Here is a 144179-nt window from a genome sequence, read left to right as displayed (position 1 = left end):
CATCATCTGCTGCTCCATCATCACCGTCAATAAATCCCATTGATTGGCAAATCGAAGATTCAGTCACCTTTCCTATGTGCTGCTGACCCACTTTCAAAGTCAGCTTCCACGGCAAACTATTTTTCTGTCCTTTCCTACTCCCAGCATGGTGGGGAGGAGAGTTTAGGGGTGCCCACACCCATTGCTTCATTTTTGAAAGCTTCAAGAACTTCAAGAAAGGAGGCAGGTAGCACCAGCCTGAAGGGGCTGGTGGAAAGAGCCCGGTCCTGGGACTCGGAGAACCTGGCTTCTAATCTGGCCTCTGCCATTTGCCTGCTGTGTGACCTTGGGCAAGTCAGTTTTAGTTGGGGGTTCACAGTCCTAATCTCCATTTTACACATGAGATAATTGAGGCCCAAAGAACAATAATAATAATAATAATATTAATGACATTTATTAAGCACTTACTATGTGCAAAGCACTGTTCTAAGTGCTGGGGAAGTTATAAGGTGATCAGGTTGTCCCACAGAGAGCTCACAGTCTTAATCTCCATTTTGCAGATGAGGTAACTGAGGCACAGAGAAGTGAAGTGACTTGCCCAAAGTCACACAGCTGACAAATGGCAGGGCCGGGATTAGAACCCGCAACTACTGACTCCAAAGCCCGGGCTCTTTCCACTGAGCCACAGAAGGTGTTTCAGGTTGTCCCACGGGGGGCTCACAGTCTTCATCCCCATTTTACAGATGAGGTAACTGAGGCACGAAGAAACTAAATGACTTGTCCAAAGTCACACAGCTGACAACTGGCGGAGCTGGGATTTGAACCCATTCATTCATTTAATCGTATTTATTGAGCACTTACTGTGAACAGAGCACTGTACTAAGCACTTGGGAGATACAAGTTGGCAACATATAGAGACGGTCCCTACCCAACAGCGGGCTCACAGTCTAGAAGGGGGAGAGAGACAACAAAACAAAACATATTAACAACCTCCAACTCCAAAGCCCAGGCTCTTTCCACTGACCCACGCTGCTCCTCAGTATAGACTATGTGCAGAGCACAGTACTATATTCTTGGGAGAGTACAATACAGCAGAGTTGGCCAACACATTCCCTGCCCACAACAATAATAACACTCTATTTTATTTTGTTAGTATGTTTGGTTTTGTTCTCTGTCTCCCCCTTTTAGACTGTGAGCCCACTGTTGGGTAGGGACTGTCTCTATATGTTGCCAATTTGTACTTCCCAAGCGCTTAGTACAGTGCTCTGCTCATAGTAAGCGCTCAATAAATACGATTGATGATGATGACTCCATGTCCTTTCAGTTGTTAATGACCTTAAATTTGATAGGACCTTGTATTTGGAAGGAATTACAAAGGATTCATCTTCCTGTCTCCTTTTACCCACTTTTCCTATCCTTCCACCTACAGGGAAAGCAGTATGGCCTAGTGGATAGAAAGTGGGCCTGGGGTCAGAAGGACCTCGGTTCTAATCCCAGCTCGGCTGCTTGTCGGGTAAGTGACCTTGGGCAAATCACTTCTCAGCCCCTCAGTTACCTCCCCTATAAAATGGAGATAAAGTCTGTGAGCCCCATGTGGAACATGGACTGTGTCCAACCTGATTAGCGTGCCTTTATCCCAGCGTTTGGTTCAGTGCCTGGTACATAGTAAATTCTGAACAAATACCATACATCAAGAAGATAGGACCCCACGTTCTGTGAAAACATGTGCCAAACACCTACATCTTTGGAAAGAGTCCAGGTCTGAGGGAAACAGCAGAGGCCCAGCTACTGCGGCCGCAGTTAGAAACTTGGGAACGCTCCCAGGGTCATAAACTGTCCGACTAATACTAATAAGCCATCTCTTAGCATCTCACGTCCTGCCGGCATCACTGATTAATAACTCGGGGTGACAAACTCTCCCTGCCAAGGTGAACTACAAATAAAGAGCTCAGTGGCTCAGCAGAAAGAGCCTGGGCTTGGGAGTCAAAGGTCATGGGTTCTGATCCCAGCTCCGCCACTTGTCAGCTGTGGGACTTTGGGCAACTCACTTCATTTTCTGGGCCTCAGTTCCTTCATGTGTAAAATGGGGATGAAGACTGTGAGCCTCATGTGGGACAACCTGATCTCCTTGTATCTCCCCCAGCGCTTAGAACAGTGCCTGGCACAAAGTAAGCACTTAACAAATGCCATTATTATTATTATTATTATTATTATTATCCATTTCAGCAGTGAGTGGGGAACACTCAGCCGATTCTTTTGAAACTGACGCATTTGGGGGATTCTATACTCGGTCGCTTTGGTTAAAGGCAGGGCTCCTGGGTGACACAATTTCCTGTAATACAGGATTTCAGTATGCACAGTCAAACAGCTTTAGTGCTCCCAGAATTTTCATACGAGGGGAAACACTGGGGTGGGATTGTGAGGCAGCATTGCATCCCAGGTACAATGTCTTACTACAGTCAATCAATCAATCAATCGTATTTATTGAGCGCTTACTGTGTGCAGAGCACTGTACTAAGCGCTTGGGAAGTACAAGTCGGCAACACATAGAGACAGTCCCTACCCAACAGCGGGCTCACAGTCTAGAAGACTACAGTCTAGAAGTCCAGAAGTCTACAGCTTATTGTGTCTCAGATAGCGACTGATAGAGTAAAGAGTCAGAGGATCTGTTCCAATTCCGACTCTTCCACTTGTCAGCTGTGTGACCTTGGGCAGGTCCCCTAACTTCTCTGTGCATCAGTTGGCTCATCTGCAAAATGGGGACTAAGAATGTGAGTGCCATGTGGACCATGGGCTGTCTTCAACCTGATTATCTTGAATCTACCCCAGCACTTAGCTCGCTGCCTGATATATAAAAAATACCATAAAAAATTTAAAAAACTCCTACAGTAAATTGTCTTTACCTGCTACTTCCACTTCCACTCCTCCAAATTTCTCCTTGACCCTGTCCATCCTGGCTTCTGCCCTCTTGATGCCGCAGAAACTGCCCTCTCTAAGGTCACCAGTGAACTTCTTTTCACCAAATCCAAAGACCTCTACTCCATCTTAATCCTCCTCGACTTCTCAGCTGCCTTTGACACTGCCGACCATCCCCTTCTCCTTGAAACATTATCCAATCTTGACTTTATTATTATTGTTATTATGGTATTTGTTAAGTGCTTACTATGTGCCAAGCACTGTTCTAAAGCCTGGGTAGATACAAGATAACCAGATTGTCCTGTGTGGGCCTCATAGTCTTAATCTCCATTTTACAGATGAGGGAACTGAGGCCCAGAGAAGTGAAGTGACTTGCCCAAGGACACAGAGCAGACAAGTGGCGGAACTGGGATTAGAACCCATGACCTCTGACTCCCAAGCCCAGTCTCTTTCCACTGAGCCATGCTGCTTCTTCACTGACTTCATTGACAGTGTCCTCTCCCGGTTCTCCTCCTATCTCTCTAACCACTCCTCTCGGTCTCTTTCACAGGCTTGATGATGAAGATGGCATCTGTTAAGCGCTTACTATGTGCAAAGCACTGTTCTAAGCGCTGGGGAGGATACACAGTGATCAGATTGTCCCAAGTGGGGCTCACAGTCTTCATCCCCATTTTCCAGATGAGGTAACTGAGGCCCAGAGAAGTTAAGGGACTTGCCCAAAGTCACATAGCTGACAAGTGGTGGAACCGGGATTTGAACTCATGACCTCCGACTTCAAAGCCCTTGCTCTTTCCACCGAGCCACACTGCTTCACAGAGTACAGTGCTCTTCACACAGTAAGTGCACAGCAAGTACCTTTGATTGATTAATTATTGATAACAATATCGACTCCTGGTATTTTCAGATGTTCATGACCTCTTTTAGACTGTGAGCCCACTCGTTTAGACTGTGAGCCCACTCTTTTAGACTGTGAGCCCACCGTTGGGTAGGGACCGTCTCTATATGTTGCCAACTTGTACTTCCCAAGCACTTAGTACAGTGCTCTGCACACAGTAAGCGCTCAATAAATACGATTCATTGATTGATTGATTGATTACTTTTCAAAGTTTCTCGTATTTGGAAGGATTTACAGTGTTGAGGCTTCAATAAACATCCAAAGAACATCCAGTAACTAAGATCATTATTTCGTTAATCAGGATGGTGCTGGCGTCTCTGTGAATCAAGTAGAATACCAATTTGGGAAATAAGGAGGGAAAATGTAGGCTAATAAGGGGAACTGCCCTCACCTTACCTATCTGCTCTCTTGTCCTCTTCCCCAACTCACTATCTTTATTCCTACCAAGCTAGTTTTTCCTCAGCCACCACTCTCCCATCTCCATCCCCTCACTCTTGTTATTCTCCCATCTTGGGACTAATTCCCTCCCCATATCAGACGGACCACAGCTCTGCCCATATTGAAGCCCTCCTAAAATCCCTCCTTCTCCCAGCCAGCCAGTGAGTCAGTAAATCATATTTATTGAGTGCTTACTGTGTGCGGAGCACTATACTAAACACTTGGAAGAGTACGATACAACAGTAAACTGACATGCCCCCTGCCCACAGTGAGCTTAACATCTAGAGGGGGAGATAAGTCACGGTCTTTTAGACAGTGACTTTTAGACTGTGAGCCCACTGTTGGGTAGGGACTGTCTCTATATGTTGCCAATTTGTACTTCCCAAGCGCTTAGTACAGTGCTCTGCACATAGTAAGCGCTCAATAAATACGATTGATGATGATGATAAACCCTGATAATTATTGATTAATTTTTGGTAGTTGTTAAGTGCTTACTATGTGCAAAGCACTGTTCTAAGCGCTGGGGAGGATACAAGGTAATCAGGTTGTCCCATGTGGGTAAGCTGAGGTAACTGAGGCATAGAGAATAATGATAATAATAATAATAACGGCATTTATTAAGCGCTTACTATGTGCAAAGCACTGTTCTAAGCACTGGGGAGGTTATACGGTGATCAAGTTGTCCCTCGGGGGGCTCACAGTCTTCATCCCCATTTTACAGCTGAGGTAACTGAGGCATAGAGAAGTGAAGTGACTCGCCCAAAGTCACACAGCTGACAAGCAGCGGAGCCGAGATTTGAACCCATGACCTCTGACACCCAAGCCCGTGCTCTTTCCACTGAGCCACGCTGCTTCTCACTTCACTTCACAGTCTTACCTCCAGACTAGATTTTTATAAGCTATTATAAAACAATAGGCCAAAGGGGGGAAAAAAAAGACTTCCCTGAATTATTTGGTGTGCAAATATTGATGAGTCACCATAGATGAATCACACTGCGTCAGAAAAGTTAGAAGAAAGAATCAAGCCTCACTTGAGACCTTCCCGGTTTTGCCAGCCATCTTCCGGATGATTAACAAAGTCCAATGTCACCCACCCAAAGATATAATGATATCTTTAATAATAATAAGAGGAATAATAATGATAATAAGAGGAATAATAATAAAAATAATGATGATGGTATTTGTTAAGTGCTTACTATGTGCCCTGAACTGTACTAAGTGCTGGGGTGGATACAAGCAAATTGAGCTGGACAATGTCTCCGTCCCATGTGGGGCTCACAGGCTCAATCCCCATTTTACAGATGAGGTCACTGAGGCACAGAATAGTGAAATGACTCGACCAAGATCACGCAGCAGACATCTGTTGCTGAATGGTACTTTCCAAGTGCTTAGTACAGTGCTCTGCATACAGTAAGCGCTCAATAAATACGATTGAATGAATGAATGAATGTGACAGAGCCAGGATTAGAACCCATGACCTTCTGACTCCCAAGCCCGTGCTCTTTCTATGCCATGAAAGTGTCTGAACATGGAAAAGTAGTCTGAATCTGTGCAGTTTTTACCCCATCCAATGGACAATCCCACTTGTACATATTTATTCTATTTATTTTATTTTGTTAATATGTTTTGTTTTGTTCTCTGTCTCCCCCTTCTAGGCTGTGAGCCCACTGTTGGGTAGGGACCGTCTCTATATGTTGCCAACTTGGACTTCCCAAATGCGTAGTCCAGTGCTCTGCACACAGTAAGCGCTCAATAAATACGATTGAATGAATGAATGACAGTAAATAAACACATGGTATTCCAGACTGCTCCTCTAAGACTGTATGTTTGTTGTGGACAGAGAACACGTCAACCAGCTGTGTTGCAGTGTACTCTCCTAAGCACTTAGTGCAGTGCTCTGCACACAGTAAGCACTCAATAAACACCATTGATTGATTGATTGATTGTTCTTCTCACTGGGCCACCAGACTCCGGCAATAAGCATTTATTTAGCCCAGGTCTGAAATTCAGTTTTTCCCTTCATTTCAAAGGCACCAATCTTGATGGGGATTCTGGTTTTACACAAGTGTAGAAGCTACTATAGGAGCCCTAGTTTGCTCATGTCAAAAGATTTTTGCTTATAACAAGAAACGGCTAACATTTACACCTGTACTTTGGCTCTGAATAAGGGGACACAAAACCCACAAGGGTGATCTGCCCCAGAAACATCCTGCTTGGAAAATCCTTGACAAGTCCACTCTTCACCATACCTATAACAGGCCAGAGAAGCAGTATACCCTAATGGAAAGAGCACAGGACAGGGAATCAGAGGACCTGTCACTTGTCTAATGCGTGACCTTCAGCAAGTCACTGAAACTCTGTGTTCCTCAGTTACCTCATCTGTAAAATGGGGATTTTTTTTAATGGTATTTGCTAAGTGCTTACTATTTTCAAGACACTGGACGAAGATCTGGGGTAGATGCAAGGTAAGTGGATTGGACACCTTCCCAGACTGAGCCCCTTCCTTCCTCTCCCCCTCGTCCCCCTCTCCATCCCCCCATCTTACCTCCTTCCCTTCCCCACAGCACCTGTATATATGTATATATGTTTGTACATATTTATTACTCTATTTATTTATTTATTTATTTTACTTGTACATATCTATTCTATTTTATTTTGTTAGTATGTTTGGTTTCGTTCTCTGTCTCCCCCTTTTAGACTGTGAGCCCACTGTTGGGTAAGGACTGTCTCTATATGTTGCCAACTTGTACTTCCCAAGCGCTTAGTACAGTGCTCTGCACACAGTAAGCGCTGAATAAATACGATTGATTGATTGATTGATTGGCACCGCCTCTGTCTCACATGAGGCTCAGTCATAATCAGTAATTTACAGCTCCTCTGAGGCCCAGAGAAATGAAGTGACTTGCCCAAGGCAGTTCCCTCACCTGGAAAATGGGGATTAAGATTGTGAGCCCCATGTGGGACAGGGACTGTGTCCAACCCGATTAGTTTGTATCTACCCAGTGCTTAGTACAGTGCCTGGCACATAGTAAGTGCTTAATAAACACCACCATTATTATTATTATCATTATTATTATTGATTTTATGTGCACTGATAGCCCACTGTTGGGTAGGGACTGTCTCTGTATGTTGCCAACTTGTACTTACCAAGCGTTTAATACAGTGCTCTGCACACAGTAAGTGCTCAATAAATATGATTGATTGATTGATTGATTGATTGATAGATACTTTCCCTAAGATCAGTTAATCAAGGGTACTGAACATCATCAATGGTATTTATTGAATCCTTACTGTGTGCAGAACACTTGTACTAAGTGCTTGGTAGAGTAATAATAATAATAATGATGGCATTTATTAAGCGCTTACTATGTGCAAAGCACTGTTCTAAGCGCTGGGGAGGTTACAAGGTGATCAGGTTGTCCCACGGGGGGCTCACAGTCTTTATCCCCATTTTCCAGATGAGGTAACTGAGGCCCAGAGAAGTGAAGTGACTTGCCCAAAGTCACACAGCTGACTAATTGGTGGAGCCGGGGTTTGGACTCATGACCTCTGACTCCAAAGCCCGTGCTCTTTCCACTGAGCCAAGCTGCTTCTCTACAATACAACAGAGTTGGAAGACATGTTCCCTACGTACAATGAGTTTAGAGTCTAAAGGGACTGTGGCCTGATTCCCAGCATGGTCTGCAGGAAAGTTCATGAACTTGGGAGTTCATCATCATCATCAATCGTATTTATTGAGCGCTTACTGTGTGCAGAGCACCGTACTAAGCGCTTGGGAAGTACAAGTTGGCAACATATAGAGACAGTCCCTACGCAACAGTGGGCTCACAGTCTAAAAGGGGGAGACAGAGAACAAAACCAAACATACCAACAGAATAAAATAAATAGAATAGATATGTACAAGTAAAATAAATAAATAAATAAATAAATAGAGTTAAAGATGCGAGTTCTAATCCAGCTCCACTGCTTGCCTATTGTGTGACTTCAGCAGAGAAAGTCACTTAGCTTCTCTGTGCTTCACTCTCCTCAATTGACAAGTGGGCATTCAAAACCTGTTCCTCCTCCTAATTAAACTGTGAGCTCCATGTGGGACAGGAACTATGCACAACATAACTATCTTTTATCCATCCCAGCAGTTAGTACAGTGCCCGGCACATAGTAAGCGCTTAACAAATACCACCGTTAGTACTTTTAAGTGTTGTAAGCGTTTCTGATTTGCAGCTTGGAGGTCCAGTCTTGACTTTGAGGAACTTGTGTCCCAAATGGAAGCTCTGTGGGCTTTAATTGAACCCAAAATGAACAGTGGTCCTATGGTACCCTCCTCTCCATAATGTGGAGAGAGACTTGGAAGGCTTCCAGAGCCTCTGAGGGGAGAGAGGAGGGTGTTCCTTCAAGTTTCCTCCCTTCCTTACCTGGGTTATTTATGGGTTGTGTAGATAGAAAAAAAATTGATTGTAATACCATCCACCCAACTCCACCCCTAAAGGTGAACGGGTTTCAGATGGGGGTGTCTGGGTGTGAGGGGGCACAATGTAGTGTCGGTGAAGGGGCAGTAATAATAATAATAATGATGGTATTTGTTAAGCACTTACTATGTGCCAAGCACTGTTCTAAACTGCTGGGGTAGATACAGGGTAATCAGGTTGTCCCACATGGGGCTCACTGCCTTAATCCCCATTTTACAGAAGAGAAAAGTTAAGTGACTTGCCCAAAGTCACAGAGCTGACAAGTGGCATAGCCGGGATTAGAACCCACGACCTCTGACTCCCAAGCCTGTGCTCTTTCCAGGAAGCCACGCTGCTTCTCTTTCAGAGGCTCAGAAGGAAACCGACAGGCAGCAGCGTTGCCTAGGGGATAGAGCACAGGCTCAGGAGTCAGAAGGATGTGGCTTCTAATCCCGACTCCACTTGTCTGCTGTATGACCTTGGGAAAGTCCCTTCACTTCTCTGTTCCTCAGTTACCTCATCTGTCAAACAGGGATTAAGACTGTGAGCCTCATATGGGACAGGGACTGTGTCCAACCCGATTTGCTTATAGCTATCCCAGTGCTTAGAACAGTGCCAGGCACATAGTAATAATAATAATAATGAAGGCATTTATTAAGCGCTTACTATGTGCAAAGCACTGTTCTAAGTGCTGGGGAGTTCACAATGTGATCAGGGTGTCCCACGGGGGGTTCACAGTCTTAATCCCCATTTTACAGATGAGGTAACTGAGGCCCAGAGAAGTTAAGTCACTTGCCCAAAGTCACACAGTTGACAATTGGCACAGCCAGGATTTGAACCCATGATCTCTGACTCCAAAGCCCGTGCTCTTTTCCACTGAGCCACACTGCTTCTCTACTGAGCCACAGTGCTTCTCTTAACATCACCATTATTCCTCTAGACTGTAAGCTTGTTGTGGGCAGGGAATGTGTCTGTTATATTGTTTTATTGTACTCTTCCAAGTGCTTAGTATAGTGCTCTGCACACAGTAGGTGCTCAATAAATGTGATTGACTGTGAAGAAGATGTTGGACACATTGCACACGGCCTCTGGATGGAATTAAATGGGAGAGGGACTGTGGCTGTTGGTGACCAGTGAGGTTATTATTATGGTATTTACCAAGCACTTACTATGTCCCAGGAACTATATTAAGCGCTGGTGGTAGACAGCAGGGGTTGGGAGTGGGGCTGAGTGATCAGACCCCCCCAATCTCCTCCCAACCTCCTCCCCCAAACCCACCACATATTGCTCATCACATTTCTTTCCAAATTTTTTCATTCACAAAAATTGAATTCTAAACTCCGGCTACCACTGGTTACTGTCTCCCTTTCCTCTTCTCTCCTCCCTACCTTCTCTTTCCTTTTGTGGTCTTCCAGAAAATTGCCGTTTTGCTGTCATAAACTGAATTTCACCCCTGGGGCTGTAGGTGCCAGCTTTTTATTTCCTGAATGGGAAAAAACGAGGTGTGTAGGGGGGAATTTCCAGCAGGTGGGCAGGAAATAGGGAAGTGAAGTACAATTAGAGGTGCAGAGAGAGTACGTCAGAACCAGAGACCACAGCAGGCTCACGTAGATCACAGCCAGAGACAGAATCAGTTTTGTTTTGTTGTCTGTCTCCCCCTTCTAGACTGTGAGCCTGTTGTTGGGCAGGGACTGTCTCTATACGTTGATGATTTGTACTTCCCAAGCGCTTAGTACAGTGTTCTGCACACAGTAAGTGCTCAAAAAATATGATTGAATGAATTAATAGAGGAAGAGAGTGAGGAAAAGAGAAAGAGAGGGAGGGAGGGGGAGGAATGGAGAGATGGAGAATGAGAAAGAGAGAGGTGGGGGTGGGAGGAGGATGGTGTGAGAAAGGGGCACAAGAGTTAACATGGCCCCTGAGGGTCAGGTTGGCCTGTTCCAGTGGCCCATTCCAGTAGCCACCTGCCCTTCCTCAAAAGCTGCCCCCCCAATCTCATCTTGGAATTGTAATTGATCCCATCACCTTCCCACCATCTGAAGTTGGTCCCTGTTATTGGAATCAGTTTGCCTCCCAACTCTTTCATGCAACCCTGACCCCTGAAGCCTTAGCTTCAGGCTCATAACATATACGGATCAGAATTTTACCCAACAGAAACCTTAGGATATAACCAAGGAATAGTAGTGATTTGACTCTAAATCTGAACCACTTTCATTCTCTGTCAAGTAGCACAGTATGCAAAATATTTGAAGGCACCGTTGTTGGTACTGATTTTAAGAAATTGTCAATGGTACTTAAAGAGAATTAAGACATGGCTTCTTGAGCAGAATAAAACTGTATCCTAAACTTTAACATCAGGAGGATTTTTCAGCATTTAAACAATTCAAAATTTTATGTGAAAAAAATGGAACACTAAATCCCTACAATGGCATTTTTCAGTTGGATCCCAGAAAGGAAAACTGAAACAGCCCAAATCCAGACCAAATGTTCCCTGCTCTTCTCAGTAAATCCCACCTTTGGCCAAATCCCAAAACCCACAGTCTTTAGTGTTTGAATTATCCATCATCACCTTGGTCCCCGCTCATGGAAGGGTCTGAATAAGGTCCAAATAGTATACAAGATGGAAGCAGGAGAGGAGAGTTCAAATTTCCTGTCTTTGCAAAGTACATGATCTTGTGCTAATCAAATCAGATCATTGGGGATTGGGGAAAAGGGTGGAAAAACTCAAATAACTTCATCTTACATAACTGCCACACCACAAATAGTCTAGCACCCTTATCTTTCCCAAGCGCCTTCACATCAAGTGGCTTATTTTGTCCTCACATTATTCTTATGAGGGAGAGGTTGGTATCGCGGGCCCTTGTCTTAAAGATGAGGCCCATAGAGGTTATGTGACACGCCCAAGCTCACACAGCAGGCCAGAAGCAGAACTGGAACTAGAACTCAGGTCTTCTGACTTCCATCATCACCATCAATCGTATTTATTGAGCGCTTACTGTGTGCAGAGCACTGTACTAAGCGCTTGGAAAGTACAAGTTGGCAACATATAGAGAGAGTCCCTACCCAACAGTGGGCTCACAGTCTAACAGTGGGCTCACAGGCTACCAGGCCTGTGCTCTATCTACTAGATACCACCCTCTTCCCTTAAAGCAAGAAAACTCTTTGAGTGACAGAATTAAAATGTCATAATAATAATGGTATTTGTTAAGCACTTAGTATGTGCCAGGCACTGTACTAAGCACTGGTGTAGATACAAGCAAATTGGGTTGGACACAGTCCATGGCCCACATGGGGAGCCCAGTCTTAATCCCTATTTTACAAATGAGGTAATTGAGGCACAGAGAGTGTAGTGACTTGCCCGAAGACACACAGCAGACAAGTGGCAGAAGCCAAAGCACTTCCAGGCACTGTACTAAGCACTGGTGTAGATACAGGCAAATTGGGTTGGACACAGCCCATGGCCCACATGGGGAGCCCAGTCTTAATCCCCATTTTACAAATGAGGTAATTGAGGCACAGAGAGTATAGTGACTTGCCCGAAGACGCACAGCAGACAAATGGCAGAAGCCAAAATTAGAACCCACGTCCTTTTGACTTCTAGGCTTGGGCTCTATCCACCAGGCTACACTGCTTCTCTCTGGTCTCATATATTGGCCTATGTCATTGTTGACGTGGGCTGTTTATTGGCTGCCAGAGGTAGCACCGTTCAAAAATCGGCCTCCATCTGCCCCATCCCTTATCTATAGTTACAGTACATTTCATGTACCAGCTAGGGAACAGGTATGATTATATAAGAGACCTTCCCAGACTGAGCCCCTTCCTTCCTCTCCCCCTCCTCCTCATCCCCATCCCCCTGCCTTACCTCCTTCCCCTCCCCACAGCACCTGTATATATGTATATATGTTTGTACATATTTATTACTCTTCATTTTACTTGTACATATTTATTCTATTTATTTTATTTTGTTAATATGTTTTGTTGTCTGTCTCCCCCTTCTAGACTGTGAGCCTGCTGTTGGGTTGGGACCGTCTCTATATGTTGCCAACTTGTACTTCCCAAGCACTTAGTACAGTGCTCTACACACAGTAAGCGCTCAATCAATATGATTGAGGATGATGAGACCTACACAGCTTTGATGATCACTTCATGTATTTTGTGGGATCATTAACTTTACCTTGACTAGACCCCTCTAAGAAGACTATAGTTCCGGGACTGTCTCTATATGTTGCCAACTTGTACTTCTCAAGTGCTTAGTACAGTGCTCTGCACACAGTAAGTGCTCAATAAATACGATTGATTGTGGACAGAGAACACGTTTACCCACTCTGTTATACTGCCCTCTTCCAAGTGCTTAGTACAGTGTTCTGCAAACAGTAAGTGCTCAATAAATACCATTGATTGATTGGGCCAGTGATGTTCCCCATCTCTTCCAAGGGTACTTTGGCCTAGCTCTGACCCAGAGCCTTGGGCAGGTGTTGTCTTGCAGCCTCATTAAAACAGGTTCATTCATTCATTCAATTGTATTAACTGAGTGCTTACTTTGATGATGATGTTGATGATGATGATGATGGTATTTATTAAACGCTTACTATGTGCCAAGTACCATTCTAAGCGCTGGGGTAGATACAAGGTAATCAGGTTGTCCCACGTGGGACTCACAGTCTTAATCCCCATTTTACAGATGAGGTCATTGAGGTGCAGAGAAGTTAAGTGGGTTGCCCAAAGTCACACAGCTGACAAGTGGTGGAGGCAGGATTAGAACCCACCACCCGTGACTCCCAAGCCCTTGCTCTTTCCACTAAGCCATGCTGCCCCCACTACTTTTTGCAGAACAGTGTATTAATTGCTTGGGAGAGTATAATATAACAATACCAAAACCACTCGAGTAGCAGGGGAGGGTTAACCTCCAAACTAGCAACATTCACTTCTCTCTCTTTCTGGTGGACGATCCCTCTAGACCATAAGCTCACTGTGGATAGGGAATGTGTCTACCCACTCTGCTAAAGTGTAGTCTCCCAAGTGCTTAGTACAGTGCTCTACACACAGTAAGCACTCGATAAATATGATTGACTGAAGACCCTTCAGCTTGGTGTCTTTGGCTGGATTTCCCCACCAAGGAAAATGTTTTTATTTTGGAGAAGTGAGAGTCTAAGAGAAAACAAATATGTGCTCAGAGTGTCCCTTTAATGCCTTCTTTTTTCTTTCGCTGGAATTGTCACTAGGTGAGCCAGATAAACCGGGAGTGAGTTAACGGGACGTGCGAATGGTCTCCCTTGAGGTCAGGTGTGCTGCCTCATGGGTTGCCCTTCATGGCCACTAGCAGTGATTTCTCCTCTTCTGCTTTCCTGTGAGAGTTGGGCAACTGGCTCGAAGCTCTTTTAGACTGTGAGCCCACTGTTGGGTAGGGACCGTCTCTATATGTTGCCAATTTGTACTTCCCAAGCGCTTAGTACAGTGCTCTGCACACAGTAAGCGCTCAATAAAGACGATTGATGATGATCAAGGGCAGCCCCTCTCAATCATGTTCATCATCTCTTCCGAACAGGTCCCCAGGACGTGAGAACAGAAACGTGCTTCTGCCAACATTCCCAAATACCCACCCAGATACTGTGGAAATATAACGTGAGCCCGTTGTTGGATAGGGACCGTCTCTGTATGTTGCCAATTTGTACTGCCCAAGCGCTTAGTACAGTGCTCTGCACACAGTAAGCACTGAATAAATATGATTGAATGAATGAATGGATAATGGCCAGGGTCTTAAATTTGCCCTCTTCTCTCTCCGACCTTCCCCTCTGAGCTGTTTCAGCTGTAGACCTGCTTGATTGCCTTATAACGAGGAACCCAAGGACTGCTGAGCTACAGAAGGTAAGTACATCATAACTTATCTTCTTCCCTTTTTTCCTCTCTCCAGTCTTCTGAAAAGATTAGCATATCACCCGAAGACAAGCTGAAGCTAGTCCCTTGATTTAATCAGGAACCCTGGCCTTGCTTTTAAATAGTATTTGATCACATAGAGAACAAAGCAGATCCTGGACTGGAAGGAAAAACAGCATGGGAATTATTTCATCTTAGAATATCCTGTATCATGCTCTTCTTAGCATTTGTGAATGTTGTAGCAGATGCCTATAAAGAAATTTTTTATAGCATTTATTAAACACTTACTATGGGTAAAGCACTCTTCTAAGTACAGGGGAGATTACAAGGTGATCAGGTTGTCCCATGGGGGGCTCACAGTCTAAATCCCCATTTTACAGATGAGGTAACTGAGGCACAGAGAAGTTAAGTGACTTGCCTAAGGTCACACAGCTAACAAGGGGTGGAGCAGGATTTGAACCCATGACCAAACCCATGACGGGCTCCAAAGCCCGTGCTCTTTCCACTGAGCCATGCTGCTTCAATTAATTCCATTTAGCTTAAATTTGAGACAGCTTTTACTAGGAGAGGAAACTCTGCCTGACAATTACCACTCCCTACTGGTGCTAGAAGAAGTGCTAACAATAATAAACTTGTCTCTGACAGACTCATACTCAGGTAAGTGTTTGTGCTTGCCGGAGGGTGGGAGGCATGGACAGGGGTGTCTTGGAGGCTCAGGAGAGGTGGGTGCCCAGTGAGAGAAGCAGCGTGGCTCAGTGGAAAGAGCCCGGGCTTTGGAGTTAGAGGTCATGGGTTCAAATCCTGGCTCCGCCAATTGTTAGCTGTGTGACTTCGGACAAGTCACTTCACTTCTCTGGGCCTCAGTGACCTCATCTGTAAAATGGAGATTAAGACTGAGAGTTCCCCGTGTGACAACTGGATCACTTTGTAACCTCCCCAGCGCTTAGAACAGTGTTTTGCACATAGTAAGCACTTAATCCCATTATTATTATTATTATTATTATTATGGTTGGGGCGGGCCACAGGAAGAAGCAGTATGGCTTAGTGCATAGAGTATGGGCCTGGGAATCTGAAGGTCATAAGTTCTAATTCTAGCTCTGCCACTTATCTACTGTGTGACCTTGGGTAAATCACTTCTCTGAGCCTCAGTTACCTCATCTGTAAAATGGGGATTGAGCCTGTGAGCCCCACATGGAACAAGGACTGTGTTCATCTGATTTGCTTGTATCCAACCCCAGCACTTAGTAATAATAATAATAATAATGATGGCATTTGTTAAGTGCTTACTATGTGCAAAACACTGTTCTAAGCACTGGGGAGGTAACAAGGTGATCAGGTTGTCCCACGGAGGGTTCACAGTCTTAATTCCCATTTTACAGATGAGGTATCTGAGGCACAGAGAAGTTAAGTGACTTGCCCAAAGTCACACAGCTGACAATTGGTGGAGCTGGGATTTGAACCCATGACCTCTGGCTCCAAAGCCCATGGGCTTTGCTCTTTCCACTGAGCCACGCTGCTTCTCAGTGCCAGCACATAATAAGCGCTTACCAGAATTATTATTATTAAACTGATACATTCTCTGGCCACAGTAAGCTCATAGTCTAGAAGGGGAGACTGACATTAATAGAAATAAATGACAGATATGTACATAAGTGCTGTGGGGCTGAGAGGGAGGGATGAATCAAGGGAGCAAGTCAAGGTGACGCAGAAGGGAGTGGGAGAAGAGGAAAGGAGGACTTAGAGACGGCCTCTTGGAGGAGATGTGCCTTCAATCAGGCTTTGAAGGTGGGGAGAGGAATTGTCTGTCATATTTGAGGAGGGAGGGAATTCCAGGCCAGAGACAGGACGTGGGCCAGGGGTCGGCAGCAAGACTGACAAGATTGAGATACAGTGAGAAGGTTGGCATTAGAAGTGTGTGGGCTTGGTTGTAGTAAGAGAGTAGTGAGATGAGGTAGGAGCGGGGCGAGGTGACTAAGTGCTTTAAAGCTAATGGTGAGGAGATTTTGTTTGAGGTGTCTGGGCAACCACTGGAGTTTCTTGACAAGTGGGGAAACATGGCCTGAGCATTTTTTTAGGGAACCCCCCTCTCAGGGTTGCCCCTGAGTGTTTCCTGAACTCTACCAGTCTCGACTACAGGAGGAAGTGTCAAGCAGAGGCACTTAACTTCTCTGTGCCTCAGTTCCCTCATCTGTAAAATGGGGATTAAGACTGTGAGCCCCACATGGGACAACCCGTTCACCTTTTATCCCCCCCCCCCAGTGCTTAGAACAATGCTTTGTACATAGTAAGCGCTTAACAAATACCATTATTATTATATCCATTCCATTCCTATCTTGGGCAATTAGTGGCTAACAAGTGGATGGCAATCTGCTACAAGTCCAAACTCACCTCTGCTGGGTAGCAGCGGCATGGAAGAGCGTTGAGGGAGGAGGCTCAAGTTTACTGGATGGGCAGAGGCAATGGTAAACCGCTTCTGTATTTTTACCAAGAAAACTCTATGGATACATTATTCATTCATTCAATCATATTTAGTGCAGAGCACTGTACACAGTACCAGAATGATTGCAATAGAATAGATGGGTCCCTGGTGTCACCATGGATTGGAGACAACTGGGCAACAAAAGACGAGTCATAGGTACACATCTGAACCCCAACTCTCTATTCCTTCTGCGTAGTTTACGCACATGGATCTGTAGCCTTTGGGCACTTGGCATTCACCCCACCCTAAGCTCCAAAGCCTTTATGTACATATCTGTAATTTATTCATCATTTATTTATTTACGTTAATGTCTGTCTCCCCCTCTAGGCTGTAGCTCGTTGCGGGTAGGGAATGTGTCTACCGACTCTGTCTTATTATACTCTGCCAAGCACTTAGTACAGTGCTCTGTACATGGTCTGGGCTCAATAGATACCACCAATAGATAGCAGTGGCTGGTACTATTACTCTATTTATTTATTACTCTATTACTCTATTTTATTTATACATATTTATTCTATTCATTTTATTTTGTTAATATGTTTTGTTCTCTGTCTCCCCCTTCTAGACTGTGATCCCACTGTTGGGAAGGAACCGTCTCTATATGTTGCCAACTTGGACTTCCCAAGTGCTTAGTACAGTGCTCTGCACACAGTAAGTGCTCAATAAATACGATTGAATAAATGAATCTGAACGCAGTGGGGAAGAATCAATCAATCATATTTATTGAGCGCTTACTGTAAAGAAGCCATTGAAGAGCAAACAGTTGCTGAGGGCTGTTAGGGAGGGATGAAGGAAAGGGGCCAGTGTTTAGATAAGCTGTGAAAGAATGGGGTCGGTTGCTCAGGTGGTGGGGTTGGATTTTGAGAGAAGGCAGGAGGTCTCCTCTAGAGATACTGCTGGGAAAGATGGGAGAGTTGAAGAAGGGGCAGGAGCTGGGAGGGACTGGGGAATTTTTAGGAGATCGTGCCTGATAGTGTGTCACTTTTCTTAAAATAGGTGGCCAGGTCAGGGGGGGCAAAGGATGAGGGTGAGAGGGGGCCTAAGGAGGGAGTTATGCTGGCACACCTGGCAATGGTGATGGGTACAAGTGTCCATTCATTCAATTGTATTTATTGAGCGCTTACTGTGTGCAGAGCACTGTACTAAGTGCTTGGGAAGTACAAGTCGGCAACACATAGAGTCGGTCCCTACCCCAACAACGAGCTCACAGTCTAGAAGGGGAAGACAGACAGCAAAACACGTAGACAGGTGTCAAAATTGTCAGAACAAATAGAATTATAGCTATATGCACATCATTAACAAAGCAAATAGAATAGTGACAAGTAATTTTGTTGGGCAGAGATAAAGTATGCAAAAATTAGCTTGAAGTGGACAACACAGAGAGCCCTTCAAGTTTTTCTTCCGCAATACCAATTCCTATATATGTCGCCAACTTGTACTTCCCAAGCTCTGTGCTCTGTACAGTGTACAGTGTACACTGTACAGTGTACAGTGCTCTGCACACAGTAAGTGCTCAATAAATACGACTTTGGGTAGGGACCGTCTCTATATGTTGTCAACTTGTACTTCCCAAGCGCTTAATACAGTGCTCTGCACATAGTAAGTGCTAAATAATGAATGAATACAGTGGAAAAAAATAGGAAGGAGTGGTAAATTTTATCACATTGTTTAATCCCACCACCTGATTTTCTCCAGCTTGCTGCTTGGTTTGTTTAGGTCTGGCTGGATTTGTTTCTGACTCTGGAAGACGCTGGGCCAAAGCTTCATTTCTCTGGCTATGAAGAGGCTGGAGAAAACAAATTTGGCTGCATCAATTATACCCTGTGAGTTAGAAGAGCCTGTATCTTGGTGAGAAGGGGCTCCAGTGAGCTGGTTTTGAGATGATGAGCATGAGGCTTGGAATATTAGACCGACAGAATACGGACGCAAGAATGGGATTAGCATTAAATATTTCTTGGGAAATGGGAGGCCGATTGGGCCCAAACAGGTTGTCCTTCAGACAGATATCAGATATAGGGAAGCAGCGTGGCCTAGTCGATAGAGCCACTTATTTGCTGAGTGGCTTTGGACAGGACGCTTCACTTCTCTGTGCCTCCTTTACCTCATCTGTAAAATGGGAATTATGGCTGTGAGCGTCCTGTGGGATGGGGAAGGTGTCCAATCTGATTAGCTTGTGTCTACCCAGATGCTTAAAACAGTGTTTGACACATAGTAAGTACTTAACAAATGCCATCATTGTTACCAGTACTTGGCACATAGTAAACACTTAAGTACCACAATTATTATCAAAGATTCTTGCTTTTTGAACCCAAAATGAAACTACAACAAAATGTTTGAAAATATCATTCATTCATTCAATCATATTTATTGAGCACTTACTGTGTGTGGAGCACTGTACTAAGCGCTTGGGAAGTACAAATACATATCAAGGATGAGTGGCTTTAATTACATCACTGAATATGCTTTCCCTGCTTAAATCTTCTTGGATAAGACTGGCTGGTTTTGCCTGCTATGTAGACCCTTTTTTAGCATTCCACATACAGCATCCATCTCCAGCCTCAAAGTATATTTTGCTTGTCCTTTTAACGTCCTTTGGGGCCTTCATTTTCTTGCATTTCTTTATGGTTCATGCAGAATGGCCTAGTGAGAAGCAGCATGGCCAAATGGGTAGAGTTCTAATTCCAGCTCCGCCACTTGTCTGCTGTGTGGCCTCGGGCAAGTCACTTCACTTCTCTGTGCCTCAGTTCCCTCATCTGTAAAATGGGGATTAAAACTGTGAGCCCTGTGTAAGACGGAGACTGTGTCCAATCTCATATCTACCCCAGTGTTTAGAACACATAGTAAGTGCTTAACAATATCATAACCATTATGCAGAATTCGATCCTTCAACTGTGCAAGCCATAGTCAGGCCGGCCATATGATGTGTTTCTCCTTCTGCCTCAAGGGATTTCTACTGCTCAGTTGCCAAGGAAATGGTCTTGGCCAGGGAGAGAGGTTAATTGGTGCCACCCTCACATAGTTACTCATTACCCAGCTTGGTGGTAATGCCAGTGGCCAGTGAAGCAACCTGGCAGATTTAATTGCCAGGACACCCGCTGCCCCTCGGACTGGTGTTGTGACACGGGTGCCTTGCCAGTTGGCACAGGGGCCATGCCAGTTTGCATTCTCAGTATTTGATAATTATGATACTAAGCGCTTACTAGAAGCCAAGGACTGTGCTAACTCTAGGGCAGACACAAGATAATCTGCCGCATAATATAATCTTGTGTCTTACCTCCTTACCTTACCTCCTTACCTTCCCCACAGCACCTGTATATATGTTTGTACGTATTCATTACTCTATTTGATTTATTTTACTCGTACATATTCTATTTATTTTATTTTGTTAATATGTTTTGTTTTGTTCTCGGTCTCCCCCTTCTAGACTGTGAGCCCACTGTTAGGTAGGGACCGTCTCTATATGTTGCCAACTTGTACTTCCCAAGTGCTTAGTACAGTGCTCTGCACACAGTAAGCGCTCAATAAATACGATTGAATGAACGATTGAATAATCAGTCGGGGGCAGTCCTTGTCCCATGTGGGGTTCCCATTGTAAGTTTTGACTTGAGTTCAGGGATATATGGCTTCTGCAAGGCTCCTACTGGCAATGGCCGTGAAGCACCCATCTCTGTGCCTCAGCTAGCGCATCTGTAAAATGGGGATTAAGACTGTGAGCCCCACGTGGGACAACCTGATTACCTTGTAACTACCCCAGTGCTGTGAACAGTGCTTGGCGCATAGTAACACTTAGCGAACACCAACATTATTATGTATTAGTTGTTAAGCACTTACTATGCACCAAGCACTGTTCTAAGCACTGGGGAAGGTACAAGTTCATCAGGTTGGGCACAGTCCCTGTCCTACATGAGGCTCACAGTCTAAGTAGGAGGGAGAACAGGGGAACTGAGTCACAGAGAAGTGAAGAGATTTGCTCAAGGTCACACAGCAGACATGTAGCGGAGCCGGGATTAGAGCCCAGTTTCTTCCAATTCCCAGACCCATCCTCTAGCCACTAAACCATGCTGCTTCTCAAGTATGGGCAGAACTGCAATCTGCTCCACACCACAGACTTGGCCAGTGCATGGGGCTGACCAGGCTAGCCCCTTGGGTGGAAAGCTGTGCAACAGAGGCAGACAGAGAGACCGAAAGGATTTGCAGCTGGGATCCCAGAATTGAAGTGTCCATCAGTTGGAGGACATGGCTTCCCATCCCATCAGTCTGGCTGAAATCCTGCTGATGGGTTCTGGCTGGAAGAGGAAATTGGTTGGTGGCTTTTCTCCGTTCTTCTCGTAGGTCAGCTAGGATTCAACTTTGCCCATTGTCTCAGAAAGATAGTGACACCGTTTTTTATCCAGAGGGCCAAGTGCCTGAGTGTTGGGAGGCATTATCATATCTCATCACGCCCCTACCCCCATCAGCCTTTGCAAGTTCATCCTATCCCAAATGATCTTTTTTTCTTTCTGGCCCTTCCCACCTTTCATAGAACATGTTGTGCCCAGTGATACCATTGCTCCTGTCTTCTAAGGAGGAAAAAATGGATCTGTAGATATTATCTAATCCATCCTCACCAATAGTCCCAGGAGGTATAGGTTTCCCCCTCCAGTTTATAGATGGAAAAAACTGAAACTCGGTGAGGTGGAGATTTTCCCAAGTATATATGGCAAGTTAAGGGAGAGCCAGAGGGATATCCTAAGCTTCCTGACTGGTAGAGTTCTAGCCATCTTCTAATATATCCCAGTTATTTGGAGAGCAACTAGGGGGTTCTGCCATCAATTGTTTTGTCAATCAATCACCAATAGTATTTATTGAGCACCTACTCTGGGAAGAGCACGGGGGGGAATGTACCCTCGGGAATATGCAATCCCCTTTCAGGATTGCAACTGGACAGTTTCAGATTACCAATCACAGCTACAGGAGGGAGAGTCAAGCAGAAGCATGCAATTCTATTCCTAGTTTGGGCAGCGGCTAGTGAGTGGAAGGCAATCTGCTACAAGTCCAAACTGACCTGTGCTGGGCAACAGTGGCATAATAATATTAATATAATATATAATTAATATAATATAATATAATAATAATGGCATTTATTAAGTGCTTACTATGTGCCAAGTACTGTTTTAAGCACTGGGTAGGTTACAAGGTGATCGGTTGTCCCACGTACGGCTCACAGTCTTAATCCCCATTTTACAGATACGGTAACTGAGGCATAGAGAAGTTAAGTGACTTGCCCAAAGTCACACAGCTGACAATTGGTGGAGCCGGGATTTGAACCCATGACCTCTGACTCCAAAGCCCATGCTATTTCCACTGAGCCATGCTGCATGGGAGAGAGTCAATTGCAGAGACTCTGATTTACTGGGTGGAAGGAGGCAATGGTAAACCACTTCTGGATTTTTACCAAGAAAACTCTTTGGGTACGCTACCAGAATGATTGCAAGATGGAGATGGGGTGTTCTGGAAGAGATGGGTCCAGGGAGTCACTATGGGGCAGAAATGACTTGGCAGCAAAAGACAAGCCAATAATGCAATAGAATAAGTTGACACGAACCCTGTCTTTAAGAAGTTTACAATCTACGGAGGGGGACAGACACTAAGATAAAATGGAGGTAGGGGGAAGAAGGAAAAGGTGGATGTGTGCACTTCTCTGTGCCTTTATTCCCCCATCTACAGAATGTAGATTTAATACCTGTTCTCCCTCCTACTTAGACTGCAAGCTCCCTAATTGTCTTGTATCTAACCCAGTGCTTAGTGCAGTGCTTGGCACATCGTAAGCACTTAACAATACCACTATTATTAGTAGTATTTAGCAAGCACGTTGTTCTGTATGCATCTTCTCATTCCTTAAAAACCTCTGTTTCCCTCTCCTCTCCACACCAAGCAGAAATTCCTGCTGGCTGATAAGACATTCTATCAACAATCTCTCTCTTCCCCTACCTCACCCTTTTCATTCCCCTCATGGTAACCTACTCACATTCTCATTCTCACAGCAGATCTCTTTTTTTTTTTTTTTTTTTGATGGCATTTGTTAAGTGCTATGTACAAAGCACTGTTCTAAGTGCTGGGGGGATACAAGGTGATCAGGTTGTCCCACATGGGGTCTACAGTCTTAATTTCCATTTTACAGATGAGGTACTTAGAACAATGTCAGGCACATAGTAAGTGCTTAACAAATACCATTATATTACAGACACCTTCACTGGCTGAGCTACTCTACAGCCTGGAGTTCTCGGAAGCTGATCTCGCTTCTATTCCTCATTCCCACATCACGTAGGTCAGGTTGTCAACAGATAGGAAAGCAGCGTGGCTCAGTGGAAAGAGCCCGGGCTTTGGAGTCAGAGGTCACGGGTTCAAATCCCAGCTCTGCCAATTGTCAGCCGTGTGACTTTGGGCAAGTCACTTCACTTCTCTGGGCCTCAGTTACCTCATCTGTAAAATGGGGATTAAAACTGTGAGCCCCACGTGGGACAACCTGATCACCTTGCAACCTCCCCAGCACTTAGAACAGTGCTTTGCACATAGTAAGCACTTAATAAATGTCATTATTGGGCAGTAGCATGGCTCAGTGGAAAGAGCCCGGGTTTGGGAGTCAGAGATCATGGGTTCTAATACTGGCTCCACCACTTATCAGCTGCGTGATTTTGGGCAAGTAACTTCACTTCTCTGGGCCTCAGTTCCCTCATTTGGAAAATGGGAATTAAGACTGTGAGCCCCACCTGAGAAAACCTGATTACCTTGTAATAATAATAATAATAATGATGGCATTTGTTAAATGCTTACTTTTCCTTCTAAATTGTGAGCCCGTTGTTAGGTAGGGACCGTCTCTATATGTTGCCAACTTGTACTTCCCAAGCGCTTAGTACCGTGCTCTGCACACAGTAAGTGCTCAATAAATATGATTAAATGAATGAATAGGGAATCTATTCCACTGCACAGGATTTTGCAAACTGCCACAAAGCTGCAGATGAAGACCATACTGTTTGGGCACAAGTTCAAAGGTCATCCCTATGGTGCTTCATTAGTTACCATTTCCAGCTATAACACAAGGTACGCCTAATGTAATGAACTGGAATTAAAGTCGATGATAAAGCTGGGTAATAAATTGGGGGACGTTTTCTGGCCTTAAGCACCTTGACAAGGTGAACTTTGCTTGTGAATTGAGCAGCATGCTCCGAGAGGATGTTCTCAGGTGGCACTGATGGTGTTAGAATGGCCCTGAAGGGGGATTTTCGATGCTAATTAGATTTCTGTTCCCAACTAATGGGCCAAGACCAGGCTGAGCTCCAGATCCAGGAGATACTATCTGCTCTGAATTTCCGTCTATTGCTGTCGTTATTATGTCTGTTCTGTGGTTATAGTGTACTCTCCCAAGCGCTTAGTACAGGGCTCTGCATACAGTACATCTCAATAAGTATAATTGGTTGATTCATAGGGAAAGCTAAGGCTGTAGCCAAACTTGAGTTGCATCCTGTCACACGTGAAGAAGTATGGGCCTCCTTCATCGCTCCTCACTCTGAGCACCATTCCACACACACATTGGAGAAGTAGTGGGGCCTAGTGAGAAGCAGTGTGGTCTACTGGAAAGAGCGTGAACTTGGGCGGGTGAGGACATGAGTTCTAATCCCACCACCTCCACTTGCCTGCTGTGTGACTCTGGGTAAGTCATTTAATTTCTCTGTGCCCCAGTTTCCTCATCCATAAAATCGGGACTCAGTGTCTCTTTTCCCTCATACTTAGAATCTGAGGCCTGGTTGGGACAGGGACTGTGTCTGACTGGAATGTCTTGCATCTACCCCAGGGCTTAATACAGTGCTTAGTACATAGTAGGCACTTACTTAACAGATACCACATCTACTATTATTCAGAACCTATGGGGTTTGCTAATTAGGGTTGCATTAACCTGTGGTAGTCCTGTATCTGTTGTTTTGTTGTCTGTCTCCCCCTTATATTCATTCAATCGTATTTATTGAGCACTTACTGTGTGCAGAGCACTGTACTAAGCGCTTGGGAAATGCAAGTTCATTCAATCAACATACAGAGACGGTCCCTACCCAACAACGGGCTCACAGTCTAGAAATTAGACTGTGACTGCAGACGTATAGACTGTGAGCCCGTTGTTGGGTAGGGACTGTCTCTATATGTTGCCAACTTGTACTCCCAAGCGCTTAGTACAGTGCTCTGCACACAGTAAGCGCTTAATAAATACGATTGAATGAATGACTGAAAACCATGAAGCAGATGTGATCCAGTATACACAAACCCCAGTGACTTCTTTTCTGATCCAGCCAGTCAGCATTGTCCTTGTCAGGTAGGGAAATTAATTTTCCCCTTTCCTCCAAGCAGCCAGAACAGTTTAAATACTTTTTTTCCTTTTTCCATTATGGCAGAAAGTTATTTTTAATCCTCATTCTCGCCTTTGAAAATATCAAGAATTCCCAATACTTGCCCAAGGCGATGTTCCCTCTTTGATCAGACTCAGGATGAAGGGTGGAGGGTGATTTACCCACTCAGCAAAACTCTGGGATCCCAGCCAAGGAAATAATAATAATTACTATAATAATGGTGCCTATTAAGCACTTATTGTATGCCAAGCATGGCTCGAAGCACTGGGGTAGATACAAGTCAGTCAGGTTGGAAACAGTCCCCACCACGTCGAGCTCACTGTCTGAATAAGATGGAATAGGATTTAATCCTCATTTTACAGATGAGGTGACTGAGGCACAGAGCAGTTAAGTCATTTGCCCAAGGTCACACAGGAGAGAAGTGGTAGAGGTGGGACTAGAATTCATGTCCTTTGACTCTGACGCATGCTCTTTCCACGAGGAAACTTATAACAGACCTGAGGAAAAAGGCAAATGGCTTGGGGGGAAGCACACCAGTCTGGATGTTGGGGGTCTTGGGTTCTCCTCCTATTAGCACTATTGCTGAAGGCAAATCACCTAACTCCATCAATCAGGCAAGAGAATTTACTGAGTGCTTACTGTATGCAGAGCACTGAACTAAGCACTTGGGAGAGTACAATGGAGTTTGAAAACACCATCCCCATCCTCAAGGATCTGAAGACCTAGCAGCGTAGGTAGCACGGTCCCAGAAGTCAGAGGACCTGGGTTCTAAACTTGGTTCCACCATGCATCTGTTGTGTGACCTCGAGCAAGTCGGTCAACTTCTCTGTGCCTCAGTTTCCTCATCTGTCAAATGGTTATTCAATGCATGTTCAGTCAGACAAGGACAACGTAGGCAACCTCATGAACCTGCTTCTATCCCAATGCTTAGAACAATGCTCGATACATAGTAAGCACTTAATAAATACCAAAATAGCATAAAAGCACTAAAGTAAATTACAGATAAGAGGAAGTAATAGAGGATGAAGATGTTGTTCTGAGTACTGAAGTGCTGCCATGGTCAATGGAATATTGAAAGTGGGAAGATGATTAATTAGAAAAGTCCTCCTGGAGATGTGATTTCAGAAGGCTTTGGAGGTGGGAAGAGGTGTGTCTGTCAAAGGACTCATAAAATTTCCCCATTTTCTCCATCCAAACTGCTACCAGCCTGGTTCGTGCACTTCACATATCCTGCCTCACTACTGCATCAGCCTCCTCGTTGACCTCCCTGCCTCCTGTCTCTCCCCACTCCAGTCCCTGCTTCATTCTGCTGCTCGGATCATTTTTCTACAAAAATTGTTTTGTGTATATCTCTCTACCCCTCCCAAACCTCCAGTGGTTGTCCATCCATCTCTGTTTCAAATAGAAACTCCTTACCATCCATTCTAAAGCACTTAATAAGCTCTCCTCCTCCCTAACCTCCTTCATCTCTCCATGCAACCCAACCTCAGCACTTCTCTCCTCTAACATCAGACTACTCACTATGCTTCGTTCTCCTCTTTCTCTCTCTCTTTCTGTCTCTACTCCTCACTCCCATCCTCTCACTGTCGAACTTCAACAGATCACCACTCTCCCCATTTTTAATAATCTGGAAGCCTTCCCTGACTATTCACAGCCCTATGTGTCACCAATGCACTTGTGTCTGTATTCCTTGAGCACTTTGAGGCTCACCCCCGTCCCACAGCACTTATGTACAAAGTCTTATACTGTAAATAATAATAATAATGATGGTATTTGTTAAGCACGCACTATGTGTCGAGCACTGTTCTAAGCACTGGAGTAGATACAAGGTAATCAGGTTGCCCCATGTGAGGCTCAGAGTCTTAATCCCCATTTTACAGATGAGGTAACTGAGGCACAGAGAAGTCAAGTGACTTGCCCAAAGTCACACAGCTGATCAGTGGCAGAGCTGGGATTAGAAGCCATGACCTCTGACTCCCAAGTCCGTGACCTTTCCACTAAGCCACGCTGCTATGGTCAGGGAACATGCCTGCCTCTAGACTGTAAACTCTTTTGGGGCAGGGAATGTGTCTGTTGTACTCTCCCAAGCGCTTAGTACAGTGCTCTGCACACAGTACGCACTCAATATGTTTATACTGCGCTGCTTCCCCTCTCTGTAATGTATTTTAATGTAATAATAATAATAGTACTTATTAAACACTTACTATGTGCCAAACACTGTTCTAAGCACAGGGATAAATACAAGTTAATGCAGCCTAATAACTCTAAGCTTCTTGACAGCTGTGATCATGTCTAACTCATATTATACTCTCCCAAGTGCTCAGTACAGTGCTCTGAATATAGTAAGGGCTCAATAAATACCTTGGATGGATGAAGGGACTTTTTAAAAGGTGGCGATGGATGGCATAAGAGGAACCCGGCCCCCACATTCACCTAGGCAAGGACACAGAACCAACGGGCACAAGCCAGCCTGTGGATTCTTCCATGCCCAAAAGTAGCCAGCTTATGCCCAGAGGTGAGGGAGCACTCCGACCAGGCCATGCTACCCTTTGGAAACCCACAAAAACACGGTTGGCCAGTCCTTACTGTTCAAGGAGTGCATCTCAGCATTTACTAGACAGGGATGGGCCTAAACTACAGTGTTTTATGAGGAACAGAGGAGAAAAATAGCCATCTGGGGGGAAAAAAGGGAATTTTCTGTTTTCTGTTAACCATCCTTATCGCCCTTTGGCAATCAGTCAGCAGCATGGAAACATCCAAAGACCAAGAAAATCTATGATAATGACCCCCCGAAACCTCCACTAATAAGTGAATCTGTCCCCAAGCCAATAGTCCAGCAATAACACACCGTCATGCAAACGCGTTGAGTCACAGCTCCACAGTGCACAGCTGTAACAGAGAGACAGCAGGCTACCTACCAGGAAATGGGAGAAACTTGGGATCCAGGCACTTACTGGCTCTCCTGACTGGGATTTGGCTGGGGAGCGCCAAGAAGGAGGCTTTCTTCCTGAATTCTCTGACCCTTCTGCTCTCTCAGGAATCTTGGAACTGAGGTACAGTGGGAAGAGGGGGCCACTGCCCCTCACAGAACAAAAAGTCAGTCAGTCAATCATATTTATTGAGCACTTATTATGTACAGAGAACTGTACTAAGTGCTTGGGAGAGTACAATATAACATACAATGGCCACATTTCCTGCCCACAACAAGCTTGCAGTTGAGTGTCCTCTCCCCCTCGTCCCCCTCTCCATCCCCCCATCTTACCTCCTTCCCTTCCCCACAGCACCTGTATATATGCATATATGTTTGTACATATTTATTACTCTATTTATTTATTTTATTTGTACATATCTATTCTATTTATTTTATTTTGTTAGTATGTTTGGTTTTGTTCTCTGTCTCCCCCCTTTTAGACTGTGAGCCCACTGTTGGGTAGGGACTGTCTCTATATGTTGCCAATTTGTACTTCCCAAGTGCTTAGTACAGTGCTCTGCACATAGTAAGCGCTCAATAAATACGATTGATGATGATGATGAGTGGGGGAGACAGACATTGATATAAATAAAATTACAGATATGGACTAAAGTGCTATGGGGCTGGGAAGGGGAGATTAATAAAGGGAGCAAGACAGGGCTGATGCAGGAGTTGAAGAAAATAATAATAATAATAATGATGGCATTTATTTAGCGCTTACTATGTGCAAAGCACTGTTCTAAGCACTGGGAAGGTTACAAGGTGATCAGGTTGTCCCACGGGGGACTCAGTCTTAATACCCATTTTATAGATGTGGGAACTGAGGCACAGAGAAGTTAAGTGACTTGCCCAAAGTCACACAGCTGACGGCAGAGCTGGGATTCGAACCCATGACCTCTGACTCCAAAGCCAGTGCTCTTTCCACTAAGCCACGCTGCTTCTCAAAATAGGAAAGAGCTTAATCAGGAAAGGCCTCTTGGAGGAGAAACGCCTTCAGAAAGGCTTTCAAAGTTAGGAGAGTCACTGTCTGTCTGATTTGAGGAGGATGCAGGCGAGAGGTCGGCAGCAGGATAGATGTGATCGAGGGACAGTGAGAAGATTAGCATTAGAGGAGCAGAGTGTGCGGACTGGGTTTTAGTAGAAGAGTAGCAAGGTGAGGTAGGAGAGGGCAACATGATTGAGTGCTTTAAAGCCAAGGGTGAGGAGTTTCTGTCTGATGCAGAGGTGGCTGGGCAACCACTGGGGATTCTTGAGAAGTGGGGAAACGTGAGCTGTATGTTTTTATAGAAAAAGCTTCATCTCCTTCTCGTCCCTCCAGCTCCCCGCTATTTTGAGGAAGCGACAGCAGTGCTGCTCTGAGCTTCTTGCCTCTGCTGGAGCAAAATTGATAACCCATTCAATCAATACCACCCGTGAAGCTGCCCCACTATTGCTGGGGTGCGCAGAAGGAAATGGAGCTCAGGCCTTTTTTTTATGGTATTAAGCACTTACCATGTGCAAAACACTGTTCTAAGCGCTGGGGAGGTTACAAGGTGATCAGGTTGTCCCACAGGGGGCTCACAGTCTTAATCCCCATTTTACAGATGAGGTCACTGAGGCACAGAGAAGTGAAGTGGCTCGCCCAGAGTCACACAGCTGACAATTGGCAGAGCTGAGACAATTGGCAGAGGTGTAGGCCTTACACCTACATGCCTACCGTAAGCCAAAATGTGTGTTTTTGTGTTTTAATGGTATTTGCTATGCACTTACTATGTGTCCGGCACCATTCTAAGCATTGAGGTAGATACAAGCTAATCAGGTTGGACACAGTCCCTGTCCCACGTGGGGCTCACAGCCTTAATCCTTATTTTACAGATGAGGTTACTGAGACACAAAAAAGCGAAGTAACTTGCCCAAGGTCTTATTTATAGCAGACACGTGGCAGAGCCAGGATTAGAACCGGGTCTTTCTGACTCCCAAGCCCACGCTTTATAGAAGCAGTAGGGCTCAGTGGAAAGAGCCCGGGCTTTGGATTCAAAGGTCATGGGTTCAAATCCCGGCTCGGCCAATTGTCTGCTGTGTGACTTTAGGCAAGTCACTTCACTTCTCTGGGCCTGTTACCTCATCTGTAAAACGGGGATTAAGAGTGTGAGCCCGCCGTGGGACAACCTGATCACCTTGTAACCTCCCCAGCACTTAGAACAGTGCTTTGCACATAGTAAGCTCTTAATACATGCCATCGTTATTATTATTCATTCATTCAATCATGTTTATTGAGCGCTTACTGTGTGCAGAGCACTGTACTAAGTGCTTGGGGAGTACAAGTTGGCAACATATAGAAACGGTCCCTATCCAAAGTCTAGAAATTATTATTGCTATTATTATTATATTATATTACTATTATATTACTATTATTATCATCCACTAGGCCATGCTGCTTCTCTGGTTGGTTGTGGCCATGAAGTCTGCTCATGGATGTTCTTTCGGTGCCTCTAGCTCAACATGTCCCAAACTGAACTCCTCATCTTCCCTCCTAAACCATCATCTCCACCCTGACTTTCCCATCACTGTAGACATCATAACCATCCTCCATGTCTCTCAACCAAGGCATTATCCTTGAACTCCTCCCTCTCCCTCCCTTTCCATCCGTATATTCAGTCTGTCTCAAATCTGCCACATCTTTCTTCACAGTATCTCCAGAATCCACCCCTTCCATTTTCATCCAAATTGTAGTCATGCTGGTCCAGGCACTTGTCATATCCTGGCTCAACTACAGCATCATCATCCTCACTGGTCTCCCTGCCTCCAGTCTCTCCCCTTCGGATCCATACTTCCCTCTGCCACCCAGATCATTTTTTGTGAGCATCATTCTCCATGCTTCTCCCCACTCCTTCAAACCTCCACTGACTAACCATTCTTTTTTTGATTAAGCAGAAACTACTGACTTCTGGCTTTAAAGCACTCAATCAGCTCTCTTCCTCCTACTTTTCCTCTCTGCTTTCCCACTATGCTTCAGCTCATTCTCTTAATTTCCCTTGAGTTAACCTACTCACTGTCTCTATTCTGTGTTTCTCCTACTCACACCCTTCCTCCTGACTGGAGCTGTCTGCCCCCTTCGCATCTGACAGACTACTGCTCTCCCCATCTTCGAAGTCCTTTTGAAATCCCACCTCCTCCAGAAGGCCTTCCCTAATTATTTTTTAATCTCTGCATTTTGTATCTCCTCAACAGCCTCTTCACCACTTCCATGCCATCTAAGCACTTGGATAATTACACACACAAACACACACACGCACACTGCATTTCTGAAAATTATCTTTACACTCTATTAGTTCTTCCTATGTGTAATTTTTTTATTCTTATTGGCAGTAGTAATAGTAATAATAACTGTGGTATTTAAGCACTTACTATGTGCCAGGCACTGGTCTAAGCACTGGGCTAGATATAAGCTAATCGTATGTAACATAGTCCTTGTACCACATAGGACTATTTTACCACTGAGAGAACTAAGGCCCAGGAAGTGAAGTGACTTACCCAAGGTCTCACAGCAGACCATTAGCAGAGACAGGATTAGAGCCCACGACCTCCTCACTTAACTATCCACTATGCCACACGGTTTCTCACAGTGTCTGCGTTCCAATAAGATTGTAAGTTCCTCAAGGTCAGGGGTCATGTCTCCTAACTGTATTGCATGCTCTTCATTTACAGTGCTCTGCACAGAATAAGCATTCAAAAAATACGATTGATTGAGGGAGAATGGGAAAGCCCAGAAATTAAATTCAAAAATGCCACTCTAAATCTCTCTCAAACTCAAACCGCTAAAGTCTGACCTGTGCCTCGTGATTTTACAAAGCAGTACATTAATCTCAAAAGTTTCCCAGCTATTGGTGAAGCATTAGAGCCAAATCTGAGAGGGGCATATTATAAAACCAGTTGGAAAAACAGAAGCATGGCTCTGTATCAGTCTTGAAGGTAATCTATTTTTACCCTCCAGCATGCAGGACTCAAACTTACTTTACTGTAACTCCCCTCCCCTCCCTGGTTCCCTTCCTTCTCTTAATAATAATAATGATGGTATTTGTTAAGCATTTACTATGTGCGAAGCACTGTTCTAAGTGCTGGGGGGGTTACAAGGTGATCAGGTTGTCCCACGTGGGGTTCACAGTCTTAATCCCCATTTTACAGATGAGGGAACTGAGGCACAGAGAAGTTAAGTGACTTGCCCAAGGTCACACAGCTGACAGTTGGTAGAGCTGGGATTTGAGCCCATGACCTCTGACTCCAAAGCCCAGGCTCTTGTCCACTGAGCCACACTGCTTCTCTTCCTCCTTCTCCTCTCACACCCCACCCTTCCGCCCACCTGGTTTGAGATCCATAGCTCCCTGACTCCCAGGTGACTGAGGAGGTGGCCAGTGTCCATTTCCTCATTATGACAGAAGATGAATCGAGGAATGCGGACATTGGCCCTACAGAAACTCGACTAACCATGTAAATAGTCCTGTTCACATTTATTGAGCACCCACTGGGTACAGGGCACATTTTTAGGATGCCCTAAACAGAGAAGGAACTTGGACTTCAAACTTGTGGGCATCATCAATCAACTCTGTTGTATTATACTCTCTCAAGGGCTTAGTAGAGTGCTCAATAAATACCACTCACTGAAAAAGGGCACAATATTTGCCCACCTGAAGCATTCATTCTGATTGTAAGCTCCTTGTGGGCAGAAATGGTGTCTACTGACCCTATTGTATTGTCAGTCAATTATTCATTCATTCAATCATATTTATTGAGCCCTTACTGTGTGCAGAGCACTGTACTATGCACTTGGGAGAGTAAAATATAACAGACATATTCCTGCCAACAATGAGCTTACATTCTAGAGGGGGAGACGACATTAATATAAATAGATAAACTACAGATCTATACATATGTGCTGTGAGGATGGGATGGAGGATGAATGAAGGAGCAAATAAGAGTAGTGCAGAACAATAAGTAAATAATAATGATGGTATTTAAGTGCTTACTATGTGCCAAGCACTGTTCTAAGCACAGGGGTAGATACAAGGTAATCAGGTTGTCCCACGTGGGGCTCAGTCTTCATCCCCATTTTCCAGATGAGGTAACTGAGGCACAGAGAAGTGAAGTGACTTGCCCAAAGTCACACAGCTGATAAGTGGCAGAGCCAGGATTAGAACCCACAACCTCTGACTCCCAAGCTCAGGCTCTTTCCACTGAGCCACGCTGCTTCTCATCGTAGCATGCAGAAAGGAGTGGGAGGAGAGGAAAACTTAGTCAGGGAAGGCTTCTTGGAGGAGATGTACCTTCAATAAAGTTTTGAAGTGGGAAAGAGAAATTATCTGTGTGATAAGAGGAGAGAGGCGTTCCAAGACAGAGGTAGGATGTGGGCGATATGTTGGCAGCAAGATAGACAAGATTAAGGTAGTACAGAGAAGCAGCGTTGCTCAGTGGAAAGAGCACGGGATTGGGAGTCAGAGACCATGGGTTTGAATCCCGGCTATGCCACTTGTCAGCTGTGTGACCTTGGGCAAGCCACTTCTCTGTGTCTCAGTTACCTCAGCTGTAAAATGGGGATGAAGACTGTGAGCTCCACGTGGGACAACTTGATCTCCTTGTATCCCCCACCAGTGCTTAGAACAGTGCTTTGCACATAGTAAGCGCTTAACAAATGCCATCATTATTATTAATTACAATGAAAAGGTTAGCAGTTGCATTTATTGAGCACTTACTGTACTGTATTGAACATCACCAAGTGCTTACTACCGAGCTTTGTTCACAGAAGCATTCAATGAATATCATTGATTGGCCTACTTCACACTACACACTTACACTATAGGACTTCTTGTGCCACTACATGTCAGGTACTTAGAGCCGAGGTGATTTTCCTGCCACTTTGTCCACCTCAAAGTCCTGGCACAGGAGTGGGCTAAGAGTCCTAGGTCACTGAGCTGGCTCAATTAGCAGGGTAAAGAACAATTGCTAAAACCTCTCATCAATCCAGCAATCAGTCAATCAATCAATTGTATTTATTGAGCACCTATTGAGTGGAGAGCACTGTACTAAGCACTCTATATGTATATATGTTTGTTCATATTCATTACTCTATTTTACTTGTGCATATTTATTCTATTTATTTTATTTTGTTAATATGTTTTGTTTTGTTGTCTGTCTCCCCCTCCTAGTGTGTGATCCCGCTGTTGGGTAGGGACCGTCTCTATATGTTGCCAGCTTGTACTTCCCAAGCGCTTAGTACAGTGCTCTGCACACAGTAAGTGCTTAATAAATATGATTGAATGAGAGTACAGTATAACAGAATTGCTAGACATGTTCCCTCTCCATAAAGATCTTGCAGTCTAGAGGGGGAGACAGACATTAAAATAAGTTATGGATATGTAGGCAAGTAACTCTGAGACTCAAGATGGGATGAAGAAGGGGTACAAATCCAAGTGCAAGGGTGACACGGAAGAGGGAGTAGGGGAAATGAGGGTTTAATCTGGGAAGGTGTCTTGAAGGAGATGTGATTTTAATACAGCTTTGAATACAGCTTTGATTTTAATACAGCTTTGTGCATCAGGCAGAAACTCCTCACCCTGGGCTTCAAGGCTGTCCATCCCCTCGCCCCCTCCTACCTCACCTCCCTTCTCTCCTTCTCCAGCCCAGCCCGCACCCTCCGCTCTTCTGCCGCTAATCTCCTCACCGTGCCTCATTCTCGCCTGTCCCGCTGTCGACCCCCCTGCCCATGTCATCCCCCGGGCCTGGAATGCCCTCCCTCTGCCCCTCCGCCAAGCTAGCTCTCTTCCTCCCTTCAAGGCCCTACTGAGAACTCACCTCCTCCAGGAGGCCTTCCCAGACTGAGCCCCTTCCTTCCTCTCCCCCTTGTCCCCCTCTCCATCCCCCCATTTTACCTCCTTCCCTTCCCCACAGCACCTGTATATATGTTTGTACATATTTATTACTCTATTTTACTTGTACATATCTATTCTATTTATTTTATTTTGTTAGTATGTTTGGTTTTATTCTCTGTCTCCCCCTTTTAGACTGTGAGCCCACTGTTGGGTAGGGATTGTCTCTATATGTTGCCAACTTGTACTTCCCAAGCGCTTAGTACAGTGCTCTGCACAGAGTAAGCGCTCAATAAATACGATTGATTGATTGAAGGTGGGAAGAGTGATGGTTTGTTGGATATGAAGAGAGAGAGAGAGTTGGCAGGCCTTTGGGCTGAGCCTAGATCCATGGGTCTGTGGGACAGTGTAGCCCTTGAGGGAACTGTGGCAATCACTCCCTGCCCTTCCCAGGGCAGGCCTTGGGACAGTTTAGCCCTTGAGGGAGCTGTGGAGATCTCTCTGTCTTTCCCAGGGTGATTGCTCTCTGCCCTTCCCAGGGCAAATCTTGGGACAGTTTAGCCCTTGAGGGAGCTGCGACAACCTCTCTCCATCCTTCCTGGGACAGGACTTGAGACAGTTTATCCCTTGAGGGAGCTGTGGCGATCTCTCTCTGCCCTTCCCAGGGCAGGGTCTGGGACAGTTTAGCTCTTGAGGGAGCTGTGGCACTCTCTCTCTGTCCTTCCTCAGGCAGGGCTTGGGACAATTTAGTCCTTGAGGGAGCTGTGGTGATCGCTCTCTGCCCTTCCCAGGGCAAATCTCGGGACTGTTTGGCTCTCGAGGGAATTGTGGCAACCTCTCTCCATCCTTCCCAGGGCAGATCTTGGGACGGTTTAGCTCTCGAGGGAACTTTGGCAATCTCTCTCTGCCCTTCCCGGGGCAGGGCTTGGGACGGTTTAGCTCTTGAGGGAGCTGTGGTGTTCTCTCTCCACCCTTCCCGGGGTGGGGCTTGGGGTCACCAACTGTTTCTGCTTCATCTGGCTGGGATCCAGCCAGTCACATTTTCCTTCCAGGCCGGTTGAGATAGTAAACACCATGATATTTTTATTTCTTCTCCTACGTGCACATCTGCCTCTCCCCATCTCCAAGCAGAGTTATTTCCCTAACAGTGGAAAAAGGGAAAAAATAATCCCTCTCCCCATCTGCCGCAGCTGTGATGGGAGGTGAGAGAGGAGTGGAGAGATTCATTTCTAGCTGGGATCCTTTAGAGGTTAGGCTCATATTTTTAAATTTCAGAGTCTTTTTCAACCCCTGGTTTTTTTTCAGTGACATTTACTTCATTCATTCATTCATATTTATTGAGCGCTTACTGTGTGCAGAGTACTAAGCGATTAGGAAGTACAAGGCAACATATAGAGACGGTTCCTACCCAACAACGGGCTCACAGTCTAGAAGGCAAGGGGAAGCCCAGAAGCTGGATAGAAGCAGCATGGTCTAGTGGTTAAAGACTGAGCCTGGTAGTAGAGGGCCTGGGTTTTAATCCCTGTTCTGCCACTTGTCTGCTGTGTGAACTTGTGCAAGTCATTTAACTTCTCTGTGCCTGTTACCTCATCCATAAAATAAGGATTAAGACCGAGAGTCCCATATGGTCCCATCTGTGTCCGACCAGACTACCTTGTAGCTGCCCTAGTGCTTAGATCAGTGTCTAGCACGTAGTAAGTGCTTAACAAATACCATTGAAAAAAAATTGGGAAGGGAAGGTGTGTATGGAGCTCCCAGTTTACAGCATGGGGGTGCGGTGGAGGGATTCTGGGAGCGAGGGGGCAAAACAGAGTCATCAACCATTTGCTCTTGGTAATTCCTCTTCTTATTAAATGTCACTAACCCTATCCACTTTTTTGGCATGGTTCGTTCAGGGGTGTCAACTTTTCACTTTGAGTGGAGGGATGAGTTTGAAGATGGAATGGTAAGAGTGAGCAAGGCATTAGGAGCAGAGCTTCAAAGGAGATAGGAGGAGGAAAATAGAGGCCACTAGACTCTAAGCTCCTTGAGGACAGGCATTGTGTTGACTGGTATTGTGCTCTCTGAAGCGCTTAGTCCAGTGCTCTACACCCTGTAAGCACTCAATAAATACTGCTAATTGATTGATTGGGGGATGGGAAGAAAAATGGAGGGGTAGGAAGGAACAGGGGAGAGTGGCACTCGTTCCCATAAATAAGTTTGTAATTTTACAAACACGTGATGCATAAATGTTTAAATATTTATTTTTAAACCAGAAAACAACTGCATAATGATTCAAAAATTAAGTAACAAAGGAGTGGAGCCTCTGGACAGCAAAATGATAAATCTAACCGTGGGGAGAAAAATGTTATTTTTAAAGCTTATTTAATGAAATATATAATCAAACTCTGACTCAGTCTTTCAGTAAACACACTTTTACTTTTATAAAACAGTGGAGAGAAATGATGCCACCTCAAACTTTCCATGACAATAAAACTGTCTTCCTTTATAGTGCCAACTCCTTTCTGTTGTGAATATTCAAGTCAAAGGTCACTCCTCTGGCCAAGCTCTGATAGGGGTGGAGATTTTGGTGCAGTGGACTATCATAGATTTAGAACGGTAACGGGAAAAGGATGAGAGCATCGTGTCAGTTTGAGGTCTGTATATAATGCTACCTTTTGAGGTTAAAAATGGAACATTTGAAGGGAGATTTTACAGATATGTCTGTGAGGTTGGCTGTCAAAAATATTGTACAGAAACACTCTGGGCATCTCACTCCGCTTCTCAAAAATCTCCAGTGGTTGCCTGTCAACCTATGAATCAAGCATAAACTCCACACTCGGCTTCAAGGCTGTCCATTCCCTCGCCCCCTCCTACCTCACCTCCCTTCTCTCCTTCTCCAGCCCAGCCTGCACCCTCCGCTCCTCTGCCGCTAACCTCCTCACTGTACCTCATTCTCGCCCGTCCTGACGTCAACCCTAGGCCCACAACCTCCCCCTGGCCTGAAATGGGTATAAATCCAAGTGGAAGAGTGATGCAGAAGGGAAAGGGAGAGGGGAAAAGAGAGCGATGTGATTTTAATATCCTCTCCCCCTCGTCCCCCTCTCCATCCCCCCATCTTACCTCCTTCCCTTCCCCACAGCACCTGTATATATGTATATATGGTTGTACATATTTATTACTCTATTTATTTATTTATTTTGCTTGTACATTTCTATCCTATTTTATTTTGTTGGTATGTTTGGTTCTGTTCTCTGTCTCCCCCTTTTAGACTGTGAGCCCACTGTTGGGTAGGGACTGTCTCTATGTGTTGCCAATTTGTACTTCCCAAGCGCTTAGTACAGTGCTCTGCACACAGTAAGCGCTCAATAAATATGATTGATTGATTGATTGATTGATTAATAAGGCTTTGTAGGTGGAGAGAGTGATGATCTGTCAGATACGAAGAGGGCGGGCGTTCCACGCCAGAGGCAGGACGTGTGTGAGAGGCGAGTAGTTTGTTGTTAAAGGAGAGAAGTACTGTGAGCTAGGTTGTTGTGGGAAATCAGCGAGAACATTTAGTAGACACCATCTCTTTTCCCAAGGAGCTTAGTTTATAACTAACCATTCACATTAAAACAATAGAAAATGAAAAGATAAACACAGGAGTCTGTCCCTTTCTAGACTATGAGCCCGTGTGGGCAGGGATCATCTGTATTTGTTGCTGAATTGTACTGCCCAAGCGCTTAGTACAGTGCTCTGCACACAGTAAGCGCTCAATAAATACGATCGAATGAATTGAATGAATGAATATTTGGTTGTTGGAGTCAGATTCTAAGCTCTGTGAGGGCAGGGAATGTCTTACTTGCTTCTATTAAATTATCCCAAGGGCTGCAAACAGTGCTCTGTAAAGAGAAGGTATGTAATAAAAATTATCAACTGCTAGTTGTGAGGCTCCCAAGCACTTCACACAGTGCTTTGTGCTCAATGGGCACTCAGTACATCCATTCCATGATGGATCGTTTAGGTTGACAAGACAATGCCCATCTCCCCCACCAAGATGGAAACACCAGGCTGTTAGCTGAATTCTTTGGGGTGTTGACTTATTGACTGATTGAGAAATAAGAGTGATGTCAGTCAGTCAATTGTATTTATTGGGTGATTACTGTGCGCAGCGCCCTGTACTAAAGCAAAAACTCCTTACTCTTGGCTTCAAGGCTGTCCATCCATCCCCTCGCCCCCTCCTACCGCACCTCCCTTCCCTCCTTCTCCAGCCCAGCCCGCACCCTCCGCTCCTTGCCACCACTAACCTCCTCACCGTACCTCGCTCTCGCCTGTCCCGCCATCGACCCCCGGCCCACGTCCTCCCCCTGGCCTGGAATGCCCTCCCTCCGCACATCCTCCAAGCTAGCACTCTTCCTCCTCTCAGAGCCCTACCGAGAGCTCACCTCCTCCAAGAGGCCTTCCCAAACTAAGCCCCCTTTTTCCTCTCTTCCTCCCCATCCCCCCTGCCCTACCTCCTTCCCCTCCCCACAGCACCTGTATATATGTTTGTACAGATTTATTACTCTATTTAGTTTACTTGTACATATTTACTATTCTATTTTGTTAATGATGTGCATCTAGCTTTATTTCTATTTATTCTGATGACTTGAAACCTGTCCACATGTTTTGTTTTGTTGTCTGTCTCCCCCTTTTAGACTGTGATCACATTGTTGGGTAGGGACCGTCTCTATATGTTGCCAATTTGTACTTCCCAAGCACTTAGGACAGTGCTCTGCATATGTTAAGCACTCAGTAAATACGACTGAATGAATGAATGAATGCTCCCCCTCCGCACATCCGCCAAGCTAGCTCTCTTCCTCCCTTCAAAGCCCTACTCAGAGCTTACCTCCTCCAGGAGGCCTTCCCAGACTGAGCCCCCTTTTTCCTCTCCCCATCCCCATCCCCCCCCACCCTACCTCCTTCCCCTCCCCACAGCCCCTGTATATAAGTTTGTACAGATTTATTGCTTTATTTTACTTGTACATATTACTATTCTATTTATTTTGTTAATGATGTGCATCTAGCTTTACTTCTATTTATTCTGATGACTTGACACCTGTCCACATGTTTTGTTTTGTTGTCTGTCTCCCCCTTCTAGACTATGAGACCATTGTTGGGTAGGGACCGTCTCTATATGTTGCTGACTTGTACTTCCCAAGCGCTTAGTACAGTGTTCTGCACACAGGAAGCGCTCAATAAATACGACCCAATGAATGGAGTGATCAGAAATCCTCTCATATCATGTACCAATTGCTCTGATATTGCATTAGCTCTCAGAGGGTAAGTGCCATTTTCCATCCTCCCTTTTCAGTAGGATTGTCTTGAAATTCTTCTCTAGGACTGATGCCCCATTTGAAATTGCTGTTATTTTTTAAATGGTGTTTGTTAAGCACTTACTATGTGCCTGGCACTGTTCTAAGTGCTGGGGTAGATGAGTTTGAATCAGGCTGAATCCAGTAATCAGGCTGGACACCTGTCCCACAGGAGGCTCACAGTCCTAATCCCCATTTTACAGATGAGGTAACTGAGGCCTAGAGAAGTGAAGTGACTTGCCCATGGTCACACCTCAAACAAGTGGTGGATCAGGATTAGAACCCAGGTCCGTGCTCTATCCAGTAGGCCACACTGCTTGATTTAGGCTAGTCTGTTCTTGTCTTTTGCTCTTATCTCCCAAATGTCCAATGCTCTGTAATACTAAGGTTTTGCATGACTGTGTCTTTAAAATAATAATAATAATGGCATTTATTAAGCACTTACTATGTGCAAAGTACTGTTCTAAGACCTGGGGAGGTTAGAAGGTGATCAGGTTGTCCCACGGGGGGCTCACAGTCTTAACCCCCATTTTACAGATGAGGTAACTGAGGCTCAGAGAAGTTAAGTGACTTGCCCAAAGTCACACAGCTGACAACTGGCGGAGCTGGGGTTTGAACTCTGATTCCAAAGCCCATCCTCTTTCCACTGAGCCATGCTGCTCCCCACTTCCTTGTTTACTTAGTTTTTAATAACTTTACCATTATTATTAATAGTACTGTTACTAATATTATTAATACTGTTAATTTACTAATAGCAAATCTAGTGGTACTATTATTGTTAAATATTAATATTGATTATTACAATTATTATTGTTTTTAATAGCTTTTCTATTTCATTTCATCAAATAACCACCACTCAGGTTCCGACCATTCTCCTCACACATCTACTCTAAAGGTGTGATGAGAAGAGCCTGTTTTTTTGGGTAGGGATTGTCTCTCTCTGTTGCCAAATTGTACTTTCCGAGCGCTTAGTACAGTGCTCTGCATATAGTAAGTGCTCAATAAATACGATTGAATGGGGAAAAAAAGAGCTTTATTTCAGTTCTGGTGGACAAATTGTATCCCAGGAGCTCTTTGTTTGGGTTCTTGCTCATTACTTGATGTGGACGTGGTGGCATTGTTGGAATTGCCCTAGAGGAGCAGTGCAGCCTAGTAGCAAGAAAAAGGGCTTGGCAGCCAGAGGATGTGGGTTCTAATCCCGCTCCATCATTTGTCTGCTGTGTGACCTTGGGCAAGTCACTTCACTGCTCTGTGCCTCAGTAACCTCATCTGTAAAATGGGGATTAAGACTATGAACCCCATTTGGGACAGGGACTGTGTCCAACCTGTTTAACTTGTATATACCCCAGCGCTTATTTTTTATAATGGCATTTATTAAGCGCTTACTGTGTGCAAAGTACTGTTCTAAGCACTGGGGAGGTTACAAGGTGATCAGGTTGTCCCACGGGGGGCACACAGTCTTAATCCCCATTTTCCAGATGAGGTCACTGAGGCCCAGAGAAATGAAGTGACTTGCCCAAAGTCACACAGCTGGCAAGTGGCGGAGCTGGGATTTGAACCCATGACCTCTGACTCCAGAGCCCGGGCTCTTTCCACTGAGCCACGCTGCTTCTCTACTGAGCCACGGAGCCATGCTTATTCTACTCTCCTAAGCCTTTAGCATGGTTCTCTGCCAACAGTAAGCACTGAACCAATGTGATGGGTTACTTTCCTAAGTATATATCTATAATATATGCTACATATAATATATATCTATAATTCTATTTATCTATTTTGATGATACTGATCTGTCTACTCGTTTTGTGTTGTTATCTCCCCCTTCTAGACTGTGAGCCTGTTGTTGGGTAGGGACCGTCTCTACATGTTGCCGATTTGCACTTCCCAAGTGCTTAGTACAGTGCTCTGCACATAGTAAGTGCTCAACCAATACGATTGAATGAACAATGCTTGGCACATAGTACGCGCTTAAAGCATGGTAATTATTATTATTAGAGTCAGGTGTGGCATCTGTGGGAAGTGATTTTGAAAGCACTCCTGACTCAACAGGAGGAGGGAACTCAACTACTATGAAGGAAGTGATTGGTACATTGCTGCTTGCACCCATTTCCAAACTGAAAATAAGAAAAAGTAAAGGCGGTGAGTTGGGCAAATTGCCAATATGAATCTTTAGTGGTTTTCTCTGTGATTAGATATTGCTTTCTAGGAACATTTCTTCTCACTCTTTCTACAATAAGACGGTGTTCCCCTTCTCAATAGCTCTCTCCCACATCCTCTTTTCCCAATCAGTGCAGAGAACTGAGAAGCAATAGAATTTGGGACAACTAAATCAAATTTTATTTGGGTTTCACATTCACAATTTTCTTCCGGTTTGGGTGATTTTTCTCCTCATATTACAAATGTATGAGGAAATAACCAATTTTCACTAAAGGCAAAGGAAACAACAATATTTAAGCTACGAAATAGGTTTTTTACTGTTTGGGTGATCGTATAAAAAAGCAAGGCTAAAACATAGCAGAAACATGGTAAACACAATCCAACATCAGAGACAATGCCATTTTAACTCTGAGCACAGATAAGTGAAGATTATCACAAACGGCATTACTGTCTGAAGACATACAATGTTAAACCTTTCCCCTCCTCCCCGCCCCAAACTCACAGTTATTGTAAATTTTTCCCCTTTTTCCTCTGCCTAAGGTTTGCCAAATCCAGGAAACGTGGAAACGTGTGGAAAAGAATGAGAAACACCGGTGGGATTTCTTAAAGGAGCAAGGAGCAAGGTTGGGACTGGATTGGAAAGTCAGGATGACGGTTGGTACAAGGGAAACTTCAAATATATTTCAGAGAGAAAAAAGGGCATTACTTGTAGCTCTATATTCATATCCAAGAAAAATCTTCTCCCCTCTTCCCTCCCTCCCACTAGCAGCGGTTCAAGGGAATTTGCTGTCTTTAGATCCCCAGTCTTATAAGTTTAGCTACTTCAAAAAAAAAGTCACAATGCAAGTGAGCAGGACTTATTAATAAGTCAGGAAGGATCACATAGGCAGGGAAGTGTGTAAATACTTTCTGAAAACCTGTCGAATGACTTGCAAGTGGTTGAAAAGCAAAATGTTGGCTAGAATATCTGTTAGAGAAACTATATTTTGTATTTTAAATCCTGTTTTTCAAATGCATTTATTTCAGAGGGGTAACTTCCGCTCTCGTGGCATTCCCCAGATTGGCGTTCCCTTTCTTTCTCAGGCGAACAAATACAACAGTTAAAATAATACCTAAAAGGGGGAAAAAAAACAACCTTTGATCAGTGATAGTGAATTTAAAACAATCAATCAATGGTGTTTACTGAACACTTACAGTGTGCAGAGCACTGAACTAAGCACTCGGGAAAGTACAACAGAACTGATAGACGTGATCACTTGCTACAGCAAGTTTACAGTTTCCATCATCATAATAATTATGGAACTTGAGTGCTTACTATGTGCCAAGCACTGTTCTAAGCACTGGAGGAGATACATGTTAATGAGGTTTGACACAGTTCTGGTCTGACATGAGTCTAAGTAGGAGGGAGTAGGATTGAATGCCCATTTTACAGATGAGGTACCCGAGGCACAGAAGTCCAGTGACTTGCCCAAGGTAACACAGCAGATATGTGGCAGAGCCAGGATTAGAACCTAGGTCCTCTGCCTCCTGGGCCCGTGCTCTACCATTCTTTAATTCAATCACATTTATTAAGGCACTTACTGTGTGCTGAGCAATGTACTGAGAGCTCGGGAAAAAATACAATGATAAACAATGACAATCCCTGCCCCCTTGGGCAATACTGCTTCTCTTTCTAATGTTAATATATTAGAAAGAGACTCATTATTATCCATTCAATTGGATTTATTGAGCGCTTACTGTGTGCAGAGCACTGTACTAAGCACTTGGGAAGTACAAATCAGCAACATAGAGAGACAGTCCCTACCCAACAATGGGCTCACAGTCTAGAAGGGAGAGACAGACAACAAAACAAAATAAGCAGGTGTCAATACCATCAAAATAAATGGAATTATAGCTATATACACAATATATACATATATTACTCAGCACATAACTAGTGCCACATATTCTGTGAGCCATACCTGGTGACAAAAGGCTTCTACCTCAAACAGCAAAGAAAAAACGATTTGACAGAATCCTATTGGAACTGTCTTCCCCTTTTGAAAAGTTTCCCTGTGGCTTGGGAATCTCATTTTACTTAAAAAGACCTCAGCATCACTGTTAATAATAATAATAGCATTTATTAAGCACTTACTATGTGCAAAGCACTCTTCTAAGCACTAGGGAGCTTACAAGGTGATCAGGTTGTCCCACATGGGGCTCACAGTCTTCACCTTCATTTTACAGATGAGGGAACTGAGGCACAAAGAAGTTAAGTGACTTGCCCAAAGCCACCCAGCTGACAAGTGGCAGAGCCGGGATTAGAACCCACGACCTCTGACTCCAAAGCCCGTGCTCTTTCCACTGAGCCACGCTGCACTGTTCCCCATCTTGTTCCTTTGAAGCAGTTTGGCCTAATGGATAGGGCCTGAGAGTCAGAGGACCTGAGTTCAAATTTTGGCTCCATCAATTGTCTGCTGTATGTCTTTGGGCAAGTCACTTTAAGTTCTCTGTGCCTCAGTTACCTCATAAGACTGTGAGCCCTACGGCCCACAGGGACTGGTTCCAACATATCTTAACCATCCCCGCATTTTGTACGGTACCTGTCACATAGTAAGCGTTTAACAAATACCAAAAAAAAAAGACAGAGCAAGGGGATTATTGTCCAGGAGGGATGATTAGGGTCTTGAAATTCAGGGAGAGCAATAAAAAAATCCCACAAAGCTTGCTGAATGTTTTGGTTCTGGCGTTTCCGTTTGACTTAAATTGTCAGTAAATTTTCAATTTACCCTTAAATGTGCTGGATCTGCCCAGCTCCTGACTTCAGCTTTGCTGGCCCAATACTTTTTAAAAAATATATTTTTCTTTAAGCCCTTACTAGGTTTCAATCCCCGTGCTAAGCACTGGGGAAAAAACAATCAGATCAAATGTAGTCCTTGTCCCACATGGGGGCTCATAGTTTAGAGTGGGAGAGAGAACAGATACTGACTCTCTATTTTACAGATGAGGGAACTGAGGGATAGAGAAGTTAAATGACTTGCCCAAAGACACACAGCAGACAAGTGTGGAGCTGAGATTAGAACCCAGGTCTTCTTACGCCCAGGACTATGCTCTTTCCTCTTGACCACGCTGCTTAACTGCTTTCCCTCCTTGGGGACTAAATCTCAACTTCAGTCACGTTTCCAGGGGCACTTTAATTTAACTTGGAAAAAAAAGCAATTTTCCTCTGGGGAAAAATATTGAAGAGCTGTGTGGATTTCAGTCCCATTAATTCATGTTTATGGGCAACATTGATCCTCGTAAAATACAGCTGGGTTTTGTTTGATCAAATAAAACCACATCATATGGAGTTTAAAGCGTCATCACAACAGAGCAGGCTGGGCAGAAGAGGAGTGCAGAAGGCATATGGATTTGTCAGGAGTAGGTGATTACCCTTGGGCATGGAATGATTTGGCATCTCAGCAGCCAGGCGAGAAAAATAGAAATTCATGCCCCAGCTCTAGCTTGCTGGGTAGGCTAAGGAAGTCTACCAGCTTCCTTCACTCCCAATGTCTCTGTGCCTCTATTACTTCATCTGTAAAATGGGGATGAAAACTGTGTGCTTCAAGTAGGACATGGACTGTGTCCAAGTTGATTGGCTTGCATAATAATGATAATTATGGTATTTAAGTGCTTACTATGTGCCAAGCACTGTTCTAAGCGCTGGGATAGCTACAAGGTCATCAGGTTGTCCCACGTGGGGCTCACAGTCTTAATCCCCATTTTCCAGGTGAGGTAACTGAGGCACAGAGAAGTTAAGTGGGAGCTCACCTCCCCCAGGAGGCCTGAGCCCCCTCTTTCCTCTCCCCCCCCACCTCCTTCCCCTCCCCACAGCACCTGTATATATGTTTGTACAGATTTATTACTCTATTTTACTTGTACATATTTACTATTTTATTTATTTTGTTAATGATGTGCATCTAGCTTTACTTCTATTTATTCTGATGACTTGACACCTGTCCACATGTTTTGTTTTGTGGTCTGTGAGCCCGTTGTTGGGTAGGGACCGTCTCTATATGTTGCCAATTTGTACTTCCCAAATGCTTAGTACAGTGCTCTGCACACAGTAAGTGCTCAATAAATACGATTGAATGAAGTGACTTGCTCAAAGTCACACAGCTGACAAGTGGCAGAGCAGGGATTAGAACCCACGACCTCTGACTCCCGAGCCCGTGCTCTTTCCAGTAAGCCATGCTAGTGTGTCCAACCTGATTAGCTTGTATCTACCCCAGTGCCTAGTACAGTGCCTGAAACATAGTAAGACCATTACAAAAATACCCTCTTCCTTTTTCATGGAGCAGAGACTTTATTTTTCACTTAACAGAGAAGTTAGGTGACTTACCCAAGGTCACACAGCAGACAAGTGGTGGAGCTGGAATTATAACCCAAGACCTCCTGACTCCAGGCCCATGCTCTTTCCACTAGGATATGATGCCTATCTCACAAGGCGCACATGTGTATATACTACATGCAATTTTATAGATGTCTAAACAGGGAAAAGAAGGGGAATGCAGTGTAGCCTAGGGGATAGAGTACAGGCCTGGGATTCAGAAGGACCTGGGTTCTAATCCCTGTTCTACCACTTGTCTGCTGTGTGACTTTGGGCAAATCACTTCACTTCTCTGTGCCTCAGTTACCTCATCTGTAAAATCATCAATCGTATTTATTGAGCACTTACTGTGTGCAGAGCACTGTACTAAGCGCTTAAAATGGGGATTAAGACTGTAAATCCCATGAGGGACAGGGACTGTGTCCAATCCGATTAGCTAGTATCTACATCAGCACTTAGTACAGTGTCTGGAACATAAGTAAGCACATAAATACTATAAAAAAATACAGAGGGCCAGTTTTCAAAGATTGCATTTACAAAGATTTGGAAGCGAGGCGGTCTGTTAAGGCAGCAACCAAGCTCCAGAGAAAAGACAGGGGAGATCTGGAACTCTGCCCAGTTCAGCGTTGACATTCATTAACCTTTTTCCTCTTGGATCCTTTGAGAAGCTGAATGCAATCCACGTGGTCCTTCGGAGTGTTACACAAGAGCACTGTGGCCATGCTCTCCGGGGAGTTCTTGGTGTGGGAATACTTCTCCCATGAACAGAATTCCTATCCCAGGAGAGTTTCCTTCCTTGACAAAGACAAACCCTGGGACTAAGTTGGGGTCTAGGAGCAGGGAGAAGGCGGGTTGGGGAGGGGAGATGGGATGCTACCGTACACTTTGTTTCTTTGTGTTTTCAAGGGTTTGATATTATTTTGAGAAATATTATTTAGGAGAAGCAGTGTGGCTCAGTGGAAGGAGCACAGGCTTTGGAGGCAGAGGTCATGAGTTCAAATCCCGGCTCCGCCAATTGTCAGCTGTGTGACTTTGGGCGAGTCACTTCACTTCTCTGGGCCTCAGTTACCTCATCTGTGAAATGGGGATTAAGACTGTGAGCCCACCGTGGGACAACCTGATCACCTTGAACCCTTCCCCATCACTTAGAACAGTGCTTTGCACATAGTAAGTGCTAAATAAATGCCATTATCATTATTATTATTATTATTTGGGGGACAGAAGGTTAACCATCAAAATAAACATCACCAACAAGTGGAATGTATCTATAGGACTGATGTCAGAAAACCCAGGTTTTAATCCCAACTCTGCCACTACCCTGGTATGTTTATCAATCAATCAATCAATGGCATTTGAGCCCTTACTATGTGCAGAGCACTGTACTAAGCACTGAGCAAGTACAATCCAAGAGAAATAACAGGCAGGTTCCCTGCCCACAATGAGTTTGCAGTCTAGTGGGGGAGACAGGCATTAATATGAATAAATAACTAAATGATAATATACAATTTGAAGAAGCGCACTTAAGTGCTGTGAGGTTTGGGGTGGAGTGAAGATCAAATGCCCAAAGGTCACAAACCTAGGTGCATAGATGATGGGGTAAAGAGAAGGCTTAAAATCGGGGAAGGCCTCTTGGAGAAGATGTGACCTTAACATTGAAAATGAAGGTGGAGACAGTGGTGGTGTGGCATATATGGAGGGGGAGGGAGTCCTAGGCCAGAGGGAGGATGTAGAAAAGAAGTTGGCTGTGACATAGAGGAGATCGGGGCTGATGCTATCAATCAATCAATCATATTTATTGAGCGCTTCCTGTGTGCAGAGCACTGTACTAAGCGCTTGGGAAGTACAAGTTGGCAACATATAGGGACAGTCCCTACCCAACAGTGGACTCTCAGTCTAAAAGGGGGAGACAGAGAACAAAACCAAACATACTAACAAAATAAAATAGAGGAGCAGAGTGTGCAGGCTGGGCTACAGTAGGAGATTAGGGATGTGAGGTAGGATGGGGAAAACTCATTAAATGCTTTCAAGCCAATGGTAAGGAATTTCTGTTTGAAACTGTTTATGACCCTGGGAAAGTTGCTTAACCACTCTGTTACTCCGTTTCCTCATCTTGTAAAATAGGGACAAGATATCTATTTCACTATGCATGATCTTATCATGGTAGCAACCCCAGCTCTTAGTAGAGGAGCAGTGTGGCCCAGTGGAAAGGGTGCAGGCCTGTAATCAGAGGACCTGTGTTCTAATTCTGGGTCTGCCACTCATCTGCTGTGTGACCTTGGGCAAGTCACTTAACTTCTCTGTGCCTCAGTTACCTCATCTGTAAAATGGGGGTTCAATATGTGTTCTCCCTCCTACTTAGATTGTGAACCCTGTGTGCTATAGGGATTGTGACTCACCTGATGATCTTGTATATTCCCCATTGGTTAGAACAGTGTTTAAAACACAGTAAGTGATTAAATACCACAATTATTACTATTAAGGAAAAGTCTTATTATTATTATCTCTTCCCCCCAAAGTCTTTAGGTGGCTCAATAAATACAACTCATTGATTTAGGAACTAATTAGGTGTAACAGTATTTCCATTTACCTTTTCAAGTGTTCCCAATTGTCCAAGTAGTAGAGAGAGCACAGTCCTGAGAGTCAGAAAACCTGGGTACTAATCCTGGCTCTGTCAACTGCTTTATGTATGACCTTGGGCAAGTAATTTTCTCTGTGCCTCAGTTTCCTCAACTGTAAAATGGGGATTCCATGCTTGTTCCTCCTACTAGACTGTGAGCCCTGTGTAGGATGGGAGCTGTGTATAATCTGATTAACTTGTATCTAACTCAACTCCTCAAACAATGCTTGAACCACAGTAAGTGCTTAAAAAACATAACAATAATAAGAATAATAACCACTCAACCAGTTGCAACAAACCCAGAACAGGCTAATGGAATTCATGCCATAAAATGACACTCCCCATCTAGCAGAAATAGATGGGAGTCACTCATGAACCTGGAACTTTCCCTTGTTGATAATAATAATAATAATAACAACAATTGAACACTTAGATGCTCTACTTAGCCCTTGTCTAGGTCCAAAGTAATCAGGTTGGACATAGTTTCTTTCCCACATAAGGCTCACAACCTAAGGTATTATTCTACTGAGAGATTAGCCTATTATCCTAATCATTCTACTCTTTATCCCTTCCACTGCACTGCAATCCTTTCTTGTACATACCACTTTGGACAGTGGAAGGTGAGCCCAGAATTGAGCACAATGTAGTATTATTTCTTAAACTCAAGACAGTCCTTCCAGATTGCAAGAAATCTCACTCACCAATTACCAGCAAGGTTGCAAGGAGGATGCCAACTGCCATGCCTACAGTGGGCCTCCCAGGCTGTCTTTCAACTGGCATGTAGCACCTTTCATCTACACAGGAGCACATGTTGACTGAAAAGCAAGAAAAATACCCAAAAGATCATTTTAAATAGCCGTAAGACGCGGTACATTAGGTGTGAGGGGTGAAGCTTCCAGTGAACGCACACATCTGCACATACGTGACTAACACAGGACACAGGCTTCTACCTGGAGGTTTCTGGTGCAACAGGACATATGTCAGAGAGGTCAGGCTGAAATTTCCAGGAAATAGCCCAGGAAGTCATTCGTTTGGCTAATACATTGGAAGTGGGGAAGGGGGAGAGGGAGAAGGATGAGAGGAAGAGGAGGAGGAGAAAAAGGAGAAAGAAAATAATGTTGAGAAAAAGAAGAAAGAGGAGAAGGAGGAGAAATAGGAGGAGGAGGAGACAAAGGAGAAGAAATGAGGAGGAGGAGGAGGAGAAATGAGGGGGAAGATAAAAAGGAGGAGAGATTGCTTTTCTCCACTCCTCTAAATACTGCAGTTGTAGAACTGCTATTTTCCCACCATGAACCATTTCCCCCACTCCAGCAGAGAGTGGCATCCTAATGAGTCCTTTTGGAGGGTTTTAGGGTGGCAGGAGGAAACCCTAAAAATGACGAAATCATCTTGCATAAATAGGGTGGTCATGACATTAAGTAACCGGTCATCATCTAGAATGAACATTTATGGACACAGCAGTGAACAGGATCAGCATAAGAAACCGCTTTCCATGATGGGAAGCTCCCCCAGAAGGACGGAGCGGAGATCTACTGCACCTGGGAATGAGGAAGTTCCTTCCAGAGGCGGTTTTCCACCATCGTTGATTTTTACTGAAACCATGTAAGCTTTCTCTTCAAAGTTGGTGTGTTTCGTGGAGAGTTTTGCGTGGGTGCCTGTTAAAACATGCAGGTTGGATGGTAGATGAAAATGAAGACAATAGCAATATCTACAGATCTTTCAGTGTGACTGGAGCTCATTGGAACCACCAATCCAGCTGCCCCGGGTCCATTGCCCTCTGGACCCTAAGATGTCAATCCATCAATCAATCAATCATACTTACTGAGCACTGGGTACTGTACTAAGCACTTGGGCAGTACAAAATTACAGAGCTAGTAGACACATTCCCTGCCCACAGTAAGCTCCCCTAGACCGTAAGCTTACTGTGGGCAGGGAATGTGTTTGACAACTCTGTTGTATCGTACTCTCCCAACAGCTTAGTATAGTGCTCTGCACAGAGTAAGTGCTAAATATGTTGATTGATCCTCAGCTCTCAAAGAAACCCCTCACTGCTGCAAGGTTCCTATTACAGCCATCCCAAGAACATCATGTTCCCCCAATCCCACTCTTGTCTCAGCTCGAGTGCGGGGGGGAGCCAAGAGGCAGGGTTACCCAGGTATCCTCGGAAGCAGGGTAAACTATACCCAAGCAGTCCGATGGGTTTTGATTATTAATAATAATAATTATTATTATGACTAAATGACTTTTGTTAAGCACTTACTATGTGCCAGACACTGTACTATCTCTATATGTTGCCAACTTGTACTTCCCAAGTGCTTAGTACAGTACTCTGCACACAGTAAGCGCTCAATAAAATATGATTGAATGAATGAATGAATGTACTAAGCACTGGGGTGGATACAAGCAAATTGGGTTGGACACAGTCCTTGTCCCACATGGGGCTCAGACTCTCAATTCTCACTTGTAAATGAGGTAACTGAAGCACAAAGAAGTGAAATGACTTGCCCAAGGTCACACAGCAGATAAGTGGTAGAGCCAGGATAAGCATCAGATCCCAAAGGGAATTGTATAGGTCAGAGATCCCAGGATTAAAATCTCCCTCTCTAGACTGTAAAACAATCACTCTCCCCTCATTTCAAAGCCTTATTGAAGGCACATCTCCTTCAAGAGGCCTTCCCTCATTAAGCCCTCCTCTCCTCTTGTCCCACTCCCTTCTGCTTCACTCTGACTTGTTCTATTTATTCATTGCCCCCCAACAGCTCCACAGAACTTATGTACATATCTGTAATTTATTTATTTATGTAAATAACTGTCTCCCTCTAGACTGTAAGCTTATCGTTGGCAAGGAATGTCTTTTCATTGTTACATTGTACTCTCACAAGTGTGCAATAAATGTGATTGAATGAATGAACTCCTTGTGAGCAGGGAATGTATCTGTTATTTTGTTAGGTTGCGCTCTCCCAAGCACTTAATTCAGTGCTCTGCACACATTAAGGGCTCAATAAATATGATTAAGATGGGTTTGATTAAAGTTGCGGGCAATTAGCAATGCAGAGGGAAAAGGAAGGCATGTGAAATGCTCCATCCCTAACTGTGAGGAAGGATGTGTGGAGGGCAATCGCTGTGTTCTAGCGGTGTGGCCTAGTGGATAGAGCACGGCTCTGGGAGTCAGAAAGACCTGGGTTCTTAGCCTGGCTCCATCAGTTGCCTGCCGCGTGACCTTGGGTAAGTCACTTATCTTCTCTGGGCCTCAGTTCCCTCTTCTGTAAAATGGGGATTAAGACTGTGAGCCCTCTGTGGGAGAGGGACTGTGTCCAACCCGATTAGCTGTATCTACCCCAGCATTTATAACAGTGCCTGGCAAACAGTAAGCACTTAAATAGCACAATTATTATCATTATTATTGTTGTTGTTGTTATTATTATTCTAAGCATCTGATTTCCACCTTCGGAGGCCTTCTTGTTCTCAGAAACCTACTCTGTTGCCTACTGTTCCCAGCGCTTAGCACATAGTAAGCGCTTAATAAATGCCATCATTATTATTAGTATTACTGAACCCTTAGCTTTCAACTGCTCTTTAGCCAGTGTTTACCATAGTGAAGACTTCTGTTTTCTAATCGACATATCAAATCCCACGCAAATCATGGTATTTACTGAGCTCTTACTTTGTGCAGGGCACTGTACTAAAAACACCTGGGAGAGTACAACAGAGTTGGTAGACCCATTTCCTGCCCACAACGAGCGTACAGTCTAGACAACTTCTCTATCTGGACCCTTCATCAGGGGAGGGAGTCACCCTGTGAGTCAGAAATAATCTCAAATTGAAGGAAAGAATTGATAGGGAGGCAGAAAAGAAGGGCAGAATTGAGCTCATCCCCATCTCCCTTTGGATGTAAATGTATCTACACCTTTAAATTATCTGGGCAAACGAAACCTTGAAAACAATTTTCTTGGAATTGCCTAGACATATTAGACCAAAAAACTCACTCTTTTTTTCTTTATATGGTACTTGTTAGGAGTTTATGGCCTAGTGGATGGAGCATGAGCTTGGGAGTCAGAAGGACCTGGGTTCTAATCCCAACTCTGGCCCTCGCCTGCTATGTGACCTTGGGCGAGTCACTCAGCCTCTCTGGGCCTCAGTTACCTCGTCTGTAAAAAGGAGATTAAGACTGTGAGCCCTCTGTGGGACATGGACTGTCTCCAACCTGATTAGTTTGTCTCTACCCCAGTGCTTAGAACAGTGTTTGACACATACCATCAAATACCATCATTACTATGTGCCAGGGACTGGGATAGATACGAGCTAATCAGGCTGGACACAGTTGCATGGGGCTCACAGTCTTTATTCCCATCTAACAGGTGAGGAAACTGAAGCACAGAGAAGTTAAGTGACTTCCCCAAGGTCACACAGCAGGCAAGAAGCAGCCTCAGGATTAGAATCCAGATCCTTTTGACTCCCAAACCCGTGCTCTATCCATTAGGTCATGCTGCTTCTCTGCTTGAAGTAGCCGGATAACTGAAGGGATGAGAATTTCCAGGATAACGAGCCTGAGCAGATACAGCCCTCCCCATTTTCCAGATACAATTCCAGCAGGGCCCGTCCAACGCAAACGTGTTTTGACAACTCACCATTGATTTTTGTAACTTCCCAGTCTTTCTGCGATGTGTCATCACCCAAGGAAAAAGTAAACTGCGGTCCACGATACGACTGCTTATCATCATCGGTGGCTTCGAAAATGAGGCTCCCCGGGTTTTGGAGTGGATAGCAGAAGAAAAAGTCCTTATATTCTTTTATTAGTCGGGGAGGATTATCGTTGACATCGGTGAGGGACAGGCTCAGTAACACAGAGGAGCTCAACCCCGATCCACCTAGGGAATTGAACAGCAACCAGAGTCAGAATGAAATCACTTGTGTGCCTTTAGGATTAAAAAGCGACACTTTCCACTCATTGTCAGTCTAGAAAAGCATTTCTTTCCCTGCTCCTTATACTGGCATTTACATCTAATTATCCAAACACCTGAGAACTGATGTCTGAAATGCTCCAGTGAGCTAAACCCAATTTTCTTTGAGTACCTTAATTTCATTCAGAGAAGCAGCATGGCTCAGTGAAAAGAGCACGGGCTTTGGAGTCAGAGGTCATGGGTTCAAATCCCAGCTCTGCCAATTGACAGCTGTGTGACTCTGGGCAAGTCACTTAACTTCTCTGTGCCTCAGTTACCTCATCTGTAAAATGGGGATTAAAACTGTGAGCCCCCCGTGGGACAACCTAATCACCTTGTAACCTCCCCAGAGCTTAGAACAGTGCTTTGCACATAGTAAGCGCTTAATACCATTATTATTATTATTATTCAGTCATTCCTTCATTCAATCATATTTTTGAGCCCTTACTGTGTGCAGAGCACTGTATTAAGCACTTGGGAGAGTTCAATAGAATAATAAATGGACATATTCCCTGCCCACAATGAGTTTACAGTCTAGAGAGGGAGACAGATGTTAATATAAATCAATAAATGACAGATATGTACATAAGTGCTCTGGGGCTGGGAGGGAGGATGAATAAGTTAGGGTGATGCAGAAAGGAGTGGGAGAAGAGGAAAGGGAGGCTTAGGGAAGGCCTCTTGGAGGAGATATGCCTTCAATAAGGTTTTGAATGCAGGGAGAGTAACAGTCTGTTGGATTTGAAGAGGCAGGGAATTCCAGGCCAGAGGGAGGATGTGGGCTAGGGATCCGCGGTGAGGTAGATGAGCTCGAGGTACATTTTCAGTGATCTAAACTAGCCTCAGTCACAGGGAATTTGGAGAACTAGAATTCTGCTGAGAAAGAGCATGCTCTGTTTCCTAGACCTCCCTCTGGATCAGGGTTTTTTTTTAATGGTATTTGTTAAATCCTTACTATGTGCCAAGCACTACACTAAGCACTGGGGTAGATACATGATCATCGGGTTGGATACAGTCCCTGTCGCACATAGGGCTCACAGCCTTAATTCCCATTTTACTGATGAGGTAACAGGCACAGAGAAGTTAGGTGACTCTCCAAGATAATAATAATAATGGCATTTATTAAGCGCTTACTATGTGCAAAGCACTATTCTAAGCAGTGAACAATCAATCATTCGTATTTACTGAGCGCTTACTGTGTGCAGAGCACTGTACTAAGCGCTTGGGAAGTACAAGTTGGCAACATATAGAGACAGTCCCTACCCAACAGTGGGCTCACAGTCTAGAAGGGGGAGACAGAACAAAACCAAACATATTAACAAAATCAAATAAATAGAATAGATATGTACAAGTAAAATAAATAGAGTAGTAAATATGTACAAACATATATACAGAGCTGAGATTACAAGAGGGAGAGTCAAGCAGAGGCCTACCCATTCCATTCCTAGCTTGGCCAGTGGCTAGCAAGTAGCAGGCAATCGGCTACAAGGCAAAACTCACCAGTGCTGGGCAACAGCATGGGAGGGAGTTGAGGGAGGAGACTCAAGTTTACTGGGCAGAAGAAAGCAATGGCCAACCATAAAGAAGCAGCGTGGCTCAGTGGAAAGAGCCGGGGCTTTGGAGTCAAAGGTCATGGGTTCGAATTCCGGCTCCGCCACATGTCTGCTGTGTGACCTTGGGCAAGTCACTTAACCTCTCTGAGCCTCAGTTACCTCATCTGTAAAACGGGGATTAAGACTGTGAGCCCCATGTGGGACAACCTGATCACCTTGTATCCCCCCAGTGCTTAGAACAGTGCTTTGCACAGAGTAAGCACTTAACAAATGCCATCTTCCTCCCTTCAAGGCCCTGCTGAGAGCTCACCTCCTCCAGGAGGCCTTCCCAGACTGAGCCCCTTCCTTCCTCTCCCCCTTGTCCCCCTCTCAATCCCCCCCATCTTACCTCCTTCCCTTCCCCACAGCACCTGTATATATGTTTGTACATATTTATTACTCTTTTTATTTTACTTGTACATATCTATTCTATTTATTTTATTTTGTTAGTATGTTTGGTTTTGTTCTCTGTCTCCCCCTTTTAGACTGTGAGCCCACTGTTGGGTAGGGACTGTCTCTATGTTTTGCCAATTTGTACTTCCCAAGCGCTTAGTACAGTGTTCTGCACATAGTAAGCACTCAATAAATACGATTGATGGTTGATGATGATCATTATTATTATTATTTCCATATTTTTCCCAAGAAAACTCTGTGGATACACAACCAGAACAATTGCTGATGGCGGCGGGGCGTTCGGGGAGAAATGTGTCCTTGGAGTTGCTGTGGGTTGGAGAGCCCCATAAGACAAGACAGTGGCTGCTAGTTCAGCTGGGCAGACTGAAATGATTCCCTTTCCCTCTAATGGGCCCAGGAATTCCCCAGATTTACATCTGTTCCCTCAGGAGCACTGGAACTCTGTGCTGTTCCCTTTACTCCTCTGTCAGCCTGCCCAGAACTGGTGTCCCCAGGCTGGCGGAGACACAAAGCTAAGGACTGGGTAAACCCAGAACAGTAGCTGGTCACGCTATTGTACAACATACTCTTCCAAGGGCTTAGAACAGTGCTCTGCCCGCGGTAAGTGCTCAGTAAATACGATCGAATGAATGAATGAATGGATCATATAGGAGGACAGGACCATATTTGTGTTTCTGAGCTGAGCTCTAGGGTCTATTCATTCATTCAATCATTTATTAAGCATTTACTGTGTGCAAAGCGCTGTACTAAGCGCTTGGGTCTAGCATCTAAGGGTGTGGGGGTCGGGCTCTGATTAAACACCTCCAGAGCCCTAAAACCCAACCTATGTGATTCTGTCCCCTCATTTGGCTTTAATACTGAACCCCTCTAGACTATCAGCTCGTTATGGGCAGGGACGTGCCTGCTGATTCTGTTGTCTTGTACTCTCCCAAGTGCTTAGTATAGTGCTCTGCACATAGTAAGTGCCCCCTAAATACCATTGATTGACTGATTAAACTGGGTGTTTGCCATGCCTCATGCTGATTGCCCCCCTCTAGACTGTGAGCTCGTTGTGGGCAGGGATAGTGTCGGTTTATTGTTGTATTGTATCATCATCAATCATATTTATTGAGCGCTTACTGTGTGCAGAGCACTGTACTAAGTGCTTGGGAAGTACAAGTTGGCAACATATAGAGACAGTCCCTACCCAACAGTGGGCTCACAGTCTAAAAGGGGGAAACAGAGAACAAAACCAAACATACTAACAAAGAGTATTGTACCCTGAGAGAGAGTATTGTACTCTCCCAAGCACTTAGTATAGTGCTCTGCACGCAGTAAGTGCTCAATAAATGTGAATGAAGGAATGAATGAATTGGAGTCTCTGTAGGAAAGTTCTACTTGAAAATTCCCAACATATTCCTTGTCTGGCCCAAAGCAGCGTTGGCCCACTAAGGGATACTGTTAGCACGAGAAGCAGTGTGGCCTAGTGGATAGAGCACTGAGAGTGAAGGACCTGGGTTCTAATCCCAGCTCCGTCACTTGTCTGCTCCATGGCCTTGGGCAAGTCACTTCACTTCTCTGGGCCTCAGTTACCTTATCTATAAAATAGGAATTAGGACTGTGAGTCCTATGTGGGGCAGGGACTGTGCCCACCCTGATTAATTTGTATCTACCTCAGTATAGTGCCTGGCACCTAGTATGTACTTCACAAATACGATAGGGGAAAAAAAGTCGACCCTCAGGGTTCCTATTTGGGGTCTGAAGGACTTTAGTTTCCGGCTGTATCACCCACCCCCTTGGCCGGGTAATCCAGCAGCATGGTCATGGGTTCAAATCCCAGCTCTGCCAATTGTCAGCTGTGTGACTTTGGGCAAGTCACTTCACTTCTCTGGGCCTCAGTTACCTCATCTGGAAAATGTGGATGAAGACTGTGAGCCTCACGTGGGACAATCTGATCACCTTATATCCACCCCAGCGCTTAGAACGGTGCTTTGCACATAGTAAGCGCTTAACAAATGCCATTATCATCATCATTCATTCAATCATATTTATTGAGTGCTTACTGTGTGCAGAGCACTGTACCAAATGCTTGAGCACTGTAATAAGTGCTTGATCATCATCATCATGTAGGCAAGGAATGAACCACAGGGTGTGGGTTGGATACCCTCTCCTTGCTTTTCATGCTACAGTGGAAATAAAAGCTGGTCTACCCTCCAAAATATTTTAATGCAGGTCATATCTGGGGGCTTCAATAGTTCCCACACAGATCAGCACTTGCTTCCCGCTGGCAGCAGCCTGAATAAGAAGCAAGACTTCAACTCACGGACTGTAGGAGAGGAGGAGTCATGGGTCAGTGTTCTCCTTCCCACCCAACCAGCTGCAGATTGGATGCTCCAGCCCCAATGATGATGATAATAATAATAATAATAATGGCATTAAGCGCTTCACACAGCTGATCACACAGCTTATCCAGAAATTGACCACCCGACTCCAAGTATCCCACCAAAATACTGGATCAACTTCCTGTTTTATGCCTTGAGACAGAACCGCTTCATCTCACCATTCCAATTTGAGGTGTGAGCCTGGTTCATTCATTCAATCGTATTTATTGAGTGTTTACTGTGTGCACAGCACTGTACTAAGGGCTTAAAAATAGTATTTGTTAAGTGCTTATTACGTGCCGGACACTGTACTAAGCATAGGGGTAGATACACGATAATCAGGTTGGGCACAGTCCCTGTCCCCCATGAGGCTCACAGTCTTCATCCCCATTTTACAGATGAGGTAACTGAGGCCCAGAGAAGTGAAGTGACTCACCCAAGGTCACCAAGCAGACAAGTGGCAGGGCCGGGATTAGAACCCAAGACCTTCTGACTCCCAGCCCCGGGCTCTAGCCACTATGCCATGCTGTCTCCTATTTGTAGACTTCTTTAAGAAGGCCTAGAAATTTAAGCAGGGGTATTCAGTGTCAGGGCTCCTGGATTCTCCCCTTCCCCCACCGCAATTCACGATGTTTCCAGTAATTCTGATTCTCCATTCATCTGTCTCAATAAAAATAACCTGGGGAATGACACTGTGTCAGCAAACCACATTATGGTCTTGGATAAAAGATAGCCTGGAAGTGCATCACACTTCTTGTACCAGTTTGGTTCCTGTGGGTGAAGACCAGCCTTTCCAGAGCTCTCCAAATTTACACTCCCCATTCAGTTTGCTTTTGCTTCATTTTCTTAATCCGAGAACTTTTCTGTTGAAATGAAACTAAATATTCTGGGTTACATTACAGACACATAAGATAGCCAAGAAGCCTGTTTAGAAATTCAAATGCTGTTGCCTAATGAACCGTTACCAACAATTCATTCCAAGCTAATTTCGGACTTGAACCTAATGCATTTTTTTTGGCTAGAATTTCAGGAATCTGAATCCACTGATTTTTGGTTTTTTTCCACTGTGTACGGTAACAAGCCTTCGCAGTGTGGATTGCCCTCCTTCTTTGGGATGGGATTAGAGGATGGGGCCGGGGGATTATGAAACCTCAGTGTATAGGCTATCCTGGAAACTGATATTCAGGAGAAGATTAAGGTGCTGGTGGGCCTTTCGGGTCAAAGGTCGGCTCCTAACGCCTCTTCTTTGACCCCAGCGTGGTTGACTACCCCTGCCTCCGCACACCAATAGAACCAGGACAGGGGAGGAGAAGGAATGTTAGCTGCCAGGGTGTGTGGTGAGCTTTGGTAGATGCCCTCGACAGCTTATGGGGGTTACACCTTGAGAGGGTGAGCCCGGAGTAGTCTGCCTCAGTCACTTCAGGGAGCAACCCATCACCTTCCTGCCACCTTGGGCTTCTTAGAGGGGGAGCTGGACCAGAGAGAGACCCCACCAAATAATACTGACTCTCTCAAGGATACCCCCGTCATTCCTGGTGCGATAATGAATCTCATACTGGGGGCTTTGGGAAAGCTGTAAACCCACTGTGCAGTCGTTCTATCTCCCCCCAGTCTCACCCAGTCCAAGACAGCATTGCTGGGGCACAATCCTTGTTGAATAACAGTGGACAGTTGCAGCAATCAATCAATCGTATATATTGAGCGCTTACAGTGTGCAGAGCACTGTACTAAGCTCTTGGGAAGTACAAGTTGGCAACATATAGAGACGGTCCCTACCCAACTGTGGGCTCACAGTCTAGAAGGATAGACATAGCAGCAGAGATGTTTTGTTTTGTTGTATACGTTTTGTTTTGTTGTCTGTCTCCCCCTTCTAGACTGTGAACCCACTGTTGGGTAGGGACCATCTCTATATGTTGCCAACTTGTACTTCCCAAGTGCTTAGTACAGTGCTCTGCACACAGTAAACACTCAATAAATACGATTGAATGAATGAAATAGGGCTATCATCTCCAGTTACGACTGAGATTCTGACCTGGCGCACTAATTATTACAGCAGTAGTAAAGCTGGGAGACACACTCAAGGCCAGAATCAGTTTTACCTGCAGCCAGAAATATGGTGAATTGTATTCTGGACAAAAAAAAAAAATGTAAGCTCATTGTGGGCAGGGAACTTCTCCGCTGACTATTGTATTGTACTCTCCCAAGCGCTTAGTACAGTGCTCTGCGCATAGTAAGCGCTCAATAAATACCCCTGATTGATTGATTGCTCAGTTTTCAGTGACCAAGTTAGCAAGAAGAACATGAGCCTGGGAACCAGAAGGATCTGTGTTCTAATCCAGCCTCTGCCACCAGTCTGCCGTATGGTTTTGGACAAGTCACTTCACTTCTCTTTATCTCAGTTCCCTCCTCTATAAAATGGGGATTAAGACTGCGAACCTCATGTGGGACAGGGATTGTGTCCAATCTAATTACTTTGTATCTACCCCAATGTTTAGAATGGTGCCTGGCGTATTTATTACTCTATTTTGTTATTTATTTTACTTGTACATATTTATTCTATTTTATTTTGTTAATATGTTTTGTTTTGTTGTCAGTCTTCCCCCTTCTAGACTGTGGGCCCGCTGTTGGGTAGGGACTGTCTCTATATGTTGCCAACTTGTACTTCCCAAGCGCTTAGTACAGTGCTCTGCACACAGTAAGCGCTCAATAAATACGATTGAATGAATGAATGAATGAATAAGTACTTAAATACAATATTAAAAAAAGACTTGCATTGTCTGAGGATTAAAGGGGAATGTTCAGTATATTTTGTGGGGGGGATGGGGTGACATATTTGGAAAGCACTTACTATGTGCCAAGCACTTTACTAAGTATTGGGGTAGATACAACTTAATCAAGTTGGACACAGTCCATGTCCCACATGGGCCTCACAGCATTAATCCCCGTTTTACAGATGCGGTAACAGACCAGAGAAGTTAAGTGACTTGCCCTAGGTCACACAGTGATTAGAACTCAGGTCTTTCTAGCTCCCAGGTCTGTGCTCTATCCACTTAACCATGCTGGTTCTACTCAGGCAGTGTGTCTACTCTTTGTGAGGGTGACTCATATTGGAAAGAAGTCTTCTAACCCAAAACAATGCAGCTCAAGTAAGAAGCACTTAATAAATGCCATTTTTTTAAAAAAACCCTGAGAACCAGGCTTATCCCAGTGATAACACTCTTGAGCATTCTAATTTCACTCCCAAGCATCATCCCGTGGTATCTGTTAAGCTCTTACTATGAGTCAAGGACTGTTCTAAGCGCTGGGGTAAGTACACGTTAACCACTGAAGGTCAGAATCCATTGAAATAACATGTGAACAGTAGAGTAACTCATATAATAATAGTATTTGTTAAGCACTTACTATGTGACAGGCACTGTACTAAGCGCTGGGATGGATACAAGTATATTGGGTTGGACCCAAACCCTGTCCCATGTGGGGCTCACAGTTTCAATCCCCATTTTACAGATGAAGTAACTAAGGCATAGAGAAGTAAAGTGACTTGCCCAAGGTCACACAGCAGACAAGTGGCGGAGCCAGGATTAGAACCCAGGTCCTTCTCACTCCCAGGCCCATAGTCTATCCACCATGCCATGCTGCTTTTCAACAGATGTATCTGCATTCCCATATGTCCATCAGGGTTTCCATCACTCGGAGAACATACTCCAAGAACAAGAGCGGAGAAGCAGTGGGGCTTAGTGGAAAAAGCCCGGGCTTGGGAGTCAGAGGTCATGGGTTCTAATCCTGCCTCTGCCATTTATCAACTGCGTGACTTTGGGGAAGTCACTTAACTTCTTTGTGCCTCAGTTACCTCATCTGTAAAATGGGGATTAAGACTGTGAGCCCCACGTGGGACAACCTAAATTACCTTGTATCTACCCCAGTGCTTAGAATAGTGCTTGGCACATAGTAAGCGCTTAACAAATACAAATCCCATCATCATTACATTCCTTCAGGTGAAAGAGTACACTGCATCAGAAATTCCCCCACCCCCCACTTCATTCCGATAACTAGGCTTAAGATGCTCGGGATTCCCACTTTCCTTTAAAGTATTTACAATTCTCGAAAACAAATGTTAATATAAAAGGACTGAGTTGCTGAGTTGCAAGTTTGGAGAGGACCAGATCTTATTTTTTTTTATCTAAATTCACATTAAAATAGAGGATTTTTGTCAGATTACATCAACTTGTCTTCCCCATTAGATAGTAGACCTCTTGAGGGTAGGGACTGCATTTTTTATTTCTGAATGTTCCCCAGATGCTTTGTCCAAACACAACAGGTACACACACTGTCGATATTGTTTTTAGTGCAGATCTACAGTAGCTTTGCCTGAACCCAAAAGGGGTGTCTAAGACACCAACCACACAGAGGGGAAATAGGAGTAGAGGCATTACAGTCAGGGCCGTAATAGACCACCCTTCTGTCAGGAGTTGTGGGCCTGTGAGAAATGGTGAGAGAAAAGGAAACGGGGCTGAGAGAGACAGTACTAGAGTAAAAGTGGAGTCAAGACAGGCCTTCTGTCTTGAAACTCTCAGGATGGGAGTAAGGGAAATGGGTTGAAGAGTTCATTGGACTCCAGACAACGGTTTAGCCAATTTTGGGGGGAACTTCTTCCCCCCAAAAGGTCATGAAATAGTCCCTTTGAAAAGCATTTTGAACTGTTTTCTAGCGTAGGTCATGAAGTTTTACAGTTCGAGGGTGAGAGCTAACAGTCCTTTCAAGCTTGTGTTTGGAGAAGCGGCGTGGCTCAGTGGAAAGAGCCCGGGCTTGGGAGTCAGAGGTCATGGGTTCTAATCCCGGCTCCACCACTTGTCAGCTGTTGTGACTTTGGGCAAGTCGCTTAACTTCTCTGGGCCTCAGTTCCCTCATCTGTAAAATGGGGATTAAGATTGTGAACCCCAGGTGGACAACCTTGATTACCTTTATTTCCCCCCCAAGTGCTTAGAACAGTGCTTGGCACATAGTAAGCGCTTAGCAAATACCAACATTATTATTATTATTATTACTTCAGGAGCCTAATCAGTCTCTGACTGAGACAACTATGGGAGTCAGGGGAGAATTCTTCCCTCCAACAAGCCTGTCTCTCCACCCGGGACAAATGGGCACATCATCAAGACGAAGAACTGAGCCCTGCCTAGTTATACGAACTCTGTCCCGGCTGCTGTTGCCTTTGCGCTTACCTTGTTCAGTGGCTACCACTTGTAGTTTATAATTTTGCTCTGCTTCTCTGTCCAGCTGGGCGGCAGTGAAGATCTCACCAGTGTATGGGTCAATTTTCAACCAGTTCCTCACGTCCCCTTTCAGGGAGTAACTTCCAGGGGCAAATGAAATGAAAGAAGGTTTGTGTTACACAAAGACATGAAAATATATAAGAAACCAGCTTTATTTTCCTGCATCACAGGGTCGTTATCCATTAATCGATCGATCCGTCGTATTTATTGAGTGCTTACTGGGTGCAGAGATCTGTATTAAGTGCTTGGGAAAGTATAAAATAAGAGGGTTGGTAGATACATTCCCTACCTACAACGAGCTTACGTTCTACATGGATGGAGAGAGAAAAAGAGAGCACATATGCCCAGGTTGGGGATTATAAACCCCTTTAAGAGTCAGGTAGCTGATCAAATATAATTCCCACCTGAGTAATAATAATAATAATAATAATAACATTGGCATTTGTTAAGCACTTACTATGTGCCAAGCGCTTTTCTAAACATTGGGGAGGTTACAAGGTAATCAGGTTGTTCCACGGGGGGCTCACACAATTTTAATCCCCGTTTTACAGATGAGGTAACTGAGGCCCAGAGAAGTTAAGTGACTTGCCCAAAGTCACACAGCTGACAGTTGGCGGATCGGGGATTTGAACCCATGACCTCTGACTCCAAAACCACTTTCTACTGAGCCATGCTGCTTCACTAATCTTTCCCAGATTAGAATCTCTTTCCCAGGGTTTAACACAGAGCTCTGCCCAAAGTTTACCACTTAATAAATATTATTATTACTCAATAAGAATAATCACAATTTTGATATTTGTTTAGCACGTACTATTATGGATGAATGGAAGTTATGTATGGAAATCCAACTTTTAAAGCAGTGTGGCCTAATGGATAGTGCACGAGCCTGCAAATCAGAAGCACCTGGGTTCTAATCCCGGCTCCACCGCTTGTTTGCTCAGTGTCCCAGGACAAGTCACCTAACTTCTCTGTGCCTCGGTTTTCTCATCTGTAGAGTGGGCATTGGGACCGTGGCTTGGAGAAGCAGCATGGCTCAGTGGTAAGAGCACGGGCTGTGGAGCCAGAGGTCATGGGTTTGAATCCCGGCTCTGCCAGTTCTGCTGTGAGACCTTGGGCAAGTCACTTAACTTCTCTGAGCCTCAGTTACCTCATCTGTAAAATGGGGATTGACTGTGAGCCCCACGTTGGACAACCTGATCGCCTTGTATCCCCCAGCGCTTAGAACAGTGCTTTGCACATAGTAAGCGCTTAACAAATGCCATTATTATTATTATTATATTATGGGGACTCTGTCCAACCCGATTTACTTGTATCCATCCCAGTGCTTGGTACAGTGTTTGGCACATAGAAAGCTCTTAACAAATGCCACTGTTATTATTCACAAGAAACAGTGTGGCTTAGTGGAAAGAGCACAGGCTTGGGAGTCAGAGGTCATGGGTTCTAATCCTGGCTCTGCCGCTTGTCAGCTATGTGACTTTGGGCAAGTCACTTAACTTCTCTGTGCCTCAGTTACCTCATCTTTAAAATGGGGATGAAGACTGTGAGCCCCATGTGGGACAACCTGATTACCTTGTATCTACCCCAACGCTTAGAACAGTGCTTGGCACATAGCACGACTGAGACTGTGAGCCCCACGTGGGACAGGGACTGTGTTCAAACTGATTTGCTTGTATCTACCCCAGCGCTTAGTACAGCACCTGGCACAAAGTAAGCACTCAACAAAAACCACAATTATTATTATTGCTATGTGCCAGGGGATACAAGATAATCATGTTGAACCCAGTCCCTCCCACATAGGGCTCCCAGTTTTAATCCCCATTTTACAAGTGGTAACTGAGGCACAAAGAAATGACTTGTCCAAGGTCATACAGCAGTAAGTGGCAGAGCTGGGATTAGAACCCAGGTTCAACTTCCAGGCCCGTACTTTATCCACTAGGCCAGGCTGGGAACACGCATCTAGAGAATAGTGCACGGAATCAATCAGTCAATTGTATTTATTAGTGCTTATTGGGTGCACTGCTTCCTTCCCACTTTTTGATTTTAGCATTCCAATGTCTTTTCCTCCGTAGTTTATATATGACGATTTGGGCCTGCTTGCCTTCCTCCCAGATTATAAAATCCTCAGGTTTTGGTACCACGTATTTCACTCCTTTTGTTTGTTCTCAAGTGCTTAATCCAGGGCTCTGTACACTGGTGTGCAATAAATGCTGTTGCTCAAAATAACGATAGTGGCACCAGAAGAAATTTTCTATCAGTGATTCTATCACTTCTCCTTTAACATGGGGACTCTATTGTTGAAGAACCTCACATTAAGGAGGTTCATCAGATAATAATAATAGTAATAATAATGATGGCATTTGTTAAGTGCTTACTATATGTCGAGCACTGTTTGAAGTGCTGGGGTAGATACAAGGTGATCAGGTTGTCCCACGTGGGGCTCACAGTCTTAATCCTCATTTTCCAGTTGAGGTAACTGAGGCACAGGGAAGTCAAGTGACTTGCCCAAAGTAATAGTCTGCCTCTATGAGAAGCAGAGTGGCTTAATAGATAGAGCACAGGCCTAGGAGTCAGAAGGACCTGGGTTCTAATCCAGGCTCTGCCACTTGTGTGTTCTGTGACCTGGGGCATGTCACTTCACTTCTCTGTGCCTCAGTTACCTCATCTGAAAAGTGGGGATTGAGACTGGGAGCCCAATGTGGGACAGGGATAGTATCCAACCTGATGATCTTGTATCTATCCCAGCGCTTAGAACAGTGCCAAGCGTATAGTAAGCTTTTAACAAATACCATAAAAAAGGGGAACGTTTGTGTGATACTAGGTACCTGAACACAGTGACTTCCCCCAACATTGCAATTGCATTCTAACCCAGCAGATGTGCTTTATCAGAAAAACATCCCCAAATTCCCCAACAGAGCTCTGGCCAAACATGTAGTGAAAACATACATTATAGGAGAGCTGAGTGGATCACGAGCTGCTTTTTCTCTCTGTGTCTCTCTTGATCCCCTCTTCTTAACTCCACACAATTCCTTCAACTCATTCACCATAATTCCACCGCTAACTGGCCGTCTATAGCAATGGCTGGTACACAGCCTTCGAGAGGTTTAAAGCAATGCTGTGGATGTGTGAAGAATTCCCTCTGTCTCTGGTAGAGCAGGTGACTCCATCTCTCTTCTCTCTTCTGTTTCATCTCTCTCTCTCTCCCCTTTGTCTCTCTCCATCTCTCTGCTCACTATCTTTCATCTCTCTCTGTCTCTCTCCATCTCTCTTCTCTGTTTCATCTCTCTCTCCCATTTGCCTCTCTTCATCTCTCTGCTTGCCATCTCCCATCTCTTCTCTCATCTTTCACCTCTCTCTCTCACCTCTTCATCTCTTCCCCCTCCATCTTTCCTCTCTCTGTCTCTCTTCTGTTTCATCTCTCTTCCCTCTTCGTCTCTCTCCACCTCTCTGTTCTCTTTCTCTCATCTCCTCTCGTCTTTCACCTCTCTCACCTCTTTATAATAATAATAATAATAATAATAATAATGGTATTTGTTAAGCGCTTACTATATGCAAAGCACTGTTCTAAGCGCTGGGGAGGTTACAAGGTGATCAGGTTGTCCCACGCGGGGCTCACAGTTTTAATCCCCATTTTACAGATGAGGTAACAGGCACAGAGAAGTTAGGTGACTTGACCAAAGTCACACAGCTGATGGAGCTGGGATTTGAACCCATGACCTCTGACTCCAAAGCCCATGCTCTTTCCACTGAGCCACGCTAGTAGACACGATCCCTACCCTCAAGGAGTTAACAATCTAACTTTACTTCTAGTGGCTGACAGTGCTAACTTCCACAGGACATTTTCACTTTACAAATACCGCACATTATTCAAGCTTTAGGATTCTGTGGTGAAGCATAGAATCAGATCAACTAATTTTACCAATCCTCAGAAACCAAATCTACAGAAAGTACATGCTTAGTAACAGCATGGCCTACACTGCCACTTATTTCATGCCCCTGAGCTTAGAAATGATTTAAACCACTTACGCCATCAAAATGACACTGAAATCAAGCCAGTTCCATGGATCTCGAAGGAAAGTAAATTCTTCTAAGCAGAAGCCCCTTGCCAGAATTTTTATAAGTGATTCAAAGGTATAAATTCTAGTGAACGTGTACCTGCAGAGAATCCCAGACTGATCCCCCTCCTTCCTCTCCCCCTCCTCCCCCTCCCCATCCCCCTGCCTTACCTCCTTCCCCTCCCCACCGCACCTGTATATATGTATATATGTTTGTACGTATTTATTATTCTATATTTATTTTACTTGTACATATTTATTCTATTTATTTTATTTTGTTAATATGTTTTGTTTTGTTGTCTGTCTCCCCCTTCTAGACTGTGAGCCCGCTGTTGGGTAGGGACCGTCTCTATATGTTGCCAACTTGTCCTTCCCAAGCACTTAGTACAGTGCTCTGCACACAGTAAGCGCTCAATAAATACGATTGAATGAATGAATGAATTCGCAAAATACATATCTCTGCACAGCTTAAATTTCTTTACAGACTTTTCCTCTTGGATTCCCTCATCATTCCCAACACCCCCAGCAGGCAGGCGGAGGCGGCAGATATCCCTGTTGGAATTTTTGCAAGAGGAGAAGCAGGTATGAAACCTGCAATGAGTTGCTCCATGATGATGCATATGTGAAATCAATCAATCGTATTTATTGAGCGCTTACTGTGTGCAGAGCACTGTACTAAGAGCTTGGGAAGTACGAGTTGGCAATATATAGAGACACTGTGAGCTCATTGCGGGCAGGGAACGTGTCAGTTTATTGTTGTATCATTTTCTCCTAAACACTTAGCACAGTGCTGTGCACATAGGAAGCGCTCAATAAATACGATCGACTGAAAGAAACTACGGGCCTCACAGAAACTCCTGTGAGTACTGGTGTACCCCGCCTCCCCCCAACCTTCCCATGGAGCTCTGTACTGACCAGTGGGGCTAAAACAAGCCAGGGTTCAGACCAACTCCTGGACTCCGCTCAGGTCAAGTCTGGCCTGGCTAGTGAAGAGAAGCAACAAAGTGTAGTGGATGATGATGATGATGGCATTTATTAAGCGCTTACTATGTGCAAAGCACTGTTCTAAGCGCTGGGTGGACAGAGCACAGACCTGGGAATCAGAAGGTCCTGAGTTCTAATCCCAGCTCTACCGCTTGTCTGCTGTGTGACCTTGGGCAAGTCACTTCACTTCTCTGTGCCTCAGTTCCCTCATCTGTAAAATGGGGGGTTGAGACTGGGAGCCCCATGTGGGACAGGGAGTGTGTCCAACCCAATTTTCTTCTATCCACCCTAGCGCTTAGTAGAGTACCTGCCACATGGTAAGTGCTTAACAAGTACAACAATTATTATTAGTGGGGGTATTTATTAGGCGCTTACAATCTGTCAAGCAATGTGCCAAATGCCAGGGTAGAGATGAGATAATTGGTTTGGACACAGTCCCTGTCCCATATGGGGCTCACAGATTGAGAAGGAGAGACAAAAGAAAGAGAAGCAGCGTGGATCGGTGGAAAGAGCCCGGGCTTGGGAGTCAGAGGTCATGGGTTCTAATCCCGGCTCCGCCACTTGTCAGCTGTGTGACTTTGGGCAAGTCACTTCACTTCTCTGGGCCTCAGTTCCCTCATCTGTAAAATGAGGATCAGGATTGTGAGCCCCACGTGGGACAACCTTGATTACCTTGCATCCCCCCCCGCCCCCAGTGCTTAGAACAGTGCTAGGCACATAGTAATCGCTTAACAAATACCAACATTATTATTATTATTATGAGTTCCCCATTTTACAGATGGGAAAATGGTGACACAGAGAAGTTTAAGTAACTCGCCCAAGGTCACACAGCAGGCCGGTGGTTCGAGCTGAGGTTCCAACCTTGGTCCTGTAGGTCCCGGATTGATTAGTCCCACTAGACCCAGGCATCCAGCCTGTACCGGGGGCAAGATCTTAAAATCCAGGAAATGTTGTTTGTTGCTTTTAGGTGGATTTAGTTTAGCTCCTTGTGTGCATGTCTCTTCAGACCCTGTTAACATCGGTGGATGTTAAATCCACAAAAGAGCCCAGGGTAGAACAAATGCTGTGTGGCTCTCAATCAATCAATCAATGGTATTTGTTGAGCGCTTACTATGTGCGGAGCACTGTACTAAGCAGTTGGGAGAGTTGGTAGACACATTCCTTGCCCACAAGAACTTTATCCTTGTCTCTAGACTGTAAGCTCATTGTGGGCTGGGAATGTGTCCGTTCATTGTTATACTGTACTCTCCTAAGTGCTTAGCACCATGCTTTACAAACAGAAAGTGCTCAATAAATATCATCAATCGTATTTATTGAGCGCTTACTGTGTGCAGAGCACTGTACTAAGCGCTTGGGAAGTCCAAGTTGGCAACATATAGAGACAGTCCCTACCCAACAGTGGGCTCACAGTCTAAAAGGGGGAGAGAACAAAACCAAACATACTAACAAAATAAAATAAATAGAATAGATATGTACAAGTAAAATAAATAAATAAATAAATAGAGCAATAAATACGTACAAACATATATACATATATACAGGTTCTGTGGGGAAGGGAAGGAGGTAAGATGGGGGGATGGAGGGGGGACGAGGGGGAGAGGAAGGAAGGGGCTCAATCTGGGAAGGCCTCCTGGAGTAGGTGAGCTCTCAGTAGGGGCTTGAAGGGAAATATGACTGAATGAACGAATAAATGAAGGAATGAAAGGAGGTTCCTCAAAGCTCCATCCACTACCAGACTGCAGTGTGTCAGCCAATCGTATTTATTGGGCACTCACTGTGTGCAAAGCACTGTACTAAGTGCTTGGCAGAGCACACTACAACACTAAACAGACAAATTCCCTGCCCACAAATTCCCTCTCATAGCTTTCCATTGGTTAAAGCGAACACTACCGACTGAAAAAGGTTCGAAGTCCTTTTGATTTCTCTTACCGTATATGCTGGCCTTCGGGATCCTTGGCTGTCACCGTGGTCACGTTGGTTTCCTGAGGAACCCCCTCTGATATCTGGACTTGGTAGATGGGTTGGGAAAACACCGGTGCCTCATTCACATCCCTCACAAAGAGCTTGAAAGTGGCGGAGGAGCTTGAGTTGTAATCTACTCCAAGCACCAGAGGCTCAGGGTTCTCGGCCCTGAACACCAGGTTGTATGACGGCAGCGTTTCAAAATCGAGTGGCTGTGAAAACGAAGACAGGAAAAAAATGAATTTTCTGTCGCCCCTCAAAGAGTGGGTAACTGGCACTCGACGCCCCTTCTAGAGTGGTCTAGTGGAGAGAGACTATATATAGTGTCCTGTATATATGTTTGTACATATTTATTACTCTATTTATTTTATTTGTATATATCTATTCTATTTATTTTATTTTGTTAGTATGTTTGGTTTTGTTCTCTGTCTCCCCCTTTAGACTGCGAGCCCACTGTTGGGTAGGGACCGTCTCTATATGTCGCCAATTTGTACTTCCCAAGCGCTTAGTAAAGGGCTCTGCACATAGTAAGCGCTCAATAAATACGATTGATGATGATGATGATGAGAGCATATGGGCATGGGAGTCAGAAGGACCTGGATTCTAATTGTGCATATGGCTTTAATTCTCTTTGTTCTGACGATTTTGACATCTGTCTACACATTTTGTTTTGTTCTCTGTCTCCCCCTCCTAGACTTTGAGCCCGTTGTTGTGTAGGGACTGTCTCTAGATGTTGCCAACTTGTACTTCCCCACGGTGTAGTACAGTGCTCTGCACACAGTAAGCGCTCAATAAATGCAATTGAATGAATGAATGAATGAAATTACAGCTCCACCACTTTGCTTTTTGTGACTTTGAGCATGTCACTTCACTTCTCTGGGTCTCTGTTACCTCATCTGTAAAATGGGATTAATATTGTGAGCCCCGTATGGGACAGGGACTCTGTACAATTTGATTATCTTTTAGACTGTGAGCCCACTGTTGGGTAGGGACTGTCTCTATATGTTGCCAACTTGTACCTCCCAAGCGCTTAGTCCAGTGCTCTGCACACAGTAAGTGCTCAATCAATACGATTGATTGATTATCTCGTATCTACCCCAGTGCTTAGAACAGTGCCCGGCACCTAATGAGTATTTGACCAATACCACGATTATGACTAAAGCAGTAAGGGTCTTTATTGAGTGTCCAGTAAGGGGCCCTGCTTTATATGCTAAGCACTTGGGATAGTCCAGCAGAAGGAAGAGATGCAGTCCCTCCCTGCAAGAAGCTTACACTCTACAACGTGCTCACTCTACATAAATATATAATTTGTACTTCCCAAGCGCTTAGTACAGTGCTCTGCACACAGTAAGCGCTCAATAAATACGATTGATGATGATGATGATATATAAAGACTTCCAACTGCTAGGAAGGGTTGTGGGTGGAGTGATAGATTTCCTTAGGGCCTGAAACAAACCAAAATGCAGAACACGGAATACCTTATCATTTGTAAGTCACTTAACTGTTCTGTGCCTCAATTTCCTCACCTGTAAAATGGGGGTTAAATATCTGCTCTCTCTCCCCATAGGCCGTTAGTCCCATGTGAAGCAGAATGGCACAGTGGATAGAGCACAGGCCCGGGAGTCAGAAGGTCATGGGTTCTAATCCTGGCTCTGCCACTTGGCTGCTGTGTGACCTTGGACAAGTCCTTTCACTTCTCTGGGCCCCAGTTCCCTCATCATCATCATCATCAATTGCATTTATTGAGCGCTTACTATGTGCAGAGCACTGTACTAAGCGCTTGGGAAGTACAAATTGTAAAATAGGGCCTGAGACTGTGAGCCCTGTGTGGGACAAGGACTATGTCCAACCCAATTTACTTATATCCACTCCAGTGTCTGGTTAATAATAATAATAATAATGGCATTTATTAAGTGCTTACTATGTGCAAAGCACTGTGCTAAGCGCTGGGAAGGTTACAAGATGATCAAGTTGTCCCACGGAGGGCTCACAGTCTTAATCCCCATTTTACAGATGAGGCAACTGAGGCCCAGAGAAGTGAAGTGACTTGCCCAAAGTCACACAGCTGACACTTGGCGAGGTAGGGATTTGAACCCATGACCTCTGACTCCAAAACTCGTGCTCTTTCCACTGAGCCACGCTGCTTCTCACGAAAGTACAATCGCTATTATCATTACTGTTATGTGAAGACGAGACCGTGTCCAATCAGACTATTCCGTACAGAGCCCAGCATTTAGCACAGTGCTTGGCACCTTATAAACCCTTAACAAACACCACAGTCAGAATTGAGAGAAGAAGACTGGTCAGGTGGCAAGAGCTCAGGATCGGGAGTCAAAGGATCAGAGTTAAAATCCCAGACCCATTAGTTGCTTGCTGTATGACCAAAGAGAAGCAACATAGCCTAGTCGCAAGAACACAGCCTTGGGAGTCAGTTGTCATGTTGGCTCAATGGAAAGAGCCCGGGCTTTGGAGTCGGAGGTCAGGGGTTCGAATCCCGCTCCGCCGCATGTCTGCTGTGTGATCTTGGGCAAGTCACTTAATAATAATGATGGTATTTATTAAGTGCTTACTATGTGCAAAGCACTGTTCTAAGCGCTGGGGGCTACAAGGTAATCAGGTTGTTCCATGTGGGGCTCACAGTCTTAATCCCCATTTTCCAGATAGGGTAACTGAGGTCTAGAGAAGTGAAGTGGCTTGCCCAAAGTCACACAGCTGACAGTTGGTGGAGCTGGGATTTGAACCCATGACCTCTGACTCCAAAGCTCAGGCTCTTTTCCACTGAGCCATGCTGCTTCTCGACTTAACTTCTTAAGAAGCCACTTAACTTCTCTGAGCCTCAGTTACCTCATCTGTAAAATGGGGATGAAGACTGTGAGCCCCACGTGGGACAACTTGATCAGCTTGTATCCCCCCAGCGCTTAGAACAGTGCTCTGCACATAGTAAGCACTTAACAAATGTCATTATTATTATTATTTTTATGGGTTCTAATCCCAGCTCTGCCACTTGTCTTCTGTGTGACCTTGGGCAAGCCACTTAACTTCTCTGTGCCTCAGTTCCCTCATCTGTAAAATGAGGATTAAGACTGTGAGCCCCACGTGGGACAACCTGATTACCTTGTATCTATCCCAGTGCTTAGTACAGTGCTTGGCACCTAGTAAGCACTTAACAAGTACCATAACTATTATTATTATTATTAAAGAATGATTATGGCCCACTTGAGCAACTGTTATTATTGTTACTATTACATAGACTGAAAGCTCGCTGTGGGCAGGGAACGTGTCTACCAACTCTGTTGTGTTGTACACTCCCAAGCGCTTGGGCTCTGCACACAGTAAGCTCTCAATAAATACGATTGATTGACTGATGGTATTTAATAGGACTTTTAAGTGCTTACTCTACGTCAAGCACTGTTCTAAGCGCTGGGGGGAAAACGTTCAAGTTAATCAGTCCCAATACGTACCCTGTCCCACTTGGGGATAACAGTCTAAGTAGGAGGAAGAACAAGTATCGAAGCCCCATTTTGCATTTGAGGAAACTGAGACACAGAGATAATATAATAACGATGGCATTTATTAAGCGCTTACTACATGCAAAGCACTGTTCTAAGCACTGGGGGAGTTACAAGGTGATCGGGTTGTCCCTCGGAGGGCTCACAGTCTTAATCCCCATTGTACAGATGAGGGAACTGAGGCCCAGAGAAGCGAAGTGACTTGCCCAAAGTCACACAGCTGACAAGTGGCGGAACAGGGGTTTGAACCCGTGACCTCTGACTCCAAAGCCCGGACTCTTTCCACTGAGCCCCGCTACTTCTCAGAGATGTTAAGTGACTTGCCCAGAGCCACACAGCAGACAAGTGGTAGAGCTTGGATTAGAACCCCAGTCTTCTGAGTCCCAGGCTCATGCACTAGTGAACTTTCTAACATCCCTATTTTTTCCCCTGTAATGCTCTATTCTGAAACTTTTATCCAAGATTTTATCCAATCCCTTCTTGAAGTTAGAGATACTGTCTCCCCACACAACTTCCAGTGGTGAGAAATCCCATGTGCTCATAACCCACCGTGTGAAAATAGAAATCGGGATAATGACCTGATGGAGGAAGGGATTGAAATGTTTCAGAAACACTTGGCTAGCCCAGTGGGATAACAGCAGTGACTGATAATCTCTAGTACAAAGTCCATTTATTGTTTAATGGGCTGGGTCCTGCGAAATCCTCCCAACTTAGTCATCTGAAAAAGAGACATATAGCTGTACGCTTTAGACATTTTTTATGACCTAAGGGCCATTTCATAAGGGCATAGAGAAGCAGCACGGCTCAGTGGGAAGAGCCCAGGCTTGGGAGTCAGAGGTCACGGGTTCTAATCCCTGATCTACCACTTGTCAGGTGACTTTGGGCAAGTCACTTCACTTCTCTGTGCCTCAGTTCCCTCATCTGTAAAATGGGGATTAAGACTGCGAGCCCCATGTGGGACAACCTGATTACCTTGTATCCCCCAGCACTTAGAACAGTGCTTTGCACATAGGAAGCGCTTAACAAATGCCATCATTATTATTGTTATTATTATTTCATTATTCTCAAACAAAATGGGCCCTGCTCTTTCTTCCAAATCCATCAGGACTCCCCCCTATCTTACCTCCTTCCCTTCCCCACAGCACCTGTATATATGTATATATGTTTGTACATATTTATTACTCTATTTATTTATCTTACTTGTACATATCTAGTCTATTTTATTTTGTTAGTATGTTTGGTTTTGTTCTCTGTCTCCCCCTTTTAGACTGTGAGCCCAATGTTGGGTAGGGACTGTCTCTATATGTTACCAATTTGTACTTCCCAAGCGCTTAGTACAGTGCTCTGCACATAGTAAATGCTGAATAAATACGATTGATGATGATGATGATGATCAGGACACTCACCATTTATCTACCCAAGCCAAGTGGGAAGGCCAGTCTATCTGCTCACCCCACTCACGTTCCTTCCTTCCAGGCAGGACTTGACTAGAGCAAAGGCAGGGACGCCCAGCAGGCCGCTGGACCAGGGGGGATGTCGAGGTCTTGGTAAGCAACATCATCAATCGTATTTATTGAGTGCTTACTGTGTGCAGAGCACTGTACTAACATGCTCATTCCCCTGCAGCAGAGGACAGTAGAAGAGTGACAGTGCTCTGCTGGAGCCCTCTCCTCCTCCTGCCCTGGATCAGGCCCCCCTGGACTTCTACCCCATAGTGTACCCCTTTAAATGTAGGGAATGGGGAGAAGAGGGAAAATGATCCTCGTTATCTCCCTCATTGAAGAAACACCCAGGTTACGCCTCTCAGCACATCATGTCAGGTGGCGAAAGAGTCACGGAGAAAACCCATTTTAAAATAATGCTTATTATCAGGTGATAATATGGCATTTGGGAAGTAAGGCATTCCCATATGGCATTTGGGAAGTAAGGCATTCCCATATGGCATTTGGGAAGTAAGGAGCACTTCCCAGATGTAGAATCACCTGGTCAACCCAGGCTCAGCTTTGTTCAATATGTAGCTCAGGTTGTTGTGGGCAGAGGATGTGTCTGTTTATTGCTGCATGTACTCTCTCAAGCACTTAGTACAGTCCTCTGCACACAGTAAGCACTCAGTAAATACCACTGAATGAAGAAATTGCAGCGTGGCTCAGTGGAAAGATAACAGGCTTGGGAGCTAGAGGTCATGGGTTCTAATCCCGGCTCTGCCACTTGTAGGGAACATTTCTATATGTTGCCAACTTGTACTTCCCAAGCACTTGGTACAGTGCTCTGCACACAGTAAGCACTCAATAAATACGATTGAATGAATGAATGAACCTGATCACCTTATATCTCCCCCAGCGCTTAGAACAGTGCTTTGCACATAGTAAGCGCTTAACAAATGCCATCCTTATAACTGTTGTCTGGGAAAGAAATAGGCCCCATCTAACTGCTTCTCACACTACAGGCCTCTTCTGGATTCCATCCCCCCTCAGACTTGTTCTAAAAGGGAGAAGCAGGCAGGTGACCAAACAAGCAGACAAAGATTCATTTCATTTTTGTTCTGGGATTTTGGCACCTCTCTCCCCCATGCCAAATGCAAGCTGAAGCTTACTACAAAAGACTATAGTTAATGCACACAGGCTCCCCATAAGGTAAGTCCCTGTAACTCTTCCCCCCGTTTTCCAGGTGGGAAAACTGAGAAGCAGCTTGGCTTAGTGGAAAGAGCACGGGCTTGGGAGTCAAAGGCCATGAGTTCTAATCCCAGCTCTGCCACCAATCGGCTGTAGGATTTTGGGCAAGTCACCTAACTTCTCTGGGCCTCAGTTACCTCATCTGTAAAATGGGAATTAGGACTCCAAAGCCCAGGCTTTTTTCCACTGAGCCAAGGCAGTGAGCATAGTCTTTCCTCTGAGCTCTACCCCGCAAACCTAGCTTTGCGCTTTGCACGTGGGCTACGTTGTCAAATGACTAACTGAAGATGGCTGAAATGACAACTATTTAGGTGGAGAAGGGAGAAAGTGCAAGGATTAAAGATGTGACTAAGGCAACCCCCTACACCACATCAGTCATGTCGTCTTCTCAGCCTCCTCTGGAATCTTATGTATATAACTGTTTATTAGTTATTGACTTACGTATTCAAATGGATACATAAATCTCAAGATCAATACAGTCTCTTAAGCAGAGTACCTGCTTCATCAAACTTACGGATGAAGACGATGATGATAAAGAAACATAAGCTCTGGGGAAGGAGCGGAAAGAATAGTTAGATATAAAAATGAAAGCTGGTGGGAATAAAAGTGAGGTCTGGGAAGAGAACGCTCGAGGGTCACCAAAATAAAAGTTTTTTAAAAAAAAAATACTGTTAGCCATATAGAAACCATACATTTGCAGTTGACCAACCTGCAAATATTGAAAATGCTGACGATCTCTGCCGATACTGACTCACTCCAAGGAAATGATTACAATGTAGGAATTTTACCCTGTTACATGTCCTCTCTTCACCAATAGACCAAATATACATCAGGCATAAACATGTGTTAATGAAAACGAATCCTGCTAACCCGAGTTATTCACCTTCTTAATCTTGACATATCCTGCGTTGGTCTGGGGATCTGTTTCAACCTCCAGTGTATTGTTTGGGTCCCCCTGGATTATCTTGTATATGATTTTAGAGCTGCCGGTAAAAGGCTCATCCGCGTCTCTGGCTTGGATGGTCAATATGGTGGTTCCGACTGGAGCATCTTCATCAATTAACTGGCTACCGTACTGAGGAGGCAAATAATGAAAGAAGCACATGAAACTGTTCAGTGGGAGAAAATGCTGGATCCTAGCAAGTCTGCTCGCTCCGGAGGGCACAAACTTGGCACACCGGTCTTTGCTGTGGCTTAGCGATAGTGCTTAGTGCAGTGCTCTGCACACAATAAATACGATTTATTTAAGTGCACAATAATTATAAATAATTATTGTTTAATTATAATAATTATTATTTTATAATTATAATTATATAATTTTATATGAATATAAATAATATAATGTATTCCACTATATTATGTTATACATATACTATATAATATAATATAAACATTATCATTTATATTTATAATATAAATAAATTATACATAATTTTATGATTATAATTTTACAATATTTATAATGACTATTATATAATAATTATTAAAAATAATTATGGATAAATATAAATAATTATAAATAATTATTTATTTAAGTGCACAATAAATACGACTGAATGAATGAGACGTCAGAAGGACCTGGGCTCTAATCCCAGCTCCTCCATGTGTCTGCTAAGTGACCTTGGACAAGTTGCTTCACTCCTTGGGCCTCAGTTCCCTCATCTGGAAAATGGGGATTTAGACCGTTAGACCTATGTGGGACAGGGACTGTGTCCAGCCTAATTACCTTGTATCTACTTCAGGGCTTTGAACAGTGCCTGGCACATAGTAAGCACTTAAATACCACAATTATTATTATTACAATCGACCTCAGTTTGCATTTGCGTGAGATACCACTTTCTCTATTAACGCATAGATCAGGGACAACCAAAACCGTGATATAGCTGACAGCTAGGAATCCCCCCCTCAAAAAATCCTTAAACCAGAACGGCGACGGATGTTCCCGGGGTCATTCTGGCGGAGAGCGAGAGAAGGGGCAGCCAGGGCAGGGGTTGGGGGGTGGGCGTCAGACCTTCCCCACTTCAGGCCCACTTGGGTAGTAATGCTGTCACCAAAATAACTGGAACAGTGGTAAAATCATAAATAATAAAGAGGATGTTGTGACCCACACTGCAATTGAGGAAGAGCTTCAGATTGGCCACGTATTAACATTCACCCGCAGACTGGAAACTGGGAACTGTTTTTGGCCTGGAATGTCGGAAGCAGGAAAAGAGGCCCAGCTGAAGATTTTCTTAACCAGGTGGATGAATTTTACACTGACTTACTCTCAGTGCTCATTATGCGACTTCTTGGTGTTTACTACCAGGAAAACATCCTTGTAAAATCCCATTCTGTTTGTCATGTCCTAAATCTAACTAGAGTTATGGATTTGTAATCTCTGTATTTAGGGTGACCCACTGAAGGATTCACTTCTAACGTGACCCAATGAATTTGTCAGCTAAAAGGGTTGAAGACTAGTGTGAAACAAAACAAAAAAGCCCAAAAATATTTTAATATTCCTTTTAAGGGAATTGCTGAAAGAATAGCTTCATTCTCACAATAATAGGCAATTTTATTTTTCCTTGCAATGCATTTAATTTTTCCTTATATAGTCACCCTACCAATTCAACTAATTTTTCAGCTTATTTAAAGACTCTTTTATTTGTGTCTTAAAAGTACAGGGTGAGAAGCAGCATGGCCTAGTGGATAGAGCCCACGCCTGGGAATCAGGAATCTGTGTTCTAATTCCTGCTCCACCATTTCTCTGCTGCATGGCCTTGGGCAAGTTCTTGATTTCTCTGTGACTCTGTGAGACATGGACTGTGTCTTAAGCACTTAGTGCTTAGTACAGTGCCTGGCACATAGTAAGTGCTTAACAAATACAACAAAATAAGTGTATTTTTCCTTTCTCTTGCATATTCTTGTCAGATCAGCTTAAACTGTGGACTTTCTGGAAAAAATTATTTTTCGATGAGTAAGTCTTTTTGGCAAAAGTAAATGCATAAAGTTAAGCACAAAGGACCAAAGCAATAATATATTTTAATAAATCTATACCCATTTTCTACTTTTTCGATCCAACTGCTTGTAGGAAACACATCTTGGCAGTCTTAAGGTCAATATCACATGTATTCGCGTGTGTTTCCTGACATCACAGAAGAATTATTAAATGTTTCTACTAAATAGCACTGTGATAATTGCAACCTCTTAAATTTCATAAATTTACTAATCTGAGGCACCTGTTAAAATCTGTGGTTTGTATACAGTTCATTGTTCTTCCCAGTTACTTTTTAATCATTCGCTGCGTCAGAAAGAGTATCAGATAAAAATCTGTAAGAGGGCCAACCAGACGATGAAATACTCACATCAGACTGCTCAAAAATGGGAATCTGATCATTGATATCAATTATATTGATCTGCACGGCACATTTGGTCTTGAACACTAAAAATCAAACAAAGACACGTCATCACTAGACTGCTTTACTGAAAACCCATATGGTAAAAACAAACAGCAGTCAAGCAATGCCACAGGTGGGATAGCACACACTGGGTTTGCTCCTTGCAGGTAAAGCCGAACAGCAGATTGAAAAAAAATGTGCCAGCATCTTAAAAGTCCCGATGATAATTTTGCACGTGAGCAAACCAACATCAGGATTGGGTCTTGGTCCTTTCTGCCTCTAGACTGTGAGCCCGTTGTTGGGTAGGGACCGTCTCTATATGTTGCTGACTTGTACTTACCAAGCGCTTAGTATAGTGCTCTGCACACAGTAAGTGCTCAATAAATATGATTGAAGGAATGACTGACTAGTAGGACTAAGAAGTGCTGAGCTGGACTGTTGCTGACAGGGCATATAAAGAAACAGCATGGCCTACTGGATAGAGCTCGGGCCTGGAAGTTAGAGGATTTGGGTTCCAATCCCATCTCTAAAAATCATCTGCTGTGCAACCTTGGACTACTTATTTAACTTCTCTGGGCATCAGTTCCCTCATATGCAAAATGGAGATTCAGTAGTTGTTCTCCCTCCTACTTAAGACTGAGGCTTCCATGTGGGACTTGATAATAATAATATTAATAATAATAATAATAATAATGGTATTTGTTAAGCGCTTACTATGTGCAGAACACTGTTCTAAGCGCTGGGGTAGATAATAATGATGGCATTTATTAAGTGCTTACTATGTTCCAAGCACTGTTCTAAGTGCTGGGGAGGTTACAAGATGATCAGGTTGTCCCACAGTTTTAATCCCCATTTTACAGATGAGGCAACTGAGGCCCAGAGAAGTTAAGTGACTTGCCCAAAGTCACACAGCTGACAATTGACAGAGCCGGAATTTGAACTCATGACCTCTGACTCCAAAGCCTGAGCTCTTTTCACTGAGCCACAGTGCTTCTCCCAAGGTAATCAGGTTGACCCACGAGGGGCTCACAGTCTCAATTTTACAGATGAGGGAACTGAGGCACAGAGAAGTGTCCAAGGTCACACAGCAGACAAGTGGCGGTTCCGGGATTAGAACCCACGACCTCTGACCCCCAAAGCAGGGCTGTTGCCACTGAGCTTTTAGACTGTGAGCCCACTGTTGGGTAGGGACTGTCTCTATATGTTGCCAATTTGTACTTCCCAAGCACTTAGTACAGTGCTCTGCACACAGTAAGCACTCAATAAATATGATTGATGAGCTACGCTGTTATCTCATATCTGTCCCAGCTCTTAGCACTGTGCTTGGCACATAAGCGCTTAACAAATACCGTTATTATTGTTGTAATTGTCATTATTCTTTTTATTCTCTGCGCCTCAGTTCCCTTATTGGCAAAATGAGGATTAAATATCTAGTCTTTCTCCGCTGTAGACTGTGACCATCATGTCAGTGGGACCTGATTATCGTGCATCTATCCCATTACTTAGTAAAGTGCGGGTACATAGTAAGCACTTAGTAAATACCACAATTATTATTCTTGTTTCTGTGATGGTATAATCCCGGCCCCAATTCAGTCCATAGCTGCTGCCTGTGAGTATCAGCAGCCCCAGTGTCTTCTATCCTTCATCCCATCACCAGCTTGCCTGACCTCCGTCTGCCCTGCGGTGCTCCAGCCTGGCAAAGGGATCAGGGAAGCAGCATGGTCTGGTGAATAGCGCACAGCCTTGGGAGTCAGAAAAAGCTGAGTTCTAATCCCGGCTCTGCCACTTGTCTGCTGTGTGACCTTGGGCAAATCACTTCACTCTCTGGGCACCACTTACCTCATCTGTACAAAGGGGATTAAGAGGGTGAGCCCCATGTGGAACAGGAACTGTGTCCAACCACATGAGCTTGTATCTACTCCAGTGCTTAGAAAAGTGCTTGACACATAGTGCTTAATATTATTATTATCATTATCATCATCATTATTATTATGGGTCAAGGCCCGGGCTCTGGATTAGGAGAACCTAAAATGCTAACCACCAGGGTTCACAGGGCTCACACTAATTCTTTCACGGGTTCACACTAATTCTTTCACCCACAGAGCTTTAGGGATGTAAATAGTGTGGAAGGATGTTAATAGTATGGACTGGGCTCAGATTTGGGGACCCTGGTGAAAGAAATTTCTAAATTTCTTCCTTAATGGGGTACCTGAAGAATATTATTCATTCAATGGTATTCATTGAGCACTTACTGTGTGCAGAGCACTGTACTAAGCTCTTGGGAAGGTACAATATAACAATAGACACATTGCCCACCCACAACAAGCGTACAGTCTAGAGGGACAGGCTTACTCTCTAACAGCAGGTGTTGTATGAAAAATTCTGAGGTAATGCTACATCCACCAGCCTTATAACTGCCTGCAAGAACTGCTCTCTGGGTGTTTCTGGTGCAGGATGCTGAGGGCCTGCAGGTCATGGGACCCCAGGAGTCTCTGGGGTGTGTGAGCTGTGAGCTGTGAGGTGTGAGCTGTGTGACCTTGAGCAAGTCATCTTACTTCTCCGTGCCTCAGGGAACTCATCGGTAAAAGTGGGGATTAAGACCATGAGCCCCATGTGGGACAGGGACCGTGTCCAACGTGATTAGCCTGTCTCTACCCAGCACTTAGTATGGTCCCTGGTACATAGTAAGCTCTTAACAAATACCATTTTTTTTTAAAAAAGAATAACAGGTTGAGTTCAGACCAGGAATTTCAGCCCCTCCTGGGCAACTCAGAAAACAAAGGGCAGCCGGGTGTGGTTTTCCAACCCCATAAGGAAGCATTATGGGAAAGGTGACTTGAAGTGGGGTCCCTGCAGTGTGGGCTAATCTCCCCTTCCCATTCAGGAGACAATAATGATGGCATTTGTTAAGCGCTTACAATGTGCAAAGCACTGTTCTAAGCGCTGGGGGGATACAATGTGATCAAGTTGTCCCACGTGGGGCTCACAGTCTTAATCCCCATTTTTACAGATGAGGTAACTGAGGCTCAGAGAAGTTAAGTGACTTGCCCAAGGTCACACAGCAGACTTGTGGTGGAGCTGGGATTCGAACCCACGACCTCTGACTCCAAAGCCCGGGCTCTTTCCACTGAGCCACAAGGCAGATAGCCCCTCACTTTCTTGTCTCAACCTGTCCACCACTCACCCCACAATCGAACATTCGTCCCCACCGTCAAAAAATAAAATCAGAAAGTAAAGATCTCCTAAAACCAGTGCATTCTACAATTTAGCAGAAAAATCAGGGAACACAAACAAATCATACACATCAGTCAACAGAGAGAGCCACCTCTTGTTGAAGATGGCCGGGGCAATACTGACCGCTGTCTGACACTTCCACTGTCACGCTGTACTGTGGGGCATCCTGCTTCCTCAGTGAACTCTGGGACAGCTGGAAAAGCCCCGTGTGGGACTGAAGCAGGAAGACGTGTTTGTCTGGGATCTGCTCCAAGATTCTGTAACTCAAAAAGGAGTTGGCGCTACCCTCTTTATCTGCATCGGAAGCCTCCAGAACTCCAATGTTGCTGCCTTCAGGAAAGGAAAGAAGGAAATCGGTTGGTCATTCTGCCCCTGGGAAAGAGCTTATATCATTTAACCAGCCAAAATGATGAGACCTGAGGGCTTATAAAATATTATCAGTAAATCTGGTTAGGATACAGTAGTCCTTAATAGATACCTCTGTCGCAGAGAATTTATTCTTTCACACCAGGCCTGTAAGAGGCCATACGTTACTTATCCTTGGCACGTTGCATCACTAAGCAAAGATGAACAGATCTAAAGTTGCCAGGACAGCAAGTCCATGGAACTATTACAGGAATCAGCTTGTCCGTTGAGATAGCACAACCCTGATCCTTTCGGGTCAACATAGCGTTTTTATGGTCCTGAATAAGTTCATCCCCAGAAGGCAAAGGAAGATGGATCCACAGGCTCAAAGTGGATTAGGCCAGGGTGGAGGCTTTCAGTCAGAGCTCACCCAACTGGATTAATAGCCCTCCTGCTGCCTTGGAGAAGCAGCGTGGCTCAGTGGAAAGAGCCCTGGCTTGGGAGTCAGAGGTTATGGGTTCAAATCCCGGCTCTGCCACTTGTCAGCTGTGTGACTTTGGGCAAGTCACTTCGCTTCTCTGGGCCTCAGTTCCCTCATCTGTAAAATGGGGATTAAGACTGTGAGCCCCCCGTGAGACAACCTGATCATCTTGTAACCTCCCCAGTGCTTAGAACAGTGCTTTGTACATAGTAAGTGCCTAATAAATGCTATCATTATTATTATTATTATTTAGTGCTTAGTTGGCACAGATGTGCTTGAAATAATAATAATGATGATGGCATTTGTTAAGCGCTTACTACGTGAGAGAAGAATAAAAAAGGGCTTAGTCAAGGAAGGCCTCTCAAAGGAGATGTGCCTTCAATAAGGCTTTGAAGGGGGGAAGAGTAATTGTCTGTTGGATTTGAGGAGGGAGGGCGTTCCAGGCCAGAGGCAGGATTTGGGCAAGGGATCGGGGTGAGAGATGAGAATGAGGCACAGGGAGAAGATTGGCATTAGAGGAGCAAAGCAGGCAGGATGGGTTGTAATAGTAGAGTAGCAAGATGGATTAGGAAGGGGCAAGATGATTGAGTGCTTTAAAATCTATGGCAAGGAGTTTCTGCTTGATCCAGAGGTGGATGGACAACCACTGGAGGTCAGCGCTTAAAACAGTGCTTGGTACATAGTAAGCACTTAAAAATACTATTATTATTATTATTATTATTATTAAGGAGTGCAGAAACGTGTCCTGAACGTTTTTGTAGAAAACCAATCTGGGCAGCAGAGTAAAATATGTACTGGAGTGGGAAGAGACAGGAGGCTGAAAGGTCAGCAAGGAGGTGGATACAGTAATCCAGATGGGATAGGATAAGTGATTGTATTAATAATAATAATAATGGCATTTATTAAGCACCTATGTGCAAAGCACTGTTCTAAGCACTGAGGCACTGTCACACTGTTCTAAGTGCTGAAGCACTGTAGCACTGTTCTAAGTGCTGAATTAATGTGGTAGTAGTTTGGATGGAGAGGAAAGGATGGATTTTTAGCGATGTCGTGAAGGTGGAACCAATTTAGTGATGTATTGAATATGTGGGTTGAACGAGGGAAAGGAGTCAAGGATAACGCCAAGATTATGGGCTTTTGAGACAGGAAAGAAGGAGCTGCCATCTACAGTAATAGGAATGTCAGGGGGAGGGCAGGATTTGGGCATGTTAAATTTGAGGTGATGGGAGGACATCTAAGTAGAGATGTGTTGAGCAGTGCTTTGCACATAGTAAGCACTTAACAAATACCATTGTTATTATTATTATGTATTCTGTCTTCAGCATAGGTGAAAAACAGGTGGTCATTTTGTTCTCTACACTCAAATACTGGAAAACTACCAGATCCCCCCGGGGAATTCTCACCACTGAGCATAACCTCATGCATACACTCTGACAGAAAGTTTTCCTTTAGTTATAGAGTCACCAGAACTCTTGGGAAAAGTGGGAAGATAGGAGGGTAGTGGTAGCAGGGAAGGAAAAAAGTTTGCTGTGGAAAAGTATCCAGAACTACAGGCGGACTCTACCCTAGGGCTAAGGTCTGTCTGGGGTTCAGACCCCTTTGGCTAATGCAGCTGTAACCATCATACCCTGCCAGCTGGATGTCATACCCTGCCAGCTGGATTCAAACAGTGGTTGTTCATCAGGCATGAATTAGAGGGCAGCAGCATAGCCTAATGTAGCCATAATCTAATGTAGAATTAATCTGAATGATTAATAGGGAAGCAGCATAGCCTAATGTAGCCTAATCCCTTTGCTCTTTCCCTCCTCCCAGCCCTGTCGAGTCATCTCCGACCCACAGCGACACCACATCTCTCCCAGAACGCCCCACCTCCATCAGCAAGCATTCTGGTAGTGTATCCAAAGACATTTCTTGGTAAAAATCACAGAAATGGTTTGCCATCGCCTCCTCCTGCACAGTAAACTGTAGTCTCCGCCCTCGACACTCTCCCATGCTGCTGCTTCCCAGCACAGGGGAGTTTTGACTTGTAGCGATCGCCTTCCATTTGCTAGTCACTGGCCAAGCTAGGAATGGAATGGTTAGGCCTCTGCTTGACTCTCCCTCCCATAGTCGAGGCTGGTAGAGTACTGGAAACTCCCAAGGTGTGATCCTGAGAGGGGACTTATGCACATATCTGTAATTTTATTTGTTTGGATTGATGTCTCTCTCTCCCTCTCTAGACTGTGAGCTCAATGTGGTCACTGTCCATTGTACTGTACTTTCCTAGCACTTAGTACAGTGCTCTGCACACAGTAAGTGCTCAATAAATATGATTGAATGCAGAATGGAAAGAGCACAGGCCTGGGGGTCAGAGGACCTGGGTTCTAATCCCCACGGGTCTGTTGTGTGACCTTAAGCAAGTCATTTCACTGAGGTGTCTCAGTTACCTCATCTACAAAATAGGGATTAAATCCTCCTGCCTCCAACTTGGACTGTGGGACAGGAACTGTTTTCAGCCTATCTTATACCTACCCCACAGATTAGTACAGTGCTTACCACACAAGAAGCACTTAACAAGTACCATAAAAAGCCATATTTCGGAAAGGTCAACATACCTGACTTGCTCTTCCAACTCACAGAACATGTGCTGCTGAAAGGGAGCAGAGAGCACAGCAATAGCCGAGTGAAACAGAAGTGTCTGCTCTAGTGAGGTGTAGTTCAATAGTCTCATTTCTTACCTATTCTTTCATTCTCCTGAACTTCAAATATGGTCACAGCAGAAGCGCATACAGGTGGGTTATCATTGATGTCTGTAACTTCGACTAATATTTCCAAAGGTCTTGCCAGTGGCTTTTTCGTCTCATCCAGGGCAGCTACATAGAATACATACTGCAACAGCAAGGTCAGAGTTAGGCAAAAATCAATCACTGTGTCTCTTCTGAAAGGCAAAGTAATGAAAGTGGCTGCTTCATTCTCCTCTCACACTGTTCTTATATGTCCTGCGTTCAGGGACTGGGTTCAGGACAGGAGCAGGGAATGGTTGAGACAGACGTGAGGGATGGGATTCAGGTCCATAGAAATCCAGGATACAGACAGGCATGCTGACAGGCAGACAGACGTGCCGACATCTGGGTTTCTGGATAGTTAAGGGAAGGCAAAATTAGCGGGATGGGCGAATCCAGAGAAGTTATCCAGATTGGCCCAATGGTATCCCCATGAATTCTGCTTTGGCACTGAGTGCTTGATATTCCTGGTGTAAGAAATGGATACTCACAGAAGCAAAATCTTCTGAATAAATCCCTGCCCCATGGGTCCCTAGTCTTTGAACACATATGATATAATGACTAATAATAAAGTAATAATAAGCTAATAATCATTTATTCATTCATTCACAATTATTGAGCACTTACAGTGTGCAGACCACTGTACTAAGTGCTTGGTGGAGTGCGGTGCAACAAGAAACAGACACAATCCCTGCCCACAATGAGCTCACAGTCTAAGTGTTTAGTACAATGCTTGGCACACAGTAAGCACTTAATAAATACGACTGAATGAATGCATAATAATAATAATAAATGTTCAATTGAGCAGCAATTAGAACATCTCTGCAAAAGCAGGAGCCATATCAGGTCAAATTTGCTTTTCTCTTTTAACCTCTCCTAGTTCTGTTGGAAAATTCAGCTCCCAACCTTATACATTGCAATTCAATCTGGGACTGAATGACTCACCGATTCTTTTTCTTCTCTATCCAGGGGTTGGGTGGCATAAATTGATCCATTTTGGTCGACTGAAAATGGGAATCGAGGCAGCTTCTCCTTGTTAATTAATTCATAATGTGCACCCAGGTCATTCCACATCACCTGCATAATAAATAAATAAATAATGATGGCATTTGTTAAGCGCTTACTATGCACGAAGCACTGTTATAAGTGCTGGGTAGGATGCAAGGTAATCAGGTTGTCCCACATGGGGCTCACAGTCAATCCCCATTTTACAGATGAGGTAACTGAGGCCCAGAGAAGTTAAGTGACTTGCCCAAGGTCACACAGCCGACAAGCGCCGGAACTGGAATTAGAACCCATGACTTCTGACTCCCAAGCCCGGGCTCTTTCCACTGAGCCACACTTGACCAAAGACACAAGCTTGAAAATGTTAGAAAGGTGTAATGGCTGAGCAGAGATGGGTGAAAAGAAAATAAAGCAATGATATAATTTTTATCTTACCATTCAATAGCTGGTTTTTATTGGAAAAAACTGGACATCTAGTTCATTCATTCATTCATTCAGTGGTATTTACTGAGTGCTTACTATGCCCAGAGCACTGTACTAAGAGCTTGGGAGAGTGCAGTCCCACAGACTTGGCAGACAAGTTGATTTGCTTTGGACCATTCAACTGTATTTTTCAAAATGTTTCATGTTCAACTTAGAAAAGATTCTCCTTGCTCCAGAAAAAAACATTAATCTGTATTCACAGATCTTACAAACTGATTCATCAACGGACTGTAGTTACGTTCAACCTAGCTCATGGTGCCGTGCTTGAAGGATTTGAAAGGCTTAAAGGCTTGAGGCCTGGAGTTGGGTTCAGACCACACTTCCAATCTACCAGGAACTCACATCTAAATGAACAAAAATCTTTAAGAAGGTCATTCACCATTTGCTGATGACTGCGCTTTAGGCACACTTAGGAGACATTTAGATAATTATGAGCAATGTCCGTATCAAGGAAGAACTGTGGACTAATATTAAGCGGGAGAACATTAGGGTTACATGACAGGGAAGCACAACTAAAAATGTTCATTGTAACCGTAGAACTTGCCCCCATCAAACTCAGCTACCCAGATGAGGCACTACCCAATATTACAAGGACAAAGTAGAAAAATTAAATCTAAAAGACCAGCAGGTCCTTGGCAGAATGATTATTATTATCATTATTACTATTAATAATAAAAAATAATTGAGGTATGTGTTAATTGATAACTATGAGCCAGGCACTGTTCTAAGCACTGGGGTAGATACAAGCTAACTGGGTTGGACACAGTCCCTGTCTTATGTGGGGCTCACAGTCTTAATCCCCATTTTACAGATAGGTAACTGAGGCCCAGAGAAGTGAAGTGACTTACCCAAGTTCAACCAGCAGACAAGTGGAGGAGCAGGTTTAGAACCCAAGCCCTTCGGATTCCCTGGCCCGTGCTCTATCTACTAGGCCACGCTGCTTCCCAAACAGAGTTGACAAACAGAATTTGGCAACAGTGGGATATCAAACGTCAAACCAAATTGAAATTCGATAAAGCTTTGATGGTGTTCTCCTCCTCTATGGCAATGAGCCCTGATGTTACCACAGAAGTCTTCTCAAGCAATTTCATTAGAATCACTAGCTAATCATACACAACCTCAAATGGCAAGATAGAGACCACTAATGAGGCTCTGACATCGAGATGGCTTTACTAGCCCTGAGGCAAGGCTTCAGGTTTTTGGAGGAGCACTGAGGACAATGAATAATGGTAAGATAAAGGTAAGCATCTGCTCTACAGTGAATTAAAATGGGGGCACAACTGAGTTTGGGGAAAGAACATTTGAAAAAATAGTGCAGCACAGTCACAGGCGAAATGGAACAGGATCTCCACGAACACACAAAAAGCACTCAATAAATACCACTGATTGATCAACTGATTAATGAAGTAGTGATATAAAGTTACATACAGTCCCCTGCAATTCATCAGATTTGAGATTTGGGCCGTGACCTACCATAAACTTTCAGAGTCCACCTCTGAAGAAGGGTTAGCGCCGAACCCCCTCCCTCCAAAAAAGCCCGACTTTTTAAATGGTTCTGTTGAGGTTGTTTAGGAAAGTGAAATGATCGGTAAATACTGCAAATACCTCCTTTCTTTGTTTAGTCTGGTGTCCGTTCTGAGATCTTGTGGAGTAAGGTACATAGCTAGATGATGGAAGAGTTTTCTAAACAAAGCTGCTAACAAATAAACTCGCCTTCAGGGTTCGTCTTGTGGTCTGCCATGGACTCTGGCATGGTGGGAGTTAGAAATTTCCACCACGTGCACAATCATTATTTCACTTTTTCACACCTGTGTCAAAGCAGTCTTTGTTCTGGGTCTCAGCATAGGTTACTTGCTTTTCCAGAACACATAGGGAACATTTTAAACCTGGTCAGTGCAGTAATTTGGGACAAAAAGTCTCCAGCGAGGACCAACAAATGGAAGTCCTGGGAAGATCTGCAACTTTCCAGGATCTTCACTGGGCAAGTTCTAATATTATGTTCTTTATATCTCTGTACTCTTAAAAATCATTATATCATCATTATTATCAATGATAATAGACTGTGAGCCTGCCTTCTAGAGTGTGAGCCCACTGTTGGGTAGGGACCGTCTCTATATGGTGCCAACTTGTACTTCCCAGGCGCTTAGTACAGTGTTCTGCACACAGTAAGCACTCAATAAATATGATTGAATGAATTAATTAATGATAATAATAATATTTGTTAAACACTTTCTATGTGCCAAGCTCTGTATTAAACACTGAGATAATAACAATAATAATAATAGTATTTATTAAGCGCTTACTATGTGCCAAGTACTGTTCTAAACACTGGGATAGATAAAGGTTAGCAGGTTGTCCCACATGGGGCTCACATTCTTACTCTCCTTTCACAGATGAGGTAACTGAGGCACAGAGAAGCTAAGTGACTTGCCCAAAGTTACATAGCTGACAAGTGGAAGAGCAGGATTAGAACCCATGACCTCTGACTCCCAAGACCGTGTTCTTTCCACTACACCATGCATGCTTCTCAACACAAGACAGTCCCTGCCCTACATAGAGCTCAGAGTCTAAGTTGAAGGGAGAACAGGTATTAAGTCTCCATTTTATAGATGAGGAAATTGAGGCACCGAGAAATTGTGACAGGCACAGCAGGCGAGTAGCAGGGTCAGAACTAGAACCCAGGTCCTCTGACTCCCAGGCTGGAGCGCTTTCTACCAGATTGTGCTATTTGTCTGTCTTAGGTTGTAAACTCCTAGAAAGGTGGTGACCGTCCGGCTCCTTCAGTGCAGTGGGAAAAGAAAAGCTTCGCTCATGCTTTCGGATCATGAAAAGAGGAGAAAGAGGAAGAGGAAAGGGAGGAGGAGAAAGAGGTAAAGGAAGAAGAGGAGGAGAGAAGTTACAATACCAAGTAGATAGTTGGGCACTACCTGTGTGATTTTGAAAGGGTGAGGCTCGGTAGAGTTCTCTGCAATGGAAATGGGATCTGGGCTTTTCCAAATATTCTCGTTTATGGTGATAAACACATTTGTGCTGGTGCTGAAGGCATTCTCTCCTTGGCCTCCCATGTCTGTCACCATGACAACCAACTGGTATTTGTTATTCTTCTTAATATCCAATGCCTTAGACCCTGAATGGATAAAAGCAAAGATAAAAACAGTACTCCTCATATTCCCATCCAGACTCTGTCTTCCCCATTTTCCATCACTGTAGATAACCCCACTATCCTCCCTGCCTCATGAGCTCTTAAGCTTGGAATTATCCTCAACTCATCTCTCATCCAATCCACACATTTGATCTGTAGAAGCAGTGACAAGAGCCCGGGCTTTGGAGTCAGAGGTGATGGGTTCAAACTCCGGCTCCGCCACTTGTCAGCTGCGTGACTCTGGGCAAGTCACTTAACTTCTCCGGGCCTCAGTTCCCTCATTTGTAAAATGGGGATTAAGACTGTGAGCCCCCCATGGGACAACCTCATCACCTTGTAACGTCCCCAGTGCTTTGCACATAGTAAGCTCTTAATAAATGCTATTATTATTATTATTATTATTATTTAAAGCACGCAATCGGCTGTCCACCTCCTACCTTACCTTGCTGATTTCCTACTAAAACCCAGCTCACAAACTCATCTCTAATGCCAACCTACTCGCTGTACTTCAATCTTGCCTACCTCGCCATCGAGCCTTTTCCAACATTCTCCCTCTGACCTAGAACTCCTCCCACTTCCCTCCCCATCTCTGAAGCCTTACTAAAATCCTATCATCTCCAAAAAGCATTCCCCTACTAAGCCTTCATTTCCCCTACTCACTTTCCCTTCTGTGCCACCTATGCATTTGGATTTCTACCCTTTTAAGCTCTTAAAAATCACCCCACCCTCAGCCCCACTGCACTTACATACATATCTGTAATTCATTCTGATGTCTGTCTCCCGCTGCCGACTGTCAGTTCACTGTGGGCAGGGAATGTTCTGCCAACTCTAATGTATTGTAATAATAATAATAATAGCATTTATTAAGCGCTTACTATGTGCAAAGCACTGTTCTAAGCACTGGGGAGGTTACAAGGTGATCAGGATGTCGCGTGGGAGGCTCACAGTCTTAATCCCCATTTTATAGATGAGGGAACTGAGGCCCAGAGAAGTTAAGTAACTTGCACAAAGTCACACAGCTGACAAGTGGCGGAGCCGGGATTTGAACCCATGACCTCTGACTCCAAAGCCCATGTTCTGTCCACTGAGCCACGCTGCTTCTCGCTGTACTCTCTACAGCACTCAGTACAGGGGTCTGCACACAGTAAGCACTCAATAAGTACGATCGATTGATCGACTGAAAATGACTCTGAGAGAAACCCATGTTCTGAGGTCCCTCCCCTGGGCCTAAAAGTAATAGCTACGGTTTTCACCCATCAAGGAGAATTTTCAGCTTCCTTGTTTAACAATTAAGGTCCTTGTTAAGTGCCTATTCTGTATCCAGTACTGTTCTAAACACTGGGGTAAATCAAAGGTAATCAGGTTGGACACAGTCTCTGTTCCACATGGGGCTCACAGCCTCAATCCCTATGTTACAGATGATGTGACTGAGGCCCAGAGAAGTGACGTGACTTGCCCAAGGTCACACAGCTGACACGAGGTGCAGCCGGGACTAGTACCTACGTCCTTCTGACTCCCGAAACCGTGCTCTACCCATTAAGCCACGCTGTCGAACGTACCTTCTTGGGTGACAGAGATGCCCCCCGTCTGGTTATGCACCTGGAAGTAAACCTCCCCCCCTGGGCTAGGGAGCTGGGCGAGGATGCGGTAGAAGAGTTGGGCATTGGGCGTGGAGGGGTCGTCCTGGTCTGTAGCATTGACGTACATGAAGGGTCTTCCTGTTGGAGAAAACCGATGAGAACATATAAAACCCAGGTAGCTGCAGTGAAGAGCGGACGACTAGACTGGCACCGGACGGGCAACTTGCCACTCTGCAGGGCTGTAAAGCGCGGGCCAAGCATTTGAAAATTTGAGACTCTGCAGCGGAGAGCTCATCATTTGAACAATCAATGATGGATGAGTGAACGGTGAAATCAAAATTACTCCGCAGTACTCAGTACTTCCTCTGATGTGAATTGTTATTATTACTTTTAGATTTATTAAGCACTTACTACAGGTTAAGCATTATTCTAGGTCCTGGGGTAGCTACAGGTTAATCAGTAGAGACACAGTCCCTGTCCCACATGGGGCTCACAGTCTAAGTAGGAGGGACAACAGGATAATTGAATCCCCATTTTACTGATGAGGAAACTGAAGCACAGAAAAGTTAATCAATCAATCAATCAATCGTATTTATTGAGCGCTTATTGTGTGCAGAGCACTGTACTAAGCACTTGGGAAGTACAAGTTGGCAACATATAGAGACGGTCCCTACCCAACAGTGGGCTCACAGTCTAGAAGTGGGAGACAGAGAACAAAACAAAACATATTAACAAAATAAAATAAATAGAATAGATATGTACAAGTAAAATAAATAAGTAAATAGAGTAATAAATACATACAAACATATATATAAAGTTAAGTGACTCATCCAAGGACACACAGCAGGCAACTGGCAGAGCTGGGTATTATCCACCGGAATTCATTGAGTTTCAGCGTCTGCCTCCCTGCATTCTATTGTGAGCTCAGCTTCTCTGCCTCAGTTATTTCATCAGTAAAATGGGTATAAAAAACCTATTCTCCCTCCTTCTTAGACTGTGATCTTCAGGTCTGATCTGTTTCCATTAAATCTAACCTATTGCCAGGGGCAGAGTGTCTGGCACATAGCAAATACTTAACAAATACCATTATTATTATTATTAAGTTAATTGAGGACAGGGATCACATTAACTAATTCTATTGTACTCTCCTAAGCCCTCAGTACAGTTCTCTCCTTATAGTGCATCTACCCAGTACTTAATACATTTCTTGGTACATAGTAAGTGCTTAATAAATGCCACAATTATAATTCTAAATCATGAAGAGTAGACACACAAAAAATGCAACTATTTAGACTGGAAGTCCATTGTGGGCAGGGAACATGTCTATGAACTCTGTTGTATTTTACTCTCCCAAGTGTTTAGTACAGTGCTCTGAGCACAGTAAACACTCAACAAATACAGTGTCACTTAACTTCTCTGTGCCTCAGTTACCTCATCTGTAAAATGAGGATTAAGTCTGTGAGTCCCATGTGGGACAACCTGATCACCTTGTATCACCCCCAGCACTTAGAACAGTGCTTTGCACATAGTAAGCGCTTAACAAATGCCACCATTAATTGATTGCTTGGATTGAACTCTTTCCTCATCTCCTCTAGAGGAGTTTCCCAAACAATCCTTTCCCTGAATACATATGTGATAGCTTCTCTGACAACTCCCTACCTTCGTGAAAGTCATTTCCCAGTCCTTATTCTCTTTTATGCCTTTGCAGTTTTGACAAAGTTAAACCACTTTGCAGAACCCACTGTGAACAATCCACATCTAATCCATTGCTAAAATAGTTTGCTTTTTTTTTTCTCCTCATCTCCCACATCTTCCTCTTTCTCCCCATGTTCACAGCAAAATCCATGGTCCTGGCCCGAGTTATTTCCTACTGGACTCTTGTGATTTTTTTTAATCTTATTTGTCATGTGCTGACTGTGTATGAGGCATTGTACTAACTGCTACAGTAGATACAAGCTAACCAGGTTAGACACAGTCCATGTCCCACATGACGATGATGATGATCATGGCATTTGTTAAGCGCTTACTATGTGCAAAGCACTGTTCTATGCGGCTCACTGTCTCCGTCTCCATTTTACAGATAAGGTAACTGAGGCACAGAGAAGTGAAGTGCCTTTCTCAAGGTCACACAGCAGGAAAGCGGTGGAGCTGGAATTTAAAGCCAGTTCCTCTGGCTCTCAGGCCTGTACTTTTTTTACTGGCCCAAGATCTTCCCTCTTTCTTCAATTAAAAATCAGTTTTCTTTCTCACCATCACTTTAACCATGTCATATAACAATAAAATACTCCATCCTCTTCTACAACAAAGCCAAACTCCTGGTGGACTGCCCATCCCCCTCACGACAAAGTCCTCAATAGCGGTTTCCAGTTCATTCGGCCAATTCACCTGGGTCTCTTTAGCTTTTCTTCACTCTGCTGCCCGGATCATTTTTTTACAAAGCCGTCCAGTCCACATTTCCCCACTCCTTAATAATAATAATAATAATGGTATTTGTTAAGTGCTTACTATAACGCTTACCATAATAATAATCAATCATATTTATTGAGCACTTACTGTGTGCAGAGCACTGTACTAAGCGCTTGGGAAGTACAAGTTGCTCTTGCCCTCTGCTATCTTACTTTACCACTTTTCTACTACAACTCAATCCAAACACTTTACTCCTCAATGGTATTTGTTAAGTGCTTACTATGTGCCAGACACGATACTAAGCGCTGGAGTGGATACAAGCAAATCAGGTTAGACACAGTCCATGTCCCACATGGGGCTCACAATCTTAATCCCCATTTTACAGATGAGGTAACTGAGGTATAGGGAAGTGAAGTGACTTCCCCAAGGCCACACAGTAGACAAGTGGTGGAGCCGGGATTAGAAACCATGATCTTCTGATTCCCAGGCCCGTGCTCTCTCCATTACACCACGCTGCTTCCCAAGAACCAGTGGTTGCCCATCCACCTCTGCATCAAACAGAAACTCCTTACCATTGACTTGAAACACTCAATCCTCTTCATTCATTCAATTCAATCATATTTATTGAGCGCTTACTGTGTGCAGAGCACTGTACTAAGCGCTTGGGAAGTACAAGTTGCTCTTGCCCTCTCCTATCTTACTTTACCACTTTTCTACTACAACTCAATCCAAACACTTTGCTCTTCTAATGCCAACCTCTCACCATACCCCCATCTTGTCTATCTCTCCGCTGAACCCTCCCCCACGTCCTGCCTCTCACCGGGAACACCCCGCCTCTTTATATCTGAGAAACGATCACTCTGCTGACCTTCAAACCCAAACTAAAAGCACGTCTCTGCCAAGAGATCTTCCCTCATTTCTTCTTCTCCCACTCTGTCACCCTTGCACTTGGATTTGCACCCTTTATTCACCCCTCCCTCAGCCCTACAGCACTTATGTACATATCTGTAATTCATTAACTTATATTAAAGTCTGTATCCTCCTCTAGACTGTAGGTTCACTGTGGGCAGGGAATGCATCTACCAACTGTTAAATTCTACTCTCCCAAGCACAGTGCTTTGCACCTAGTAAGCAATCAACAAATAGAAGTGATTGACTGATTTTCTCATCTCTCCCGAGTTCATGTCCCAAAAGAAACTTCCTTTTTTTGTTTTATGGTATTTAAGTGCTTTCTACATGCCAGGAACTGTACTAAGCACTGGGGTAGATGCAAGATAATCAGGTTAGATACAGTCCATGTCCCACATGGGACTTATAGTCTTAATCCTTCTTTTACAGCTGAGGCAATTGGGACCCAGAGAAGGGAAGGGGCTTGCCCGAGGTCACACAGCAGCCATGTGACAGAGATGGGATTAGAATCCAGGTAATACTAATAGTTATGGCATCTGTTAAGCACTTACTATGTGCCAAGCACTGTTCTAAGTGCTGGATCCTTTAGACTCCCAGGCCTGTGCTCTATCCATTAGGCCACACTGCTTCCAAAACCCTCCCCACCTCCTGTCTTCCATCCCTGTTGACGACACCACCTTCAGGGGGCCATGGCTGAGATCCTCACTGTCTTTCCACTCTCACATCTGATCAACTGCTCAATTCTGCCGAGTCTTCCCGTACAGCATTTTCCCTCTCCTCCCCTTCTACTATTCTAGTCCAAGCTAATCAATCCTATTTATTGAGTGCTCACTGTGTGCAGAGAACTGCTCTAAGCACTATACTAAGCAGGGGTTCTACTCTCCGCTCCTCTACACGTCTGCTGTGTGACCTTGGGCAAATCACTTCACTTCTCTGACCCTCAGTTCCCTCATCTGTAATAATCGGGATTAAGAGTGTGAGCACAATGTGGAACAGGGACTGTGTCCAACCTGGTTACCTTGTATCTACCCCAGCACAGTGCTTGGCACATAGTAAGTGCTTAACAAGCGCTGCTTGGGAGAGCACAATATAACGGAGTTGGCAGACATAATCCTTGCTCACAACAGTAACATCCTCTTCACTGTTGCCCATTTCCAGCTTGGCCCTGCTTTAGTCTACAATACAACCTCCCTCCCCAAATCCGCCAATCCCTCTTCCCCCCTTCAAAGCTGTACTGAAGACTCACCTCCTCCAAGAGGCCTTCCCAGACTAAACCCCCCTTTCCCTCAGCTCTCCCTCCCTCCCGCGTCACCTCAATTCGCTCCCTTTGCTCTTCTCCCCCTCTCCCCGCCCCACAGCACTTATGTATGCATATATCTATAATTCTAGTTATTTCTATTGATGCCTGTTTACTTGCTTTGATGTCTGTCTCCCCACTTCTAGGCTGTAAGCCTGGTGTGGGCAGGGATTGTCTCTCTTCATTGCTGAATTGTACTTTGCAAGCACTTAGTACAGTGCTCTGCACACAGTAAGTGCTCAATAAATACAACAATAAATGAATGAATGAACCTGCTGCCCAGATCATCTTCTTGAAATCATGCTCAGCATGCTTTCTCCAGTTCTAAAAACTCCAATGGCTACCAATCCACCGGTGCATCGGCAAAAATCCCACTCTTTCCCTCTTACATATTGGCTTCTTTATCTGCACCCAACCTCCAAATTCACCTTCTTCCTGTACCGCTCACTTTTGACTCTCCTATCTCTAACTCCTCGCTCACATTGTTCCCCTGGCCTGGATCTTCCTACCCTCCAACTCTACCGGACTGCAACTGAGCCCACTGTTGGGTAGGGACTGTCTCTATATGTTGCCAATTTGTACTTCCCAAGCGCTTAGTACAGTGCTCTGCACATAGTAAGTGCTCAATAAATACGATTGATGATGATTGATGATGCAACTCACCCCATCTTCAAGGTCCTCCTAAAAAACCCACTACCCCAGAAGGCTTCCACTGATTAATTTTTCATGGTATTTGATAAGTGCTTACAGTACGCCTGGGAGTATACTAAGCACTGGGATCAACACGAGGTAATCAGGACGGATCCAGTCCATGTCCCACATGGACCTCAAGGTCTTAATCCCCACTTTTCAGATGAGGTACCTGAGGCCCAGAAATGAAGTGACTTACCCAAGGTCACACAGAAGACAAGTGGCAGAGCCAGGATTATAACCCGGGTCCTTCTGACTCCCAGGCTCAGTGGAAAGAGCACGGGCTTTGGAGTCAGAGGTCACGGGTTCAAATCCCAGCTCCACCAATTGTCAGCTGTGTGACTTTGGGCAAGTCACTTCACTTCTCTGGGCCTCAGTTACCTCATCTGTAAAAGGGGGATTAAGACTGTGGGACAATTTGATCATCTTGTAACCTCCCCAGCACTTAGAACAGTGCTTTGCACATAGTAAGCGCTTAACAAATTCCATTATTATTATTATTACCAGGCCATGCTGCTTCCCAAATTCACAAAACCCTAGTCACACCCTCTCAACAGCACCCCTTAGCATTTCCGCATTTTAGATCTCGACTGAGAACATCCTGAATTCCCAACTGGCAGAAGGGCCTTCTGGGCCTTAGGAAAGGCAGCTCAAGCACAGAACACTCCATGAACACTGAGTACCTAAGCCCCCAAAGCAGGGTAAGATATTTTGGTACCCTGGGCCAGGATGCCCCTCTAGACTGTGACCTCATCGTGGGCAGGAATGTGCCTGTTTGTTGTTATAATCTCCTAAGTGCTTAGTACAGGGCTTTGCACACAGTGAGCATTCCATAAGTACGACTGAATGAATGAATGATGCCTCCGGGGAACCTCACAGACCTTCAGAAATTAAGAAGCAGCATGGCCTAGTGGGTAGACCCCAGGCCCGGGAGTCAGAAGGACCTGTGTTCTAATCCTAGCTCCGCCACTTGTCTGCTGTTGCACCTTGGGGAAGTGACTTTTTCTTTCTTTCTTTCAGTCGTATTTATTGAGTGCTTACTGTGTGCAGAGCACTGTACTAAGCGCTTGGGAAGTACAAGTTGGCAACGTATAGAGACGGTCCCTACCCAACAGCGGGCTCACAAGTCTAGAAGGGGGAGACAGACAACAAAACAAAACATATTTTAAAAATAAAATAAATAGAATAGTAAATATGTAGCCCTTACTATGTGCAAAGCACTGTTCTAAGCATTGGGGAGGTTACAAAGTGATCCGGTTGTCCCATATTTATTGAGCGCTTACTGGGTGCACAGCACTGTACTCAGTGCTAGTACAGTGCTCTGCACACAGTAAGCACTCAATAAATACGACTGAATGAATGAGAATATAATCCGACAATAAACGGTCACATTCCCAGCCCACAATGGGCTTACAGTCAAGATTGAGGGAGACAGACTGGTACTTGCTAAGCGCTTACTATGTGCTCTGCGCTTACTATGGAGGCACAAGATAACCAGGTCCCCGTCCCACATGGGGCTCACAGCCTATGTCAGAGGGAGGAGGATTTAATCCCCTCCTCTGTGTAACCTCATCTATAAAATAGGGATTAAAGCTGTGAGCCCCATGTGGGACATAGACTGTCCAACGTGATTAGCTTGTATCGATCCCAGCGGTTAGTACAGTGCCTGAAACATAATCAGCACTTAACAGATACCATTAAAAAAAATTGTGGAGCTTCAGGGAGAATGAGAGGGAATCAACCTGACCTATGAATATGCAACTCAGTGTGAGAAGATCCACTCTGTGCTTCCCCCACTCCTCAATCCCCACTGGGTTCTCGGGACTCTGCTCCTTACCTGGTCGGGAATTCTCTCTCACAGAGCCGTGGTATGATTCCTCCGTGAAAATCGGCTGGTTGTCATTGATGTCTTTTACAATGATAATGACCGGATAAGGGCCCTCGACTGTCTTCCCACTGGCATCCAGACCTGCCACCTAAAAAGGGAGGGAAATAGAAGTCCCAGAGAGAAGCTTTTATTCATTCAGTAGCATTTATTAAGCTCTTACTCTGTGCAGAGCACTCGGATGATGAACCAAGAGAGTCCGGGCTCCTCTAGACTGTAAGCTCACTGCGGACAGGGAATGTGTCTTTTTTCCGTTGTACTCTCCCAAGTGCTTAGAACAATACCACCAGCTGGAAAGCGGGGCAAAGAACCTGCTAATGCTACCAGAGAAGCTGTCGAGTCAAGGGTTCATTCATTCAATCAAATTTATTGAGTGCTTACTGTGTGCATCCCATCCCCCCATCTTACCTCCCTCCCTTCCCCACAGCACCTGTATATATGTATATATGTTTGTACATATTTTTTTTACTCTATTTATTTATTTATTTAATTTATTTGTACATACCTATTCTATTTATTTTATTTTGTTAGTATGGTTTTGTTCTCTGTCTCCCCCTTTTAGACTGTGAGCCCACTGTTGGGTAGGGACTGTCTCTATATGTTGCCAATTTGTACTTCCCAAGTGCTTAGTACAGTGCTCTGCACATAGTAAGCGCTCAATAAATACGATTGATGATAATGATGTGCAGAGTCCTGTAGTTAGCGCTGGGGGAGCACAATAGAACAATGAAGACATTCCCTGCCCACAGTGAGCTCACAATCTAGAAAGGGAAACAGACATTAATCTAAATAAATAAATGACAGATATGTACATAAGTGCTGTGGGCCTGGGAGAGGGAATGAATAAAGGGAGCAAGTCAGGGTGATGCAGAAGGGAGTGGGAGAAGAGGAAAGGAGGACTTAGTCAAGGAAGGCCTCTTGGAAGAGATGTGTCTTCGATAACGCTTTGAAAGAGGGGCGAGTCATTGTTTGTTAGATTTGAGGAGGGACGGCATTTCCAGGCCAGAGGGAGGATGTGAGTGAGGGTTCGGTGGCAAGATAGAGAAGATGGAGGCACAGTGAGAAGGTTAACATTAGAGGAGTAAAGTGTACGGGCTGGGTTGTAGTAGAAGAGTAGTGAGGTGAGGTAGGAGGGGGAAAGGTGACTGACTGCTTTAAAGCCAACGGTGAGGAGTCCTTATCCCTGCTCTTCCACTTGTACCTTGGGCAAATATTACAGACCTTCTCTGTGCCTCAGTTCCCTCATCTGCAAAATGGGGGTTCAAAACCTGTTCTACCTCCTACTTAGAAGACTGTGTATCCCTATGGGTCCTGATGATCGTGTACCCTCACCAGTCCTTAGTACAGTACTTGTCACATAATAAGAGCTTAACAAATACCGCAATTATTATTATTAATTATTACAGGCCCAGTAGGCTGATATGGCTGCTCTTGATTGTATGGGTCTTTCTCAGAGTGGCTTCTATGCCAAGAGCACTTAGTCCAGTGCTCTGCACATACTGAAAAAAACCCACCAACGATGAAAACCTGAGTATCCCTCCAAAGTAGCAAGGGCAAGGAGGTGTTAGTTTTCCCCATGGATAGATCACAAGCCTGCAGTCAGAAGGTTATGTGCTCTAATCCCGGCTCTGCCACTTAAAAAAAAAAAAAAAAAAAAAAAAAATAATAATAATAATAATAGCATTTATTAAGCACTTGCTATGTGCAAAGCACTGTTCTAAGTGCTGGGGAGGTTACAAGGTGATCAGGTTGTCCCACCGGGGGCTCACAGTCTTCATCCCCATTTTACAGATGAGGGTAACTGAGGCACAGAGAAATTAAGTGACTTGCCCAAAGTCACACAACTGACAAGTGGCAGAGCTGGGATTTGAACCCATGACCTCTGACTCCAAAGCCTGGGTTCTTTCCACTGAGCCATGCTGCTTCTAGACTGTGAGCCCATTGTTGGGTAGGGACCGCCTCTATAAGTTGCCAACTTGTACTTCCCAAGGGCTTAGTACAGTGCTCTGCACACAGTAAGCACTCAATAAATATGACTGACTGACTGAATGAATGAATGAATGAATGAATGATGTGAAAAAGGGATGAGGAAGGAGGGTAGATTCCGGCTAGGAGTGGAAGATGATTCCTCACAAAACCAGAGCAGCAGAAAACCCTTGGCATGTCCTGGGGTAAGCGCATCTCCTCCAAGAGGCCTTCCCCTACTCAATCAATCAATCAATCGTATTTATTGAGCGCTTACTGTGTGCAGAGCACTGTACTAAGTGCTTGGGAAGTACAAGTTGGCAACATATAGAGACAGTCCCTACCCAACAGTGGGCTCAACTCATTTGCTCTTCTCCCACTCCCTTCTGTGTCACCCTTGCACTTGGATTTGCTCCCTTTCTTCATGCATCTCTTAGCACCGCTGCACTTACATACATATCCATAATTTATTTAGAGTAATGTGTGTCTCCCCCTCTAGACTGTAAGCTTGTTGTGAACCGGGAACCTGTCTACCAACTCTTTTAGTTTGATAATATTAATAATAACAATAATAATAGTATTTGTTATGCATTTACTACGTGCCAAGCACTGTTCTAAGCACTGGGGTAAAGACAAGGTAATCAGGTTGCCCCATGTGGGGCTCACAGTCTAAATCCCTGAGAAGCACCGGGGCCTAGTGGCATAAGTCACTTCACTTCTCTGTGCCTCAGTTACCTCATCTGTAAAATGGGGATTAGAACTGTGAGCCCCCCGTGGGACAACCTGATCACCTTATAACCTCCCCAGCGCTTGGAACAGTGCTTTGCAGATAGTAAGCGCTTAACAAATACCATCATTATTATCATTATTAGTATAAGCACAAGCTTGGGAGTTAGAGGATGTGGATTCTCAAGCCGGTTCTGCCACTTGTCTGCTGTGTGACTTTGGGCAAGTCGCTTCACTTCTCTGTGCCTCAGTTACCTCATCTGTAAAATGGGGATTAAGACTGTGAGCCCCACATGGGACAAACTGATTACCTTGTATCCACCCCAGTACTTCGAACAGTGCTTGGCACATAGTAGGTGCTTAACAAATACCATAATTATTATAAGTACATATGAAGTAACTGAGGCACAGAGAGGTTAAGTGACTTGCCCAAGGTCACACAGCAGCAAGTGGTGGAGCCAAGATTAGAACGCACATCTTCTGACTCCAAGCCTGTGCTCTTGGCATTCTGCATGCATATTCCAAGCATTTAGTGCAGTGTTCTGCACACAAGTGCTCAGTACTGTGTGCTCTGCACACAGTAAGCGCTCAATAAATACGGTTGAATTAATTATTTATTAATGGCATTCGTTAAGCACTTACTATGTGTGAAGCACTGTTCTAAGCGCCGGGGAGGTTACAAGGTGATTGATTGATTGATGAGCAAACGCTCCTGGGTAAAATCGGAAAAATACGAGTTTGATTCTTTTGGTCAGAAAGTTGAAAGCAGTATGTCTCCTGAGCTGACTGCAGGGGAGACTGGAAACAAAACAGTTATGCTTAAGTGAAAGGGAGGCTTGCAAGTGAGTTCATCAGCATCAGAAGAGTGGGAATTTCCTGGATTAGATTATGTGTCGGGATAGGGGTGAGGGATACGGAATCTGTGCTCTTTGTTTCTGTTCACCTGGAGCCTGTGGGCAGATCTCTTCTCCCAGTCAAGAGTTCCATTGAGATACAGCCACCCGTTTTCTGCTTTGATGTGAATGATGCCATCTGTTTCACCAGTCAGCATGACCGTCTGGGCAGGAGGATTGGCCTTAAACTGCAAGGAGGAAGAAAAACGGGGCATTGTGAGGAAAGATCCAGAGAACTTCAGCAACTGGTTTGTTTTCCTCACCAATTTGCTCTTTCGAGATGTGTGGGAAGTCAAAAAAAACCCAAACAATAAACTTATTAAGGAAATCCCCCTGTCTTGTCTTATGCTGTCAAGTTGTCCCTGAACCATGGTGACTGCATGGACACATCCCTCCCAGAACGTCCCACCTCCATCTGCCATTGTTCTGGTAGTGTATCCATAGACTCTTCTTGGTCAAAATAAGGGGTTTACCATCACCTTCTTCCGCACAGTAAACTCGAGTCTCTGCCCTCGACTGTCTCCCCTGATGCTTGCTGCCCAGCACAGGAGAGTTTTGACTTGTAGCAGACTGCCTTCCACTTGTTAGCCACCGCCCAAGCTAGGAATGGAATGGGTATGTCCTCCTTGATTCTACCTCCCATAACCAAAATTGGTAGTTTACCAGAAATTATCCAGGTGCCATCCTGAGAGGGTAATCCTATAGTACCAAATGCCTAAAAATGAAAGTCTTTTTTTTTTCTTTCAGATTGTAGCCAAGGATGACTTAAGTCATACAGCACTAATTCTATTTGTTCTGACGACTTGATACCTGTCCACATAATAATAATAATAATGGCATTTGTTAAGCGCTTACTATGTGTGAAGCACTGTTCTAAGCGCTGGGAGGGATACAAGGTGATCAGGTTGTCCGATGGGGCGCTCAGTCTTTAACCCCCATTTTTACAGATGAGGTAACTGAGGCTCAGAGAAGTGAAGTGACTTGCCCAAGGTCACACAGCAGACATGTGGCAGAGCTGGGATACGAACCCATGACCTCGGACTCCCAAGCCCGGGCTCTTTCCACTGAGCCACACTGCTTCTATGACTTACTTGCATGGTTACTTACTTGAATACTGCATGCAGAGATGATATACAGTACCACACACGTTCAAGTATAAGGATTCTACTCTGATATACATCAAGATCACATTTTTCAATCCCAGGTTAGAGTTTGTGTGCAGGAATAAGTTCCTGAGTTTTTTTTTAATTGGCTATTACAAATGAAAAACGACACCGACTTCCCACATGTAAGAGGTGGATATCACTGCTACAGGTACCTCTCTAGATCATTTAATTCTCTTACGTTTTCGAGATGTTTCCAAGTTACCTACATGTTTTATTTTGTCGTCTGTCTCCCCCTTCTAGACTGTGAGCCCATTTTTGGATAGGGACCATCTCTATATGTTGCCAACTTGTACTTCTCAAGCACTTAGTACAGTGCTCTGCACACAGTAAGCGCTCAATAAATACGATTGAATTAATTAATAATGGCATTTGTTAAGCACTTACTACGTGCGAAGCACTGTTCTAGGCGCTGGGGAGGTTACAAGGTGATCAGGTTGTCCCACGGGGGGGGGGGCTCACAGTCTTAATCCCCACTTTACAGATGAGATCACTGAGGCACCGAGAAGTTAAGTGACTTGCCCAAAGTCACACAGCTGGCAATTGGCAGATCCGGGATTTGAACCCATGATCTCTGACTCCAAAGCCCGGGCTCTTTCCACTGAACCATGGGAATGAATGATAACTTTGGTAGGACGATGCACAGAGAAGATTGTTCATTCATTCAATCGTATTTAATGAGCGCTTACTGTGTGCACAGCACTGTACTAAGCACTTGGGAAGTACAAGTTGGCAACATATAGAGACGGTTGTTGGAGCTGAACAACTGATGGGGGAGGATATGTTTCTTAAACGGCCCAATCCCTCCTATTCTACATACTGAATAGCTCTGCTATTATCGGGATATCCAACCCTGGGGAACTAGCTTGCTTTCTACCAAAGGCAGGTGGTATTCTGCATTGGAGTTTAATATTTTTAATATGCAGAAGAATGTCACAATCTCTGCTCGGAATCATGGTGGGTCAACCCTGGTGCCCTGAGAGGCACAAAGTAGTTTCATCAGGCTTCACATTCAGAATTCACAATGTCCGTTGATGTCCACGCTAGATCAGCGTTTAATCCGACACTCAGAATCTAGATCCCTGCACACAACCTCTCACCTCCCTTCCCTTCCATGTAATTTAGACTGGGAGAGTTCATTTGATAAAGAGATTTGTCATTCCTCTATTTAAAAAGGCTTATTGCCTCACTGCGGTATAATAGGAGTCAAAGTTCATCAAATAGTACCTACTGCATCAAGACAGCTACGGCCCAGGGATAATCATTACCTGGAATATTCCTCGTTCTGAGGTACCTTCCGGAATTGTGAAATTCATGGGCTTCAGGGGACCACTAAAGTTAATGTCTTCACTGTATCCAATGGTCTGGTACAGAAAAGGAAAGGGAAAAAGAGAAAATAAAATTTAGATTTAGGTTGAGTCTTCAAGGGCCAACATTAGGCTGGAAAAAACATGCAAGATGCGCATTTCTTAATAGAAATCTGTTATTTGCAAAGTAACAGGTTCACGTTTTACTCCTTTTTTACGAAAATTCAGTGTGAAAGAACTGAAAAGCATTAGGGTAATGTCATATCAGAAGGGTTTGTTGGGTTTTTTTCTTGTGGGATTACAAAACCGAAAGTAGTGCCATTTCTGGGTTTGAACAACATTCTATTCAGCCCAAGATTCTGTCTCCCAGAAGTCTGAATAAATCAAGTATCTGCACCTCAACCATCTGTTTCCAGGGACGTAAGCATAATAGTATTTGTTATGCACTTCCTTTGTGCCAAACACTGAACTAAACACTTTGGTAGATACAAGACAATCAAGTCAGACACGATCCCTGTTCCACGTGAGGCTAACAGTCGAAGTAGGAGATGGAACGGATATTTAATCACCATTTTACAGATGAGGACCCTGAGTAACAGGGAAGTGAAGTGACTTGTTCACTGTCACGTAGCAGGTGGAATCGGAATTACTCCAATATGATTGCCTTGTATCTACCCTAGCATTTAGCACAGTGTTTGACACATAGTAAGTGCTCAATTCATACTACAGTTATTATTATAACTGTATTATTATTATTATATTATAATATATATTAATTATTAAATATATATTTATATAATATTATATATAATTATATTGTATATAATATAATTGTATAATTATTATTATTCAGGGAGATTTCGGACTGTTCCCACAGCTGAGAAGCAGTGTGGCTTAGTGGAAAGAGCGTGGGCTTGGGAGGCAGAGGATGTGGGTTCTAATTCCGGCTCCACCGCTTGTCTGCTGTGTAATCTTGGGCAAGCCACTTTGCTTCTCTGCACCTCGGTTACATCATCTGGAAAATGGGACTAAGACTGTGAGCCTCACGTGGGACAAACTGCTTACCTTGTATCTACCCCACCACTAGGGATTTTCTCTCTTTATTGCTGTACTGTTCTTTCCAAGTGCTTAGTACACGCTTAGCACACGGTAAGCGCTCAATAAGTACGATAGAATGGACTCAGATCCCTTGATTCTGGGCTTGTGCTCTTTCCACTGGGCCACACTGTTTTTTCTATAATGGAATGATGACTCTGTGGAGGACTTTCAGGTGGGACAAGGGTCAAATGGCTTCAGAATCATTAGTCCGGTTCCAAGGTCACCCTTTCTAATAATAATAATGGCATTTATTAAGCACTTACTATGTGCAAAGCACTGTTCTAAGTGCTAGGGAGGTTACAAGGTGATCCGGTTGTCCCACAGGGGGGCTCACAGTCTTAATCCCCATTTTACAGATGAGGGAACTGAGGCCCAGAGAAGTTAAGTGACTTTCCCAAAGTCACACAGCTGACAAATGGTGGAGCCGGGATTTGTACTCTGTAAATCTCAAAAGGAACAAGAGAGCTATAGAAATTGACTTCCCCAAATTTATAATAATAATAATTGTGGTATTTGTTAAGCACTGACTATGTGCCAGGCACTATACTAAGCACTAGGGTTATAAACAAGGTAATCGGGTTGAACTACAGCTAATTGTCCCACATGGGGCTCCCAGTCTTAATCCCCATTTTACCGATGGGGCAACAGAGGCACAGAGAAGCTAAGTGACTTGCCCAAGGTCACCTAGCAGACAAGTGGCGGAGCTGGGATTAGAACCCAGGTCCCTCTGACTCCCGGGCCTATGCTCTATGTGAGCCCACTGTTGGGTAGGGACTGTCTCCATATGTTGCCAACTTGTACTTCCCAAGTGCTTAGTACAGTGCTCTGCACACAGTAAGCGCTCAATAAATACGATTGATGATGATGATACTAGGCCATGCTGCTTCAAAGCTATTAACTAAAACAAAAATTACCATCATAATAATAACAGTGATTATGGATGTTTCTTTTGGCAAATCAGATGGGTAGGGACCGTCTCCATATGTTGCCAACTTGTACTTCCCAAGTGCTTAGTACAGTGCTCTGCGCACAGTAAGCCCTCAATAAATGCAATTGAATAAATAAAGGGTGGTGTACCTAGCCAAGCAGCAAATCTGTTGTTAAACCATCATTATCAATGGAATTTATTGAGTGCCTACTAAGTGCAGAGCACTGTACTAAGTGAATGGGAGGGTACAACAGAATTGGCAGACAAGTTCCCGGCCCACCACAAGCTTACAGCCTAGAGGGTAAGGCAGACATTAATATGAATGAGTAATTTATAATATATAATTCAAAGCTGTGTTTCCAAGTGCTGTGGGGTTGAGGGTGAAGAGAATATCACTCAGTGGAAAGAGCACGGGCTTGGGACTCAGAGGGCATGGGTTCTAATCCCGGCTCTGCCGCTTAGCTGTGTGACTTTGGGCAAGTCACGTCACTTCTCTGGGCCTCGGTTACCTCATCTGGAAAATGGGGATGAAGACTGTGAGCCCCACGTGGGACAACCTGATCACCTTGTATCTTCCCCAGAGCTTAGAACAGTGCTTTGCACATAGTAAGTGCTTAATAAATGCCATCATTATTATTATTATATCTTCCCCAGCGCTTAGAACAGTGCTTTGCACACAATAAGCACTTAACAAATGCCATCATCTTCATCATCATCATATCAAATACCCAAAAGTCACAGATCTAAGTGCATAGACACTGAGAGAGGAAGTCAGGGAAAAGAGAGCTTAATCAAACCAATAGTAATATTTAGGTGTTTAAAAGAACTCATTAGTTGTGAGACTGGAAGTAAGATTAAGGTTAGGTTTGGGTTAAGAGTGGGATAGGGAAAGGGTGAGGGTAGGGTTTGGCATTAGGGTGAGGATTGTGTTAATGTTAGGATATCAGTGAGGTTAAAAATAGGGGTAAAGCTTTCTGTCACTGGTTGGTACTTTATACAGTCAGGCAATTGTACAAATATTTGATAAATGACTGATCATTGATTGACTTTCAAGTCATTTCATTTACAATGGAAAGGACAATACCATAAAATTGATTTATTATATTGACACAGGGGAAGCAGCATGGCCTAGTGGATAGAACACAGGCCCGGGAGTCAGAAGGACCTGAGTTCTAATCCTGCTTCTCCGCCAATAGTCAGCTGTGTGACTTTGGGCAAGTCACTTCACTTTTCTGTGCCTCAGTTCCCTCATCTGTAAAATGGGGATGGAGACTGGGAGCAACAAGTGGAACAGGGACTGTGTCCAACCTCCTACCTCACCTCGCTACACTTCTACGACAACCCAGTCCATACATTCACTTTTCTAACGCTATCCTTCTCAGTGTGGCTCTATCTTGCCTATCACGCTGATGACCCCTCGCCTCCTGCCTCTGGCCTGGAATGCCCTCCTTCCTCAAATGATAGTAATAATAATAATAATGATGATGGCATTTATTAAGCGCTTACTATGTGCAAAGCACTGTTCTAAGCTCTGGGGAGGATAAAAAGTGATTAGGTTGTTCCACGTGGGGCTCACAGACTTAATCCCCATTTTACAGATGAGGGAACTGAGGCACAGAGAAGTCAAGTAACTTGCCCAAAGTCACACAGCTGACAAGTGGCGGAGCCGGGATTTGAACCCATGACCTCTGACTCCAAAGCCCGTGCTCTTTCCACTGAGCCACGCTGCTTCTCAAATCCAACAGACAGGCACTCTAGTCACGGGGTAGACAATCACTCTACCCCGCTTCAAAGCCTTATTGAAGGCACACCTCCTCCAAGAGGCCTTCCCTAAGCCCCTCCTTTCCTCTTCTCCCATTCCCTGATTTTCTACTTTTTCCCTTTGTTCTTCCCCCTTCCCAGCCCCACAGCACTTAGGTACCACATCTGTACTTTATTTATTCATATCAATATCTGTCTTCCCCTCTCTAGACTGTAAGCTCATTCTGGGCAGGGAATGTGTCTGTTTAACGTTGTATTGTACTCTCCCAAGCACTTAGTACAGTGCTCAATGCACAGTGCATGCTCAATAAATACTATCATCATCATCAATTGTATTTATTGAGCGCTTAGTATGTGCAGAGCACTGTACTAAGCGCTTGGGAAGTACAAATTGGCAACGTATAGAGACAGTCCCTACCCAACAGTGGGCTCACAGTCTAAAAGGGGGAGACAGAGAACGAAACCAAACATACTAACAAAATAAAATAGAATAGATATGTACAAGTAAAATAAATAAATAAATAGAGTAATAAATATGTACAAACATATATACATATATACAGTAGTATAAATACTACTGATTAAATGAATGTATGAATAAATTAGCTTGTATCTACCCCAGCACTTAGAACAGTGCCAGGCACATGGGGGCTCACAGTCTTAATCCCCATTTTACAGACGAGGTAACTGAGGCACAGAGAAGTTAAGTGACTTGCCCAAAGTCACAAAGCTGACAACTGTCGGAGCTGGGGTTTGAACCCATGACTTCTGACTCCAGAGCCTGTGCTCTTTCCACTGAGCCACATTGCTTCTTTTCCTCCAGAATTTTCAAAGATCAGTCAGTGGTGTTTATTGAGCACTTACAATGGTGCAGTGCACTGTACTAAGGACTTGGGAGAGTACAACAGAATTAGTAGACATGTTCCCTGCCCATAACGAGATTACACTCTTGTGGGGGAGGCAGACATTCATATGAAGAAATAAGTAACTTGAAATGTACAATTTAAAGATATGTATATAAGTGAGTCCATTGTAGTCTACAGTCACATCATAAAAACGTGATGATGTATCTCTCTGGTCTGGTCAGAGGCTATAGCAGGAGAATTAGCTTCTTGGAAAAGGAAGAGCATCAAAGTATGGCATTTATCTTGGCAAATGGGATATCCAGATATAGTAGTTAAATATCTCAGAACTGGGATTTCATTGAAGACTGACTTCAATTTGAAAGGCAATGCTTCTAAGGCCTGTCACATAACCAACCACATGTTTTGTTGTCTAGACTGTGAGCCCATTGTTGGTTAGGGACTGTCTCTATATGTTGCTGACTTGTACTTCCGAAGTGCTTAGTACAGTGGTCTGCACACAGTAAGCACTCAATAAATACAATTGAATGAATGAATGAACCAAGAGAAGCTTTTTTTTAAATCTTCAAGAGCAGAGGACTATACTGTATCACTGTCTCATATTGTCATACAGTGCAAGGACCAGATTAAGTGGAGAAAAAATGGTACAAAGAGAATAAATCTGCATATATCCAGAACAAAGATGAAAAAAAGCAAATCCGTTACTCCAAACCTTCAAAAAAATCATACAAAGAAGAGGGGACATACAAAGTACCGCTTGACTTGCTGTTTCAAAGAAGCCAAGAGCACAAACAGATAAAGGGGAAATTTCAGTGGCAGAGAGGAGTTAGGAAGGAAGATGAGGAGTTCAGTTTGCGTGTCACATGTAGAGTTTGTGGTGCCAGAGGGACACACATGTAGAGATGTCCTGGGGGCCAGAGTAAATGCAAGATTGCAGAGGAGAGTATGTCAGGGCTAGCAAAGTAGACTTGGCCTTTATTCGCTTAGGGATCATAGTTGAAGCATGGATGAGATGAGACTTGGCTCCTCTACTTGCCTTACATGTTACCTTGGGCAAGTCACTCAACTTCCCTGTGCCTCAGTTTCCTCAACGTAAAATGGGGATTAAATGCAGGCTCTTCCTTTTAGGTCATGAGCCCTATATCAGACAGGGACTGTGTCCATTCTGATTATCTTGTATCTACTCTAGTACTTAGCACAGTGCTTGGCACCTCTTGAATGCTTAATGAATACCATCCTTAGTATTATTCCTAATGATATTATTATTATTAATAATAATAATGATGGTATTTATTAAGCACTTACTAAGTGCCAAGCACTGTTCTAAGCTCTGGGGTGGATACAAGGTCATCAGTTTGTCCCCCGTGGGGCTCACAGTCTTCATCTCCATTTTACAGATGAGGTGACTGAGGCACAGAGCAGTGAAGTGACTTGCCCAGGGTCACACAGCAGACAAGTGGTGGATATTATTACCATACATCCGGGATTACAGATAAAGTGAGAGGTCAAGTCTCCCCTTCTGCAGCATAGAGGTGGTAATTGAAGCTGTGAGAGTGGTTGAGTTCAATAAATAGCATTAGTTGATTGATTAATGAGTTCCCCAAGAGAATGACTGTAAACTGAGAAGAGAAAGGAATACAAAATGGAGTCTTGAGGGACGCCCACCTTTAGGGAGTGAGAGGCAGAGAAAGAGCTGGTGAAAGTTGGACAGGTACTGGCCAGAGAAGTAAGAGGAGATCAATAGATGACTGTCAGAAACAACGTTGGATGATGTTTCCAAGAGAAAAGTCATCTGCAATGAAAAGCCAGCCAAGAGATCAAGGAAAATTAGCATAGAGTAGGAATCTGAGGGTGGAGAAGGATTGATAATAATAATAATGATAATGATGGCATTTATTAAGTGCTTACTATGTGCAAAGCACTGTTCTAAGCACTGGGGAGGTTACAAGGTGATCAGGTCATCCTACGTGGGGCTCACAGTCTTAATCCCTATTTTACAGATGAGGTAACTGAGGCCCAGAGAAGTGAAGTGACTTGCCCAAAGTCACACAGCTGACAATTGGCGGAGCCGGGATTTGAACCCACGACCTCTGACTCCACAGCCCGGGCTCTTTCCGCTCAGCCACGCTGCTCGGAGTGGGATTCAGAGAAGGCTTTTTTTTTTAGGGTAGGGGAAACATAAGAGTGTTTGAAGGAAGAGAGAAAATAAACTGGTGGGGATTAAAAGTTAGTCAAGAAAGGCTTCCTATAGGTGATATGACGGCTGGGAAAGTAGTGGTCTGGCAGAGGAGGAGAGCATGGCCTAGAGGATAGAGATGGGCCTGGGAATCAGAAGGTCATGGGTTCTAATCCTTACTCCTCCACTTGTCTGCTGTGTGATTTGGGGCAAGTCACCTCACTTCCCTGTGCCTCAGTTACCTCATCTGACTGAGACTGTGAGTCCCTTATGGAACAGGGACTGTATACAACCTGATTGGTTTGTATCTACCCCGTGCTTAGAACAGTGCTTGGCACATAGTAAGTGCTCAAAAAGTACCATAATATTTAAGCTCTTAGTACAGTGCTCTGCACACAGTAAGTGCTTAATAAATGAGATTGAATCAAAGGAGGAGAGACTTCAGGCAGGAAAAACTTTTATTGTGAGCAGGGATTGTGTCTGTTATGTTATACTGTACTCTCCCAGGTGCTTAGTACAGTGCTCTGCACACAGTAAGTTCTCAATGAATATGACTGATTGATTGAAGAAGGATGTGAGCAAGAGGATGGTGGGGGGTTGTTGCTAAAGCAACAACATGTAGGTTAGCTTGAGAAGAAGAATACCAGTTTGGGTGCAGTGGGAAAAGAGAGTAGATTGGCAGAAAGGAAAAAACCGACAATGCCTTCAAGCCGATTGTTAGAAATTTCTGCTAAGGATAGCATCTCAGGACCAAGGGTCTACCATCATTCCCAAGCTAAATTTGAAGAACCGAGCCACCTGACTCTTGGAAGAAAAGACTGTAAATCAGTCAATCAATGGCCTTTATTAAGCACTTACTGTTTGCAGAACACCGTACAAAGTGCTTGGGAGAGTACAACAGAATTAGCAGACGCATGAACTTACAGTCTAGAAGACTGTAAATGAGGGGTAACAAGATGAGTCAAATTCTTCTGAAGCCAAATCTGTTCCTGGGAACAATTTAGTTACCTAAAGAAACTCATTCAGTCTTTAAGGTCACAGAAGGGCTGAGGTATTTAGGAACGAAATTGTCCCACTTTTTTTGCATGATTTTTGAAACTCAAAAGCTGGAAAAGGGCTATTTACCCGGGAAATTAAATATAGAGGCAAGGGGAACTGGAGGACAAAAAAAAAAAAGAGGGGAGAAGGGAGTGAAAGGTAGAGGACAATGAGACGGCTTCATTTAGGTCTGTTGCATTCTTCCCAGTGCTACATACAATAGGCAATCAATTGAGAAGAAAGATAAGAAGAAAATAAGGAAGAGAAAGGTAAAGGGCATTGAGGTGGCTTCTCTTCTACTGCATTCTCGCCAGTGCTACATTCAATAGGCAATCAATTAAACCCACTTCTCCTTTTCCTCCTCTGAAGCTTATTCCAGTGACAGCCAGTTCCTGTTAACTGTTCCGACCCTTCTTCCCCTTTCCTACCCCAGGCTCTACTGCCGCTGTCTCTGTTTACAATTCAGTGTGTGATCAAAAAGAAATTCTTATTTCATCCTCCAAAATCAGAGAGTGTGCGTTAAGGGGGAGGGACAGCTTATTATGCAGCGGTGTCAATTACGCAAGTAAATAGGGATTTGGGCCCTGGGAAGAAGAGTCACAATCAATCAATCAATCAATCGTATTTATTGAGCGCTTACTGTGTGCAGAGTACTGTACTAAGCGCTTGGAAACTACAAAGTCACAATGGTGACACTCAACTGGTAAGCATGAGATAGAACAAGGGTCACATCTCTATTGTTCCCTAGGTCAGTGCTCTGCATAGAGAAGGTAGTCAATGAGTGCTGCTGATGGCTTTTAAATAATCTAAACATGCAGATCTAGTGGTTCTGCCATCCTGACCCCCTGAAGTCTGTCGTCCTTAAAGTCCCAGAGGAGATCTGCTTAGGCAAAGGTCTTTTTCTCCCTCTCCCTACCTCTTTCACTTCCACTCCCAGAGTACGCAGCAGCGACCATGGACCTAGACCATGGACAGAATTCCCCAAGGTGGAAGTGAAACCAGATTAGGCAACTTCGTTCCTAAATACCTCAGCCCTTCTGCAGCCTTAAAGATGGAATGTAAAACCAGCCTAATCTGGCTTCACTTCTTATCCAGAAGGCAAACCACTTGAACTCCATCCAAGGACTGAAGAGAAGTGGGTTCAGTGTGCCACGGTATCCCAAAGATACATAGTTCCCCCAGGGGGGTTTACTTCATAGTACACTGCTCTGCACACAGTAAGCGCTCAAGAAATGCTTTTTTATGATATTTTTTAAGCATTTACTATGTGCCAGACACTGTACTAAGTGCTGGGGTAGCCCGTTGTTGGGTAGGGACCGTCTCTATATGTTGCTGACTTGTACTTCCCAAGTGCTTAGTACAGTGCTCTGCACATAGTAAGTGCTCAATAAGCACGATTGAATGAATGAATGAATATAAGCTAATCAGGTTGGTCACAGTCCAATCCCACATGTGCAGTCTTAATCCCCATTTTACAGAGATGTTAGAAGACGTGCCCAAGGTCACACAGTCGACATGTGACAGAATCAGCAATATAACCCAGGTCAGTCAATCATATTTATTGAGCGCTTACTGTATGCAGAGCTCTGAACTAAGTGCTTGGGAGAGTACACTGTAAAGAAAAAGGCCCATTCCCTGCCCATGAGCTGATACCCAGGCCCATGCTCTTTCCACTAGGCCACACTGCTTCCCATTGATTGGACAGACAAGGAAAAAGAAGGTTTAGAAAGTTTCACCCAGGAAAAGAAGAAAGGAACTAAGGAAGGGAAACTGAAGGACCGGATCACAAGAAGTGTTGTTCCTGCACAGTGAAATCTATGCAGTTGTGGAATCATTTCTCAAAGTCCCAGAATCCAATGGAATTGGACTCCATAATCAGTTGGCACTTCCCATTACTATCACTGGACAAATGCATGGGCAAAAGATCCATAACGGGATACTGGAATGAAAACGAAGGATATAAAAGGGCTAATTAGGATTGTTTGGGATTCATTCATCAACATTCCACTGTGCTTCCAAGCATACTGGATGGATCAGAGCTCTGATCCAGTAGTAGATGTCCTTATGATCTTATATTTTCCCCATGATTTGCCCCAGTAATGGCTGTTTATGGAAGTAGAAGTCCTAAGGAAGAAAGAGAATGGATGGCTTGGGATTTGATTGGGTTCTTGCAAGGTGGGTAGGTCCTACTCCCAAATGGCACTAGGAGCTGGGAAAATGATGGTACTTGTTAAGCGCTTATTATGTGCCAAGCACTGTTCTAAACACTGGGATAGATACAAGGTAATCGGGTTGTCCCACGTGGGGCTCACAGTCTTAATCCCCATTTTTCAGATGAGTTACCTGAGGCACAGAGAAGTTAAGTGAATTTCCCAAAGTCACACAGCTGACAAGTGGCGGAGCCGGGATTAGAACTCACGACCTCTGGCTCCCAAGCCCCTGCTCTTTCCACTAAGCCAAGCTGCTTTTCTGAGATAAAGGAAGGGTGCTGCTTCTACCTTGGGGCCTTTCGGTCCAAGGCGAGATCAACTCTGATAGACAAGCTTTACCACAGCAGTTTTTGAAATCTTGTATAAAAAGCCCAATAAAAATCATTAAACCTCAAAATACTCTGAATCCCTACAGAACTCCAGAAGGGGAAGAAAGCCCTACTGCCACCACGCACTCCAGTCCTGGAACATGGCATTCCCAAATCCCTTCTCTGGATCTAAGGATAACTTTTTCCAGTTACCCATATTTAAGTTCTCTATCCTGATCCTCTCCCAGGCCTAACTCCAACAGTGACCCCTGGTCTCCAGGAAAAGATGGGATGCACGGGAAGATATATCATATGCATTGAAGTGCAAGGAAATGTGATGGGATTAATGTGATTGATGGGGTGATGATTTAGTTTGTCATCCTTACACTTGAAGCAGCATGGCTCAGTAGAAAGAGCCCGGGCTTGGGAGCCAGAGGTCATGGGTTCTAATCCCAGCTCCACCACATGTCTCCTGTGTGACCTTGGGCAAGTCACTTCACTTCTCTGAGCCTCAATTCCCTCATCTGTAAAATGGGGATGAAGACTGTGAGCCCCACGCGGGACAACCCGATCACCTTGTATCCCCCCAGCGCTTAGAACAGTGCTTTGCACATAGTAAAAGCTTAACAAATGCCATCATTATTATTACATTTGTATTTGCACGCTTTATTCACCCACCCTCTGCCGCACGGAACTTCTGTATAAATTGGTAATCCATTTAATTTTTTATTAACGTCTGTCTCTAGACTATAAGCTCCTGGTGGGCAGGGAATGTGTCTGCCAACATTATTGTATTATACTATCCCAAGTGTTCTGCATAGTGTTCTGCATATAGTAAGTGCTCAACAACGGATTGATTGATTGAGGAGAGTAGTAGCGTGAAGCAGCTAAGCAGCATGGCTCAGAGGAAAGGGCACGGGCTTTGGAGTCTAAGGTCATGGGTTCAAATCCCTGCTCTGCCAACTGTCAGCTGTGTGACTTTGGGTAAGTCACTTAACTTCTCTGTGCCTCAGTTACCTCATCTGTAAAATGGGGATTAAAACTGTGCACTCTACGTGGTACAACCTGATCACCTTGTATTCCCCCAGCGCTTAGAACAGTGCTTTGCACATAGTAAATGCTTACCAAATACCATCATTATAATTATTAGTAGTTTACTACTAATAATAGTTTAAATTATAAATAATATAATACAATATAATATAATATAATATAATAATATAATATAAGATAAGATAATAATATAAATGATTATACTACTAATAATTTACTCCTGCGTTCAGGACATCTCTTCATCAATGTCCCACAAAAACCTCAGACTCAACACGCCCAAAACAGGACTCCTCATCTTCCCACCCAAACCATGTCCTCCCCGAGTCTTTCCAATAACTGTAGCCAACACAACATGCCCATCCCATCCCTCCTTGACTTCTGCACCTGCTTCCTCACTGACCTCCCAGCCACCTGTTTCTCCCCACTCTAATAATAATGATGGCATTTGTTAAGCGCTTACTATGTGCAAAGCACTGTTCTAAGCGCTGGGGGGGATACAAGGTAATCAGGTTGCCCCACGTGGGGCTCACAGTCTTAATCCCCATTTTACAGATGAGGTAACTGAGGCTCAGAGAAGTGAAGTGACTTGCCCAAGGTCACACAGCAGACATGTGGCGGAGTCAGGATTCAAACCCATGACCTCTGACTCCCAAGGCCGGGCTCTTTCCCCTGAGCCACGCTGCTTCACTAATCCATACTTCACTTTGTTGCACGGATCATTTTTCAACAAAAAATGTTCAGTTCATGTCTACTTCACTTTGCTGCACGGATCATTTTTCAACAAAAAATGTTCAGTTCATGTCTCCCCACTCCTCAGTGACCTCTGAAGGCTGCCCATCTACCTCGGCATCAAACAGAAACTCCTTAGCATTGGTTTTAAATCCAATCATCTTGCCCCACCCTACTTTGCCTCATTAATCTCCTACTACAGTCCAGTCCTCACACTCTGCTCCTCTAGGGCCAGTGTACTCACTGTGCCCTCAGCCACAAAAATGGGGATCAATGCTTGTTCTCCCTCCTATTTAGACTGTGAGCCCCAAGTGAGACAAAGGACTATGTCCAGCCTGTGTCCCCCTCTAGACTAGAAGCTCGTTTTTGTTTTTATGGTATGTGGTACGTGTCAAACACTGTTCTAAGCGCTAGGGTAGGTACAAGTTAATTGTCATACACAGTCCCTTGCCCACAGGGGGCTCACAGTCTAAGCTGTGGGCAGGGAATGTGTCTACCAACTCTGGTGTACTCTCTCAAATGCTTGGGCAAGTCACTTAACTTTTCTGAGCCTCAGTTACCTCATCTATAAAATGGGGATTAAGACTGTGAGCCCCACGTGAGACAACTTGATCACCTTGTATCCCCTCCAGCGCTTAGAACAGTGCTTTGCACATAGTAAGCGCTTAACAAGTGCCATTATTATTATTATTATTATCATCTCATCTTCTACCCTTTCCCTTTTCCTTTTCTTCTAGACTGTGAGCCCACTGTTGGGTAGGGACTGTCTCTATCTGTTGCCAACTTGTACTTCCCAAGCACTTAGTACAGTGCTCTGCACACAGTAAGCGCTCAATAAATATGATTGATTGATTGATTTCCCCATGCCCTCCCCTTACCCTGGAACTCCCTTCCCCTCCACGTATGGTAGACCATTCATTCATTCATTCATTCATTCAATTGTATTTATTGAGCGCTTACTCTATGCAGAGCACTGTACTAAGCGCTTGGGAAGTACAAGCTGGCAACATATAGAGACGGTCCCTACCCAACAGTGGGCTCACAGCCTAGAAGGGGGAGACAGACAACAAAACAAAACATATTAACAAAAGACCACCACTCTCTCCACTTTCAAAGCTTTACTACGGTCACATCTTCTCCGAGAGGCCTTTCCCAATTAAGCCCTATTTTCTCCAGCTCCCTCTCCCTTCTGTGTCATCTATGCACCTCAGTTTGAGACCTTTGGACATTTGATATGCTCCCTACCCCCAATCCCACAGCACTTATGTACATATCTCCCTTCAAAGCCCTACTGAGAGCTCACCTCCTCCAGGAGGCCTTCCCAGACTGAGCCCCCTCCTTCCTCTCCCCCTCCTCCCCCCGCCTTACTTCCTTCCCCTCCCCACCACACCTGTATATATGTATATGTGTTTGTACATATTTATTACTCTATTTATTTTACTTGTACATATTTATTCTATTTATTTTATTTTGTTAATATGTTTTTTGTTGCCTGTCTCCCCCTTGTAGACTGTGAGCCCACTGTTGGGTAGGGACCATCTCTATATGTTGCCAACTTGTCCTTCCCAAGTGCTTAGTACAGTGCTCTGCACACAGTAAGCGCTCAATAAATATGATTGAATGACTGAATCTTTGTTACGTATTATAAATTACTTATTTACTCATGTTAATTTCTATCTCTACCCCTCTAGACTGTAAGCTCATTGTAGGCAAGGAATGTGCCTGTCTATTGTTATATTGTACTCTCCCAAGTGCTTAGTGCAGCGCTCTGCGCACAGTAAGCTTGCAACATATATGATAGACTGACTAGTCTGTGTGCTCGTTTTGAGCAGGGAACAGGTCTGCTAATTCTGTTGTATTGTACTCTCCCAAGCCCTTAGTACAGTGCTCTGCACAAAGTAAGTGTTCATTCATTCATTCAATCGTATTTATTGAGCACTTACTATGTGCAGAGCACTGTACTAAGCGCTTGGGAGTACCAGTTGGCAACAGTAAGTATTGACTGATTGGTAACCTTGACATTATCCACAACTCATCTCTCATTCAACCCACAAGGATGGCATAATGGATAGACCACAGACTTGGGAGTCAGAGGGTCAGGGGTTCTAATCCCTGCTCCGCCACTTGTCTGTCACGTGGCCTTGGGCAAGTAACTTCACTTCTCTGTGTCTCAGTTACCTCATCTGTAAAATGGGGAGTGAGACTGTGAGCCCCATGTGGGACAGGGACTGTGTCCAACTTGATTTGCTTGAATCCACCCCAGCACTTAGTACAGTGCCTGGCACAAAGTAAGCGCTTAGCAAATGCCATCGTTATTATGAGAAGCGGCATGGTGGGTAGAGCACAGGCCTTGGGAGTCAGAAAGTCATGGGTTCTAATCCTGGCTCTGCCACTTATCTGCTATGTGACCTTGGGCAAGTCACGTCACTTCTCTGGACTTCAGTTACCTCATCTATAAAGTGTGGATTCAGACTTTGAGCCCCACCGGAGACAAGGACTTGCTTTTATCCACCCCAGTGCTTAGTACAGCATCTAGCACATAGTAAGTGCTTAACAAATACCATAATTATTATCATATTCAGTCCGCCACCAAATCCTATCAGTTCTGCCTTCACAATACCTCTAGAATCTGCCCTCTCACCTAAAAACTGTTACCATGCTGATCCAAACATTTATTCATATCCAGCCTCGATTACCTTATCTGTCCTCTGTGCCACCTGCCTCTCCCCTCTCCAGTCCATCTGCTGCCCTGATCATTTTTCTAAAAAATCCGTTCAGTCCACATCTTTCCTCTCTTCAAAAAAAACCCTCCAATGGCTGCCCAGCCAGCTCTACAATAAGCAGAAACTCCTGACCATCAGCTTTAAGGCAGTTAATCAGCTCTCTCATTCTTATCAATTAATCAAGGAACAGAGTGCTTACTGTGAACAGAGCACTGTACTAAACTCTTGGGAGACTTGTCTTGTCGAGTCGTCTGTGACCCATAGCGACTCCATTGATACATCTCTTCCAGAATGCCCCACTCTCCATCTGCAATCATTCTGGTAGCGTACCTATGGAGTTTTCTTGGTAAAAATACAGAAACGGTTTACCACTGCCTCCTTCCATGCAGTAAATGAGTCTCCACCCTTGACTCTCTTCTATGCCACTGTCGTCCAGCACAGGGGAATTTTGGCTTGTAGCAGATTGCCTTCCACTCGCTAGCCACTGCCCAAGCTAGGAATGGAATGGGTAGGCCTCCGCTTGCCTCTTTCCTCCCATAGCCGAGATTGGTAGAGTACTGGAAACCCTCCAGGAGCAATCCTGAGAGGGGCCTTGGGAGACTACAATACAGTTAATTTGGTAAACACGATCCCTGCCCATACAGACCTTGTGTTTGCCCGTACAGTGCTTAGCACATAGTAAATTCTTGACAGATAGCATAAAACAAAAACAGAGAGAGCTATGAGGTTCTCTGCTGCCTGACTTGATGGCTTTGGAATCTCCCGCAACCACCTGGAGGATTTGGATGAAGTATAAAACTGTAAGCGAGTTGTGACTGTTATATTGTTCTCTCCCTGGTGTTAAGGGGAGCTGCATGTTATAGTGGATAGATCTCTGGCCTTGGGATTCAGAAGGTCGTGGGTTCTAATTCTGGCCCCACCACTTGTCTGCTGTGTGGCCTTGGGCAAGTCATTTCACTTCTCTGTGCCTCAGTTACCTCATCTATGAAATTCATTCGTTCAATCGTATTTATTGAGCGCTTACTGTGTGCAGAGCACTGTACTAAGCACTGGGGAAGTACAAATCAGCAATAATAATAATAATAATGGCATTTATTAAGTGTTTACTATATGCGAAGTACTGTTCTAAGCACTGGGGGAGGTTACAAGGTGATCAGGTTGTCCCACGTGGGGCTCACAGTCGTCACCCCCATTTTACAAATGAGGGAACTGAGGCATAGAGAAGATAAGTGACTTTCCCAAAGTCACACAGCTGACAAGTGGCGGAGCCAGGATTTGAACCCATGACCTCTGACTCCAAATCAATCAATCAATCAATCGTATTTATTGAGCGCTTACTATGTGCAGAGCACTGTACTAAGCGCTTGGGAAGTACAAATTGGCATCACATAGAGACAGTCCCTACCCGATAGTGGGCTCACAGTCTAAAAGGGGGAGACAGAGAACAGAACCAAACATACCAACAAAATAAAATAAGTAGGATAGAAATGTACAAGTAAAATAAATAAATAAATAAATAAACAGAGTAATAAATATGTACAACCATATATACATATATACAGGTGCTGTGGGGAGGGGAAGGCGGTAAGGCAGGGGGATGGAGAGGGGGACGAGGGGGAGAGGAAAGAAGGGGCTCAATCTGGGAAGGCCTCCTGGAGGAGGTGAGCTCTCAGCAGGGCCTTGAAGGGAGGAAGAGAGCTAGCTTGGCGGATGGGCAGAGGGAGGGCATTCCAGGCCCGGGGGATGACGTGGGCCGGGGGTCGATGGCGGGACAGGCGAGAGCGAGGTACAGTGAGGAGATTAGTGGTGGAGGAGCGGAGGGTGCGGGCTGGGCAGTAGAAGGAGAGAAGGGAGGTGAGGTAGGAGGGGACGAGGTGATGGAGAGCCTTGAAGCCCAGGGTGAGGAGTCTCTGCCTGATGCGCAGATTGATCGGTAGCCATTGGAGGTTTTTGAGGAGGGGAGTGATATGTCCAGAGCGTTTCTGGACAAAGATAATCCGGGCAGCAGCATGAAGTATGGATTGAAGTGGAGAGAGACACGAGGATGGGAGATCAGAGAGAAGGCTAGTGCAGTAGTCCAGACGGGATAGGATGAGAGCTTGAATTAGCAGGGTAAGCGCAGGCTCTTTCCACTGAGCCACGCTGCTTCCCAACAGCAGGCGCACAGTCTAGAAGGGGGAGACAGACAACAAAACAAAACATGTAGACAGGTGTCAAAATCACTTATGAAATGGGGATTGAGACTGTGAGCCCCACATGGGCCAGGGACTGTCCAACTCAATTTGCTTGTATCCACCCCAGTGCTTAGCAAAGTGCCTGCCACATGGTAAGTGCTTAATAGCACAATAATTATTAGTAATACTAGTAGTGCTGTGCACACAGTAAGCTGCCAATAAATATGGTTGGTTGACTAAATCATCCCCTGAGGGTCCACACTCCCCCTTCCGAGTGTGGACCCTCCGTGGATATTTTAGACCTAGTTTAGACTCACTTGGAAGGGGGAGAATCCAGGCCACCTCCATGTCCAGGTCTGGGGCGGGACAGATTCAAGCTCCACAGCAGAGATCACTCTAGCTCCGAGATGTAGTCTGGACCCAAATTTATCCAGATCTTTTCCCACATCTTTCCCAGAGACCACGTAGAGATTTGGTTGCTGAAACTGCCAGAGAGCTCCCCAGACACGGAGGGGAAAAGGGGTTCTCTTTTTCTCCCCATTGTCCTCCCCTGGGATCAGAGCAGATTCCCAGGGGTCATCCTGACCCTGGTTCTGCATCTTCCGTTCGCTGCTCCAACTACCCCTGGGATTTTGGAGGGCAGGAAAGTGGCACCTGGAGCATCCTGCCTAGGGCAGCGGTAATAAATAATAATGATGGCACTTATCAAGTTCTCTCTACGTGCCAAGCACTGCGCTAAGCAGTATATCATAGTGGATAGGGCACAAGTCTTGGAGTCAGAAGGTCATAAGTTCCAATCTCAGCTCCACCACTTGTCTGCTGTGTCTGCTTGGACAAGTCACGTTAATTTTCCGTGCCTCAGTTACTGTAAAATGGGGATTGAGACTGTGAGCCCCACTTGGGACAGGGACTGTATCCAACCCACTTTGCCTGTATCTACCCCAGCACTTAGTATAGTGTGTGGCCCACTTTTTAGACTGTGAGCCCACTGTTGGGTAGGGACTGTCTCTATATGTTGCCAACTTGTACTTCCCAAGCGCTTAGTACAGTGCTCTGCACACAGTAAGCGCTCAATAAATACGACTGATGATGATGATGATGGCAGATAGCATGCGCTAATTCTATTTGTTCTGATGATTTTGACACCTTGTCTACATGTTTTGTTTTGTTGTCTGCCTCCCCCTTCTAGACTGTGATCCCATTGTTGGGTAGGGACCGTCTCTATACGTTGCCGACTTGTACTTCCCAAGCACTTTGTACAGTGCTCTGCACACAGTAAGCACTCAATAAATACAATTGAATGAATGACAATGAATGGCTTGTTTCAGGTGTTCTATGCACTGATTAATCCCGTATTCTCAGTTCATGATCCTGAAAGTTACAAGGAGCACTCTGATCTTCCCTGAACTCTAAAATATTCCGATATTAAAAATGTTCACATCATCCTCTGTCTATGGGGACTCACGACTCTGGCAAAGGAAACATTTCTGGTTTCTGAGGGATCATCCCTTTGGAGTCTGAGAAAGACTACCCAGAAACAACCTCTCTTTCATCCCCAGCCTATTTCCCAAGGCTGTTTAAAAAGCCCCAAACAAATCCAGCTTTACAAAGCAGATTTTAACATATCCATCTGACATTTCATCCTCTCAGAAATCTTAACGGGAGATTTCAAATTTATGGTTTTGGTAGAAGCACACTCAGTAAATATGAAACGCTCTTGCCATTGAATTAACATCAGAAGCTCTTCGGGCTGATTCTGATTAAAGTAAATGAAAACGAGTGTGTCCTACCTACCAGGTTTTCATTAAGGAAACAGTAACAGGACTAGCTCAGGAATCTCAAAAATCAAATACAGCTCACAGTAATGAGCCATGTCTTACAGGGCAGGGTGGCAACCAACCAATGCACCAGAGAGAGACTGAGATATGTTTTCAGTAGGGTACAAGAAAACTTATTTAGTTTCCCAGTTCCCTCTCTCCTTAAACCAAGGAAACACTTCCAGTGAAACCAAGGGTTGATGGTTTTTCACAAGGCCAATTGCAAATAAGCCCAGTAGTGAAAACATCATGGCAAGAAAGTTACTATCTGTGTCAACAGTACTTAACTGAAAAAATGAGTAGGTGCAGAATGATAATAATAATGATGGCATTTGTTAAGCACTTACTATGTGCAAAGCACTGTTCTAAGCGCTGGAGAGGATACAAGATGATCAGGTTGTCCCACATGGGGCTCACAGTCTTAATCCCCATTTTACAGATGAGGTAACTGAGGCACAGAAAAGTTAAGTGACTTGCCCAAAGTCACACAACTGACAATTGGTGGAGCCGGGATTTGAACCCATGACCTCTGACTCTCAAGCCCAGGCTCTGTCCACTGAGCCATGCACTCTCCTGGACCCAAGGTGGACATTTAATGAAGTCCTTGAAGAATTTACATTGTAATGGGGAAAATAGGAGCTACAAAGAAGTGAACTATGCCATACTTGAAAATGGGTAAAGCATTAATGATAAAAATAAGTGAGTAAATAAATGCAAGTATAACTCTGAGAGAGCTGAGTTGATTGAAGCGGGGCAGGAAGGTGGGGGTGTTGATTAATCAAAGAATGCCTTCTGGAGGAGGTGTCTTTTTAGGAGGGCTGTGTCGAAAATGAAGGTGGGGCACAGTTTGACCAGATTGAGGGGGAAAACATTCTACGTCCTAGGATTAGCGATTTCGTGGTATCCTTCTTGCCTAAATTTCGGAAATGAGGAAAGTATAACTGAAGACAGGGTCTTTGGTAAAGTCAGTCCTCAAATGGAAAGAATGCAGACCTACGCAGATCTTCCCAACTAGGAATGCTGATTTTTAGCCCGTTGGCTTCCGTAAGCATTTTTCAGTTCGCTAACCAACAAAGGCCCTCATAATAATCTTGGTATTTGTTAAGCAATTATTTCATGTCAAATGCTGTTCTAAATACTGGGGAAGATACAAGGTAATTATGGCAGACACAATCCCTGCCCCACTTGGGCTCACACAATACAAGTAGGGAGGGAATATAGTCATTGAATCCCCATTTTACAGGTGGGGATACTGAGGCCCTGACAAGTTAAGCAACTTGCCCAAGGTTTCACAGCAGGTAAGTAGCCAAGATGGGATTACAGCCCAAGACCTCTAGCTCCCAGGCCCGAGCTATTTCCACTAGGCTTCTCTGCTTCTCTAGATAATAATGATAATAAACCACTTCACTCAGAGGAACTTCAAAAAGGGATCAGCCCAGAGAGTCAAGGTGATTTAGCAGCTACTTTTTCCATAATCCTAAGAAGGTGTCTATTGGAAGAAATGTTTTATTCGTGGAGCCTGCCTCTGGAGGGTTCAAAGTTTAGTTTGTATCACAGCAATTTATCTCTTTTCTGGTTCATTAAAACTGCTCCATGTCCTATAGAATTTTCAAAATGCTTGGGTACACACTGAGTGATTCTTAAATGTCTCCTTTCTGTTTGTTCTAATGTCTTTTTCCCTATTTATCAAAATCCTGTATGAGGCACAGAGTTTTGAGGACATCTGTTGCTTAAGATGATTAACTTTCAACCCTCCTTATCCAGGGAAAGTTACAGTAACTTTGTGAGATGCAACTCTGTTTCATTTTATAAACCCACCTCCTCCAGGAAGCCTTCCCAGACTAAGCCTCCTTTTTCCTCAGCCCCCTCTCCCCATCGCCCCAACTCGCTCCCTTTGCTCTATCCCTTCTCCCTACCCCGCAGCACTTGTGTATATATGTACATATCTATAATTCTATTTATTTATATTAATGCCTGTTAACTTGTTTTGATGTGTATATGTATCTATAATTCTATTTATTTATCTTGATGCTACTGAAGCCAGTTTACTTGTTTTGATGTCATTTCCCCCCTTCTAGAATGTGAGCCCGTTGTGGACAGGGATTGTCTCTCTTTGCTGCTGAATTCTACTTTCCAAGCACTTAGTACCGTGCTCTGAATACAGTAAGCACTCAATAAATATGATTGAATGAATGAATGACTAAATCTCAAAGGATTTTACATTTTGGTAGGTGGCTGGGAAATGCTCTTACAAAAAACACCCTGAAAACTTGGTTTCATGCCCCTACAAAATTAAATCCAGTGACCTGAAAATATATTCTATTAAACAAATAGAACTAGGGATAAACAAAAGTTAATCAAATAGAAAAGCACGGACTAAAGTGCTGGAAGTAACTGAAAGGACTTTTTTTATGGTTCAGAGGAACATTCCTTGTCAAAGTAAGAAAGTATTTGACTTGAGGGGAAAAGGTATTATCATTTATTATTATTGTTGTTCTTATTATTATTACTGGTTCTTAACAAGTCCACTGAGCCAGACAATGAGTATGAGAAACAGAATTCATATATTTTTCATTTTAAAATTCACCAAGTATGAGAAGCAGCCTGGCCTAGTGAAAATACTTTGAGCCTGGGAATTAAAGGACCTGGGTTCTGATCCTGACTCTGTCACTTGTCTGTTGCACTTAACTTCTTTCTGCCTCAATTACCTCACTGGTAAAATGGGGACTAAGACTGTGAGCCCTACGTGGAACAGGGACTGCGTCCAACTCAATTATCTTGTGTCTACTCCAGCGCTTAGTACAGTGCCTGGCACATAATGAATGCTTAGTACCATTTTTTAAAAAAGTGTTTTAATAATAATCGTATTTCTTAAGCACTTACTACGTGCCAGGCACTGTACTACGTGTTCGGGATGCATAAAAAAAAATCATCAGGTTGGAGACACTCTCCATCCCACATGCGGAATCATATTCCATGTAGAACAGAGAACAGTTGTCGAATCCCAGTTTCACAGATGAGGAAACTGAGGTAGAGAGAAGTTAAGTGAGTTGGACACGGTCAGAGAGTCAGGATTAGAACCCAGTTCCTCTTTCTCTCGGGCCTACACCCTTTCCACTAGGCCATGCTGCTTCTTTTTTGTTTCTCAGGGAGGGCAAGCTGAAAGGCAAGTGTTAACTCTGAATATTTGAATCTGAAGAGACTAGGGTGTGATGCAGTCAGTTTTGGACACCCAGGCAATGCAAATTGTGTGATCATTCATTCATTCAGTCGTATTTATTGAGCGCTTACTGTGTGAGGTGCACTATACTAAGTGCTCGGGAAGTACAATCTCTCTTTCCAGAGCTATTTCATAAAGGACCGGATGCCATAAGCAGGATTCTTCACAGTTGATGTTTTGGTTTTTGTTTACAGAGAGCAGAGGGGCACAAAGTATACGAGAAGATAAGCATTTTTAAAGTCTCATCTTACCAAGAAGAGTAACAGAGGAAATAGTAACTGAAGACCGCAGACCGTAGAGGTCATTGTTTCTTATTCAAACTCCTGTGGAAAAAAAAAAGAGACAGTGAGTTACTATGGCCACTGCATGTTAAATTAATCAGCCTTTCCATTTATAAAGGATCAATACATTATTCACCCTGTAAACCTAATAGAACATGATGACTGAAGGGCAGATTTTTCTCCTGTCTTTATGACCCCGTTCAGCTCTAGTCTTCCCAGAGACAGTCCTATTCAGTCTAGCGGCTGCAATTTTCAATTCCGCTTTTCCAAACTCAATAAATCTTTTTTTCTTAAAAACACTCCAGCCTAAAATCCACCTTTTCATTCAAGGACTTCTCATTGCCAAAACATATCCTTATGAGGCCTTCAATAATGCCAGCTACTGATCTCATTTTATTGGTAGAGGACAGAGAGCCAGAAAAGCAAGATGATTGGTTCCAGTTCAGGGAGGTGATTATAGTCCTTGAAAATGGGTTGTCAAATGACTCCCCAATCCCCCTCGTCCTTTCTCTTCCTTTCCTCTGGATAGAATTAAGGATAAACAAAAGTTAATCAAATAGAAAAGCACAGACTGAAGTGCTGGAAGTAACTGAAAGGACTTTTTTATGGTTGAGAGGAACATTCCTTGTCAAAGTAAGAAAGTATTTGACTTGAGGGGAAAAGGTATTATCATTTATTATTATTGTTGCTCTTGTTACTATTATTATTGGTTCTTAACAAGTCCACTGAACCAGACAATGAGTATGAGAAACAGAATTCATATATTTTTCACTTTAAAATTCACCAAATGTGAGAAGCGGCCTGGCCTAGTGAAAATACTTTGAGCCTGGGAGTTAAAGGACCTGGGTTCTGATCCCAGTCAATAGCAGTAATCCTAACCTTAACTATAACTTTGGGTATTTAGCTTCAGGATCTAAGGTGACTTCTTGCTAATTGAGGAGGGAGGTCATAGTTTATTTTGCCATAGGGTGAAAACATCAAGGGGAAAATAGTGTTTTTTCACTACTGTCATCGTTTTCTGGCCCTTTTAAAATCTAAATGGGAATCTTAAAATTTATATCAGAATATTTGCTGAATCCAGTCCCTGGTAGACATTTATTTTGCCATTCAAAAAATTCCTTTCGTAATGGAATTATTTTGTTTAGTATGTTAACCAAATGGAAAATGTCTTCTCTGAAAAGACAGCACATACAATAAAAACCAGCAGAAGCGGCATGGAGTGGAAGATAGAGCATTGGCTTGGGAGTCAAAAGGTCATGGGTTCTATTTCCAGCCCCATCACTTATCTGCTGTGTGACCTTGGGCAAATCACTTCACTTCTCTGTGCCTCAGTTACCTCAATTTTAAAATGGGCACTGAGATTGTGAGCCCCACAAGGGACAGGGACTGTGTCCAACATGGCTTTCCTGGCACATAGTAAGCGCTTAACAAATACCACAGTTACTATCGTTATTACTATTGTTATTAAAAGTTAAATGTACTGTAAGTGCCATGTACACTAAAAAATAAAGGCTTCAATCTACATAGGATTCTGAAAAAAAAACTTTGCATCACATTACCAAGTAAGCTTTAGTTTTATTATTTAGAGAAGCAGCGTGGATCAGTGGAAAGAGCACAGGCTTTGGAGTCAGAGGTCATGGGTTCGAATTCCGGCTCCGCCACATGTCTGCTGTGTGACCTTGGGCAAGTCACTTCATTTCTCTAAGCCTCAGTCACCTCATCTGGAAAATGGGGATTAAGACTGTGAGCCCCACGTGGGACAACCTGATCACCTCGTATTCCCCCCCCCCCAGCGCTTAGAACAGTGCTCTGCACATAGTAGGCGCTTAACAAATGCCATTATTAAAAGAAGCAGTGTGGCTCAGTGGAAAGAGCAAGGGCTTTGGAGTCAGAGGTCATGGGTTCAAATCCCGGCTCCGCCACTTGTCAGCTGTGTGACTTTGGGCAAGTCACTTAACTTCTCTGAGCCTCAGTTCCCTCATCTGTAAAATGGGGATTAAGACTGTGAGCCCCATGTGGGGCAACCTGATCACCTGGTATCCCCCTGCAGCACTTAGAACAGTGCTCTGCACATAATAAGCACTTAACAAATGCCATCATTATCATTATTATTATTAAAATATTTTTCAACATATTAGCATTTCCACAGAAGGTAAATGACTTTAATCCTGGAGTGCAGAGATGATCTAATAACTATTTGTTCAATATTTATTATAATTCTGTTTATATTTGAAGTATTAATTTCTTACTGTTGGCACTGGCGTTTATTTCTATTGTAAATAGACTAATGACTTTCCCTGCTCAGCAAACAGCCAGAAAGCAGCAGAATGGTGCCATTTTGTCTCCAGCTGCTGTCTATTTGTGGCATTTCTGATCCTGAATAGAAATGGAATTTAAATTTTCTGCAAAAAATCCAGAAAATATTTGGTCAAATGCCTGGGGAAGCAGAAGGGAAGAGGAATGTTCCTGTCAGAACTCTTGAATGCACATCTCCAGGGGCAAAGCTAGCTCCCTGTTGATTGAGAGTGGTCACATTAGAGCTTTCTTGTTATGGAAGAGTTCTCGCTAACTCTGCCAGAAAGGGGAACAAAAGAGACCGATGAAGCATTTTTGTCTTCAGGCCTAGAATTGAGATTTACTATGGGAGGAATTTCATTCCCAGTCTGCTCTCTTCTAGTGTCTGATTATATCCAGACTGACAGAAACTTTCAAAGTTGGACAACGTGATGTCTCCATCATTTCCAGTATTAAATGAGCCTAAGTTAAAATACAAGGTCTTCGTCTAGTCAATCCGTTTGAGCGCTTACTGTATGCAGAGCAATATAATAAGTGCTTGGGAGAGTAGAGACAACAGGGTTGGTAGACACGTTGGTAGACACAGAAAGGAGAGGGTTGAGGGAACCATTTGGGTAGCTTGTAAAGAAGGGAAAACAACTCGTGCTGAACGAAATGAACTTCAGCCTAGCCAAAAGGATCCTGAGATATTTTCTAGATGCAGGGCCATATCCAGAGGTAATGAGATTACCTATATCTAGGTTGCAAAGCTGTTTGTGATCAATGGGGCAAACTATTTCATCATTTACATTGCTGGAAATAAGACCGCAGTTTGGCCAGGCCTCGATTATCAGTGCAAAAGTAGACTTGGGGCAATTATTCAGGTAATTCATGTACCCATTTCTGCCCAGATAATAATAATAATAGTAATTATGATACTTATTCAGCACTTATTTTGTGCCAAGCCCTGTTCTAAGCACTGGAGTAGATACAAGTTAGATTGGACACAGTCCCTGCCCCACACAGGGCTCACATTCTTGGTCTACATTTTAAAGATGAGGTAAACTGAGGCCCAGAAAAGTGAAGTGACTTACCCAAGGTCACACAGCACACATGTGGTGGAACCGTGATTAGAACCCATGACCATCTGTCTCTGAGGCCCATGCATTATCAACTAAGCCGTGCTGCTAGTAATTGTGGTATTTGATAAGTGCTATGTGCCAGACACTGTACTAAGCACTGGGACAGTTATAAGGTAATTGGGTAGGACTCAGTCCCTGTTCCACATAAGACTCCCAGTCTTAATCGCCATTTTACAGATGAGGTAACTGAGACCCAGAGAAGTGAAATGACTTACCCAGGGTCACACAGCACACATGTGGTGGAAACGTGATTAGAACCCATGACCATCTGTCTCTGAGGCCCATGCATTATCAACTAAGCCGTGCTGCTAGTAATTGTGGTATTTGATAAGTGCATACTATGTGTCAGACACTGTACTAAGTACTGGGACAGTTATAAGGTAATTGGGTAGGACTCGGTCCCTGTTCCACAAAAGGCTCCCAGTCTTAATTGCAATTTTACAGATGAGTTAACTGAGGCACAGAGAAGAGGAGTGACTTATCCAGGTTAACATAGCAGATAGTGGTGAATCTGGAATTAGAACCCAGGTCTTCTGACTCTTAAGCCTGTGCTCATTCCACTTGGACATGAAGATGGTCTCAACTTTCAGCTGAGGGGTCCGGATGACTTGAGTTGGTAGAAGGGACCCACCCCAGACCATCTCCCTCGCGATAGCGACTGACTGAAGATTCAAGGGTTTCCCCGAGCCCCAGGGAAGTCAGTACAGGGTACCAGCTGTTCTGGAATCCAGTCGCCCTATCAGTTGGAGTATGGGTGAAAATCCTACCTCAAATCTGCTTTGGACTGTGAAGATAAGTCCTGTATGTCATCTTGAATCCAGTATTACGATTTACTAATATGGCTCTCTCTGAGGATTCCCAAATGCTCTTCAACCTAGACGTTGTCTCATCCATTTAGGACCACCCAAGGTATTAATGTAATAATAATAACAATACTAATAATAATAATTGTGGTATTTGTTAAGCGCTTACTATTTGGTCAGATTCAACTCAATAAAATGAAAATGCCTCAAAACACAAATACTTCATATTTAATGTACTTCAGGAATAAAGAAGCTAAAGAATATGTCTCAATTCAGGATGGTTATTGAATGTTTACAGTGAATCAATAGTATTCCCCAGAGGTAGTATGTTGAAATTGTACATTTCTTTTGTAGTAAGTTTTTTTTAAGCAAACAGTCAGACTGAGCTCTCTCCTTCCTCTCCCCCTCCTCTCCCTCCCCATCCCCCCTGCCTTACCTCCTTCCCCTCCCTACAGCACCTGTATATATGTATATATGTTTGTACATATTTATTACTCTATTTGTTTTACTTGTACATATTTATTCTATTCATCATCATCATCATCATCATCAATCGTATTTATTGAGTGCTTACTATGTGCAGAGCACTGTACTAAGTGCTTGGGAAGTACAAATTGGCAACATATAGAGACAGTCCCTACCCAACAGTGGGCTCACAGTCTAAAAGGGGGAGACAGAGAACAAAACCAAACATACTAACATATTCATTTTATTACTATGTGTTTTTTGTTGTCTGTCTCCCCTTTCTAGACTGTGAGCCCACTGTTGGGTAGGGACCATCTCTATATGTTGCCAACTTGTACTTCCCAAGAGCTTAGTACAGTATTCTGCACCCAATAAGTGCTCAATAAATACGATTGAATGAATGAATACGTGCCAGGCATTGAACTAAGCGCTGGGGTGGGTACAAACAAATCGGATTGGACACAGTCTCCGCCCCACTTAGGCTTCACGTTCTCAATCCCCATTTTACAGTTGAGGTAACAGGCACAGAGAAGTGAGGTGACTTGCCCAAGACCACATAGCAGACGAGTGGTGGAGCCAGGATTAGAACCCATGACCTTTTTACTCTCAGGCCCGTGTTTTGCAAAGGAGCTTAAGTCCTCACGGGCAGGGCAGGGAAACTGAGATTCAAGTACGATCCCTCATTAAAATACAAACTCTTCGTGGGCAAGGTAACCTGTCTTGTTTCTGTTGTATTTTCCCAAAATCTTAGTCTAGCCTATAATAATCAGTAGGCATTCAGAAATAATAATAGTATCTAAGTGTTTATTATGGACAAAGCACTGTAGTAAGTGTTGAGGTTGGTTCCATAATATTCATTCATTCTTTCATTCAATTGTATTTATTGAGCACTTACTGTGTGCAGAGCACTGTACTAAGCGCTAGGGAAGTACAAGTTGGCAACATATAGAGATGGTCCCTACCCAACAGTGGGCTCACAGTCTAGAAGGGGGAGACAATATTCTATTAGACACAGCCCCTGACCCACATGGAGGTTCCAGTCTAAGTAAGAGGGAGAACAGGTACTGAACCTCATTGTACAGATGAGGAAGCTAAGGCAAAGAGAAGTAAAGTGACTTGTCCAAGGTCACCCAGCATGCAAGAACCCAGGTCCTTTGACTCCCAGGCTTGAGCTTTGTCTGTTAGGCCATGCTGCTTCTCTAAGCTACCCCTCAATTAGTGCCATTATTAATTACCCCCATTGTTATTATAACAAATAATAATAATAATACATCATGTTTCTAGCCATTGATTTGATTCATTCTTACAATTTTTCCCACCTACCTGTGGTCACAGAATTCAACGTCTGTCGAACTTATGACATCCCCTTCTAGACTGCGAGATCCTTGTGGGCAGGGAATGTGTCTGTTCATTGTTATATTGTCTTCTCCCAAGCACTTAGCACAGTGCTTCGCACACAGTAAGCCCCCAATAAATATAATTGACTGAACATGACAGCTTTACAAAATTAGTGCCCAGAAGAGAAATGTCTTCCTTTAGCAACTTTAATTCCCAGGGAAAACGTGGTTCCCCATAACTCAGCATTCTCCTCATACATGCACACACATACACACAGAATCTCTCAAACTTCATGCCCATCAGTCTCATTTATTGAACTCTTACTGTGGACAGGCCACTGGACTAAGCGCTTGGGAGAGGACAATATAACAGAGTCAGTAGACATGTTCCTTGCCCAGAAGCAGCTAACAGTTTTAGCGAGGAAGACAGACAGAAAAATAAGTTACGGACTTGTACATAAATGCTGTGAGGGTGGGGTGAAGAAAGGGAACAAATCTGATTCATAAATTAAAGCATGGACTGGGGGCCGGAAGTAGCTTAGGAACTGGGAAGATGAGTCAGAAGGAATTATGAGCATGAGTCAGAAGTCATTTCGAGGACTTCAGAAGGCGGAACTCGTGATAACTCCAAGGGTCAGAACCCTTCAAATCAAAAAGGATGTGAGGTACTGTCAAAGAGTGACAGAGAAAAGAAGCTGTTTCGAGTCTGAAGCCAAGCCCTTGAATTGATTTCCCTTTAAATCGCTGGAAATCTCCAAGTAGTAATAGCATTTATTCATTCATTCATTCAATCAATCGCATTTATTGAGCGCTTACTCTGTGTAGAGCACTGCACTAAGCACTTGGGAGAGTACACTATAAACGGAGCTGGTAAACATGATCCCTGCCCACAACTGATTGGGTGGCATGCCTTAAAACTCTGCTTATTTGGCTTGGCAGGCCAAAAATTAGACAAAATGATTATATATGATAGCCTTCTCTGGATGACTTTCAGATTAATCAATTGGTGGCATATATTGAGTGATTAATGTGTGTAGAGAACTGCATTAAGCGCTTGAGAAAGTGCAATTCGATAGAATTCGTAGACATTGTACTTCCCAAGCACTTAGCGCAATGCTCTGCACACAGTAAGCACTCAATAAATAAGACTGTAGATGTATACATGTTTGTACATATTACTCTATTTCATTTGTACATATTTCTTCTATTTATTTTATTTGGTTTATATGTTTTGTTTTGCTGTCTGTCTCCCCCTTCTAGACTGTGAGCCCGCTGTTGGGTAGGGACCGTCTCTATGTGTTGCCGACTTGTACTTCCCAAGCGCTTAGTACAGTGCTCTGCACACAGTAAGCGCTCAATAAATACGATTGAATGAATGAATAATCCCTACCCACAATGAGCATACAGTCAATGGGGGAAACAGACATTAAAATAAATTACAGGTAAGGGAAGTGGTAGCATATGGGAATATGTAAGTAAGTGCTCTGGACATCCATTTGGTCTGGCTGTAAATTATTTGGAATCAATTACATTGCTTGGTAAGCATGGCAACACAGGATAACCTGATTTGCACTCCTGCCTTATGAACCCATGGAAAATGACCAAAAAGTTTTCAGTTAACAAGAAACAGTGAGCCTCACGTGGGATATGGACTGTATCCAAACTGAAGTTCTCTTACCTAACCCAGCACTTAGTAGAGTGCCTGGCACATAGCAAGGGTTTAACAATTACCATTTTTTAAAAAGTCTGCTGAATGCCGTTCTTTTTTCCCCAAACCCTGAACTTGAAATTGAGCAGATGTCTCTTCCCATCCTAGAAAATATTCCACAGTGTAGTTTTCCTAGGCTTCTTAATAGCAGTCCTCACTGTGTCTCCTGACAAGCAGGACTGAGAGGCCAGGAGGCTTTGTGGAAAGAGCACAGCCTTGTGAGTCAGAGGTCGTGGATTCTAATCCCAACTCTGCCATTTATCAGCTTTGAGCAAGTCACTTAACTTCTCTGTGCTTCATCTGTAAAATGGGGATTAAGATCGTGAGCCCCATGTGGAACTACCTAATTACCTTGCACCTATTCCAGTGCTTAGAATAGTGCTTGGCACATAGTAAGTGCTTAATAAATCCCATTATTATTATTATTATTATTATTAATAAAAACTTTTAGGCTAGCAAGTAAATGGGCTGGGGATGAAGAAGGCTAATGGCATTTTCACCTCCAGATGGGGAAGCTCTGAAGAGCCTGCCAAAGTTTGTCAAATGAGAGCTTATTTGACTCCCCTAATTACCTACACAGTGCTCTGCATGCAGTAAGCACTCATTAAATACCACTAATTGATTGATTGAGGGTGGGGCTACTTCTAGTCCATACTTTGGAAATTCTAAATTCTTAGATCTTTTCTCAAAATTCCTTACACTAAGGGAAAAACAGCGGATACAAAAGAGAAAATAAAAATGACGAGAAACCTTCAATAATAGTTCATGGTTTACTAGTGAAAGTCTGGAAAGAAACATTTAACCTCAGAAGAAAAAAACAGAATGGAGATGGATTTCCCTATTCAGAGATTTCTCCCTCAACAAGAAGGCAATCCGGCTGCTATTCTTGCTTTTCTTCTGAAAAAAGAAAATCTGATGCCCAACCCAAATGTTAATTTAATTCTCTTCAGAAAGAAAAACTAACGAAAGAGGAAATAAAGGCACGTCATTACATTTCAAACATCCTCAAAAAATGCCCCACAAGCAATGTTGAGGGTTGTGAGCATGCCTGTGAACTTCTAGTTATACTTTCAGAAAAGTCAAAAAGAAAAAAAAAAGGTAAAATATTCTTCCTTACCTCACCAAACCACAAGCTTAATCATTTCTGTATTTTTGAGACTTTAATTCCACCTGGTTAAAGTAAAATAGATAGATTTGCTGGCAAAGGCAGGTGAATATAATGAGACATGGATGGTCTGCTCAAGTCCAAAACCTTCTCCGGAATCCCTCACACACGTTTCCATGTATCCTCCTGGTGTAAGAATTGAGTTGGAGCCTATGATCCACTTAATCAGGAACTTCATCTCCCAAGGGGCTACGTAAAATTTAAGGTTAAGCCAGGACTTACAAAGCTAAAAATTGATATGTACAGACTCCTTTCCTTCTCCTACTTTCCTACACACCAAGGGTGTAATGCCCCAGTGAGCACCAGTAGTGAGCCAGCTCTGATTCTCTCTGGCTCCTATTCCCAATTTCCAGATAAAAAGACCTTTAAGGACTGTGACCCTATAACATGCCACTTGACACCTCTAAGATTTACCACAGAACCTCTAGAGGCAAGTTAAAAACTATCAGTTCTGAATCTCAGATATACCCAAATTTACCCTTCCCCTTAGGGAAACAAGAAAACTCACAAAATTCGACTGTCTGCTGACAGTGAAAACAAGCAAACACGACACACTCGGGAATAGGGGAACCCCAAAGAGTTTTCCAACAAGGTTTCGTCCACTTGGTAAAAAAATGACTGAACCCTTGACCTATCCCTTCCTGGGTTAGGATGCTTCCCCCTAATTTAGCCCAGTAATCACCATTGCAAGGATAACCATGGGAAAAACAAGCACCATGTCCTCTGGTGGATAAAATTCAGCCCTCCTCAGTAAGACAGCAAAAAACAGAACTGACAGTGAAGGGCAATTTTTAACGACCTGCCATTCATTTGCCAGTGTGTGGCCCAGATCAGCTTCACGCTGCTAATTTCTCCCAATCACCAGCCTCGTTTTTCAGTCTGAAAACAAAATCTCGTGAAGCCCGAATGAAGAAGTCAAACCATACCTTTACAGAGAGAAGAGACCATAAGCTCCCTTAAAATACGAGCACTTCCTCTCAGGCAGTTGTTGAGGTAGTTTTCTGAGACTTGTAGGATCTGGCCCGGTCCACACCCTTCTCTCTGTACTTCACGTCTGGTTAAACGTTAACCACATTTATTTTTTTATTGATCTCTGGAGACCATTAGAAAATTATAGATGGTTATAAATGATACTGTAGCATTCGCTTTTGGTGGGGGCGGATTATTTTGTTTTGAGAGTATTTACCTTATATTCAATATGACTTGCCTTCTGGATTTTATTACTGGATTTTATCCAGTCATTTCAATTTTTAACTGAAGGGCAAGGAAATCCAAAGGCAGGAAATGGTCAACCTGGAAAATGACCTGGCCCGTATACATATTAGGAAGGAGAGTACACAGGATGTGGTTTTCCTCCGGATATGGAATCTATAGGCTCCACCACTAGGAATAAATGACTCTCTTTTTCTATGGTATTTGTTAAGCACAAACTATACACACTATGTGCCGGGCACTGTACTGAACAATGGGGTAGATCCAAGCTAATCAGGATGGACATTCATTCAATCATATTTATTGAACGCTTACTGTGTGTGGAGAACTGTACTAAGTGCTTGGAAAGTACAGTTCAGCAATATATAGAGACAGTCCTTACTCAACAATGGGCTCACAGTCTAGAAGGGACACCATCCGTGACCCACATGGGACCAACAGTCTTAATCCCCATCTTTGACAGATGAAGTAACTGAGGCACAGGGAAGTTAAGTGACAGGCCCAAGTTCACACAGCAGACAAGTGGAAGAGCTGGAATTAGAACCCAGGTCCTCCCGACTCCCAGTCCTTTGCTCTATCCACAAGACCATGCTGCTTCTCAAACTAGACTGTGAGCCCGTTATTGGGTAGGGATTGCCTCTATTTGTTGCCAAATTGTACTTTCCGAGCACTTAGTACAGTACTCCCCATACGGTAAGCCCTCAATACGATTGAAAGAATGAATGAATGAACTGACAACCTCAGGAGACTTTAAACAGCAATCCTGAAGTAGTTAATTGAAAAACCAGCAGCCGAGAAAAGTTGCTAGTGACTCAGAAGGCCCAAAGGGGAGGGTAAACTACCTACATGAATTTCAGAAATAAAAATGATTAAAACCCATCTTAACGGGACCAGTTTAAACTTTTTCCCAGATGTCAAACCAAACTGGAATTTCTCTAGGCTTAAAAATAAAATTCAAAAAAGTGGGAAGAGGGACTTTGTGGTAAAGCAAACTACTTTGTGTTTGAGGATGAGCAGGTAGCAGAAAATTTCCACCCCCTCAGATCACCGTCTTTTTTGAATTGCACTCATTTGTTCACTAACCCAGTAGTTGTGTTCATTCATTCAATCGTATTTATTGAGCGATTACCGTGTACTATGCTTGTGCTTGTTGTGTTCTTAAAGAACCTTGGGTTATGAGAAACTCATATAATAATAGCATTTGATTCAATGAGAATGAATGGGTGTGGCCGTGGATAGACAGTTTGAATGTGGCTCAGTGGAAAGCGCCCGGGCTTTGGAGTCAGAAGTCATGGGTTCAAATCCCAACTCCGCCAATTGTCAGCTGTGTGACTTTGGGCAAGTCACTTCACTTCCCTGTGCCTCAGTTACCTTATCTGCAAAATGGGGTTTAAGACTATGAGCCCCACATGGGACAACCTGATCACCTTGTAACCTCCCCAGTGCTTCGAACAGTGCTTTGCATGTAGTAAGTGCTTAATAAATGCCATTATTATTAGTAGTATTATTAAAACAGTACCATAGCTATACCTTTGATGCCAATTGTGTCAATTATGTCTGTCAACTGTATGTATCAAGCACCTATTGATGGTGAAGCAGTAAGCTAAGCACTTGGGAGAGTGCAAAGAAAAAAGCCCCGTGTTCCCTGCCCCTAAGAAGTTTTCAATCTATGGGGGAGACCAACAATATGTGCTTACAAACAATGGAAGCAGTAGGGAGAACAGAGATAAAAGGCATTCTATTGTACTCAGATGCTTAGTAGAGTGCTCTGCACAGACTAAGCACTCAGTAAACTACCACTGATTGATTGATCTAAGTAGTACATATATAAAAGGATGTAACAGTTGAATCAGTGATTGAATGTAAAAGTTAATGAATAAAAATATAGATAAGTGCCGTGGATAGGAATGAAAAGCGTTACTCCTAAAGGTGGATATGGTTTGATGTGACTGGAATGCCAAAAACTAATCAGGGAAAACTTTCTGGAGGTGGTGGGTTTATAGGAGACTGCTTTCTGTATTTGCCACTCCTGGTTATTCTGTTAAATGGAATATTGTAAAGTTGTAAGAACACAAAGAAATGCAGATTATTAAATACAGAAGCAGCATGGCTCAGTGGAAAGAGCCTGGGCTTTGGAGTCAGAGGTCATGGGTTCAAATCCCAGCTCTGCCAATTGTCAGCTGTGTGACCTTGGGCAAGTCACTTAACTTCTCTGGGCCTCAGTTACCTCATCTGTGAAATGGGGATGAAGACTGTGAGCCCACCGTGGGACAACCTGATCACCTTGTAACCTCCCCAGCGCTTAGAACAGTGCTTTGCACATAGTAAGTGCTTAATAAATGCTATTACTATTATTACTGAATGGCCCAGTACAATAAGGCAGAGGTTAGCAAGAATAGCATCATCACTTCTCATCCAAAGCCAAACACCCAACCATTTCTTCTTATAATGAATGTACTTGAGCCATTAATGGATCATGTCATAACATAATAGACTTATGGGAAAAACACTCCCTAATACTTCCATAGTGTCATTTCCAAATTACATAATGAAAACGTGTTAGGCTGTAACTGGTGGTATCTGACCAGATAATCATATTTATAAACAATTGAGAATTCCCACTGGCAATGAAAATCAGTGTCATTTCTTTTGTGGTGACGGTGGCATTGACGTAATAGATTTCTCTGCCTTTGTCAACCTTTTCTTTTTAGCTGGAAAATTTCTTCAAATTTGGAATTGCCTCTTTCAAATGTTTGTTTTTTTCAGTGCCTAGCATAAGCTTTTCAGCCTTTTTCCAATCAATCGTATTTATTGAGCGCTTACTGTGTGCAGAGCACAGTACTAAGCGCTTGGGAAGTACAAGTTGGCAACATATAGAGACGGTCCCTACCCAACAGTGGGCTCACAGTCTAGTAGGAGCAGTGAGGCCTAGAGGATAGAGCATGGGCCTGGAGTTAGGAGATTTTGGTTATCTGCCACTTACCTCCAATATGACCTCAGTCAAGTCACTGAACTTCTCTGTGCCTCAGTTTCCTTATCTGCTCTGCACACAGTAAGCGCTCAAATATGATTGAATGAATGGGGATTCAGTAGCTGATCTCCATTCTTCTTAGACTGTGAGCTCCATAGGGGGCAGAGACAGTGTCTAACCTGTTTACTTTGAGTCTATCCCATTGCTAGCAAGCACTCAACAAATACCATTATTATCAATCTTTTTTTCAAAATGTACACCACTGTAGACTCAAGACTTCACCTGAGGTAAGACTCCTCATGTAGCCTCCCACCCATTCTCACACTCAAAATCAATCAGTGGTATTTATTGAGGACTTACTATGTGTTAATCACTCTAAGTACTTGGGAGAGTACACTCAGCTGTGTCTCCTTAGCCCCTCTTTCATCACAGCTGAGCAAAATGCCCTCCCTAAATGTCTTTGGCTTAAGTGGCCCAGAAGCATTTAGGTACCAATTAGGGAGGGGAGAAATAGGGTGAGAATTGAGAACTTTATCAAGGAAGACCTCCTAAAGGAAACGTGATTTTAGTGTTTTATTGTCTCATCACTTCTGTGTCAGGTGCCAGTCTTCTCTAATAATAATAATAATATATTATAATACATTATAATAATAGCAAGTGCTTAATACCATAATAATAAGTATAATAAGTACTTATTATTATTATGGTATTTATTAAGCACATACTATGTGCCAGGCACTTACTAAGAGCTTGGATGGATACAAGCAAATCAGGTTGGACACAGTCCCTGTCCCATGTGGGGCTCAGTCTCAGTCCCCATTTTATATACGAGGCAACTGAGATCTAGAGAAGTGAAGGGACTTACCCAGGGTCACACAGCAGACAAGTGGCAGAGCAGGCAGTAGAACCCATGACCTTCTTACTCCCAGGCCCATGTGCTATCCACTACGACATACTGTTTCTCTACCCCCTTACATTCTTAGATTCACAGGTCAGGATCTCCTATACACTTTCCCAACACATAATACAGTGCTTTGCACCTGGTAGATACTTAATCATACTCTTACTATTACTACTCCTACTACAGGACAATAGTGTGGGTAGACAGGATATTGCCCCCAAGGAGTTTACAATCTATCTGGGCAAGTGGCCCAACTTACCTGGCTTGATTTTCCCAGTTGAGTTTGTTGTCCCAAATACATGGTGGCCTTGTCAAAATGCTAATCAGTGGGTGGGTGTGAAAGCCAAATAAAAATAATAATAGTGGTATTTGTTAAACACTTATGTGCCAGGCACTGGACTAAGCACTGGGGTGGGTAGAAGCAAATCAGGTTGGACACAGTCCCCGACCCACATGGGGCTCAATGTCTCAATCCTCATTTTACAGATGAAGGAACTGAGACACAGAGAAGTGAAGTGACTTGCCCATGGTCAGCAGACAAGTGGCAAAGCTGAGATTAGAACCATGACTTTCTTATTCCCAGGCCCGGGGTCTATCTGCACCATGCTGATCAAACCAAGAGCCAGGAGGACATAGTTCAGTCCTTGGAAGGGTGTTAGTCAAAAAAAAATCCCTTCTGAATCCCAGCTGTAGTTTTTATCTTTCTTAGCACACTGCTCATGCTCCTTTAGAGGTCATAGGTTTTCAGTGGGGGGATGAGCACACCTGAGAATATTTC

The 144179-nt window shown here is 44.0% G+C and overlaps 1 protein-coding gene and 1 non-coding gene across 2 annotated transcripts; both read right to left on the bottom strand.

Moving 5' to 3' along the window:
• Positions 1–43428: 43428 nt before the first annotated feature.
• On the bottom strand, positions 43429–124704 carry CDH17 (cadherin 17). The gene is made up of 17 exons (XM_038745641.1): positions 124423–124704; positions 107006–107101; positions 104625–104762; positions 100943–101081; positions 93783–93941; positions 92009–92208; positions 88539–88670; positions 87549–87699; positions 84129–84335; positions 80739–80815; positions 78281–78472; positions 71184–71428; positions 64168–64298; positions 54274–54513; positions 51184–51300; positions 50347–50460; positions 43429–43792 (listed from the first exon to the last, which is right to left on the bottom strand). The coding sequence occupies exons 1-17, from the start codon at positions 124702–124704 to the stop codon at positions 43698–43700; spliced, it is 2715 nt and encodes a 904-aa protein (XP_038601569.1). The 3' UTR covers positions 43429–43697.
• Positions 122383–122521, bottom strand: LOC119927932. Its single transcript, XR_005450897.1, has one exon. It is a non-coding gene; the product is annotated as a small nucleolar RNA SNORA7 (small nucleolar RNA).
• Positions 124705–144179: the final 19475 nt, after the last annotated feature.

The sequence above is a fragment of the Tachyglossus aculeatus genome, chromosome 4, assembly GCF_015852505.1.
Source record: "Tachyglossus aculeatus isolate mTacAcu1 chromosome 4, mTacAcu1.pri, whole genome shotgun sequence".
NCBI lineage: Eukaryota > Metazoa > Chordata > Mammalia > Monotremata > Tachyglossidae > Tachyglossus > Tachyglossus aculeatus.
Note: the sequence above shows the minus strand (reverse complement) of the source record. Positions and strands in the feature narration are given on the sequence as shown.

Excerpts from the sequence above, each read along its gene's own strand:
- CDH17 (XM_038745641.1), bottom strand. The coding sequence starts at position 124,704 with ATGCAGAACCAGGGTCAGGATGACCCCTGGGAATCTGCTCTGATCCCA. Across the intron at positions 51,301-54,273 it reads GGAAGTTACAAAAATCAATG|GCACCCACGCAAAACTCTCC; the intron begins GTGAGTTGTCAA and ends ATGTTTTAACAG. Across the intron at positions 43,793-50,346 it reads TGCAACCTTGCTGGTAATTG|GTATTATTTTAACTGTTGTA; the intron begins GTGAGTGAGATT and ends TCCCCCTTTTAG.